Genomic DNA, 112114 nt, shown 5'->3' with positions numbered 1-112114 from the left:
AGACTGTAAGAAACTGCAGGACAGACAACTCAGTTTCTTCATTTAATAAGTTCCAAATAAAAATTGCGATAGGGAAGCCTGTAAAAGACATATTGATCAGCTAGACTGTGATACCTTACTTGTATTCTGATTGCAACAAATGTACAAATAAGATACATTGGATATTTGAGACATTGGAAGCTTGAGCATTGAATTGAGATTTGATATTAAAGAATTGTTAACTTTATAGGTTTCACGTTAAGGTTAATTTAAAATGTCACTCTTAAGAGATATGCACTGAATGAAATATGTACTTGAAACATTTGGAATTTGTTTCAAAGTAATAGTGAAGGACAGGGGAGCCTGGCAGACTACCATCCATGAGGTCATGGAGAGTCAGACACTGAGCAACTGGGCAACAACTAATATGGGACATGGGAAGTGGAAGAGAGAGATATCTTGTACGTCTGGCAATGTGGTGATGGGTTCATGGTAGGGGTAGTTATTATACTATTCTGTATTTTTTCCCCATGTGGATATTTGAAGTTCTCCATAATTAAAAGTTAAAAAGAGGGACTTCCTTGGTGGGTCCAGTGGCTGAGACTCCTCGCTCCCAGTGCAGGAAGCCCAGGTTCGATCCCTGGTCAGGGAACTAGAGCCCATGTGCTGCAACAACATATAGAACTAGATGCCATGTGCTGAGACTAAGACCTAGCACAGCCAATTTAATTAGCCAATTGGTTTGGCTAATTAGCCAAATAAATATTAAAAAAAAATAAAAACAGGCAGTGCAGCCAGATAATTTTTCTTTTTAGAAAAGAAAATAGAAAACACAAAGTAAGCGCCCCTTCACTCAGTTTGGGTGAATCATACTTGGAAATATATTCCAAATCCCTGATTTGCTTATCTTTGAGAAATGTGACTGTTTAGAAAACTTGAAACAGTTTCCTTTTTCAGGGGGAGGGCAGAGAGGTATAACATTTAACAAAAAGTCAAAATTAGGGGAACTTTTATTGTTTACAAAGTCCTGGTCACTACCTACACATTCAGTTAAATAAACACACAAACCAAAATCCCTCTCTGGAAGGTGGCTTAGATACAAATACACCTGGATTCAGAACAGTCACAGGATACACAAAATATTTTTACAGATATCCTCCATACCCATAATGCTTATAGTAACAGTATGATGTTGGTATTATATCTACTTTATAGATGAAGAAGTTGAAACTCAGATTTAAAGGAATCGCCCAGGATCCCCTAGCCGGTCAACAGGGAAGTATTTAAACCCCCTCGTGTGTGCTTAGTCGAGTCTGACTCTTTGCAATCCTTTGGACTGTAACCCATCAGGCTTCTCTGTCAGTGGGGTTTTTTAGGCAAGAATACTGGAGTAGTTGGGCTTCCCTCGTAGCTCGGTTGGTAAAAAATCTGCCTGCAATGCAGGAGACCTGGGTTACATTCCTGGGTTGGGAGGATCACCTGGAGAAGGAAATGGCTACCCACTGCAGTATTCTTGCCTGGAGAATCCCATGGAAAGGGATTCTGGCAGGCTACAGCCTGTGGGGCCGCAAGAGTTGGATATGACTTAGCGACTAAACCACCATCACCACCACTGGCGTAGTTGCCGTTTCCTGCTTCAGGGGATCTTCCTGACCCAGGGATCGAACCCGGGTCTCCTGCATTGGCAGGCAGGTTCTTTACCTGCTGAGCCATCGGGGAAACTCTTAAACCCACTGATCTGCTGATACCAAATCTGCTCTAGGTCATATGTGTAATGTGAAGATTGCCAGGGACTTACGCTCTGGGTTTATCCTGGCTCTTATATGCCTTGAGTTTTTAGATCTCTGCATTTGAGGGAAGGAAACTGATGATTGCTAAACAATTCGTGGCAAGTCTCTAGATTTGAGGAAAGAAATGTTGGGTGGTTCATCGCTTTCCTAAGTCATCCACTGTTGGCACCAACCCCCTCTCACCCCCTTATCCCACCCACTTAGATATGAAGTATTCTGCAAAGGATTGCATTCAGGGGGTGGAAACTCCTTCAGGGAATGAGGTGTCAGCCAGACTGTTCCGGTTCCACGAAACGTCTCTAATGTTACTTAGCCCCACCCTTTTTCCAACGGAAGCTTTCTCCTAAGACTAGTCCACTGTTAGCATAACATTCCCCTTGGATTCTCCCTGGTTTATTTATTCAAGTCTCTTAATTTTCATCCTTGAGTTGAGAATCTAATCAGAACCTAAAAGTTCAACTGCAGTAAGGACAGTCTGTCTTCTATGCAGCGAATACTTTCCTGCAAGAAAATCAAACTGTATTCTCACCTGATTCCAAGGACTCTCACGAAAGAGAAGTGCGACAGCCTTGTCCTGAGCTCAGATAAGACATCAGAGACTGAGCAAATTGCAACATCTACGTTGATTATACCTCTAAGTGACAACCTGAGATGAAAATTCACAGCAGAAATAGATGGGGCTTGTCAAGAAAGCTGCTCAAGCCTTTTAAGAAGCAAAGGTTGGGGGCTGCCTTCTGAAAGGTAAAGTTACTGACCATACCTCCCAAGTATATTTAAATGAATGATGCTCCTGAATTAATCGCTGACAATTTTTGAGCCGCTTTAGAAACTTGCTGCTTAAGATAACGAGGTGAAAACACTCAGCGAGCAAGTCACCCTCCACATGCATCCAGGTGAAGCGACTGATGTGTTCCTTTCTCCACAGACACCCACAGCATACCAAGAAAGGGAAGCATTCAGTTTGGCTCTTCTGTCTCATTTATACATGGTTTGAATGATTTGCTTCTGTGATGGGTCTCCAGTACTAGACACAATGAAGGACCATACCTAATTGATCTTTTCAAATTGCTTGCCAAACAACCCGATTCAAAACCGGGCAAAATTAAAAAACCTAGAAAAAAAAAAAAAAAAAAAACTAAACCGGGCAAAGGACTTGAATAGACATTTCTCCAAGGAAGCGATGTGAATGATCAACAAGCACAGAAAAAGATGCTAAATGTCGTAAATCACCAGGGAAATACAAATCGAAACCACATGTGATACCACTTCACACCCACTGGGATGACAGTAACCCAGAACATAACAAGTGATGGCCAGGATGCCGTGAAATTGAAACCCTCATGCACTGTTGGTGGGAACGGAAGATGGTGCAGCTGTTACAGAAAATGGTTTGGTGGTTCCTTAAAAATTAAAAATAGAATAGCATGTGATTCAGCACTTCTGGGTATCTACCCCAAAGAATTAAAACAAGGATCTTTAAGTGATATTTGTACACCCATATTCATAGTGCCATTATTCATGGTATCTAAAAGGTGGAGGCACCCAAGTGTCCATGGACAAATGAATGGAGAAGCAAAGTGTGGTCCATCCGTACCGTGGAATAGGATTCAGCCTTAAAAAGGAAGGAAATTCTGACACATTCTACAACGAAGATGAATCTTTTTTGTGACTTTTATCTTTTTAAATTGATGTAGAGTTGATTTACAGTGTTTTGTTAGTTTCAGATTATAGCACCACATCTCTTTTATCTGTTCATCTGTGAGTGGATGTTTAGGCTGCTTCCATGTCTTGGCTGCTGTAAATAGTGCTGCTGTGAACACTGGGGTGCATGTATCTTTTCTTTCTATTTTTAAAAAGTGTTTATTTTTTTGGTTTCACTGCATGTGGGATCTTAGTTCCCTGCCCAAGGATTGAACCCACGCCCCTTGCATTCGAAGCACAGAGTGGTTAACACTGGATGGCCAAAGAAGCCCCCCCATGTATCTTTTGGAATTAAGGTTTTCTCCAGATTGATGCCCAGGAGTTGGAATGCAGAATCATATGGTAGCTCTATTTTTAGTTTTTTACAGAACTTCCATACTGTTCTACATCTTGAGGACATTAAGTGAAATCGGCTAAATACAAAAAGACAAATATTGTGTGATTCCACTTACATGAGGTAACTAGAACAGTCAAATTCACAGAGACAGAAAGTAGAAGGGTGGCTGCCAGGGATGGGGGAAAGGGAGGAAATGAGGGCATTATTTCTTAAAGGATACAGTTTCAGTTTTACAAGATGAAAAGAGCTCCAGAGACAGAGCATGATGACGTAACACAGCACTGTGACTTTATACTTAAAAGGGGTGAAGATGGTACATTTTATATTATGTGTATTTTGCCTCAACAAAAAGATTGGAAAAAAGAAAACCAACAGAAAACGTATATCCAAATAACATAAAGGATGCAAATAAATCAGTAAGAAAGAAAAAAATCCCAAAGAAAAATGGACAACCCCCTTCAAGCCCCCCAAACCTTGAATACACACATCACTAAAGGGATTCCTAACAGCCAAAGCAATACCTATTATTAATCAGGAAGTGCTTCCCAGGTGGCTCAGTGGTAAAGAATCCGCAGGAGACGCAGGTTCGATCCCTGAGTCAGGAAGATCTCCTGGAGGAGGAAATGGCAAACCACTCTAGTATTCTTGCCTGGAGAATCCCATGGACAGAGGAGCCTGATGGGTTACAGTCCACTGGGTTGCAAAGAGCTGGACACGACTGAGAACTCATGCACTGCACACGTGCTGCACCACAATTTAATGTAATATTCATATTAGTCAAAATGCAATTTAACACATAATCTTCATATTATCCCCCAGTTAGAACAATCCAAATGTCCATAAATGGATACATTGAAATATAGTCATACAATAGAATACTGTACAGACAATAAAGATACAGGAACTGCAGCCATAACACAAAAATATAGATGAATCTCAAAGACATGACGCTGAATAAAAAAAAAAAGATGCCAAAAATTGTATGGTTCCATTTTTAGAAAGGTCAAAAAGAGGCAAAAGAAAGCTGGGTTCATACTTAATGGATCAAACTGTGAATAAAAGCAGGAAATACTTTACCCCAAGAGGAAATGATTACCCCAAGAGTCAGGAGAGCGGTTACCCTGGGAGGGGTTGGAATCAGGAAGGTGAATTCAGATGTCTTCCTGGGCCTGGCAGGGTTCTATTTCTTCATCTCTTGATGGTGACATAGGAATTTCACTTTTCCATAAGCATGTCATCTTTCACAATAAAAATGTTTTTAACAGCAAAAAAAAAAAAAAAATCCTTGCACAGCAGCACAAGAACCTGGTACACTGGGGTTCTTAATAAATGTTTGCTTAAATTATTATATAAAGTGGGCATACTCAGTCACTCAGTTGTGTTCAGCTCTTTGCAACCCCATGGACTGTAGCCCGCCAGGCTTCTCTGTCCATGGGATTTTCCAGGCAAGAATACTAGAGTGGGTTGCCATGACCTCCTCCAGGGGATCTTCCCAACCCAGGGATTGAGCCCAGGTCTTCCACGTTGCTGGTGCATTCTTTACCGTCTGGGCCACTGACTGTGTATTTAAAATATAGTTCAAGGGAGGGGAGAAATGGAAGCCTAAGCATCTTTTCTATGGGCTCGGCCTCATTCATCCAGGGAGGCCCTGGGCAGGTAGAGGGCTGATGTAGGCTTGAGGGACGGAGGGATGGACCGAGCTTCGGTTTTCGGCATACCTTAGTGCTGCCGCAGGCTCCCGACAGGGCTGAACCTGGATGTGAAGAAGCGACCCTTGAAAATCTTTATCAAGTTCACCAAGCAGAAATAGAAGCTAGTAATTATGTAGCATCCTTCCCTCACACGAGCCAGAACCCCAAATTAACTTAATTTGTTTATATTAATGCCTTTAAATAGTGAGGCGTTGCTCCCACCCCCCTTTCTTGGTACTAGGGGAATCTCTCTCACGTTCATCTGCACTTGTTTCTGTTTTTGCCCAATCACGGTAAGATTAGAGCCCTGCCCGATCTCTCACTGAGTTTGATTTCAACACAGTGCAGAAGACATACAGCAATGATTTGGTGACCAGTCCAGCGTATCTGTAGGAGTAGGGAATTGGGTCACCTCCTTGCTGTCAGAAACTTTGGTTAATATTCTCCGCAGACGGGCACTTGCTCCAGCTCTTCTTTGATAATTAGTGCAAGGTTGTGTGATTCATGAATTTTCCAGTTTGTTTTAAATCACAGACTTCCTTTCTTCCTGTTAAGCTGTCTCCATCTTCTTATGAGTCAGTGTGTGCCTGGGGAGTAAAAAACGAAACTCTAATTTAAATTATTGGTATCTGTTTAAATGAAATGATCAGTTCAGTTCAGTTCAGTTCAGTCACTCTGTCATATCCGACTCTTTGCGACCCCATGAATCACAGCACACCAGGCCTCCCTGTCCATCACCAACTCCCGGAGTTCACTCAGACTCACGTCCATCGAGTCAGTGATGCCATCCAGCCATCTCATCCTCTGTTGTCCCCTTCTCCTCCTAGCCCCAATCCCTCCCAGCATCAGAGTCTCTTCCAATGAGTCAACTCTTTGCATGAGGTGGCCAAAGTACTGGAGTTTCAGCTTTAGCATCATTCCTTCCAAAGAAATCCCAGGGCTGATCTCCTTCAGAATGGACTGGTTGGATCTCCTTGCAGTCCAAGGAACTCTCAAGAGTCTTCTCCAACACCACAGTTCAAAGCATCAATTCTTCGGCACTCAGCCTTCTTCACAGTCCAACTCTCACATCCATACATGACCACAGGAAAAACCATAGCCTTGACTAGACGGACCTTTGTTGGCAAAGTAATGTCTCTGCTTTTCAATATGCTATCTAGGTTGGTCATAACTTTCCTTCCAAGGAGTAAGCCTCTTTTAATTTCATGGCTGCAGTCACCATCTGCAGTGATTTTGGAGCCCCGAAAAATAAAATCTGACACTGTTTCCATTGTTTCCCCATCTATTTCCCATGAAGTGATGGGACCAGATGCCATGATATTCATTTTCTGAATGTTGAGTTTTAAGCCAACTTTTTCACTCTCCTCTTTCACCTTCATCAAGAGGCTTTTTAGTTCCTCTTCACTTTCTGCCATAAGGGTGATGTCATCTGCATATCTGAGGTTATTGATATTTCTCCCGGCAATCTAATCTTGGTTACAGCCTGTGCTTCTCCCAACCCAGAATTTCTCACGATGTACTCTGCATATAAGTTAAATAAGCAGGGTGACAATATACAGCCTTGATGTACTCCTTTTCCTATTTGGAACCAGTCTGTTGTTCCATGTCCAGTTCTAACTCTTGCTTCCTGACCTGCAGACAAATTTCTCAAGAGGCAGGTCAGGTGGTCTGGTATTCCCATCTCTTTCAGAATTTTCCACAGTTTATTGTGATCCACACAGTCAAAGGCTTTGGCATAGTCAATAAAGCAGAAATAGATGTTTTTCTGGAACTCTCTTGCTTTTTCCATGATTCAGCGGATGTTGGCAATTTGGTCTCTGGTTCCTCTGCCTTTTCTAAAACCAGCTTGAACATCTGGAAGTTCACGGTTCACGTATTGCTGAAGCCTGGCTTGGAGAATTTTGAGCATTACTTTACTAGCGTGTGAGATGAGTGCAATTGTGTGGTAGTTTGAGCATTCTTTGGCATTGCCTTTCTTTGGGATCGGAATGAAAACTGACCTTTTCCAGTCCTGTGGCTACTGCTGTTTTTCAAATTTGCTGGCATATTGAGTGCAGCACTTTCACAGCATCATCTTTCAGGCTTTGAAATAGCTCAACTGGAATTCTATCACCTCCATTAGCTTTATTCGTAATGATGCTTTCTAAGGCCCACTTGACTTCACATTCCAGGATGTCTGGCTCTAGGTGAGTGATCACACCATCTTGATTATCTGGGTCGTGAAGATCTTTTTCGTACAGTTCTTCTGTGAATCAAATGATAGGGAATGTTAATTCAAGGCTCTCCTTCCCCATTGTGTTTCTGAGACAGGTATTAGCCTCTTAGGGGCTGTTCAGTTCTCTTCCTCTTAGGGAGAAAGAACCTACTGTGTGTGGTTTAGGCAGGAGTCAGCACCCCAGTTCCCTCTATGCAGGTAAAAGGGGCTTTATTAGTCCTTCTCACTGTCCCCAGACAGTGAAAACAGGGGGCTTGCTTTCAATGCAACAAATTGGGAACTCCTTCTAGAATTTATAATCTTTAAAAAATAATTTTTATTGGAGTATAGTTTATTTACAGTTTTGTGTTCGTTTCAGGTGTACAGCAAAATGAACCAGTTAAACATATGCATATATTCACTCTTTTTTAGATTATTTTCCCATATAGGCCATTACAGAGTACTGAGTAGAGCTCCCTGTGCTATACAGGGAGTCCTTATTAGTTATTTATTTTATATGTAGTATATGTATATATGTCAATCCCAATCTCACAATTTATCCCTCCCCCACTTTCCCCCTGGTAAACATGTTTGTTTTCTACATCTGTGACTCTATTAGAGTTTATAATCCTGACATGCAAGGACAGATGGCGTTAATTCCTAGGGGAGCAGGAGAGGCATCCTGGCCACAGTTTCTGATTGAAGAATCTGCTCCTTGGCTGATCAGATGTATTGATCACAGTCCATGGTTTATCTTAAAATCTAGCAAGGATTTTATGACCCCTTGAAGTTTTTCTAACAGATCTCATTTTTGCTTAGGTTACCTAGCGTTGATTTGGACATTCTGGCCAACAGAACTCTGTTGTGGATTTTTGCATTTCCTTGCTCTCTTCCTTTCATTGAGACATTAGAAAAGCAACTGGATGCCTTTCACAGGGGTTCTCAAACCCGAGCTTGCATCAGAATCGCCTGGAGGGCTTGTTCAAAACCAGACTGTTGTGTCGCCTCTTGAGTTTGATGCTGTAGAAAGCCGGGTGGTACCGGAGAATTTGCCTTTCTTGTTACTTTTTTATTCTAAAAGATTTTTTTTTAATTATTTTTAATTGGAGGATAGTTGCTTACCAATATTGTGCTAGCTTCTGCCACACATCCACGTGAATCAGTCATAGGTGTACATATGTCCTCTCCTCCTGAACCCCCCTCCCACTTCCCACTCCATCCCACCCCTCTAGGTTATCAGAGAGCACCTCCTTTGAACTCCTTGGGTCATACAGCAAAGAATTTGCATTTCTAACAGTCCCCAGGTGTCGCTGCTGCTCTGGTGACCACACTTTTGAGAACCATTGTCTTACAATATACAAGCACTTCCTCCAAGCTTGCTGTAAGACTAGCAAAAATATTTAGCCAACAGACAAGTGATTTGGGGACTTAAGATTTCCTTTGGTTTGTTGATTTCCTTGGTTGCCTATATATTGTCTATATATTGTAGATGAGATATAACCAATTTAGAGAATTTCTAATCTTATTTTTCTGGGCCAAAGAAATCATGAAATCTGTAAAGAGTAATAGACCAGAACTTTAGACATATCTTTTGTTTACTAATAATAAAATCATTGTGTCTGATTTTTTTTTCTTTTTTACTTTTTAAATTATGAAAGTATGATAACACATTTATAGGAAACTTGGAAAGTACAGAACAAAGTTACATATGGTTCCACTGTATATTACAATTATTTAAGTAGATAAATTAAGATTTTTAGTTGGAGTTTCAATATCAGACTCTCATAAAGTAATAGAATGAATAGACGGAAGAGGAGAAGGATATAGAAGACCTGAAAAGCACTATGAACCATTTCAACATAATTAAGATTTATACAATTTTTACACCACACACACACACACAGTGAAGTTGCTCAGTTGTGTCCGACTCTTTGCAACCCCATGGACTGTAGCCTACCAGGCTCCTCCATCCATGGAATTTTCCAGGCAAGAGTACTGAAGTGGGTTGCCATTTCCTTCTCCAAGAGATCTTCCTGACCCAGGGATCGAACCCAGGTCTCCCACGTTGCAGGCAGACGCTTTACTGTCTGAGCCACTAGGGAAGCCCTTTTATGCAACAGCAGGATACAAATTCTATTCAAGTTCCCATAGACTATAAACCAGGATACACTGGAACGTATCCAGGGACATAAAACAAAGTGCAAAAATGTTATGGTCTAAAGGTATTGAAATCGTACTGAGTCTGTTCTCTTACCTCTGTGGAATTATGATAGATAACAATATCAAATGGAGAAGGCAATGGCACCCCACTCCAGTACTCTTGCCTGGAAAATCCCATGGATGGAGGAGCCTGGTGGGCTGCAATCCATGGGGTCACTAAGAGTCAGGCACGACTGAAGCGACTTAGCAGCAGCAGCAGCAGCAGCAACAATATCAAAAGACATTTGAAAATAACCCACATATTTTCAAGTGCAATGTAACATTTACTAAGACAGATCTTTGACTTAGCCATTGAAAACCTCAATAAAGTTAAAAGACTGAAAAAACACAGAGGGTTATTGCAGAGAATAAAGCATTTAAATGAAAAATTAATATCAAAGATACTTTAAAATCAAGCTTATATTCTTAATAGTGTCTTACTTTTATTTGGATAATCAATTACTTAGAACACTGCTAGTCTAAGAACTACTCTATAAACAAAATTCCATTTTTAAATGAATAATAGCAGTTCAATTATTTTCTCATTTTCACTCATGACCTTACTTGTTTCTGAACACAGACTGTGAGGTTCAGCTATGATCCTTAAAGAAAGACTTTAGAGTTATTTTTTCCGGAGAAGGTAATGGCACCCCACTCCAGTACTCTTGCCTGGAAAATCCCATGGATGGAGGGGCCTGGTGGGCTGCAGTCCATGGGGTCACTAGGAGTCGGACACGACTGAGCTTTTGACTTCACTTTCACTTTTCACTTTCATGCATTGGAGAAGGAAATGGTAACCCACTCCAGTGTTCTTGCCTGGAGAATCCCAGGGACGGGGGAGCCTGGTGGGCTGCCATCTATGGGGTCGCACAGAGTTGGACATGACTGAAGCGACTTAGCAGCAGCAGCAGCAGCAGAGTTATTTTTCTGGGATTTCCCTTAATTACTTGGCTGCATCTATTTGAAGAAATAATCTATATCTCAAATAATTCCACAGCCATAAAACACAGTGACTACACACCTACAGCTGAAAGGGAAAATAGTAATATGAAATGCTGGCAAGAATGCTGAGGAGCCTTACTGGTAGGTAAGTGAAGCGTTATAAACACTCTGGAAAAGCTTGGCAGTTTCTTATAAAACTAAACATTGTCCTTTCCTTATGACTCAGCAATTATACTCTAGGGTATCTTATCCCAGAGAAATGAAAAATTCTGTTGACGTCAATACCTGTATACAAATGTTCATGCTATGCTATGCTATACTATGCTATGCTAAGTCACTTCAGTCGTGTCTGACTCTGTGCGACCCCATAGACGGCAGCCCACCAGGCTCCCCCATCCCTGGGATTCTCCAGGCAAGAACACTGGAGTGGGTTGCCATTTCCTTCTCCAATGCATGAAAGTGAAAAGTGAAAGTGAAGTCGCTCAGTCGTGTCCAACTCTTAGCGACCCCATGGATTGCAGCCTAACAGGCTCCTCCGTCTATGGGATTTTCTAAGCAAGAGTACTGGAGTGGGGTGCCATTGCCTTAGTAGTTTATTTGAAATAACCAAAAATTTGAGTTAGTCCAGGTATCCTTCAAAGGGTGACTGGTTAGACAAACTGAGATACATCCATATTGTGGAACGCTGCTGCTGCTGCTGCTAAGTCACCTCAGTTGTGTCTGACTCTGTGCGACCCCATAGATGGCAGCCCACCAGGCTCCCCCGTCCCTGGGATTCTCCAGGCAAGAACACTGGACTGGGTTGCCATTTCCTTCTCCAGTGCATGAAAGTGAAAAGTGAAAGTGAAGTCAAAAGCTCAGTCGTGTCCAACTCCTAGCGACCCCATGGACTGCAGCCCACCAGGCCCCTCCATCCATGGGATTTTCCAGGCAAGAGTACTGGAGTGGGGTGCCATTGTAAAAAGGAAAGAACTGTTGATACTTGTAACTACTTGGATGATTCTCCAGGGAATGATGCTGCATGAAAAAAAAAAATCTATCCCCAAGGATTACATTCTATATGATTCCATTTATGTAACATTTAAAATGAACAACATTTAAAATGGAGGTAAGATTAGTGGTTGCCAGGTGTTGAGAGTGGGACAAAAGGTGTGGGTATAAAAGGGCAACATGAGGGATCCCTGTGGCATTGGAAGTGCTCGGTGTTTTGACCATGGTGATGGATACTTGAACCTACCAAATGGTAAAACTGTATAGAACTTAGCACACACACTGTATAAGTAAAACTGGGAAAATCCAAACATGATTGGATTGCATCAATGTCAATACCCTGGTTGTGATATTATACTACAGTTTTGCAAAATGTTACCATTACGGGAAACTAGCAAAGTATATAGAAGCTCTCTGTATTATTTTTTACAACTTCATGTTTAAAAGCATTATCTCAATAAAAATTTCAATGAGAAAAAAAGTAAAAAGCCTTACCAATGATAATAACATACTAAGACTTGCATCAAGTTTGGGTTGTAATTTAGAGAAAGATCCTAAAGCCTTCTGGGCATAAAAGGATAGATGAATGTGCTAATTAATCATAATTGTTTTTTAAATTTTTATTTATGTTTTGGTTGTGCTGGGTCTTTGTTGCTGTGCGAAGGCCTCCTCTGGTTGAGGTGAGCAGGGGCTGCTCTCTAGTTGGGATGTGCTTCTCACTGTGGTGGCTTGTCTTATTGCAGAGCACAGGCTCCGGGCGTGCAGGCTTCAATAGTTGTGGCACATGGGATTAGCTGCCCTTCACATGTGGAATCTTCTCGGACCAGGGATTGAACCTGTGTTTCCCGCATTGGCAGGTGGACTCTCAACCACTGGACCCCCAGGGAAGTCTCACAATTATTTTTTAAAACTTGATGTTTAGGTGAAAAGTAAAAGAATCCTAGATCCTAGATCTACAAAAGACTGTAAAGATTAGTTTGATGTAACCGCTGGTCTCAGAGGCACCGGCTCAGGTCTAGACGTGTCTTCTCAAGAGGCATGTTTTAGAGCTGTCTACTCCCACCAAGGATTCTCTGCACAATATTCCAAACAGATTTCCCTAGGGCCATAGAACTTGCTGGTTTCAGAGCAAAGACTAGCACATGCATTTTACACTAATTTTGTTGTTGTTGTTTAGCCACTAAGTCGTGTCTGACTCTTTGCGACCACATGGAATGTGGCCTCCCAGGCTCTTCTCTGATCATTGGATTTCCCAGGCAAGAATAGTGGAACAGGTTGACGTTTCCTCCTCCAGGGGATCTTTCCAACTCAAGGATCAAACCTGCATCTCTTGCATGAGGGCAGGCAGATTCTTTACCACTGAACCACCAGTGGTAAAGTCCTCTTGAACACATACATATGGGATATTCCCAATGCTGTTCATTTGATCGTTGCCTTTAGATTAGGAGTAATGGGACCTTACAGGATCCATAAATTGGTTTCAGGTGTTCATGAACCCACAGAAATGGGATGCAAAATTCGGTGTATATTTGCATAGATCAATTTTTCTGGTGAAAGTCTCCACTGTTGCTATCAGATTCTCAAAGAGTTTGGGACACAAAAAAAGAACTACTGTAGTCAGACCCAGAGAGATTTTTTTTTTTCTTCCACTGGAAAACCTTTCAAATGCCCAATAACACTGAGTCAGGGAAGTGATACATCTGGGGGCAATAAAATCAGTTGCCAAATCCTACATGGAAAGCTGGATCAAGACTGCTTTCTGTAAAGTCATTGCAAAAAGGATACTCACTGAAATTTGTCTCTGTCTCAGCAGAATTGTTTGGCATTTCCTGTCTATTTGTCAAGATAGCTTTAGGAGAGCATAGACATCCCTTCCTATGTGTGGTGGACTGGTCCAGGACCTCCTGAAGATAGCAAAATTTTTGGATGCTCAAGTCCCTTATACTGTATAAGATGGCATAGTATTTGCATATAACCTAAGCATATCTTCCTGTTGGGTCAGTTTTTTCCCCTCGTTCTTGTCTTGTAGCAAAGAATTGAAACGACAGACCAGGACAGCTCAAACAGGCAGGATTTATTAAGCAAGTGGCATGCAGTACACGCTTGAGATGTTAGAGCAGACCCACCCTGGTAGAAATGGCCTCAATCCACTTGGGCTTCCCTTTTTATACTTTTTGGAGGTTATACTTTGGAGGTTCCTGAGGCTCCGTTTGCTATTCTCCATGTAAAATGGGGTTTGCATCTAAGACCAATCAGGGAAGGGAATGCAGATAGGGTGTATGCTCAAGGCCCGTCAGGGAAAGGGGCATGTTAGGCATGTTTTCCCCAACAGGTTCTCACCCCCAGCTGTGGTTTTCCTTTTCTCAGGCTTTTTCCTTTCCTTTGTCTGGTCTCTGCATGCTTCTTACCACTTCCTCTGCCTGCCATCTTGGAACCTGTTTCCCTATTCTAACTACCTAACATTCCTATAGACTTGAAATCATCTCTAGATGTAGATGCTATGTAAATAGCTGCTGGTACAGAGGGCAAATTCCAGTTCTGCTTTTGGGAAATTTCTGGAATTTTCTAAGTATTTTTGATCAGAGATTGGGTATCAGGGTACATTTTTTCTTTTTTTTTTAAGGTTTAATTTGGAGCTGAGAAGCACATTGAACACATTGAGGATATTTGTATAGTGAGAAGATTTTTTTTTGCCACTCAGCATGTGGGATCTTAGTTCCCCAACCAAGGATCAAACCCATGCCCCCTGCATTGGAAACATTAAGTCTTAACCACTGGACCACGGGGAAGTCCTTCAAGGTACATCTTAAGTTTGATATAAGGCTGGCCTACAGCCTCAGCACAAAATTGTGGTGATGGTTTTTAAGTGGGCAAACATCTTTTTATCATCTTTATCAACTTTTAATGGAGTTGGTGTAAGGAGAGAAAATTCAGCAGCTATGTGACTGCAATGTCACTGAGCCCTGCGCTAGAAAATGCATTCACTTTGCACAAGCTGTTCCCTCTGTCTATGGTGCCCTTCCCCACTTCTTGGCCCAAAAGACTTCAACTTCAACTTGCCCCTAAATCCCTAGATCAAGATCTTCTGTGACTCTTCTGAGGTCTCCATCTCACTCCTCCCAAGCAGAGTGGTCCTGTAATCTACTTTCTAGCCTCTGACACTGTATCTTTGTCCGTTCTTGTCTGTTTCAGCCATTCAGCAGAGCCTTGCAAGTGCTGTGCTGCTGCTGCTGCTAAGTCGCTTCAGTCGTGTCCGACTCTCTGCGACCCCAGAGATGGCAGCCCACCAGGCTCCCCTGTCCCTGGGATTCACCAGGCAAGGACACTGGTTGCCATTTCCTTCTCCAGTGCATGAAAGTGAAGTCACTCAGTTGAGTCCGACTCTTCCCGACCCCATGGACTGCAGCCTACCAGGCTCCTCCACCCATGGGATTTTCCAGGCAAGAGTACTGGAGTGGGGTGCCATTTCCTTCTCCAATGCGTGAAAGTGAAGTTGCTCAGTCGTGTCCGACTCCTAGTGACCCCATGGACTGTAGCTCTGACTTATGTTTCTTGTCCCTAGTCATGTATTACTTGCTAATGAGTAAATAAAATGCAATTCAGTAACCTCCAGAAGTAGCCTTCTGACTCAGGAGTTGAGGAAACAATTAAGAAAAGGCCCAGACATCCAGGACGGTAAGAAAACAATGAGGTTAAGAAATGAAAGGTTTTTAGGTCAGAAACAGCTGGCGTAAGAACAGGGTCCAGCACTAAGGTAAGCAGAGAAAGGAAGACATTTAGTGTAGTTTACAGAGAAGAGGCTCCTCGAATGTGGGAACCGAGCGAAGGGAGAAATACTGACTGCACTGGAAGTGGAATGGGGATTACGGAGGCACTGCGGACTCTAAACATATTTATTTAGATCCAGGGACTCGGTGACAATCGTCTCAAAGAGAAAGAGAGCTGGATACTGGATCCACGGCTCTGTTGCTTCAACATAGCTTGTATTCTTGGATATTTCACTGCCGCTGCTAAGTCACTTCAGTCGTAACCGACTCTGTGCGATTCCATAGACAGCAGCCCACCAGGCTCTGCCATCCCTGGGATTCTCCAGGCAAGAACACTGGAGTGGGTTGCCATTTCCTTCTCCATTGTGTTTAAGTGAAAAGTGAAAGTGAAGTCGCTCAGTCGTGTCCGACTCCTGGCAACCCCATGGACTGTAGCCCACCAGGCTCCTCCATCCATGGGATTTTCTAGGCAAGAGTACTGGAGTGGCTTGCGATTGCCTTCTCGGGGATATTTCACTAGACTCATTCAAAGTCTGAGGTGCAAGGGGCCATAGAAATGATCTAGGTCTGTCCTTTTAAGTCACCGATGGAGGCTGGGAGAGGCAGCTTTGAATCCAGCTCCGGAGTCTTGAGCTCAGCAAGGGCAGGTGGGCATGTCAAGGGGCCCTAGGAAGAGGGCTGTATTCTGAAGACTGTGACCCCAAGGAAGGTCTCTATTCTGAAGACTGTGACCCCAAGGAAGGCTGCAGGGGATGGCTGCAAGGGATCAGAGCCCGGTTTCCTTAAGACACAAACCAAAGAAGGCATCCAGAGAATCAGGTAGTTGGTCAAAGACAAGTCTGATAAACAAACCCAGCTTTCCCTATCAACGTATTTCCTCTTTGTAACAGGTTAACAGAGGGGTTTGTTTGCTGAAGAAAGCATAATGAGCTTTAGTTCCAACCTGAAACCCTGGGAGAAGTGTTAGCAGAAGGCAGAAACGCAGGCCTTAAAGCTACCTTTTTGTTTGGCTCGTGTCTGTTGACTGGATGGTGACAACATCCACCTCCTTATCCGCCTCTCGCATCTTATTTACCTTGCCCATATATGGCACTTCCTGCGATTCTGGCAACTTTGTTACGGGTCAAGAGAGAGCACTAGTTGCCCAGAACACACCTAGGGGACTTTGTCTCTGAGAAGTCCTTCCCTTGAATTGCATTTTTTAAGACACTCTTTACTAAAAGTAAATAAACAAACTGGAATTGCACGCCTATTCGTGCAAAGTCCTTGGTGTAATCACAGACCTCGGTTTGCTGTAAGCCCGCTTTCAATAGCTCTCACGAGCTCGGAGCCTTGAGTGAGAGGCCTGGAAAATCGATGCCGTTCTCTGAACCTCAACGTCCACATCTGCAAACCGACTCCGTGGGAGAATGTGGCGGAGAACGAGAACGACCGCACGCGGGCCTCGCCGTCCCGCCCGCCCCGGGGCGTGCCCGGCGCTCGCTCCCGGCCGCCGAGGCTCTGCACGTCGTGCCGGGTCCCGAGAGCCTCCGATCCCCCTCCTCCGCCCCGGTGCGGGACGCCCCAACCACCGGCTTTGGGAGCCCGCGCGCTCGGGGGCTGGGCCGGCGACGCGGCCGCGCTCCGAGCCCCGCCCCGCCGTCCCCGCGGGCGCGCGCACGCACGCACGCAGGAGCGGGGCCGCACGGCGCGGGCGCGCGCAGGGCCGGGCCGGCACGGCGGCGGGCACGCGCGCGCGGCTCCGGGAGGCGGCGGCGGCGGCGGAAGCGGCGAGGGCGGCGGGCGTCCGGCTCTGAGGTGGTGGCGGCGGCGGTAGCGGCGGCGGCTCCGGACTGGGCTCGGCTGAGAGCGAGCGAGGGTCGGGGGCGCCGGGTCGAGCACCGATCCCCAGGCTTGACCATCTGCCGGCCGCCCGGACGCCTGGGCCGCGGAGTTTGTGTCCCGGCTCGGACCCCGGCGCCCAGCCCGGAGCCGTAACCTTGAGGCGGCGGAGGCGGCGGGGCCGGGCCGGGCCGGGCCGGGGGGCGGCGGCGGCGCTGGATCCGCGGCTGCCCGATCGTTGGCGGGAGATGTCGAACCCCGGGACGCGGAGGAACGGCTCCAGCATTAAGATCCGTCTGACAGGTACGGCCGGCAGGAGGCCCCCGCCGGCGCCCGCTCACAGCCCGCACTGCCCCTCCGGCAGCCCCGGAATTTCCCGCAGGGCACCCCGGGGAGGCGTCCCTCCCCCTCGCCGGCCGCCGTCCCGGGACCGGCTCGCCCCCCTCAGCTGGCGCCCCTCGCGGCTCCCTCCCGGCCCCGCCCCCGCCTCCGGCCCCGCCCCCTCGCTTCTCGCCCCCACCCGCCCCCCGGCTTCCCTCCTTCCCCCCACGACCTGCCCCGTCGCGTCTCCCCTCCTGGCCTCCCTCGGTCTCACTCCCTCCATCCTTCTCTCTCCCCTCCTCGTCCCCCTACTCGGGCCTCTCGCTTCCCCCTCCCGGCCCCGCCCCCTCTCGTCTCCCCTCCCGGACCCCCTCCGTCCCCCCTACTCCATCCTCCACGCTCCCCTCTCCTCCTTGCCCCTCCGTTTTTCTCCCCCCTCCATGCTCCTCGCCCCCTTGCCCCTCACTTTACCTTCCTGGACGCCTTCCGTCCCCCCTCATCCTCCCCACTCTCCTCTCCCCCTCACTTCTCCCCTCTTGGACCCCTTCTGTACCTCCGCAGCCTCCTCGCTCCTCTCGCCCCCTTGGCCCTCGCTTCTCCCCTCCTGGCCCGCCCCTCACCCCCTTCGTCCCCCTCGATTTCTTCCCTCCCTCCTCACCTGCCCCCTCTCTTTTTCCTTCTCGGTCCCGCCCCTCTCTTCTCGCCAGCTTTTCCCATCCTCTGGCGTTTCTCTGTCTCTCCCCGCCCCCACCTACCCCCTGGCTTCTCCCTTCTATTACCCCCCCATTTCTGGCCCTTCCCCCATCCGTGTTCTTCCTCTCTCTCCCCCGCCCCCCCTCCACTTGCCCCCTTGCTTTTCCCCTCCGCGCCCCGCCCCTTTCTCTTGAGCCCCGCCCCCTAGCTGGATTTTCCGACCCCCCCCCCAATCCCGCACCCGTTTTCTACCTTGTCCCTCCCTCGCTTATCTCCCAGCCCCGCCCCCTTGCCTCTGTCTGGAGGCCTCCACCCTTTCCTTCAGCCTCTAATTCCTCAATCCAGTCTCGTAGCTTCTGCCGGTCCCGGTCCCCTCACTTCCCCTCTGGTCCAGACCTCTTCAGTCTGAGCCACTTCCTCTCTCTCTCTCTCTGGCCAGGCCACTATCTTCTCTTGACTCTGCTGCTTCAGTTCTTTGCGTTACCGTCACCCCTGTCCCACCCACCTTACCCGCCCCGCCCCGCAACACACGCACGCGCCCACGCACACACACACACATACACACACGCTCGCACGCACGCGCGCACACGCACACTCTGGAGGCTTTGGCAGCTGCATTAGCGCAGGCTTCTTGATTCACTCTCATTGAGTCTTCAATGAAATGCCCGTGTCTCCTAGGTGGCTCTGTAGTGCCACCTTCAAGGGTGAGCGCGAAGCTCTGTTCTCGGCCTGCGACGTGGTGGTCCTGGTGTGTGTAGCTGCCAGTCGTGTCTGCCGGCCGTGCCCCTGGCTGGCGGGCTCCAGAGATCCTGGACCAGTGTGCACCCGCTTCTGTCTTTTCCTCGCTCTCCCCACTACTACTGCCCCGTCTCCCGGTTTAAATTCACACCTGAGGCTGGATTGTAGTGTTGCAAATACGGTTCTGCTGGGGGACTTTCCAAACGCAAATATTTCCAGCTCTGGAAAGGAAATATAAAGTTCAGGCTAATCCCTGTTAGGGGTTTTCCCCTGGATTTTTCTGTTCAGTGACTGGTCTGATGATGACTTCAAAGTCGGTCTGGTCAGATTCTTTAAAAAAGAGAATGAGCATTTGGGATGGCCCTCAATTATTGGTGAAATCCCTGGAAACAACAGAGTGATTTTTTCAAACTAAAATTTCCTCTTAGAGTTCTTAGTTGTTCCATGATCCATTTTTTGTTTCAAGGAAGGGGAGATAGTTTTTTTGTAGAACGATGTCAGATCAGGTTATGATTAGATAACACAATCAGATCATTTGGACCCAAATCCAGACCCTGGTTTTGTCAATAGCAAATATGTCGCAGGGATTTTTGTTTCTGGAGAAATAGAATTCTTTATCCCAGGGCTGGTAGGAAACTCTGACTGTGTAGATGTAGTATATACATTGTTTTACGGTTACATAAAAGCCACTTTTTTTTACTTTGTAATACTTGTAAAACTTTAATGACTGACACCTTTCATTTGGTTCTCATTTGCAGTGTAATCTATAATTGACATGGGATTGGTTTCAGGTTTCTTGTTAAGAGCAGAAGTAACTGATTTTGTGAGTTAGATAAAAGTGTGATTAATGTTTTAGAAGGACTAGGTTTTAATTACAACTTTGTGTCAGGTGTATATTATTAATCAAGCCTAGTTAGCAGGTCTGGACCTGAGCCTTTTCCGCCTGGAGTGGGGGTTGGTTCTTCCCAAATTATTTTCAGTCTCAGGAATTTATAATTTTTTTTTAGTTTTCGGCTGTGCTGGGTCCTAGTTGCTGGGCGGGCTTTTCTCTAGTTGTGACGGTGTGCTGGCTTCTCATTGCTATGGCTTCTCTTCTAGCCCAGGAGGAAGGGTTCTAGGGCACATGGGCTAGGGCCGCTGAGCCACCAGGGAAGCCAGTTTTCAGGAATTTAGATGTCGCAGATGCAGAAATGCGTCAAAGAGTTTTTGGACATGTTTGCTATTGAAGCATCATGTTATGAATGTTCTTTCCAAAACGACTTTTCCCTTTCCCCCTGCTGATGTTATTCCTGATCTGAGGGACTCGGTGGTCCTCCCTGCAGAGAGGTTGAGAATTTAGTGTTGATTGCAGACGCACATGATGCCAGTAGTCTGATGAATGTTAATTTACCTGGAAACTACGTAAATTATGTGGAAACTACATAATGTACGTAGGAATGAGCTATCTTGTTGGCAGTGGGAGGGTAGGTTTCTGGCCCCATCTTTGAACTTGTCGAGGGGAGGTTAAAATCTCTTCTGGAAACTTGGGAAACCATCTTTGAAGAGGTGTGTACTTTTGTTACCTGTTTCAGAATTTATTTCCCTGTGTGATATTTGAAAAAAGTGATTTTGTTTTTAGAATGAGGGTTATTCTAACCAGTCAGGGAATACCACACAGGGCACAGTAAAATGAAAAGCATGAAGAATTGGATCATAAAAGAGCATTTAGAACTTCGGGGTCCACAGTTATATATGGTGGTTGAGTAGAACATCGATTCTGGTAAGATGACCATTAACTATGATATGGAGCAAATCATTTAACCTTTCTGGGTTCTCTGTTTCCTAATATATAAAATAAGGTTTCAATCCCATAATAGTTTTCTTTTCCTTCTTGAGGATATATCAGTTTGACTGCCTACTTGTTCCAAATTACTGTGTGCTTGTACTTGCTTTTGTTAAATCTCAGTCCTGATATTTAGAATTTATGTTAAAACACAGCGCCTCTGTTTGATTTATGCCAAGCATTACTTTTGTGTAATGGTTACATTTATGATTTCCACCCCCCCTTTCTCTGGAACCCTTTTCGTTTTTGAAAACTATTGTGTTGCAGGTTGACCTGCTTTGGAAAGCAGGCCCAAACTAGTAGAACATATAAGTCTTTATATTGAAAAGAATATGATTTTAATGAGTGTCTTTGTGATATCTTAACAGGAAAATCATTCTTAAATGGTTTCAGTAGGCTTGGAGCATAATATGTTCAAAATTAAGTGATCTTGGTTGAAGAGCTTTATTTTGTAGATAGTTTAGAGTCCTCTGACAAATCAAATACTTTGGAAACACTTTTTATCCTAAATTCAAGCAGAATTTGCAAGAACTTTGTTCTTACATGGTACACAAATGAATCCCAGATACGATATTTAGGCCACTTTGGTAAAAGAATGGAAATTTTGAGTTCTCAGGGTTCCGCTGCTGCTGCTGCTGCTAAGTCGCTTCAGTTGTGTCCGACTCTGTGTGACCCATAGACGGCAGCCCACCAGGCTTCCTGTCCCTGGGATTCTCCAGGCAAGAACACTGGAGTGGGTTGCCATTTCTTTCTCCAATGCATGAAAGTGAAAAGGGAAAGTGACACGACTCTTAGCGACCCCATGAACTGCAGCCTACTAGACTCCTCCGTCCATGGGATTTTCCAGGCAAGAGTACTGGAGTGGGGTGCCAGTGCCTTCTCCGTTCCACAGTGCTCTTCAAACAAATTCTGTTTTATTCTACTGCTATCCTGTGAGTTAAAATGTGGTGTGTGTGCACTCAGTTGTGTCTGACTTTTTTTGAGCCCATGGACTGTAGGCCTCCAAGCTCCTCTGTCCATGAAATTTTCCAGGCACGAATACTGGAGTGGCTTGCCATTTCCTACTCCTGGGGATCTTCCCCATCCAGGGATTGAATCCGAGTCTCCTGTGTCTCCTGCATTGGCAGGCAGAGTCTTTACCAGTGCGCCACCTGGAAAGCCCAGTTAGTTAAAAAAACAAATGCCCAAACTTTTATTTTTTTGGATGCTTTTATGCCTTGAAACACTCTCAGATCTCCTCGTGTTTTTATATCTTTTGGAGCGTGACTGTGTACTGGAAAGGGAGAAAAATTCTAATTCCAAGTAGAGAAGGGGAAAGAGACCTTCCTTGATGCCTATGGATGTAGAAGCTGTTTTTAGAGTTGTAGCATGTGTAATGTAAGGCTGACTTTTCTGGTATCTTGGATGATCCAGCTTGGAGAAAAGCAGCTGTAGTCATTAGCTGTTAATAACCTTAATTGATCAACCACAGGTGACCCGAGTGAGTGGAAATAGTTGTTTTTCTTAAAGATGAAGAAATCTGAAGACGTCGCCTGTGTCAGTTTGTACTTATGTAAGGCAGGCAGAACTCTAGTTTTGATCAGCCGAAACTGTGATGAGGGACTAAGTCATCAGTATTCACCCTCCACCTGAGTTTACCTAACAGTGTCTCCGGTTCAAGGTTCAGTCAAAGCACTTTTTTGAATTGAATTACTAAGGATGAGTGGTGGGCTTAGATCAAATGCTTATTCAAAACTTAAACTGCAGTTACACTTTAAAAGCACTCACCTTCTGCCAAACACATGTTCTCGTATTGACTTTATTTTTGATTTGGTTATATCCATGCTGTGTTAAGAAAAATCTTTTCCCTCAAATCCATTAAAAAAAACAAAACTTTGACCACCTAAGTGACTTGAGAAATGAACCTGTCCATATGCCCTGTTTCTTTCTGTATTTTGATTGTAGTTGTGATTTATCAAACTACAATTTTTTACTTCAAGCCTATTTCTTTGTTCAGAACTCCTATTTTTGCAACCATGAAAGTCGTGTCTGAACTTCAGTTTTTCTTTCTGTTCTCCAAATTTTCCTTTTCTATGTTCGGTCACATTGGCTGGTTCTAATGTGGAACATTGGGTGAGGGGGAGGTCCTGAGGACTGAGTCACTTGTGAAGAAGTATTTCCTAATGAATTAAAAAAAGAAACACTGACCCTTAATATTTCAACATCAGCTCACTGATCCAGTTCACTAGCCTGGCTGTTTTGTAACATGCTTGTGGGCACTGGTTAAAAGTTAAAATAGCTGAATCGTGCATTTTCTTGAGCGCTAAGAGCAAAAAGGAAGTTCAAAAAACCTTCTGAGATGGATGAAATAATTGGGTGTTCATACCATGCTCTGATTTTCTGGGCGAGAAACCCTAACTTTTAGGATTCTCAAATCAATGTTTTTGTTACTTCAGAACCATTTCAGTGGTTAAATGTCTTTAAACAAAAAACATGTAAAAAATACGTGGGTTTGTTGTGTGTGTGTGTGTGGTTTTTTTTTTTTTTTTGGTCACTGAACAACCTAAATGACTAGTTTGCTTGTTTTGTCAGTGAATTTTATTGAGAAAAAGCCCCTCACTTAAATTGTCTTGTTGTCAGCCACATCTAGCTGCCCACAGTCCCTAAGGCCATTCTAGTTAAAAGCTGCCGAGCTCTCTCTCCTGGAAGAAAAAAAAAAAAGCTCATAGCCTTGTGGATCAGGCATGTCTTCTTTTTAAAACGTTAGAATTCCTGTTGTGTCTATAGATGAAATTGAATCCATTTAGATACTTAAACTGAGGGAAATGTTTCCATATTTCTAGATTAAAGGGGAAAAAAATCCTCTTATTGTTTAAAACAAGGCTTAAATAATGTACAATCAGTGCCTCTGGTGATGGCCCCACTCTGTAATTCCAGCTGTGTTCACCTCCATTGCAGCTGAAAGGAATTCTAATTGGCTGAGGAATGTTGGCAGCGTCGTGTATCACAGAACGCGGACCTGTTATGCTCGCTGCCGGGTGATGCATTTCAGATGTTTTAGGCTCCTGAGTCCAACTTGAAGGTTGCTTGCAGGGAGTCTGGAAGAGCATGTTGTGAAGCGGGGCTTGCAGACAGCAGCCTGGTTTGCTTTCTTCGTGTTGTCGGGCATCCGCTAATTTCTCTAAAGGCCTTGGTGCTTCCTTGTGGCTTAAATACCCGACTGGCGGGTCCGACTTTTCTTTCTAACTCACAGAAGTGCCGCGGTGTAGAAAGGGGTGGTGGAATTATCATCCATTTGTGACTCAGTTTTCCAGTCGGTAATGGAGGTACTTGCCTTTTTCTGTCAGGCAACGACTTGATATGGATTCAATACTTGGATGAGCAGTTGTGAATTATTCCTAGAGGAGCACAGTGTAAATACAAAGTCATAGATTCCTGTTATTTCTTATGCTTAAATAATCATATAAGTGCTCAAGCTAATAATGTACTGAAGAAAATTATGGAATCTACAGATAAACATGGAAAAATTACGCTCAAGAATGAATTGCTAAATTCTCTATGCATTGAGAAAATTCCTTAGAGAAATAGTATCACAAGCCAAGTGATATCACAGCATCATTTTAAATTGTGAAAGCTTGGAAGCATTCCCGTCAAAATCAGGACCAATGCAGGGATGCACAGTGTCGCAGTTCTCAGCTAGAGAAAGACATCAGAGAGCAAAATCCCTGTTTGCAGGTGCTTATGATTTTATATCTTTGAAAGTCCAAAAGAATCAGCTGAAAAACAGTTACAAGCAAAACTTTAGTAGTTGGATAGAAAATTTTTCCATGGAAGATAAAATGGATAAAAATCGACAGGCTAGGAAAAACACTTGATAGTCTGTATGTTATGAAAGTCTAGCTTGCTTAATATATATATAAAGAGCTTTTAAAATCAATTAGAAAAAGGCCAGTGACCTATTTGGCAAAGGATGTGGACAATTCACAGAAAAGGATGAAAATGGATTTCAAACATGTGAAAAAACATGCAGTCCTGTTCATGCCAAACAACATTTACAGATTCAAACTAAGGGGGAAACAGTTTTTTGTCTAGCAGATTGGCAGTGACCAGAGTTTAACAGCATGTCATGATAACAAAGGTGTGGAAAAGCAGAAACTGTTTTACACTGTGGTTGAGAATATAAATTGGTACAATCGAGTAGGAAGGGCAGTTTGATACTGGATAAGAAAAGTATGGCTTCTCTGGTGGTTCAGAGGTAAAGAATCCATTTGCGATGCAGGAGACTCAGGAGACGTGGGTTCGATCCCTCCTCCAGGGGAAGGAGGGCTTGGCAACCCACTCCTGTATTCTTGCCTGGAAAACCCCATGGACAGAGGAGTCTGGTGGGCTACAGTCCATGGGGTCCCAAAGAGTCGGATTTGACTGAAGTGACTGAGCACATGCAATGAATGTATATACCCTTGGACCTGACAATTTTGCCCTTAGGAATTTTTCTTACAGATATTATAATCACACATTTATGTAAAGCCTATGTGCAAAATTGTTACAGCATTGCTTAAAATTATAAAAGACTAGAAACAGTTTAAATCTGTGTTAATAGAAAACTAAATAAATTATGACATATCCCCAGGGATACATAGCTGTTTAAAAGAATAAGCTAGTGCTTTATATTCTGAGATGGAATATTTTCCAAGGTCTGTTATTGAGTGGGGAGGAGGGGAAGCATGATTCAGAAGAGTGGAAATCGTATATACTGTTTGAGTAATAAATAAAACAAAATGGAAATTTATGGTGTATGTGTATAACATCACTGGAAGAGTCCTGTTGAAATATTGATTGTGATGACCTCTGGGGAGGCAAACTGGGACTTGAGGATACAGATCAGAGTGGGAAAGACAGAGACTTTGTTTCACTGTATTTCTTTTATTATTTCATCTCCTCCCCACCCAGTTCTTGTCCCCGCTTTGAGCATATATTGCTTTTCAACAATTAAAAATGGTAAAAACAAACAACAAAAGAATCTATAACTCTTAAGCAAAAATTTTTTAGAGCAACTAGTACATTAATTGCTAATAGTAATTATTTCAAATATAGGTGTTCTGGACATTCAAAGTAATTGTGCCAAATGCATTTTAAAGGGCTGAAGTAGCATCTAAGGGTATATATCCACGTCATGTGTATTTCACTACTAGGAAGATTCCTGGGTCCCAGAGAGTAAAATGCATTGCGTTCTTTGTAAGTCTGAATAGATTTTTCCCCCCCAGAGAATATGTTCATTCTGATACTGAGAACCCGTCCCCCAGTCCCCCAAAAAACCCAAAACCAAAAAAAACCAAGCAGAAGCTCAAAAGCCCTTGTTCTAGCATAATATTAAAAAGCTATTCCAGCCCAAATGATTCTTTGCAGATTCAGGAATCTAATCCTCCTTAGACCTACTTTTTTATAGAGAGTCCTTTGAAAGACTGGAGTCTCGATTCTGAATAACAGTGTTGGTTCATATCACTTATTTGGAATGTCATTTGGGGTTATCACTGACCTATTTTTGTAAAATAACCTCCTCCCTGAAGTGCGGTAAAAATGCTAACTTGCATAAACCAGCTGTAATAATTTGGTAAATTTGGTATTTTCCCCACATATTTCTAATCAATAAATTTATTTTGAACCTCTAAAAAGGCCTGTTTATTAATGTTAGTGGTACCTAAAAAAGAAATATTGATAGCTGACTCTGTAAATGTAGAAAAAGTCATCACCACATGTAATTTGTTGCTTTTTTGTTCTCTTAGAGCTTTAGGATAAAAACCTTAAGTTTTACCATATTGTATTTCTACATATATTACCTACAGATCATAGGTTTGAGAATTGCTTGATGAGAGTTTGTCCATATGAATAATACTAATAGTAATGCCTTTATATCTGTATGGCATCTCATAGTTTCCAGAGTTCTCATAAGCATTTCCTCACTTAAGGCAAGATGCAAGCCAGCCGCAAGAAGCTTTTTTTGATTTTTGTTTTTAATTGTGTTTTTGTTTCTAGGTTAAAAAAAAAAAAAGGATGAAATTTGTCTTATTCTTTAAAAACACATTTAATGGGAAAGAAAAGATAGTTTCTTTTCTCCTAAATGGATAATCATTTCATGGGCTGATAGAAAAATTCTCAGAAGCAGCTATAATAGATGCATTCCCTGGTGGCTTAGATGGTAAAGAATCTACCTGCAGTGCAGGAGACCCAGGTTTGATCCCTGGGTCAGAAAGAGATCTCTTGAAGAAAGGAATAGCAACCCCCTCCAGTATGCTTGCCTGGAGAATTCCATGGACATGTAGCCTGAAGCCTGGCAAAGAGTTGGCACGAATGAGCAGCTAACACACACGCTTTGCAATAATCAATAGTCATGTGCAGGAGAAGGCCTGCATGTCTTCATGGGATGTTGACTTAATTTAGGCTACACTGAGGATAATCGACACTCACAGACAGGTTTTTTTGGGTGGAGATAAGGTAGCAGTTTTTTCTCTGTAACTATTCGAGGTTGGAAACATGACATTCTTCTCCCCTACAACATCCCGAGTAGACTAAGCTTTTCTGATCCCCTTCCCAGGAAACCTTGCTCTCTATAGTCATTCCCACTTCATTGAATCTACCCAGTTGCCCAAACCAAAAAAAAAAAAAAAAAAAAATGAAAAACAAGTCTCATTGTCATTCTTCGTATCTAATTCAGCCTCAAGTCTTCATTTCTGTCACCACATTTTGTCTGGAATGTGTCTTCTCTTCGTGTCCACTGACCCCATCCTGGTTCCAGCTGCCATCATCAGCTCTTGCTTGGACAGCTGCTGCTTGCCCTTTTGTATTTCAGTGTTACTTACAACCAGAATCATCCAGCTTCAGTGTTAGTTATTTCTCTCTTTCAGTGATGTTAAAGGATTCATGAAAAAAGTCCTCACTTGGGCAAATCCTCAAGTAGGATGGAAAGAATTGGCTCCATCCATTCCTCCATCCAACCGCTTATTTCCCACTGCCCTGAGGGGGAGGCTAAGGAGAAAAACAGGAAAGCTGCGTTCACTTCTGCAGCTCCTTCACTCCTGCCTCTGTGCTCACTGCCTCCAGCTCCAGTTCCAGGAGCCTTGGTGAGGTGGCCAGCTGTCCTTGTCAGGCTGACATGGAGCTTCCCTCAGTCTGATGATTGAGGGGTGGCCAGTGGAGAGCCTATTGCCAACAGGAAGCCTTCGGCCTTGCTGTCTGGTTTACATCGGTTGTCCCACTGAAGGTGGCTTGGCTCACAGTGGTGCTCACACATATCCATTGGTTGAGGGAGCTAATGACCTTCTTGTTGATCGTGTTCCATGGCCGCATGTGAGTAGGGCACTGGAGGACACCCCTCTTGGAGGTGGTGTTTGCTGGGGTGGGCCGCTTCTTGTGGGCCACAGGGTGAGAGACTGGGGCTGGGAACTGGGCAGTCACAGCCTGTGGTTGGCAAGACTTAGGATGTCTGTGGCCATATGACACCCCAGAGCTAGTCTGCTGCTGGACTTTGGGCAGTTCCACAGGTTTGAACCAAAGCCTGAAATACTCTCAAGTCTAGAATTTGGCCCATCTTCGTAACCTTTGGTTTCCTGGTTATCTCCTCAGCTTCTACCTCAGGGCTGTTGGAAAAAAAGTAGTTGGATGGAAGTAGTCATTAATTTGTCCCTTGCCTAGTGGGTATTTTGCAGTTACATCTTGAATGACCGTGTTTGAGGGTGTCCTGGGGGTCAGGATTCTTTTGCCCACCCTACCCTGAAGTCTTATCTCCTGCCCAGGGTACCATTCCCCTCTCTTTATCCTGTTTCCTCTCTTCACACTATTGGTCCCCTTGGATTGCAATTTGAAGCAGAAAGGCCCTCTTAGCAAAGGCATATTTTTCTCCCTTTTCATTTTATCTCCTCGTGGAGCCTTACAAAATACTGTGAGCAGGAGTCAGAACCTTTCCTTATCTTGAATCTTCCTATTAAGTGCCTTCATGCTCCTTGTATTGTCATCTTGGCGGGCACATCTGACTTCTTTCTTAGAGAGTAAAGACTCAGGCTCAGGCTGAGGTCGTAAGGTATTCATTGAATTTTATCCTGTTTCCTTTCTTCAACCAATTTCACAGTTCTACTTCTGTCTTGTATTTACAATACCACACTTCCTGATGCCAATTTTTTTATTAGTTTAAAAAAAACAGAATGCTTTCAGATGGAAGTAGCAGAAAACCTAGCTTAAATTGGCTCAATAGAAAGAATTTTCTTTCGTAAATTTACTGAAAAGTCCAAAAGTCATTCCAGCAGCATGGCAAGGACCTGGTTTTCCCATTTCTCAGTGTTGTGACCTCAGACCATTCTTGGCTGCCTCCTCCACTTGCGTTCGGTAGGTAGGAGGTGGCCACCAGCAGCTCCCCTGGCTGTTTGCATCTAGCTTTAATCAGCAGAGATGTTAAGAGAGCACTTCCCCAACGGCTTCTTCCTGGAGTAGAAGTCCTGGAGCTGAATCTTCTTGTCTGATTGGCTTTTTTGGGTCCACGTGTCCATCTCTGAACTAGCCACTGGCTAGGGTGATGGGGATTAGGGTCCATCTTGGAATCTAGTACTGGTATTAGTCTCCCAACATATACGACAGGGGCATTTGAGGGAACTGGAAAATAAATACAAGGAAGGCAGCCAACAAATAAGTAGACGATACTATTTAAAGAACTTATGAAGAAAAAAAAAAAATACTGTCTTTGTACTAGTGTGAATTAAAAAATGTGTTTTTGTCAAAGTCCCAAACATTTTTACCAAGTGTTAGGAATGGTAGTTTTTTATGTGAACTTACCCCAACAAACAACTCAATGGGCTCGTGGTAATGTTTTAAGGGCATGAATTTGAGCAAACTCTGAGAGATAGTAGAGGACAGAGAGGTCTAGTGTGCTGCAGTCCGTGGGGTCGCAAAGAGTTGGACATGACTTAGCAACTGAACAACAACCACCCTAATAAATTTAATTGTTGATGTATAGTGTTGTTTTATTTGGGGCTATTTCAACACTGATTTAAACAAAATTTAGCTACAGAGTAAAGGAATACATTCTTATAGCATTTCTCTAGCAACAATAGAATTAAAAAAATTTTTTTTTAAATATTTATTTGGCTGTACCAGGTCTTGGTTGTAGCATGCAGGATTTTTGGTTTCGGTATGCAAACTCATAGCAAACTCTTACCAACCCTTCCTTTAAGTAAAGGCTATGAAATAATATCTGTTCTTGATATTTGGAACTCTATATTTTTACTTCTATGTTCCTTAAAAAAAAAAAAAAGTGCTTAGAAGATGCTTGGCTGAGCCTTGAACTCATGCCCCAAGGAACAGTTGGCTCTCTCAGACCCCCAGCAGGCTCTTCCTCTGTGGAGTCAGTGGGCAGGGGTGAAGGGTAGGCTTAAGAGCTGGGCTGGAGCCAACCTGTGCCTTTAGACAAGTGACCTCATCTCTTTAGTTTTCCCAGCTATAAAAATGAGGTAAATAACTGGAGCCACTTCAGAGTATCGTGGGTATTAAATAATCCACATGCAATGTCTGGTATACAGTAAACGTTCAGTACTTGTTAGCTAATATTAACATTGTCATATTTCAGTGACTCTGAGTTGAAAGTCACACCATTGTTTTATGGACCAATAAAAAAGAAACATCAGTAATTACATTGCAATGTGATTCATTTGACAATTTCAGAGATGTTAAAATACAGAGAAATGTGTCTTAGCATCAATGATACATGGTATTATGGCTGTCTCTGACTCTAAAGTCCTAGAAATTGTTTGCATACCCACAAATTAATGCCATCTGTCTTCAGTTTAAACATAATACAGTGGGATCTGCAGTTTCCTTTCCTTTGTGTTTTTGTCCTGAACTTATATTGGATTTGGCCTCATGTGTTGCAATATTGGCAATTTCATAATTACTAATTCATTGTGTACGTTGAGTAGTGGATCCTGTAAGACCCATGAAAGGCTTGGCAAACTTGGGTTCTTTGCGTTTCTTTGCTGATCTAGAAAGAAACTTGAGATACATTTCAGGAATTCATTAATATTAGTTGAATACACCTATTTGGAGGCTCCCAGCAGGTTAAATGATAGTGCACATAACCTTTTAGAAAAGCACAGGTTGTTGGCAGAAAGCCCCCTTAGGGAAGTGCCTTTGATGCACCCAAACGCGTGCTGTTAGAAAGTGTGGTATTGCCATTTGAAATAAATGCATGGCAGTTGATTTTCCCCTAAAATATAAATGCGGACAGTATATTGTAGAACTTGAGAGATAGTCACAGGCTGTTTAAGTACAAACTTGGTATAGAAAAAAGTGGCTATGTAATGTGCTTAGCATAAATGTAGAAGAAACACCCATAAGGATATCACATAACTCGATAGAGTGCTATTTCTCTTGGAAATTTTCTGGTATTTAGAGTGCTGAGAATGGGATAGTATTAGCCTGTTTTTTTTTTTCAGGCCTGTTTTTGATATAAAATTGAAATGAATGATGGAAGAGTTTTCGGGGACTTGACCTAATTGTTTACTTACTGCATTATTTATGGCTTCCTTCATCAGCTGAATGTCAGCAGGATTCTACTTCTGTTGACAACTGTGTGAGCAGAGCAGACGTGTTGTTGGCTTACCTTGTCACAAGCCTGGAGGCAGGCCCCTGGCACATCTGGCCATGAAGCATTTAAGCGTTGTTTAGGGATGTTGATCATGATTTTGTCAAAGGCTGTGTCTCAGTGCAGACCATATTTTAATGCATTCTGAAATATTTCTCTTCTGGGGAGAACCCAGGAGACTTTGCTGGGTTTTTTTTTTTTTTTTTTTTTTTTAGATTTTGCATAAGATTAAGCTTAACAATGCCAGAAGTACAGTTTTATTTTAGAAAAGGACGTTTTCTTTAGAGAATAAATGGTACTGAAGTTGAAATAACAGGACAAATTATTTTGAAGAACAGACATTTGATCGGCTTCAGTACTTTTCTCATCACCTACAATTGTAGTGATGTTTATATTTGGAACAGAGAGAAGTCAGTCCAAAATCTCTCAGCGAGGCTTTACAAAGGGATGTGATTATGTCAGTGTTACTCCAGGTGTTTAATTTCAGGCTGTATGAGTCAAGAACTTGGTGTTTCTTATATTAGAATAGATTGGACTTGATTCAGAAAAAAATCCCTCCAAACAACCTATTAATTTGAAGTGTATAAATCACAGCCTAAAAATTATTTTAGTTCTAAAATAGATTACACGTGTGTGTGATATAAAAGGGTACCCATTAAAAATGCCTTGTCCTCCTCCCTGTCCTTTGCCAACCAGCTTGCCTCCAGAGACATTAGCTATTTTTTAAAATGTTTTACATATTTTAGAATTTTTTATTGGTTTTTAATGCTATTTGTTTTAATGTGACATTAAAAATTCTGCTTATTTATTTGTACCTTTTTAATATTCTTTTCCATTATAGTTTATCACAGGACATTCGACATGTTTTTCTGTGCTACACAGCAGGAAGCTTGTTGTCCATCCTGTATGTAATAGTTTGCAGCTGATAACCCCCCCTCCCCTCCATCCCTTCTCCCGCCCCCTCCCTCTTGGCACTCACCAGTCTATTCTCTGTTGGTGATTCTCTTTCATAGCTATAGGTTCATTGTGTCATATTCTATATTCCACATATAAAGGATATCATAAAGTACTTGTCTTTGACGTACTTCACTCATATGGTAATCTCTAGGTCCATCCGTGTTGCTTTGTTCTTTTTTATGGCTGAGTACTATTTCATTGTATATATGTATCATGTCTTCTTTATGCATTCATCTGTCTATGGACATCTAGGTTATTTCCATGTCTTGGCAGTTGTGAACAGTGCTGTTATAGACAGGGATGCATGTGTCTTTTGAATGATATTTTTGTCTGGACATATGCCCAGGGGTGGGTGGCACGGCTGGATCATATGGTAGCTCTAGTTTTAGTTTTCGGAGGAAGCTTCATACTGTTTTCCACAGGGGCTATCCCAACTTCCATTCCCACCGCCAGTGTAGGAGGGTTCCCTTTTCTCCACCCCCTCTCGAGCATTTGGTATTTGTAGACTCTAGAAGGACAGCCATTCTGACTGGTGTGAGGTGGTACCTAATTGTAGTTTTGATTTGCGTTTCCAGAGACGTAACTGTTTTTACCACGGTAATACTAGTTTCTCCTGTAGTATGCTCGCAGAGGTTTTTTGTCCCCTTTTCTCCCTTTCTCCCTCCTGTTAACACAGAGGATAGCCCACTCCACGCGCTCTTACTTCTTTCGTGCCCCCACCCCGCAGCACTCCAGAGCTGCCTCTTCGGTGGCGCAAACAGCTCAGTGACTGTCCTTGTGCCCTTCAGTTAGGTGGGACCGCGTGGTTGGCTCAGGCTGGTCAACCGTGAGGAGCAGTGATCTCGCCCACCCTGGGGCTGCTGCTCTAAGCGCCTCCCACTCGGCCATGGAGCACCCAGCACTGTGTATCACATGGGGGAACCTCCATCAGCCTGGGTCCCTGAATGATTATGTGGAGTGGGCGGTCGCCTTCTGCCCCAGACCCAGCCTGTGTTGGATAAACCAGCCACGTGCTTATTTCAGATTGTCTTACAAGTTGTAATTGGAGCTTCAGGGGGCTCCTCCAGTCTTGATGATAGGCTGGTGTTTGTGTAGTGGGTTTTTTAAAAAAAAGGTGTTTGTTTTTTGGACACCAGGCCTCCTTCCATTTACAATCAGGTGCTGTTTAAAATCTTTTTTCGTGCAAAAGAGGTCACTCCTAAGTGCATGGGATGGAATTGCATCTGGTGGGAGGCAGAGTCGGTGGTGGAAGGCCCTGCCCTGTTTCCCTTCCCTTTACTCTGCCCCACATCACACAGGCTGGGGCTGGCAGCCTTCATTCCCAAAGTTTGGGATCTCTCCCCAAATCCTCTAGAATGGGAGTCTGCCAAGTGCCGGCTTCCGAGCTTCCGTGTTGGGAAGTCATTCATTGGTGCGCCCCTTCTGTCCTGTAGCCCTTTATATGCGACTTTGAGCAGTGGATGCAGGGCCATCCCTGTGCAGAGTATGGGTTTTGGAGCACAGCTGACCTGGGCTTCAGTTCCAGCTTCGCTGCTCAGGAGCTGGGTGACCTAGGTAATCATAATCAGGTATCTGGCAATTATTGACTTTTTACTACTTGCCAGACAGACGCTAGGCTAAGCAGTTTCCCTGAGGTCTGTTTCCTCCTCTCAGTAAACTTACCAGGGAAGTTCTGGCCTTGTCCTCATCCTGGAGACCGTGGAGCGCAGTGGAGTCGGCAGCCCAGTTTGACTACATACCAGTGCCCTTGAGCAAATCGGATATTTCATCTTTAAGCAGCAGAAGGTACCCACCTCCTAAGGTTGTTGCCAGAAATAGTACCTACCTCCTAAGGCTCTTGCCAGGAATAAATGAAGTAACCAGACGCCAAGCAGCATATAGTAGGGGCTACCTTGCCTGAGACTTCACTGAAAATTTTGTAAATGGACTAAGGTTGAATTGCTTTGTTAACTTTGCATCTTTAAGTTGATGTCAGTGTTGTTTCTAAATCTGGTTCTTTTCCTTTTTGTCTCTGAATTAAAGCCTTCATTAAACATCATTCTGTGAGGAACTCCCAGGTTCAACTGACCTTCCCAGAGAGTGAGCACTTTAAGGGTTGTTACATGGAGAGGGAAGTGAGCCTGACACAGATGCCTAACAATACAAATAGGAAAGAGAATATTTGTTCTCCCCAAATTTCCACCGTCTCTTAACCAACCTCAGATTTTTTTTTTTTATATTAGCTATTTCCTACTTGGCCTATACCCCTATTGATTATTTACTAAAAATCAGATTCGACTGTGCCTTGTTATCACATATGTATTATTGAAATGTTACTCTGTTGTTAGGCTTCCACAGAAAAAATAAACCCTTGGTGACTTTCAGATGCGCGCACATTCTTGGTATAAGTTAACCCTGTGCTGCTTTTCCATTTGGTTTGGCCCCTAGGTCTCCCCACAGGCTCACCCAGCGACTCAGCGGTAGAGAATCTGCCTGCAGTGCAGGAGACACAGGTTTGATCCCTGGGTTGGGAAGATCCCCTGGGGGAGGAAATGCATTCTCTAGTATTCTCCACTCCAGTCTTTTTGCCTGGGCAATCCCATGGACAGAAGAGCCGGCAGGTCCATGGGGTTGCAAAGAGTCAGACACAACTTACCGACAGCCCACATAGCCCACCATACCAGGTCTCCCAACCACCGTCTCTCTGGGAAAGAACTTGACATTCTGTTCAGTGTAATGAAGCCGACTGTTGCTCTGAGCTGGAGTGTTCTGTGGCTCTATGTAATCTGTCTGTGAACTCAGGAACCAAGTTTAGGAGAGAATTTGCTAGCACAGATAATTGTGTGGTCTGGGAGAGGGTTTGAACAGCACCCAAACACAGTGAAATGTGGTCCAAGACACAAGAGAAAGGATGTGAAATGGTGATTGTGTAAAAAAGGTGGATGTGGAGTGTCAGTGTGACTGTCAGCCTTTTCAATAGTGTAAGGACCAGGACATTTCAAAAATACTAAAAACAGGTCTTTCTAGTTGTTTTCATTGTGGCCTAACAATATCAAGCAGCTGCTGAGGTTACACGAGAAAAGAAACATGCCCAGTGGCACTGAGAGTGGAGACTTTGTTCGCCTCGCCTCCCGCTCCTCTTCCCTCCTGCTTCTGCTCTCCCTTCCCCCAGGGAGTAGGTCCTGTTGGGATCGCAATTGATTGATCGATTTTGGCTGGGTCCATTTTGGCTGGGCTGGCGTGTGGGATTGTTAGATGTAGCAGGCAGCTGCTTAATCACTCAGTCGTGTCCGACTGTTGGCGACCTTATTGGACTGTAAGGTCCAGGCTCCTCTGCCCGTGTAATTTTCCAGGCAAGAATACTGGAGCAGATTGCCATTTCCTACTCCAGGGGATCTTCGCAACCCAGGGGACAAACCCGCATCTCTTGTGTCTCCTGCTTTGGCAGGCAGATTCTTTACCACTGAGTTGCGGCATGCAGCATCTTGAGCGTGGCATTCGGGATCTAGTTCCGTGACCAGGGATATAACTTGGGCCCCCTGCATTGGGCGCTCAGAGTCCTAGTCACTGGACCACTAGGGAATTCTCTTTATTTTTTTCTTTTGGAAGCTCTTTTGAACAATACTTTTCCCTTGAGGTGTGAGGAGCTTTCCTTGGGTGTGGTGCTCCCCTCCACCATTTGTATAGTTTCCAGCCTGCTGTGATTTTCTCCCTCAGCAATGTTCCAGGAGGTTTTAGTGAAAATACAAAACTGCCAAACCGTCTATCAAACGGAGTTTGCAGAGAAACCTCTTGGGAAAGGACAGACTGAGTATTTTAAGTGGTCTACGATCCAAAGCATTTCCTGGGTTGAGTGTTTATCGAGGCTGAGCTTTACTTCCAAACTAAGCTTGGGAAGAATCTGGGACTGTTTCCCAGCTGCTGGGGGGCAGGGAGAAGAGGAGACAAGTCTTCAGGAATGAGGAAACTCACTATTTGTCTCTTACACAGTCATCTGCTGGAATCGGTCTAAAAGAGACGGCTTGCAGAATAGAACCAGTTTTGGAGCATGAAGTTGGATGAGGCTGTTAAATGTTAATTTTAAAATTATATATAATATTTTAACTTTATTTTGGGAATGGAACATTGGAGAAGATTAGCTTTTAAATGGCTCACTCTTAAAGGTTAAAAAAATGCATAGAAAAGAGCATTATCTCTCTGTTGTTGTCAGTGTTTAGTTACTAAGTCACGTCTGACTCTTTAAGATCCCGTGGATTGTAGCCTGCCAGGTTCCTCTGTCCGTGGGATTTCCCAGGCAAGAATACTGGAGTTGGGTAGCCATTTCCTTCTCCAGGGGATCTGCCCAGCCCAGGGATCAAACCTGCATCTCCTGCATTGCAGGCAGATTCTTTACCGCTGAGCCACCTAGGAAGCCCCTGTCTCCCTGTTAATTGTTGTTCATCTCAAGTCATACCAGGTTTTTGTGTGTTGGGGGTGGGGGGTGTTTTCTTTTTTCATGTGTCTCATTTTAGAGTTCAAGGTCTAAATCAACACATTTGGGAAGAGTAAGGTGTTGGGGAAATAGTAGCCGTAAGAAAGTAGATGGTTCTTCCTTCCTGTCTGACTCAGTGTAGAGAACTCATTTTCAGACAGTATGCTGATTTCAGTACCTTGATGCCAGATGATGTCATGACAGACATCCTGGTATACAGAGTAATTCCTTGCTCGAAAACCCATCTCCCTTAGTTCACCGTTTCTTTCCCTAAAAGTTTTTGTACTCACTCCTCCTTTATTGAGAATTAAGATGTTGGTGGGACCAGAAGAAAATTTCTTTGGGCTGAATCGTGCCAGCTTCACTTCCCTCAATGATGACACATTTATATGTACTTTTTAAAGTTGTTGATTTCGCCCCCACCCCCGCTGTGCTGGTGGGCATGTGGATTCTCTAGCTGAAGAGGCTGGCATCCATGGTGAAAGACTTCAATCTAAATTTAGCCGTTTTTCAGAGGTTTCATAGAATACTTCCTTAAATGAAGTCACAGACTACAAAAGCTCCTGCTGCATGGGGCTTCCAGGTTTGTTATTTTTTTCTGCTCCAAATGAAGCCAGGCAGGAAGTAGACTCTTATTCCCAGCTGCTCCAGGAGGTTCTCCTGTTTTAGCCAGAACCCACTAGCAGCCTTTGTAATGAACTTGAAGATGAGGAGAGAAGATTTGGTGGTAAATGTGACAGAAACGGGAAACAGTCACGAGCCTGAAAGTGTGGGTGAGATAAACACTTTGACTGGGTCGTATTGCAGGTCGTGGGCAGCCATGAATTTAAAAGACGCCTGCTCCTTGGAAGGAAAGCTGTGACAGACTGAGGCAGCGTACTAAAAAGCAAAGACATCACTATGCTGACAAAGGTCTGTCTAGTCGAATCTATGGGTTTTCCCAGGAGTCAGGTACAGATGTAAGAGTTGGACCATAAAGAAGCTGAAGAATTGATGCTTTTGAACTGTGGTGTTGGAGAAGACTCTTGAGAGTCCCTTGGACAGCAAGGAGATCCAACCAGTCAATCCTAAAGGAAATCAACCCTGAATATTCATTGGAGGACAGATGCTGAAGATTCAATACTTTGGCCACTTGATGTGAAGACCTGACTTATTGGAAAAGACCCTGATGCTGGGAAAGATTGAAGGCAAAAGAAGGGATGGCAGAGGTTGAGATGGTTAGATAGCATCACTAACTCAATGGACATGAATTTGAGCAAACTCTGGTGGCTCAGCGGTAAAGAATCTGCTTGCAACACAGGAGACTTGGGTTCGATCCCTGGGTTAGGAAGATCCCCTGGAGGAGGAAATGGGAACCCCACTCCAGTATTCTTGCCTGGGAAATCCCATGGACAGAGAAGCCTGGCAGGCTACAGTCCATGGGGTCACAAAGAGTTGGACATGACTTAGTGATTAAACAACAGCAACCGGGAGATAGTGGAGGACAGGGAAGTCTGGCATGCTGCAGTCCATGGGGTTGCAGAGTCAGAGCTGACTTGGCGACCGAACAACAACAAAAGTTAGCAGCGGACACCAAAAGGCCTTCTTTGTTTTCCTGACACCTGTCAATGTGCCTGAAGACTCACTAGCCATGAATTAAAGCAGTATATTTATTTTGGGCATTTAGTGATACAATTGGAAGATCTTCAAAGTCATGAGAAAGTGTTGAAAATAGGCCTTTGGACTATAATGGTGGTCATGGGTGTTTTGTACAGTCTCTGTCTTGTAGAATTACAGATGTTTTAAGTCAAGCTCCTTTTCAGTATGGGGAACGCCCTTACCTGTTAGTGCCTGAAGGCCCCAGGCTGAGATCTTAACTGGGAGGAAAAAGGAGCCCAGGTTTCCTGCCCGAGGGGTCAGGGGTCCTAAGGATGGCTTGCTTGTTGTCACTGACTCAAATAGTCTTTCAATTTCTTACGTAAGCATCACATTGTTTATACAGTCTTCTAGTTGAGATATCTTTAATTACACTCTTAAAAAGTATTCCAATATTTGACATTGTTGTAGAATCTCATTCCCAGTGGTTTTCCATGCTCAGTATGGATCTGCATACTTAACATACCTTCCTGTAAACATGTTTTCATTATATAAGCATCTCTTTATTTATTCTCTTGTAAAGGTTATTTTTTTTTTTTTTTTTTTGACAGGGTCGGGGGAAGTAATATACACATACATACTTTTTGGTTGTTCAAGAGGGCTTATTTTGAAAAGGAAGTCTCTTTATACCTACCTGGCCATCAGATTCTCTTCCCCAGAGACAGTTCACCAGAAACAGTTTCTTATGAGTTTGTTAAAATGTTAGATAAAAATGCTTGTATGTATAGCCTTCCTTGACCTATTGCCCCCCTTTTAAGGGAGATCATATCATTCACAATCCCATGCGATGCTTTTTTCACTAAATAATGCATCTTGGAGTGCTTCCAATATCAGTATAGCGAGGGCTGCCTCCCTTTTTTTTGTAGATGGAAGTACACTCCACGGTATGATCCAGTGACTTAGTGCCTTCCCGGTGCTGCGCAGCCATCCCCACCGTCAAACCCTGGGGCGTGTTCCTTGCCCCCATAAGCAGCTGAGTACCTGCTGAACGGTCGTTCTCCATTGTCCCCGCCCGAGCCCCGATGCCTGCTTTTGTCTAGAACTTCGCCCGTTCTGGGCATTTCACAGACTCATACGACACATGGCCTTCTGTGTCTGGCTTCTTCCACTTGGCATAATGTTTTCAGGGTTTATTCAGGTTGCGGTATGTGTCAATACTTCTTTTTTATAGCAGAATAATATTTCATTGTATGGATATAGACATTTTGTTGTCCACTCGTTAGTTGAGGAGCATTGGGATGATTTCCATTTTTTGGCTATTATGAACAACACTGCTGTGAGCATTTGTGTCCACATTTTTGTGGAACCGCATGTTTCAGTTCTCTTGGGTTATACCTAGGGGTAGAAATGGTGGCGTCACATGGAATTCTGTTTAAATTATAAGGAACTGGTAAACTGTTTTCCACAGTGATTGCACAATTTTACCATCCCACCAGCAGTGTCTGAGGGTTCCGGTTTCTCCATATCCTAGTGCACATTTGTTACTTGGCATTTTTAAAGAAGTTACTAGTACAGCTGTCCTAATGACACGAGGTGATATCTTACTGTGATTTTGATTTGTGTTTCCCTAAGGATGTTGAGGATCTTTTCATGTGCTTACTGGCCATTTGTGTATCTTCTTTAGAGAAATACCTATTAATTGGTTTGTCTTTTTGTTGTTGAATTGATAAGAGTTCTTTATATATTCTGGATACCAGATCCTTATCAGGTACGTGATTTCCAAATATTTCCTCTCCGTGGTTAGGTTGTTTTTATCACTCTCTTGGTAGTTTCCTTTGCATCAGAGCTCTTCATTTTGATGAAGTCATTTGTTTTTAAATTTGGTTTGTGCTTTTAGTGGCATATGAAGCCATTACCTAATCCAAAAATGATGAATCTACCCCTGTGTTTCCTCCTAAGAGTTTTGTAGTTTTAGCTCTTACCTATAGGTCTTTAATCCATTTTGAATTAATTTTGTATATGCTGCAAAGTAGGGATCCAAACATACGCTTTTTGTGAGTGGATATCCAGTTGTCCCAGCATCATTTGTTGAGAAGACTACAGTGGACCCCTGAACAACATGGGTTTGAACTGCACAGGGTCACTTATACATAGGTTTTTTTCCAGTAGTAAATACTCTAGTATTACTCAATCCTTTGTTGGTTGACTCCACAGATGCAGAAGCACATTTTCAGCTGCCTGGGTGGTCAGGTCCCTAACCCCCATGTTATTCAAGGTTTAACTATATTTATTGAAAAAGACTTTCCCCCCATTGATTGGACTTGGCACCTGTTGAAATCATTTTACCATAAATGCGTGCTTTTTCTAGACTTAATTGTATATTGTCTTCATCTCTCCTTATGTCAGTACCACACTATTTTGATAATTATCACTTTGTAGTGAGTTGACGGAGAAGGCAACGGCACCCCACTCCAGTACTCTTGCCTGGAAAATCCCGTGGGCGCAGGAGCCCGGTGGGCTGCAGTCCATGGGGTCGCTAAGCGTCGGACCGACTGAGCGACTTCACTTTCACTTTTCACTTTCATGCACTGGAGCAGGAAATGGCAACCCACTCCAGTGTTCTTGCCTGGAAAATCCCAGGGACAGGGGAGCCTGGTGGGCTGCCATCTATGGGGTTGCACAGAGTTGGACATGACTGAAGCGACTTAGCAACAGCAGCAGCAGCAGCAGCAGCAGTAGCAGTGAGTTGAAATAGAAAGTGTAAATCTTTTTCCTTTGTTCTTTTTCAAGATTGTTTTGACTCTTCAGGGTCCCTTGCAGTTTCATATGAATTTTAGAATGAGCTTGTCCATTTCCATTAAAAAAAAAAAGCATTTGAGGTTTTGATAGGAATGGCTTTGAACCTGTAGATCTATTTGGGGGTTGTTGTCATCTTAACATCATTAAATATTACAATCCATAAACATGGGATTTTATTTTTCTATTTATTTAGGTCTCTTAAAATTTCTTACAACAGTGTATTATAGTTTTCAGTGTGTAAGTCTTGTACTTCTTTGGCTAAATTTATTACAAACTATTTTATTCTCTCTAATGTTAATGTAAATGCAATTGTCTTAATTTTATTTTTGGATATTCATTGCTAGTGTATAGAAATACAACTGATATTAGACTGCTGACTGTATTCTGCAGTTTTGCAGAGATCATTTATTAGCTCTAATAGTTTTTATATGGATTCTTTAGAGTTTTCTGTATGTGAGGTTTATGCCATTTGTGAATAGAGAGTTTTACTTCTTTTCCGATCTAGATGCCCTTCATCTGGCAAAAGCAGCCATTCTAGTCTTATTCCTGCTATTAAGGGAAATAATTTAGTCTTTGGGGTCTTCCCCAGTGGCTCAGTGGTGAAGAATCCATCTGCAGTGCAGGAAACGTGAGTTAGATCCCTGGTCTGGGAAGATCCCCTGGAGAAGGAAATGGCAACCCACTCCAGTATTCTTGCCTGGGAAGTCCCATGGACAGAGGAGCCTGGTGAGCAACAGGGCATATTCTCTTATAATCTTTTATCTCTATAAGACTGGTAGGAATGACCCCAGGTACACTGCTTGTATTAGTGATTTGAGTCATCTCTCTCTTTTCCATGGCCAGTCTAGATAGAGATTTGTTGGTTTTGTTGATCTTTTCAAAGAACAAACTTTTGCTTTTGTTGATTCTGTCTACTATTTTGTTCTCTATTTTGCTTGTCTCTGCTCTGATCTTCTGCCTGCTTTGGGTTTAATTTGTTCTTTTCCTGGTTCCTTTAGATGGAAGATTAGGTTATTAACGAGATCCTCCTCTTTCAGTGTAGGCGTTCAAAACTACATTTCCCACTTGGCAGTGCTTTCGCTGCATCTCATGCTTTTTAATATGTTGGGTTTTAATTTTCATGCATCTCAAAGTATTTTCTAATTTATCTTGCGATTTTTTTCCTTGATGTACTGTTTTTTTAAAAGTGTGTTGTATGGTTTCAACATATTTGTGAATTCCAGATTTCCTTGTTATTGACTTCCAGTTTCATTCCATTGTGATTGTAGAAGATACTTTGAATTATTTCAGTCTTTTAAAACTTATCAAGACTTGTCTTTTGTCCTAATATATGGACTGTCCTGGAGAATGTTCCACATGCACTCGAGAAGAATGCGTTTTCTGCCATTCTTGGGTGGAATATCTGATAGATGTCTGTTAGGTCTAGCTGGTTTATGGCGTTGAGTCTTTCATTTCCTTGTCGATCTGTCTGACTGTTCTTTCCGTTATTGGAAGTGGGGTACTGAGGCCTCCGGCTGTCATTGGAGAACTGTTTCCCTCCTCAGCTCTGTCAGCTCTTCCTTATGTATTTATGGCCCCATCGTTAGGTGCGTATGTAATTTTTACATCTTCTTGACGAATTGACTTATCATTATATAAGGTCTCTTTTTGTCCAGTCTAACAACTTTTTGTCTTAAAGTCTATATTGTCTGGTATTGCCATAGCTGATATCCAGCTGTCTTTGGTTGCTGTTAGCATGGAATGCCTTTTTCTGCTCTTTCACTTTCCGCTTATTTGTGTATGAGCCTCTTATGGGAATTCCCTGGCAGTTCAGTGGTTAGAACTCAGTGCTTTCACTGCCGTGGCCCGGGTTCAATCTAGGGTTGGGGAACATGTGACACGGCCAGAAAAAAAGTCTTTTGTGGACAGCATATAGTTGGATCATGTTTTGGTGTCCACTCTGTCCATCTTTGCCTTTTAATTGGAGAGTTAAACACTTTTACATTTATGTACTTGCTGATAAAGCTTTCTACCATTTTGATATTTGTTATCTGTTATGTCTTACATACTTTTTGGGTTACTCTATTCCTCCGCTGCCTTGTTTGTGTTAAATCAGTGGGACTTCTTTGATGGACATGCAGGTGTCTCTAGTCTTAGGGTTTTACCCATGACTCTGCCCGGATATGCTTGAGTATGTGTCATGGTGCATATCTCAACAACTGGAGATCCAGTTGCTGCTGGAGTGATGCTGACAGAAACAGACAAACAAGGAAGAAGTCCTTTGTTCTTTCTCTCCTCTTTTAGCTCTCTCTAGGATTTCCCTTTGGCAGAAATGAACAGGGAGCCAGCCAGCACTGGGTCCTGGAAATGTAGATTGTAGAGCTGCAGCCCCAGCCTCCCAGAGTGAGCTTAGAGAGGGTAGAGGATGGGTAAACAATCACACGTAAGAAATCATCGTATTCTCTTAACATCTTATTTCCAACGTCTTAAAATTCAGTCAGTTTCTTATTATCATATCGGGAGAGATCAATCTCTTGTAAATTACAGTTCACAGCACAGATTTCTTAATCTTGTGATTCTGAATCCTATGCATGGTTCTCACAAACCTTCTCCTGTGATCCAGGGTGTGAATATTATGTTAGGCTTGCAGTTGTGTCTTTTGTGGCCGTTGAAAAAGGGACTCTGGGAAGTGCTGTGCATCTACGGTTACTGTGTCCTTTATGAGCAAGATGCTGTCAGTTCCTGTGTTAGTTTACTGGACAGACAATGCATTTCAAGTCTCAGTCGTATTTTACTTTCCTTCCCCCCGCCCAGTTCCTCTTATTCTGCCATTATCAAATACAGGTATACCTCAGAGACATTGTGGGTTTGGTTCTAGATCACTGCATTACAGTGAATATTGAATAAAGTGAGTCACATGGACTTTCTGGTTTCCCAGGGCATATAAAAATTATGTTTATGCTCTACTGTAGCATTCTGTCTAAATAATGTCATGATGTTGTTGTTTAATCACTAAGTCATGTCCGACTCTATTGCTAAAAAATGTTAACCAGCATCTGAGCCTTCAGTGTGTTAACCAGCATCTGAGCCTTCAGTGAATCATAGTAACGTCAAAGATCACTGATTACAGATCACCATAACATATGTAATAATAATTGAAAAGTTGGAAATATTGTGAGAATTACCAAAATGTGACAGACACACAAAGTGTGCAAAAACTGTTGGACAAATGGTGCCTATAGACTTGCTTGACACAGGGTTGCCATAAGCCTTCAATTTGTAAAAACCTGTAGAATCTGAAGTTCCACAAAGCAAAGCACAGTAAAACAAGGTATGGCCACAGCATGCCTAAGAGGAGGTGACCTACCCAATGTTTCGGCATCTGTAGAACAGTATAAATAACGCCTTAGAACTGGGAACAAGTTTTATCTGGTGGGAATATTCTAGAGTAATAATGCTGTCAGTTTTTGCCTGAAACAGTTCTGTTTAACCTTTTGTTTGACCCTGTTGTCCTGGTATAGTCCATAAGAAGACCTTCTCTTTTTCTAAAAAGGGCTCCCATTTGGTTGATTTGGTCACTTGATACAAAACTTAACTGACTATTATTCAAGCCAGTTTCTCTGGTATTGTTCTATCTTTAGAAATTCTGAAACTTGGCTGCTCAGATGTCTGGCTCTGTCATAAGTCACCATGTGAAGAACATTCACATAGAGAGAGGCTAAAGTCTGGGGTCGGGGTTAACATAAGGCCTGAGACTGAAGACTGTGTAGATCCGTAGACATAACATGTACAAGGTCTTCAACATACGTGATTTGGCCGGAGATAAAGAATCCACCTGCAATGTAGGAGACCCCAGTTCGATTCCTGGGTCAGAAAGATCCTTTGGAGAAGGGATAGGCTACCCACTCCAGTATTCTTGGGCTTCCCTGGTGGCTCAGATGGTAAAGAATCCGCCTGGAATGTGGGAGATCCCTGGGTTGGGAAGATTCCCTGGAGGAGGGCATGGCAACCCACTCCAGTGTTCTTGCCTGGAGAATGCCCATGGACAGAGGAGCCTGGCGGGCTCCAGTCTGTGGGGTTGCAAGAGTCGGACACGACTGAGTGACTGAGCACAAGCACACATCTGCACATCCAGATACATGTACATCTCTAATGAGATTGTCCCATGTCAGTTCTTTATTAAAGGAATGATTCTTTTCAAGAGAAGCAATCCTATTAATCTTTTAAAAATCGAATGTCTTGAGTGCAGGGGAGTAACAGGGAATGCCTGGTGTGGGCCAGCTGCGGAGACTCTGCAGCAACAATGGCCAGTGTTGTTTAGGTTGTGAGCAGGGTGCGAGTCCCGTTATGGTTTGCCTAGGTCTGCTCCGCTGGTGCCTTGCGCACGGCTTCAAGGGTTTCTCTTAAACCTTGCAGTGAGTTTGGAGATGTCTGTTCTCAATGATTGTTTTAGAGAGAGGAATGACTTTTTTTTTTTTTTTAAATGAAGCATAGTTATTATAATTTACAATGTTTTAGTTTCAAGTGTTCAGCAAAGTGATTCATTCATATATGTGCTTAGTCCCTCAGTCATGTCCAACTTTTTGCGACCCCAGAGTCTGCAGCCCACCAGGCCCCTCTGTCCATGGGATTCTCCAGGCAAGAATAGTGGAGTGGGTTGCCATTTCCTTCTCCAGGGGATCTTTCCGGGCCAGAGATGCAACCTGCGTCTCCCGCGTCTCCTGCATTGGCAGGTGGGTTCTTTACTTGCTGAGTCATCAGGGAAGCCCCATTCTCTCACTCACACACACACACACACACACACACACGCTCTTTTTCAGATTCCTTTCCGTTATAGGTTATTACAGGATATAATAAAGTTCCCTGTGCTATTCAGTAGGTCCTTGTTTTCTTGTTATTTATTACTTTACATATAGTAGTGTGTATACGTTAATCCCAAGCTCCTAATTTATCCTCCCCCACCACAAGAAAAATGACTTTGGAAAGTGTTCTCATATAGGCAAATAAGATTAGCAACCTCGCTTTTGCTCCTTTTCACAGGGTTGGGATGGATATTTGTCATCTGTTTTCTGGGTCACATGTGGATAAATGCAGATGAGTTTGCTATTGAGGTGAACTATAGGATGTTTCTCTCCCCTGGTGTGGTTACTAACTGTCAAGAGAAGAAGTGAGATTCCATTGAGGATACCCTTTTCTCTGGGAAGGCCATTTGGTGCCACTTAGGACTGGGCTTAGGGGAGGCTGGGACCATTTATCGTTGCTTCTTTGCTGTGGCTGTAAGCTGCTTGGCACAGGGCAGTCCTGCAATCAGAACAGAAAGATCATTTCCACCGGGGACTGCTGGGGGCGGTTACCCACCTCTCTGTGTCTGAGAACAGTTGTTTTCCAGTTGTTGTGTTCAGTTCCAGGGATTTCCAAGAGCTCCTTATGAGTCTGGACCAAGAGGAAAGCAAGCAAACACAATCAGAACGATCACAATACAGGTTTCATATCCTTTAAAAAATATTTATTTTTATTTATTTGTTTGGCTGTGCTGGGTCGTGGTTGCATTGTGAGAGGCAGGATCTTTAGTTGCGACGTGCAAACTCCTAGTGGAGGCCTGTGGACTCCAACTCCCTGACCGGAGATCGAACCCAGGCCCCCTGCACTGGGAGCGCAGGGTCCTAGCCTTCAACCACCAGGGAAGTCCTGAGGTTTCATATGATTTTAAGTGAGGCTTTATAGAGTTTAGGAAGGAGTGCATGCTTTGAGATGCTCCCACCAAGGGCTCCTCATGACAAGGTCCTTAATGGGTCACCCAGTGAGGGTGGGGGAGCACTTTCTCTTTTAGAGTTTCTGTATTGTTTTTGGTTGTGCTGGCTCTTGGTTGCTTGCTCTCGGTGCTGGGAGCAGAGGCTGCTCTCTCGTTGCAGTGCTCGGGCTTCTCACTGTGGTGCTCCCCTTCGTGCAGGGGCTCTACACAGGAGAGCCCACTCTGTGTTGGATCTGCAGGTGGAGGGGACAGTGAGTCTTTTTGTTCGTTCCTGTTCCTGTTGGTGGCCCAGGATCGCACCTTTCCTGTACAGGGATCACAGAATCTAAGTGTAGTGTTTCCACCTGGTTAATAACCGTAACTCCGTTTGGGTTTCACCCTCCCATTTTCCATAATTACGTATCCGATCTGAGAAAAATGCAAAGGGAATAATAGTTTATTGTCTCTGCAGTGATGAGCAGGTAACTCAGAAAAATGCAGACAGCTTCTTAGCTTTGATTGAGCCCATAAATCACTCGAGGAAAACCACCTGGAGGAAGAAGAGCTCTCAGAGGTCAGTGGGCTCCCGGAGGAGGGCTGCCCCGCCTGCCTCGCCTGTGGCTGTGACCCTCTGCTCGTGGCTCTAGCAGCAGCCCGCGTTTAGGCTTTTCCCTTGTGGTTCATGTGACCTTGTGTTCCCAATATTTACCAAATATTTCAAATAGTTTTCCCCAAAATTTCCTCCTTCATTTCCCCCAGGGCGCACATTCAGACCATAAAAGGCTCTTTTGAGATAAATGTTAAAATTTCACAAATGATAGTGTCTCTTAATGATAGGTTTTTAGACTTAGATTTACTGGGGCTTAGAGTAGTTTAATGATAGCCTAAGGTTTTCTAAATCTTTGATATTTTCCAGTTGCTTCCTTTGATAATCCATCTTGATGGAGAAGTCTTTACAGCCTGGATTTATTTCCTTAACCTCAATGGTTATTAATCAAGCAACTATTTCTTGCAATGACTTTTTTCCATGCAGTGAGGGATACCAAATAAGAGAAGGGAATTGATCAGATATAGTCCCTGCTTTCTAGACTCTTACATTGGGAGAGTAGGAAAATTGGCAGATTGTAGTACACACTCCACTGGAGGTAAACAGAATCACAAGGAGATAGGGGCCAGCAAACTCACTCCATCTGGATGGGCTTGGGGAAAGTTTGTGGAGGATGTGGCATTTGAACTTGGTGTTGTGTTATTGGATGGAAACAGGAAGAAGGGTAAGGGCATTTAAAATAATGGAATTTGGGACTTCCCTGGCAGTCCAGTGGGTGAGACTTCAAGCTTCCAGTGCAGGGGACACGAGTTTGATCCCTGGTTGGGGAACTGAGACCCCATGTGCTGCTGCCAAAACAATAAAGTCACCTAACAAAACAATTAAATAGTGCAAGTAGCTTGAGTGAAGGCTTAGAAGTGAAAGCACTTGGCATTTGTTGGGGGAAGGGGTGTGATGAGATGTTCTGTGTGTGGGGGTTATAGTCTCGGGGGAGAAGCTGCAACAGAAAATGGGGTCTTTGTCAGAGTCCGTGAATGTGGCCAGTACTGTCCTGCCCTTTAGGCACCGACAGTGTTATATTTTGGGCAGAACTCAAATGTCTGTCACTGTAAAACAAAAATCAAGACACAGTATATAGGGTGGTTAAGGACACAGGATTTTGAAGCTGGGTTGCCTGGATCTGAATCCTGAATTGCTGTGTGACCTTTGGCAAGTTACTCAGTCTCTCTGAGGCCTCAGTTTCCTCACATATAACATGGGGATAATAGTACCTACTTAAAAGTTTATTGCAAGTTTTTGGAAAAGGAAATGGCAACTCACTCCAGTATCCTTGCCTGGAAAATTCCATGGACAGAGGAGCCTGGCAGGCTACAGGCCATGGGGTCGCAGAGTCGACACGAGTGAGCGACTAACACACATGTAAGTCATTTATGACAGGGCCTGGCCTTATAGTAGATGGTGTATAGTATTAGCAACTGTGATTAGCGATTCGCATTTGGGTATAGCGTGCAGTTTGATTTTTTTCCTCTGAGAAAGAGATTAGATTAGCCTTTCTGTAGATGATAGTCTGTGCAGTTTTGTGTTAGTGAAATTGTAACATCCTTGGCCTCTAAGTGCATGAAGGCTCCTTTGGATTTTGTATTCACTGGAAGGAAAAATGTCTGTCTTGAGAACCTGAGTCCTTGGCCTGCAGTTGTCTAGCTACTGACTGCTTCCTGGGATGGAGCTGATTTTGTGAAGGTCAGTTGGTTGTGTAGCTTGTCACTTGTGTGTGTGCAGTGGAATTATAAGAGAATGATATCGTGTGTATCTGTAGAGTGTTTTGGTTACAAGTAAGAGAAGCTGACTTGGGCTAATTTGAGCATCAGATAATTTATGCGAAGGCTGCTGAGAACGCCTAGAATGGCTGGAAGGCTGGCACCTAACTTGAGGGAAGGCAGGAACCGAGTGGCCTGGGCGTCCAGGAAGATGACAACCATTTCACAGGCTAATAGCCTGGTCGGTGTCACTGTGATTTAGGACATCCTCCTTCCAACCCTGACATCTCCTCATGCCCCGTTAGGAGAGCAAAAAGTTGAAGACAGTTTACATGCCTGGCGATGAGGGTCAAATACATTCTAGAACAGCCGTGTAATGGGATGCACTGCAGCCCTTAAACATTTTATAGTAGAATATTTAATGACATGGAAACTGTTCACAGATTCTATTAAGTGAAAATGGCAGGTAGCAAAACTCTATAGGTAGGATAATTATATTTAAAAATTCAGTGAAGTAGCTGCTATTATTATTCCTATTTGACACACAGATATTAAGTTCCTAAGTTTGCTCAAGGTCGCGGGCTAATCAAGGGAAGAGGCAGGATTCAGACCTGGGAGTTCAGAACCAGGCACTTGGCCACATTTTGGTGAGGTTATGGGTGGTTTTATTACTTGGTCTGACTTCTGGATGAGCATATATTACTTCTGTAGTGACCAAACTGGCTCTGAGATTAATGTAAAAATGTAAAGTTTTAGATTTTTCTTCCAGTTACATGTCCAGAGATACCCACTGCAAGTATGTTAAGTATGTAACAAGAAATCTCAAAAGTTATCTCCATCAGTACATGGATTCCCTTCTCGAGCTTGTGTCATACAGTATGTGTTCACCAGTAATGGAACGAGTGATCACCATCATCACAACCAGAAAATGTTACTGCGATTTTAAACTCAGTGTTGCTGCATTTTCAGGATTATATCAAAGCACTAATAACACAGCTTGTGTTTTAAATGGAAGATTTAAATCTGTGAAGCTTTTTAAGATTTATGTTTGTCGTGTCTCGGCACGAGTTTCTCGTTTGTAGTCTGGTTATGAAAAGACTCTGGTTTCCATATGTATATTTAAAATACTCTGAGTCATGGATTCAAATGAGTAATAGACATTATATTCTTATCAGATTTCTGCTTTGTCATACCTTAACTTGAAGGCCATGCATTTATTTTGGTACTTGGAATAGCAAACATTGAATTGGCAAAAATGAGATTAGTTTTAAGTATTCTTCCCCGTGTTTTTTATTACTTTCCAAAAATTTGTTGGAATGAAAGTTGATATTCTGTTTCACAGGAAGTGAGGGAAGGGGCCCATGGATATATGCACAAAGGCATATATATAATACATATATATATACACATACATACACACATATATATATAGTGCTGGGTGGTATGTTCATGGTTGTTAGAAAATTAAAAATAAAACATTTCCTGTTTCCTCATCCTTTTCAGCAAGTCTCAGCTCAAATATCAAAGCGCATTGATTGTGAGAGGTCATTATATGCAGTACTAAGAAGAAAATGTTGTGAATTATTTATACTATTTATTTATACTATTGGAGGAGAGACTTGTTTAAGTATAGGTTTGTTTTTTTTAAATCATGTAGTATTCTTCTGAGTTATGATTAAAAAGTATAAGTAAAGTGGATGAAAGAATCCCTAAAACAACCTCACATTCAGGTTGATTCTGAGTCAGCTGACCCAGAATCAACAATATTTGTGTCTTTCTACACTAGGCCATAAAGAGAGCTGGCAATGCAACTGTTTTGGAAGAGTGGCCCACTCTTTCTCTTATTTATTTGAAATAGTGTTGATTTACTGTGTTGTGCTGGACAAATTTTTAAATTAGAGAATTGTTTGCTATAGACAGTGAAAGCTGTCTGCCTATCCTATACCCCTCCCCACCTTCCCCTGCTATTACCTGATAAGATAGCTACTGATTCCAGAGTTAGGAGCGTGAGTCTGCAGACTTCATTCTAGGCCTGTGTCCACATGTATTGCTATCATTTTATCTTCCTCATATTCCATTGTCATTGGATCATACTAGTGTTTCTAATTTGTTTTTCAAATTAGAAACATCTATTTGGAAGGAGATCTAGCAACTTCATTTTATTTTATTCTCTGTTAAAATTTCTATTAAAAAAATTGAATACTCTGCCTATGGTAATAAATAAATTAGAGAAGGAGCACTGAAGAGATTAGGCTGAAAATTTGACAATATCTCTGCCTTCCTTTCTCCACTCCCCAGAGTTGCTATTTTTGGTTCCTTTGGTTACTCCAGATAATACAAATATACTTCTCAGTGTCTACTTACTTTTTCAGAACAGTGTAGCTACTATTTAAGAACTTTTCAGGTTTATACAGATTCTGTTTGAAGACGGCATGACTGTCTTCCACCCACTTTTATTTAAAAATATCACGTCTGCTCCTAAGGCCAGAGTATAGCCCCTGCTGCATTACTGAATTTCTGGCAACCTTTAAGTCTAGGTTTCTTTAACCAGTAAATCCAGGAAAGTAACACCATTCCTGTCACATGGCATGCCTTTACTGTGATATTGACATGACTATAGAGTAGATCATTTCTCTTTCAAAACTCTTTAGAGACAGATGTATAGGAGGGTAGTAATTTATACAAAGAACTGAAAAATGCTGAGATGAATCCATTAAAACACTAGCAAGATTTTAGAATTAGATTTAAAAATTTCAAGTTACTGTTTATAGAATATCTTATTTCGCCTAAATTTTGTGCAAATAAAAATTGTACAGCCATCACCAGGATCTTATTTTAGAACATTTTCATCACTCTAAAAAGAATGTAGATTTAAATGGGATTAAAAAAACGAGAATCCTAGTTTGTGCCTGTAAAAAGCAATTTATGATGCCTTATTAAAAATTTTCAAATGCACATCATAATATCATACCTTATTTCAGTTCAGTTCAGTTCAGTTGCGTCCGACTCTTTGCGACCCCATGAATCGCAGCACGCCAGGCCTCCCTGTCCATCACCAACTCCCGGAGTTCACTCAGACTCAACGTCCATCGAGTCAGTGATGCCATCCAGCCATCTCATCCTCTGTCGTCCCCTTCTCCTCCTGCCCCCAATCCCTCCCAGCATCAGAGTCTTTTCCAATGAGTCAACTCTTCACATGAGGTGGCCAAAGTACTGGAGTTTCAGCTTTAGCATCATTCCTTCCAAAGAAATCCCAGGGCTGATCTCCTTCAGAATGGACTGGTTGGATCTCCTTGCAGTCCAAGGGACTCTCAAGAGTCTTCTCCAACACCACAGTTCAAAAGCATCAATTCTTCAGCGCTCAGCCTTCTTCACAGTCCAACTCGCACATCCATACATGACCACAGGAAAAACCATAGCCTTGACTAGACGGACCTTTGTTGGCAAAGTAATGTCTCTGCTTTTGAATATGCCATCTAGGTTGGTTATAACGTTCCTTCCAAGGAGTAAGCGTCTTTTAATTTCATGGCTTGCAGTCACCATCTGCAGTGATTTTGGAGCCCAAAAAAATTAAGCCTGACACTGTTTCCACTGTTTCCCCATCTATTTCCCATGAAGTGATGGGACCAGATGCCATGATATTCATTTTCTGAATGTTGAGCTTTAAGCCAACTTTTTCACTCTCCACTTTCACTTTCATCAAGAGGCTTTGTAGTTCCTCTTCACTTTCTGCCATAAGGGTGGTGTCATCTGCATATCTGAGGTTATTGATATTTCTCCCGGCAATCTTGATTCCAGCTTGTGTTTCTTCCAGTCCAGCGTTTCTCATGATGTACTCTGCATAGAAGTTAAATAAGCAGGGTGACAATATACAGCCTTGACGTACTCCTTTTCCTATTTGGAACCAGTCTGTTGTTCCATGTCCAGTTCTAACTCTTGCTTCCTGACCTGCATACAAATTTCTCAAGAGGCAGGTCAGGTGGTCTGGTATTCCCATCTCTTTCAGAATTTTCCACAGTTTATTGTGATCTACACAGTCAAAGGCTTTGGCATAGTCAATAAAGCAGAAATAGATGTTTTTCTGGAACTCTCTTGCTTTTTCCATGATCCAGCAGATGTTGGCAATTTGATCTCTGGTTCCTCTGCCTTTTCTAAAACCAGCTTGAACATCTGGAAGTTCACGGTTCAAGTATTGCTGAAGCCTGGCTTGAAGAATTTTGAGCATTACGTTACTAGCATGTGAGATGAGTGCAATTGTGCGGTAGTTAAACATTCTTTAGCATTGCCTTTCTTTGGGATTGGAATGAAAACTGACCTTTTCCAGTCCTGTGGCCACTGCTGAGTTTTCCAAATTTGCTGTCATATTATACCCCCCCATAATATCGTATTAAAAGTCTTTGAGTTTGACTAGATATGGAAATGCAAAATAAGAAAAACTAAATTATTCTGTATTTTTGTATATATCATTTTTCCCCCTTCAATGTGAGATTAAAATCTCTGAATCTTCAAAAGTGAAATTGCTACCCCCATTTACAGAAATCGATTGTACATCATACAACAGATTACACATATGTTTTGTGTTTCAGTTTGAAATTTAATTGTGCATTTCTCCTGTAGTGTATTTATTTATATGTCTAACCTCCAGTCCAAACATGAGCCAGGAACACAGTATCTTAGTTTTTAGATTAATAGAAACTGCATGTTAACATTGATGGGACATTCTTATCAATATCCCCCAGCTCAGACCCCAGCTTTCTTTAGGACATAGCAATAGCATTGCTCCTGAACAGGAATCAAATTCACTGGTAACTTTTTAGAAGATTGAATTCTCAAATGGAAATAAACAGTTGAAAAATTGATTGAGATTAAAAATTGGCTCCCTCTTCCTCTCATTATTTGTGTGTGTGCTTAGTCTCTCAGTTGTGTCTGACTGCCGCCCATGGAGTGTAACCTGCCAGGCTCCTCTGTCCATGGGGATTCTCCAGGCTTGAATACTGGAATGGGTTGCCATGCCCTCCTCCAGGGGATCTTCCCAACCAAGGGATCGAACCCAGGTCGCTCCCGAATTGCAGGAGGATTCTTTACCATCTGAACCACCAGGGAAGCCCCAATTATTATTTTTTTAAAGTCTCTAAATCACTTTACTCAGTAAAGAGTTTTTTCTCCTACCAGGTTTATCTCTGGCCATTGGTTTTTGGATATGGGTTTAAAATTTGGTGGGGCTTATGTTCTCTCTCTAGCTGACTCTGAAAATTCTTGTTTCTTCACGATGTGAAGCATCCCACATCCTCTTCTCCATCGCACGTCAGGAACTCTCGCTTCTCTAGTCTCTTGTTTCAGCTTCGGTTTGATCATTGATAGAATGTTTCTAGTATTAACTTCTAAACCATGGCTATGAATTAATGATTGTTGTTCCAACAAAGATATAGAACTTATTCAAGTAAATGTGCTTCTTTATACACATCACCTGGGAAGACAGGATTTATATTTCTATAGACAGTTGGGCTCAGAACTTGCAATTTGCTTTTTGTAAATTGCAAAAGGCTCTGGTTGCTCTCTTCCTTTTTTTTTTTAAACTAAAGTGCAACATCTTTCCAGGACTAAATTCATAGATTTCCTGTTGTCTGGCCTGTTGCTAACCTCAGTGTATTTAAGTGAATGTGTGATATTTGTAAGCCTCAGTTATTAATAATGATCCTAGACCAGTTGTTTAAAATAACAGGCAGAGACTCTGAGTTTTGAGCATAATTTGCTTCAAACCTTCTTCTGCTCACAGGAAATAAACGCTTGGACCTCCATTCTGTCCAAACCGATTAACTTGTTACAGCCCATGTCTTTCCCGTGTACTTTCCCCTGCTTTGTTGCTATTTAGCCCGCATGCCTGAATAGCTCTGGACTTTGTAAAGACAGGGACTGTTCATTTAACTGAAGAGATTAGCTTGACAGTTTATAAGTAGATCTTATCCTACATATTTAGAAAGCATATAACATTTGGCATTATTTAAGGGTAAAAGTCTTTCAGAGTCATATCTTTATGCTGTTTACCTCACCTTTGTGATGACTTTTTTGGTTCAATATTTTCCAGATAAATCCTAAACTGATTGTTTATAGAAGAGAAAATAACCCATTAACACCAGTGCCAATTTAGTTCATAAGCAATCATATATATATATAACAACTTTATTGAGATATGATTCAGTAACATAAAGTCCACTTTTATGGACTTAAAGTCCAGAAATAAAAAGCATAACAATTCAGTGGCCTTTGGTGTTTCATGGTGTTATATACAACCGTCACCACTATCTTTATTTACTTACCTACGTATTTGGCTGTGCTGGGTCTTAAGTTGCGGTATGTGGGGTCTTTGAACCCTGATTTGTGGCATATGGGATCTAGTTCCCTGATCAGGGATCAGACGGGCCCTCTGCGTGGGGAGTGCGGAGTCTTTGCCACTGGATCACCAGGGAAGTCCCTGCCACTGTCTTATTTTAGAACATTTCCATCACTCTAAAAAGAAACTCTGTGCCCAGTAACAGTCAATCCCTATATCCTCTCCCCTCATTTCATGAAATCTACTATTTTCTGTCTCTGTGGATTTGTTTGGCATCACCCGACTCAATGGGCATGAGTTTGAGTAAGCTCCAGGAGTTGGTGATGGACAGGGAAGCCTGGCGTGCTGCAGTCCATGGGGTTGCAAAGAGTCAGACACGACTGAGCGACTGAACTGATGGATTTGTCTATTCTGTACATTTCGCATCAAGGGAATCATACAAGATGTGATCTTTCATTTAGCATGTTTTCAGGGTTCATTCATGTTGTTTGTATCCGCAGTCCATTCCTTTTTTTGCTGAATAAGAGAATAATATTCCATTCCATATTTTTTCATTCATCGTTTGAATTGTTTTTGCTTTGGGGCTATTATAAATATGCCGCTAATGAAGATTTATGCACAAGTTTTTATGCACACATACATTTTCGATTCTCTGGGGTACACACCTTACGTGTGGAATTGCTGGGTCATATGCAGTTCTGTGTTCAACATTTTGATGACCTGCCAACTGTTTTCCAAAGTGACCGAGTCATTTTGCAATCCCACCAGTCATGTTTAAGTATTCCAGTTTCTCCACATTGTCACCAGAACTTGTTACTGTTATATTTATTTTGCCTATCTTAATGACTGTGACATAGTATCCAACTGTAGTTTTGATTTGCATTTCTCTGATAAGCATCTTTTCCTGTACTTAGTGACCACTTGTATATTTTCTTTTGAGAAATGTCTCTTCATATCCTTTGCCCATTTTTAATTGGTTGTCTTTTTATTGTTCATTTATAAGAGTTCTATATTCTGCATACAGGTCTCCTTGTGTATTTTCATATAGTTTTGAAGTATTCTGTGGATTGTCTTTTTACCTACAGTTTTTAATTTTGATCAAGTACAATTTATATATCTTTTATCACTTCTACTTTTGGCACCGTATCTGGATAAGCACTGCCAAAACCTAAGGTCACAAAGCTTCGCTGCTATAGTTTCTTCGTAAGAGTTTTGTAATGTAACTCTTGCATTTGGGTCCGTGGTCCATTTTGAGTTCATCTTTGTGGATGATGTGAGTTAAGGCCCCAGCCTCATTCTTTTGCGTGCAGACATTCAGGTATTCCAGCACTATTTGTTGAAAAAACTGTTGTCTCCCCATTGAATCATGTTGGCACTTGTCCAAAATCAATTGACGTCAATGTACGGGTGTATTTGTGGGCTCCCAATTGTAGTCCGTTGATCTATATTTATATGTCCATCTTATGCCAGTACCACGCCATTCTGATTACCATAGCTTAGTCATAAGGTTTGTAAAATTTGTGTTTATTAAAGTGTAGTTGGTTTACAATGTTGTGTTAATTTCTGCTGCACAGCAGAGTGACTCATATATGTGTATGTATTTCTTTGTCATACTGTATGCTTTGTCCAGGGGTTGAGTGCCAGTCTGAACTTGTATAGTGCCCTGTGCTGAGAGTAGCCGTGTGTTATCCATTGTGTATGTAATAGTTTGCATCTCCTAATCCCAGACTCTCAGTCCATCCCTCCCCAACCCCCTTGGGAACCACAAATCTGTTCTCTATATCTGAGAGTCTGTTTCGGTTTCATAGATATGTTAATTTGTGTCGTATTTTAGATTCCACCTATAAGTAATATCATATGGTGTTTGTCTTTCTCTTGCTAAGTCATTCCACCTAGCATGGTAATCTCTAGGGCCATCCATGTTGCCGCAGATGGCATTATTTCATTCTTTTTTTAGCTGAGTAGAATTCCATTTATATACACACACACTACATCTTCTGTGTCCCTGCTTCTGTTGATGGAAATTTAGGTTGTTCCGTGTCTTGGCTGTTGGAAACAGCGCTGCTGTGAGCATAGGGGTGCATGCGTTTTCGAGTTCTAGTTTTGTCCGCACGTATGTCCAGGAGTGGGATTACTGGATCACATGGCAGTTCTCTTTTTGGCTTTTTGAGGAGCCTCCATACTGTTTTCCATAGCGGCTGCAGCAATTTACATTCCCACCAACAGTGTAGGAGGCCTCCCTTTTCCCACACCCCTCTGCATTCATTATTTTTAGAGCTTAGTAATAAGTTTTGATACTGGTGTGAGTCTCCACCTTTGTTCAGGGTTGCTTTGGCTTCTGAGTCCAATGAATTCCCATAGGAATTTTGGGCTCAAACTGTCAATTTATTAAAAAAAACCAACAGCTGGAATTGTAATAGGAATGCAACGGATAGTAGATCACATTCAGCTCTGAACAGGTCTCGTTATTTCAGCTGTGCCTAGGAGACTTGTGTCTTGGTGGATAACAATGCAAGTCCAAAACTAAGTTTTTTGAAGAAACACTCAACTGGCATTATCTTTGTATTAAACTCTTTCCTTGGTTTCATTATTAAAAATATAGATGTGGCATCCTTTGGTCAGAGTATTTGCTTTGCAGGCTTTTTACTCTTTCCATTTTTTAAAGTTTTCACTTAGCATTTAAAAAAATGTTTATATTTATCTGTTTGTTTATTGTTGGCTGAGCTGGATCTTGGCTGTGAGCGGCCTTTCTCTAGTTGTGAGCGGGGGGCTGCTCCAAGGTTGTGCGTGCGGGCTTCTCATTGCAGTGACTTCTCAGTGGAGCACGGTCTCGAGGGCATATGGGCTTCAGCAGTTATGGTGCACGGGCTTAGTTGCCCCGTGGCACGTGGGATCTTCCCAGACTAGGAGTTGAACCTGTGTCCCTTATATTGCCAGGTGGATTCCTTTAAAGACAAGGAGAGACAAAATTTGGAGAACCAGGGTTCTTCAAGGTCTTAGCTGTATATTATAGAATGGTATGAAAGAAATTGGTGGTCTTATCAGAGTATACATGGTGTGGCTTTTTTTTCCCTTCCCCTATCTTGAGAAAGAAATTGCCTTAGAAAGCAAGAAAGCACTTTGTAAGAAGTTTAGGTCGTTTTCTCTTGGAGTCAGTTTAGTTCAACACTGTCTTCTCTTGCCACACCTAAGGCACTGTGCTGGCTGCTGCAGGAGGCAGAGAAAGGAGAAGAAGACTTCCTTTGATTTTTGAAACAGCCTCCAGATAACATCAGTCTTCTTGCCTCCAGCCTCTCCCCATTCCTTCTCATTTTCTCCTCCAGCAACAAGAGTTCCTAGCTTCTTAACAGAGTCATCTGGCTCCTGGTTGCCCGGGGTTGGGGTAAAGTCCAAATTCCTGGGCCTTGCAGATAAGACCTCTTCCAGTCTGGTTGTAGCCTTTTCTCTTGCTTGCGAACTGGGCATCCCACAGAAGCACAGTTTTCCCTGAATGCATGATGCCTCTCAAACACGCTTTCCTGTGTGTTCCTTCTCTGTAGAATCGCCTACTCCAGCCCTGTCCTGCTAGAAGAGGCCAGTCCCCTTCTCATCTTCCTGCAGCCGTGTCTTCAGAACCTTCCTCATATTATTCATTTCCTTGTCTTTGCTGCTGCTAGAGAGGCAGAGACTCAGTCATCTGTTTCGCCAGTGGCACAGAGCCTGGCGGAGCATTTCCTCACTGTTATTGTATTTATTTGAACTTTTTCTTTTATATCAGAGCATAGCTGATTAACCGTGTTTTGATAGTTTCCGGTGGACAGCAGAGGGACTCAGTCATACATGTATATGCACGTATCCCTTCTCCCTCAAACTTCCTCCCATCCAGGCTGCCACAGAACATTGAACAGAGTGCTCTGTGCTACACAGTAGGGCTTTGTTGGTTACCCATTCTAAACAGCTCATCTCAAACTGTTAATTTAGAGTCAGTCTGTGTCAAAGATTTATTTAATGCATAAATGGGGAAACCAGTAAAGTAGCAAGAATGATATTGGCCATATAGCTTTTAAATGAAGGTACTTTATCTTGCTTCCCTGGTGGCTGAATCTGCCTGCAATGCAGGAGATTTGGGTTCAGTCCCTGGGTCGGAAAGATTCCCTGGAGAATGAAATGGCAACCCACTCCAGTATTCTTGCCTGGAGAATTCCATGGACGGAGAGAGGAGCCTGGTGGGCTACAGTTCATGGAGTCACAAAGAGTTGGACATGGCTGAGCCACTAAACAAAAACTGTAGTAAATTTATCGTGTAATTATAAAATTCACTGTTGAGAACTTTCATCTTTTGTTTCATGAATGTTTTAAATAGAAGCATTTTTTGATGGTGACAATGAAAATTTCACTGGTAGCTAATTCAGGTTTTGTTCTGAAGAGATCTTTATTTCATCTTTTAAAACATTTTTAAAATAAAAATGTTTATTTTTAAATTTTTTAATTAAACTATAGTAGATTTATAGTATTGTGTTAGTTCCAGGTATACAGCTTCAGACTCTTTTTCATTATAGGTTATTATAAGATATTGAATATAGTTCCATGTGCTAAACAGTAAATCCTTGTTAGATGTGTATCTGTTAATCCATACTCCTAATTTATTCCCTCCCTCTCCCCCTTTCCCTTTGGTAACCATTAATTTGTATTCTGTGTTTATGAGTTTTTCTGTTTTGTAAATAAGTTCATTTGTTTTAGATTCCACATATAAGTGATATCATATAATGTCTGTCTTTCTCTGCCTGACTTCACTTAATATGATCGTCTCTAGGTTCATCCATGTTGTTTCAAATGACACAATTTTGTTCTTTTTTATGGTTGAGTAATATTCCGCTACGTATGTATGTATGTGTGTGTGTGCACACACGATTATATATATATCACATCTTTGTCCATTCATCTGTTGATGTACATTTCATCTTGCTTCTTGAAGGCTATTTTTACTGGGTAGAGAATTCTAGAAAGTGAAACGTGTTTGTTGCTCAGTCATGTCTGACTCTTTGCAACATCATGGGTTGTAGCCTGCCAGGCTCCTATGTTCATGGAATTTTCCAGGCAAGAATACTGGAATGGGTTGTCATTTCCTTCTCTAGGGGATCGTCCCAACCCAGGGCTCGAACCTCCTTCTCTGGTGTTTCCTGTATTGGCAGGCAGATTCTTTACCACTGAGCCACCAGGGAACCCCAGCAGTCTTTCCTTTTCCTATGGCTGTTGTTAGGATTTTTTCTTTGTCTTTTATTTTCTACAGTTGCACTCTGATATAACCAGATACGCTTCTTCTTATTTACCCTGCTCGGGCTTTTTGAATTTGTGGATTGCTGTTTGTTATTACTTCTTACATTCCCAGCCAGGATCTCCTTCATTCTTGCTTTTGCCCACTCTTTTTCTTCTCTTTCTGGGATTTCAGTTAAACTTATAATTAGGGGTTCTCACTGTAAGTTTGTTTTGACCTTTTCCTAATTTTTTAAGGTATAAAAGATTGTCCATTTGTAACTTTTCTAATAAAAAATGTTAATCTCATAAGTTCCCTTCTGAGCCTTACTTTAGCTGAATTCCACAAATTTTGGTATGCTTTTAAAAACTTTTTTCTCTCAGTGTAATAAAATATTCTTTACTTTCCCTTTAGACCTTCCCTTCTATCCACTGATTATTTAGAAGTATGGTATTTACTATCCACATGTTTGAAGATTTGTTTTGCTTTATAGTTGAATTCCATTTTGATCAGAGAACATAGATTGTACAATTTCAATTCTTTTAGGTTTGTTAATTTGGTTTTCGCGTATTCTGTGGGTAATTGAGAAGAGAGTGTAAAACTGCCATGGTTGTGTGGAATGTAATATAAATGTCAGTTTGATCAGTTGATGGCCTTCATCCTCCTCTATTCTCACTGGCCTTCTGTCTGCTACTTTTATCGGTTACTGAAGGAAGTGTTGAAGTGTGTAGCTGTAATTTTGTCTTTTTCAGTTCTGTCATTTTTTTTATTATTATTATTGGCCGTACGGGGCCTTTGTCGCTGTGCGGGCTTGTCTCCGGTTGCGGCGAGCAGGGGCTCCTCTTCAGTGCGGCGCGCAGGCTCACTTGCAGTGGCTTCTTCTGCTGTGGAGCAAGTAGGCTCAAGGGCACTGAGTTCAGTAGTTGCGACACAGGGGCTCAGTAGTTGTGGTTCCCGGGCTCTAGAGCACAGGCTCAGTAGTTGTGACCCATGGGCTTAGTTGCTCTAAGGCATGTGGGATTTTCCTAGATCAGGGATCGAAGTCGAATCGCCTGCATTGGGAGGCAGATTCTTTACCACTGAGCCACCAGGGAAGCCCCCAGTTCTGTCCCCCAGTTCTGGCTGTCTTTGCTTCAGGTATTCTGAAGCTCTGTTAGGTGCACACACGTTTATGGTTGTTATGTCTTCTTGTCAAATTAACACTTTTACCATTAGTTAATGTTCCTCATTATCCCTTTCAGTGTTCTTTGCTCTAAAGTTTGCTTTGTTTCATATGGATACAGTGACTCCAGCTTTCTTTTGATTAGTGTTTGTATGGCGTATCCTCACACAGGTTGCAATTTTCCTGGTTCTTTGTATGCTGAGTAATTTAGGTTTATATCCTGGATGTCTTGAGTGTTGTGTCATGAGATTGCATCTTGTTTAAATATTATGGAGAATGTCGATGTACAGTTGACCCTTGAACAGCACAGGTTTGAATGGCGCAGGTCCACTTAAATATATTTTTCAGTAACTATGTATTGCAGTGCTACTTGAACTGTGGCTGGTTGGATCTGTGGATGTGGAATTGCAGACACTGAGGGCTGCCCACTCGCAGGGGGTGGGGATCCTGCCCCTCACCCCAGGCTATTCAAGGCCCAGCTGTATTTGTTTCACTGTCATTGACCTAGTTGGGTTCCGAGTCTGTGTTCTAAGCAGCCCTCTGGGCACTGTGGTTCAAGGTCAGTTCTGTTTCAAAACCTGTTCAGAGCTGTCTGTACCTGACTTGGGTGCTGCTCTAGTCACCTGAAGCTCGGTTGGTAGTTCACCCATAGGTCAGAGGTACCGGCCATTTGTGTTTGCAAGTCATTTGTAGCAATCCAGAACTGAGACTTGAGATTTTCTTGGGTACCAGCTGATACAAAGGTGGGCTGCTGCCTGAATTCCTGCCCCCAGCATGCTGCCTCCTGGGACTAGCCCAAACTGAGAGTTTAAGTGACCTACAAGATGTTGGTTTAGCCAGAGTTGTATTTTAAAAATTAGTTGTGCAGCTATTTAAAAAGTAAGTTGATAACTATTTCCCTAAACATGGCCAGTTTTGACATTTTCAGTTAGTAGGAGAGGGTTCTCTTTATGATCTGTTTAATATAAGGCTATTCATTTTTCCAGTTGATTTCCTTTCCTATAAAAGGGATTATTTATGAATTTTTAGTTTGATCCTCTTTTTATTTCTAGTATTTTAGTTTTCTGCCCTGTAATATCTAAGGTTACTTTCAGGTAATAATCATTAGATTTTAATTTTGAGATATTATATACTTGGGTTTCAAATAACTTCTATCATTTATTTTAAAATCTTGTCTATAAATTTCAACTGAGTTAATACTAATGAAACTTACAACTTGACTTTTGTCTGTTATTTTTTAAAATTCACATTAATGTATTATAACATAGAAAGCCCAGTTATTTATTTAGACTGAAAAGCTTTTATTTTAGCAAATTATTTATAATCAACTCATAACTGGAAAACTGACTTACCTTAATTCAACCTGGGGATTTATACTTAGCTTTTATTTTCAATTGTTTTATACACACACACACACACACACACACACAGAAGACTGCACATGTAGGGTGATGTAATTTGGATCACACTGATATTTTTCTAAATAAAGAGACTGTCTTGAACAACCCTATATATGAGGAGAAAAGAAATCATAAACTATATATAGCTTGGCATAAAATAACTTTTGCATAAGAATTTTAGCAATGAAACTGCAAACCTCCTCAGGATTTGGGCACCATTTCTGTAGGGCTCTGGCAATTTGGTAATAATTAATAGCAGCATGGCGTGGTTGCTGTGTTACATCTGACTGCATTTTGGGCAGTAAATTCCAAGAGAATCTCTATTTTCCAGGACAAAACACACTAAATCTTTGTGGAGATAATTCTGTCTACATCTCACCTGATTTTTATGGCTAGAACTGAAAACAGTGGCTTTGAGATGAGAGGAAAGAAAATTTGACAAATTATCAAGAATGCCAGACTGAAGGCAGCTTTCAATTTGATTAATTAATTTGTAATTCAATTTTGGAAACATTTTCTGAATATAGGGATTTTGGAGATTACTACCAAAGCTGCTTATCATTCTGAAAGTTGGGAGGAGCAGAGGGAACAGAATATGTTTTTGGTGTAAAGCCTGCATTTTCTCCTGCCCTCATTTGAGCAGTATGATTATTGGAATACCACGTTTGCTTGTCTTCATTCTGCTCTTGTTCCTTTTTTTGCCAATACTCTGCCTGGCTCGATCAGTGCCTGATGGATGGTGTAGAGTTGGCGACGGACTAGAAACTTCCGATGTGAGTCTGTATAGTGTCTGAGGTGTGGATAACACCAGATCTGACTGTCAGTAGAAAGCAGACTCTACAGTTGATTCTTGTTATCCATGGTACCTATGTTCTAAAGTCCCTCAAACTAAATTAGTGGACACAGAACCATGGCTTCTAAAGGAATACAGGATTCTGTTCCCATGAGCCTCTGCTACATTTTTGTCAGCTGATCAACACATAAGCTTGTTTCATGCTTCTGTTGAAAGACACTGTATTTAATATATATTGCTGATTCATTAACACTTAAAGCATGGGCAGCCCCCGCTGGGAGTCATCCTGGATGAAGCTCACCTAACACACATGAATTTTCTGGAAGGCGCTTCACAGCCTTCTTTAGGGTTTAGGAACAGTAGGTAGCACTTCAGCACTATACTTTGGGCCTATTTTAAATAGCAGAACCACCAACAAAAGCACAAAAATGTGGGAAATGTGGCACTAAATGGACCATAAAAAGGACACTTTATGTGGTATGACACTTGAAACAAGGCAAGATATCGCCTGTTCAACCACAGCTGGGAGTGTGCATGCTGGGTGACAAGTTAGTGCTCATGTCACTCTGCATGTGTCTATGAGTGACAGGAAAAGGGCCACAAGTACTGATTTTGGAGTTACAAGCACATTTTAACCAGTAGGCATGTTTGTGAATACCAAGTTCATGAGTAATGAGGATTAGCTCTACTTCAAAGACTAGGAGTTTGTGTCTGCTAATCCCAACTTTCCAGACCATCCCTCCCCAACCCCTTCTCCATCTTGGCAACCACGAGTCTGTTCTGAGTCTGTTTCTGTTTTACAAGCAAGTTCATTTTGTTGTATCTTAGATCCCACATATAAGTGAGATCATATGGTATTTGTCTTTTTCTCTCTGACTTCACTGAGTATGATCATCTCTAGGCCCATCTATGTTGCTGCAAATGATAGGATTCCGTTCTTTTTCATAGCCGAGTAGTATTCCCCTGTGTACACGCACCACATCTTCACCCATTCCTCTCTTGATGGAGATTTAGGTTGTTTCCGTGTCTTGACTATTGTGGATAGTACTGCTATGAACAGAGGGGTGCATGTATCTTTCCCACTTTTAGTTTTGTCTGGATAGATGCCCAGGAGTGGGTTGGCTGGATCATATGGTAGCTCTATTTTTAGTTTTTTGAGGAACCTCAATACTGTGTGGATCAATGTTAGTTTACTTTCCAACATTATTTTGACAAATAGCATAAAAATTTAAAGGCTTGAAGATAAACTAATCAACAGTATTTTAAAAATTTAATTCTTATCTTTGTCTCAGTCCTCGCAGTAAAACGCAGTCAATTAACACATGGATCCTGGGCTTTACCTCCCTCCCCTGCCTGCCTCCTCTGATTTCTGACAGTATTTCCTCTCCATGAATCCAAAACCTACCCAGCCTTTGAAACCCAACTTGTCTCATTTACACAAAAACAAACCAAAACAACCTTTCTAAGCATTCCCACAGTAATATTGTGTTTCTCTGAATTCTTCTGATCTGCCTGTACAGCTCATTTTGAAATTTAATTCCATGTGGTGGTGGTTATTGAGCAAGATGTTAATCTTAGATCCATTTCTGTCATGGATCCTACTTCCAGTTTAAAATCTGTTTGGAGGGGTATATAAGTAACAGTAAAAAATGTAAGTAATTCTACAGGGCACTAAAGGGTAGGGACAGATGATAGGAGAGGGGAGTCCTGAGCTTGGTCTGGAAGCGGAGATCTGGAAGGATGATGGCGTAGAGGAGGGCAGCGGGCGGGGGCTCTTGAGCAAAGGAGAGAATTAATTTGTGAGCAGGGAGGGGTATTGGGGGATGGATTGGGAGGTTGCGATTAGCAGCTGCAAAGTATTTTATGGAGAATGGATAAACAACAAGATCCTACTGTAACAGCACAGGGAACTGTATTTGATATCCTGGGATAAACCGCAATGGAAAAGAGTATGAAAAAGAATGCATGCATTTGTTTAGCTGAATCACTTTGCTGTACAGCAGAAACTAACACAACATTGTAAATCAATTATCCTTCAATAAAATTTTTCGAGAAGCATGAGAAAGATCTGGAAGACAGTACAGTAGTCTGACTGGAGGGGCAGCACTCTATGGGCCTGGGCGGATGGTAAGGCCAGAAAGTGATTATAGAAGTTTATGTGCTGGATGCTAAGAGTTTATACTTTCTTTCTCTCTCTCTCTCTTTCTTGGAGAGGGAGGGTGGTGGCTAGGGATGACTTTATATTTTATTTTGTAAGTGGTACTGAACTCAGAGGTTTATGGGAAGGGGGTTACATAATAGCGTTTTATTCATTTAGCCAACAAATAATTATTTCATGATTAAAATGAATTCGAGAAAAGAAATGCCAGAGCCTGTTGTCATAACTCAGGAGACGAGAGTGGCCGGGAATTGAGCAACCATAGTGGGCCTGGAAAGAATAGATTTCAAAGATAACAACAAAGGATGAATTGATACGACTTGATGAGTCATGAACAAAAGGGATCTGCTTTGCACTATTGTTTGTTTTTCTTGATTTATGGTGTCTGTTGAGTCAAACTGTGAGCTCTTTGGGAGATACACTGCATTTTATACTTTGGTTGTAGGTGCCCACTGTCTTTTTATTCCTGTTTAAAGACTGTATTGACGCCTATTATCCCACACAGCGTGACCTTTCAGACAGTGTCCTGTAACTCCCTAAAGAGAAAGCTGAGACTGAAGGGCATGTCTTATGCGAAACAAACACCACTTTCATTAGTCCTTGAATCTCTATCGCGCTTGGTTTTAATTGAGATATGATTATCATATCCTAAACTATGCACTTTCAAGTTACAGTTCAGTGTTTTCAGTATGTCATGGAGTTTAACCAATTACCAGCTGATTTCAGGATATTTTCATTACCTCCAAAAGGAACCCCCACTAACTTGAGCAGTCACCCCCTATTCCTGTCTATCCCCAGCCTCTGGCCACCACTAATCCGTTTGCTGTCTCTATAGATGTCCGTTTGGACTGCTATAACAAAATGCCATAGGCAGGGTGGTTTATAAACAACAGAAATCTATCTCTTGTAATTCTGTAGGCTTGGAAGTGGCACCAGCTGACTTAATGTCTGGTGAAGCCCCAATTCCTTGTTCATACGTGGCTTTCTCATTGTCTCTCTGTGGTCACCAGGGGAAGGGTGCTCTCTTTTGTAAGGGTGCTAATCCTATTGGTGAGGACTCCACCCATGACCTAATTGCCCCTCAAAGGCCTTGCCTCCAAATACCATCACACTGGGTGTTAAGATTTAGCATGTGAATTTTGAGGGGACGCAGACATTCACTTTATAGCGGTGGATTTGCTTATTCTGAACATTTCATAGAAATGGGATCATGCACTTTGTGGCCCAGGAAGCGTCTGGCTTCTTTGACTAAGCATAAAGCGTCAGGGTGCATCCACGCTGTAGCGTCTGTCATGTATCAGTGCTGCTTTTTTATGGCCGGATAATATATCACTGTAATGGCTGCACCACATTTTATTTATCCATTTATCAGATTATGGACATTTGGGTTGTTTCTACTTTTTGGCTATTAAGAATAATGCTGCCATGAACATTCATGTACAAGATTCTATGTGGCCATATATTTTCAAGTCTCCTGAGCGTAACTAGTAGTGGAATTGCTGGTTCATGTGGCAACTCTCTGCTTAATGTTTTGAGGAACTTCCAGGCTATTCCAAAGTGGCTGTACCACTTTACATTCCCACCATCAGTATATGAGTGTTTCAATTTCTCTCTATCCTTGCCAACTCTCGCATTTGTCTATCTTTTTTATTTTAGCCATCTTAGTGGGTGTGAAGTAGTATTTCATTGTCGTTTTTATGTGTATCTTCCTGATGGTTAATGGTATTGAGCATCTTTTATGGGCTTGTTGGCCATTTGTATATCTTCTTTGGAGACATGTTGGTTCAGATCCTTTGCCTATATATTTTAACTGGGATGTCTTCTTCTTGTTGCTTTGTAAGAGTTCTTTAAATATTCTGAATTCAAGTCCCTTACCCGATTTTATAAATACTTAATTTATGTATATCTTCTCCCATTCTTTTAGCACGTCGTCTTTTCCCTTTCTTGATATCTATTGAAGCAGAAAAGTTTTAAATTTCAGTGAAGTCCAACTCACCTATTTTTTCTTTTGTTGCTTGTGATTTTTAAAAAATTATTTCCTTCTTGTATTTATGGCTGCGCTGGGTCTTTGTTGCTGTGTGCAGGCCTTCTCCAGTCGCAGCTGGTGGGGGCTTCTCCAGGTGCAGTGCGGGCTTGTCATTCCAGTGGCTTCTCTTGTTGTGGGGCACAGGCTCTAGGCTCCCAGGCTTCAGAGTTGCAGCTCATGGTCTTAGTTGCTCTGGCCATTGGGATCTTCCCGGACCAGGGATCAAACCCATGTCGCCTGCATTGGCAGGTGGGTTCTTTACCACTGAGCCACCGGGGACATCCCTGTTGGTGGCGATTTTGGTACTACATTTAAGCAACCACTGCTTTGTCCCAGATGTAGATTTATTTAATCAGGCCTATGATTTCTTCTGACTTTTATACATGAGTGAGATTAGGGGTCCAACCCCGTTCTTTTGCGCGTGGCTGCTCAGTTGTCCCGGCACCATTTATTGAAGAGGCTGCTGCCTTCCCACTGAAGTGGTTTGGCACCACTATTAAATTTGAATTTTCATAAGTTGGACAACACACTCATGAAATAAGGTCCAGACATCTATTGTTCTAACATACTGACTTTATTGGGTTTGAATTTTACCGAGCTTGCTTCAGTCAGTGGTGACTGTGGATTTGGAGAGTATTTCTAAGACTTTTTGAAGCAATAGCATGAGAACCACTGTTAATGCCATGAAACTCGTGGTCCTTTCCAAAACCACAGGATTGTAGTCAGGAGCTGTCATGGCACAAAGCTCCCTGTGTTTATGGGTTGGCTTGCTGTTACCACTAATTTCTTCTGATAACTTTATGGATTGCTTCAATGAGGATAACTTCAAAGAATATGAGTTTGGAATTTTAACCAGCCTATTAAGAATTCAGGACTCTGAGGGTGCTAATGGGTTTCCCTGGTGACTCAGTGGTAAAGAATCTGCCTGCCAATGTAGGAGATGTGGGTTTGATCCCTGGATCTGAAAGATCCTCTGGAGAAGGAAGTGGCAACCTGCTCCAGTATTCTTGCCTGGGAAATCCCACGGACAGAGGAGCCTGGCGGGCTGGGATCCCCCATTCTTTGTAGTTTTTATGTGTCTCCCTGATGTTCATGGTTGCTGTCCTGGTCATGGTGTTCTGCAGTTTGGAGGGTTGCAAAGAGTTGGACATGACTTAGTGACTAAACAGCAACAGAGGTGCTGATGGCATCTGATTCCAGCTCCATGTGTCCTGCAGGTGGTTGGCACCGTGATGGCTGGATTTGCCATGAGTTTCACACTTACTGGGCACTGGGATCCACCACATTAGACACGAAGCCAGTAAGTCCATAACCTGGACTAGCCTCGCACCCACGTTGTGTGCTTTCCAGGGTTGGGGTTACAGAGGCTTAGGAGCTGGTGTGCAGCAGGAAGCCTCGTCCTCCGTGGCTCCCATGTGCTCTCAGTCACCCATCTGGAGAATCGCTGCCAGTAAACTGAAAGGCCACATGGTATCTTCTATACGGATGATGTGAATTTTCATTCAAGTTACTTTAAACATCAGGTGATATTACTTCCCAGGGAAAGCAGTATGGCTACTCAAAATAACTTTGATATATTTAAGCCCAATTTTGTAAGACTTAAAAATGTGGGGAAAAAAAATTAATGCAGAGGCCACAGCCAGGGATAAAATGTTTGCAAAGGGTATGTCTGATAAAGGACTGGTAATCCAAAATAATAACTCTTTTTTTTTTTAATTGAGGTATAGTTGACTTATAATAGTAGTTTCAGGTGTACACAGGATGCTTAAAACTCAACCGTAAGAAAACAGCCCACCCACTCAATTAAGAAATAGGCAGATGACCTGAACAGACGTCTCACCATAGAAGATATACAGATGGCCAAAAGCATATGAAACAGTGCTCCACACCATATGTCATCAGGGCAGTGCAAATTAAAACAACGATGAAATTCTGCTGCACACCTATTAGAAGGGCCAAAATCCAAAATACTGACAACATCAAACGCTGGCGAGAATGTGGAGAAATAGGAACTCTTGTTCACTGCCGGTGGGAGCGCAAAATGGGGCAGTCCCTTTGGAGTACAGTTTGGCAGTTCTTTTCAACACTAAACATATCTTTGCCACATAATCCAGGAGCTGTGCTCTTTGGTATTTAACCAAAGGGGATGAAAACAGTCCACAACAAAAAATGATGGAAAAAAAAGTATTTTCGAGACAGGACAAGGAAATTTTTAAACGTGAAATTCTCTTTGCCCGTTTGAGCCCCTTGCCCTCTCCCCTTTGGTGAGCATGGCGCATTTGCATTACATATTAACTAGATCCCCCTAGAAGATACAGGAATGCCTCCTTGCCAGAATAAAAGGCAATTTCCCCCTGGCGCCAGCAAGGTAACTCCTTAGGAGATAACATTCCTTCCCCAACCCTGTAAGGGGCCACAGGAACCCACTGCTGGCCTTGTGGGACAAGGACACTATAATATGTTATTCCCCAAAACTTGTATAACTGTGCCTTGACCTCTAAAAGGTGGAACAGGCCTTATAGCTTTCTGAAAGACTGTCTCCTGGAGTTATAATCCTCAGGTTGGCTCAAAATTGTCCGTTTCTTGTGTTGATTAATTCTTTTGTTGGTAGATGTTTATTGAAGTTTTATTCATAATTGCCAAAACTTGAGAAAGCAGCTCTAGTCCATCCAGACAGTGGAATATTATTCAGTACTAAAAGGAAATGAAAACCACTACAATATTGTAAAGTAATTATCCTCCAATGAAAATAAATAAGTTAATTAAAAAAAATAAAAGGAAATGAATTGCCAAGTCATGGAAAGACAAGGAGGAGCCTTAACTGCTTATTACCAAGTGAAGGAGGTCAATCTGAATAGGGTACACACTGTGTAATTCCAACCATATGATATTCTGAAAAAGACGAAACTATGGGGGTTGTTTAAAGATCAGTGATTGCCAGGAATTTGAAGGAGAGGATGAATAAGCAAAACAACTTTCGGGGCGGTGAGACTACTCTGTGTGATGCTATGTTCGTGGATACGTCAGGCTCTGCAGGATGCACGGCACTGGCAGTGAGCCGTGAGGCCAGCTGTGGGCGTGCGGCGCTGCTGATGCGCCGTGTGGCTGCGCTGACGGTCACAAGGACGGCACTCGGGGGAGGGATCCTGATGGGCGGGAAGGCTGTGCCCGTGGTCAGCGAGAATAAGGGAAGTCTCCCTACTTCCCACTTAATTATGCTGTGAACCTAAAACTGCACTAAAAAATAAAGTCTGCTTTGAAAATACAATTCAGGGCAGTATATGTCAAAGGCAGGAAGCCCTTTAGAAGTTCAGAGAAAGGAGAAATCGCTCTTGGCCTAACGGAAAAAGTTAAGATTTGAGCTGTAACTGAAAGAATGAGTGGAACTGCAATGACTGAATGGTGTTTCCACGTGTGCAACCTTGGCTGAGTTTCTCCTCAGACCCTTAGGTTCTTCCTGGGGTTTGTGGAAGAGGTTGCATAGGTGAAGTGCTTGGGACAGAGTTGAGCAGGAGATAAGTAGAGCTCTCAACAGATACCGACTGAATACCTACTCTATGGGTTTAAAAAAATTTTTTTTATTGAAGTATAGTTGATTTACAGTGTTTCAGGTATATAGCAGAGTGATTCAGATTCTTTTACATTTAGGTTATTACAAGCTACTGACTAGATAGTTCTCCATATATGTAGTGCTGCTGCTGCTGCTGCTGCTGAGTCGCTTCAGTCGTGTCCGACTCTGTGCGAGCCCATGGACTGCAGCCCACCAGGCTCCCCCGTCCCTGGGATTCTCCAGGCAAGGACACTGGAGTGGGCTGCCATATGTAGTACTATTTATCTATTAATCCCAAATTCCAAATTAATCCCTCTCCCTGCTTTCCCTTTTGGAAACCATAAGTTTGTTTTCTATGTCTGTGAGTCTGTTTCTGTTTTATAAGTAAGTTCGTTTGTGTCACTTTTTAAGATTCCACATGTAAGTGATATCACATGATATTTGTCTGACTTCATTTAGTACGTTAATCTCGAGATTCATCATCCCTGTTGCTGCAGATGGCCTTATTTTTTATGGCTGAGTACTATTTCATTGTGCTTATATGTGTGTGTGTGTGTGTATATATATAGGTGTATATATAGGTACATTATATAGGTACATATAATATACAAAGGGCTTCTCTGGTGGCTCAGACAGTAAAGAATCCGTCCGCAATGCAGGAGACCTGGGTTTGATCCCTAGGTTGGGAAGATCCCCTGGGGAAGGGCATGGCAACCCCCTCCAGTATTCTTACCTGGAGAATCCTATGCACAGAGGAGTCTGGTGGGCTCCAGTCCATGGGTAGCAAAGAGTCGGACACGAGTGAGTGACTAACACATACACACACAATATACATATGTATATATAATATACATATGTATATATAATATACATATATAAACACACACACACACACCACATCTTTATCCATTTATCTGTTGTGGACATTTAGGTTGCTTCCATGTCTTGGCTATTGTAAATCATGCACAATTGTTGGACTCACACTCTAGCTCAAAAAAAAAAAAAAAACCACCTGCTTAACTATCACAGAAAGAGGTCAGCATGCAACAGGAAGAAAGGCCCAGTGGTAAAAATTGCTATGTTGTGGTCTGGGAACGGTTAAGTAAACCATACTTGGGTGATAAAGCTGGTTAAGTAGATCAAGAGAAATTTTATTTTGTGTTTTGAACTCCAAAGGGAGCAGTCTGTAGACAGTGGAGATCTTTGAGGTATTATCAAAAAGGATTTTGATAATGTTTTTAAGAATAATTTGAGTTTAAATCAACATAGGAAGCAGGGATTTCAGTTGTGACTCTTCCAATAATTTTGAAATCATTGTAGCAGTCTTTAGCTGGCAGGTCCTTTGTCCTTCTAAAATGGACTTGATCAACATTATAAAAGTAAACAAGTTTTTTTCTTTCCTTAGTTTAATATCATGACATTCAAACTTTGCTTCAGATGATTTAACTAATTTGTAAATAAATCATCAGTCTTAAACAGAGTCTTTTTGACACTGGTCTGGGGAAATGAACCCTATAGTCTTTTCTATAGAGATAAACTCCTTTCATCTTGTACTTTTTCATTTATCTACTCAATGGGGTTCTCTCTTTCTTTCTGTTTAGTACCACCTTTATTGAAGTGGAATTCACATACTATAAAACCCACTCATCTTTAGTGCGCCATTCAGTGGTTTGAGTATGCTCACAGAGCTATATAACCACCACCACAATTGCAGAACTTTTATCACCTCCAAAATAAACCCTGTACCCTTAGCTGTCATCCCTGGGTCCCCTCATTTCAACCTCTTTGTAACCATTAATCTACTGAAAAAGAGAATTGAAAACAATTCCTTTTAAAATAGCATCAAAAACAGAAAAATAAATATTTGAAAACCATAAAACATTGAAAGAAAAAGACATCTATGCTTACGAACTGGAGGCATCTGCACGTGTAGTTCAGTTCAGTCGCTCAGTCATGTCCGGCTCTGCGACCCCATGGACTGCAGCACGCCAGGCTTCCCTGTAATCAACGTCTCAGGAGGCTTTATTTGGGGAATTTACAGAGTTTGATCTTCAGATTCATATGGAAATGCAAGAGATCTAGAATAACCAAAACAATCTTAAAAAAACAAGAACAAAATTGGAGATTCACACTTCGCAATTTCAAAACTTACTATTAATACCAAGCCATGGTAGTTATTACAGACTGTCGAGGATAGAAGTATATAAGGATAGAAGTATATAGATCAATGGAACAGAACTGAGAGTCAGGAATAAATCCTCATGTCTTCATTCAGTTGGGTTTCAGCAGTGATGTCGAGACAACTAGAAGGGGGAAAGAGAGGTCTTTCTGTCTCATGGTGCTGGTACAGATAAAAATACTCGGAGGTGAAGATGCAGAGAAATTGGAACTTTTACACATTGCTGTGGGAATGTAAAACTGGGCAGCCAGTTTGGAAGACAATTTGGCAGTTCCTCAAAATGTTAAACATAGACTTACCATATGATCCAGTAATTCCACTCCTAGGTGGGTACCTAAGAGAACTGAAAACATGTTTCTACGTAAAACCTCGTTACATGAATATTCATGCATCATGCACAGTAGCCCAGATGTGGGAACAACTGAAATGTCTATTTTCTGGTGAGTGGATTAAATGAAATATGATATATTCATATAACTGAGTATTATTTGGCAACAAAAAGGAATAAAGTATTGACACTTGCTACAGAGTGAACGAACCTTGAAATCATTATGTAAATGAAAGAAAGCAGTCATAAAAGGCTGCATACTGCACATGAAGTGTCCACTGTAGGCGAGCATCAATACAAATACAAACAGAGACAGAAAGTAGATTAGTGGTTGCCCGAGGCTAGGACAGGGGCGAAGGGGTGTGTAACCACTAATGGTTCAAGGCTTCTTTGGGAGATTACGAAAGTGTTGTGAAATTAAATGGTGGTGATGGTTGTACAACTCTGAATATATTAAAAACCACTGAAATGTATTCATACTTTAAAAGCATGAGTTTTATGGTTTGTCAATTATATCTCAGCAAGTTGTTATATTTTAAAATGTATGCTTAATGAGATACCACTGCTTTACAACTTTTTTTTTTCATTTTCTGGTTAGAAGTAGGATCTAGCAGAGTTGGTTCCCTTTTTATTTTTTTTAAGTCATATTTGTTTGCTTTTACAAAAATATGTGTTTCTCTAGAGTATTCTGGCTTCCTTATGTTTATGTCAACTTGTCACCGTAATTATACCTTTTGGAAACTGTATCAGGATGCGTGCTGTAGAGAGCTTGGGCTCTGGAGTCGGTCAGACGCAAGGGAGAGATCTACAGGTTCCATGGGCTTGGGCAAGGGATTGAATCTCACCTCGTCTTGGCCTCCTTATTTGTTGTGTTAAATAAGATATAATCTGTAAAGTGCTATTGATAGTGTTTGGCACAGAGTAAGCTCAATAAATATTAGCAATTGTTACTGTTAGTTTACAGTTAATCATTATTCGATCTCCCTCTCAATGTATCTGCTCTTACTCGCACGAACTTATGTATGTGTGTATTTTTGTTAATTACATGCCTACGGGTGGAATGGCTGGGCCACGATTTTTTTTTAAATTTAAAATGATCTTGTGAATTCCATATTGGCCACACAGACTGAAAAATTTTAATATGGTGACAAATGCTTTCATTCCTAACACTCAGTTGTCTTAATGAAGGAGCATAATCCAGTGAGCTCTGTGCATTTCATTCACAGATAAATCAAGTTCTTATCTCCATCACTGACTTGCCAAGGTCATCTTGAGCAAGTTGTTCAATCTCCTTTTCTTCTATTTTTCTTGACTAAATTGAGCATAATAATTTCATTCTGACTAATGCTGTGATGTGAATAGTGATTAGCTCCACAATTATAGATGATTTTATGATAAAACTATGCCAAATAATACCTTCACTTCAGTGCTATAGAAAAGTATTACTATAAAATATAGGAAAGAAACGTTACGGGACTTTATTTGAAAAGATTGTGCACTGTGGCTTTTTCTTAGCCGTTTGTGGGGATATTTGCTAAAACTTTGGTCTTCCCTTGCAGTTTTCTATTGACTTTTCTATGCATCAAATTAATAAAGCCTCATGTCAACTCAGTAACTGAAAGAAAACGCAGACAGAACTTTCTCTGGCTATTATTACTTTTTCCTTGTCTATTTGTTTTAGGTCTGGACTGATTATGAGGTTGTAGGAGAGCTTGCTTAATTCTAGCTTTCTTCCCACAACATTCCTTCATTTCCCTTTTACCCTCAGCAGTTACGGCCTTGTTTAAAATGACTTGGCCCGCAGAGCAGTTTGCTTTTATCTTAAGAGTTCTTCAGGAGTCACCTGGGTGGGGTGTTTGGCCTCATGGGAGGTTCTCCTCCTCCTTAACTCTGGATTATCTCCTGTCAGTGGAGTTCATTCACTTTCCTTCTAAGGTGACAATCAGATATGATTTACTTAATGACAAGCTTTTGGGGGTTAAAATTCATTTCCTTCCTGACAAAGTTGAGTTTTATTTTACATCATATAACCTTAGGAAAATAGTCTAAACTTAGGAAGTCAATTTTAAGCAACCGTTTAAAAGGAAAAAAAAAAAAAATTACCTGACTTGCCTTAAAAGTCAAACCCTCAGGCCTGAGAAGCACCCCAGGACAGGCACCTTTTTGGGTTGGTTTTGTTTAGTTCTTCATGGCATTCTGAACTTGGAACAGGACTTGGCTTCGGGTGGGTCATCAGTGGATGCTTGTTAAATGGATAAACAGATGCACTGCTCAGAGCAGCAGCCTTTACTATGGCTTTTGTTGGTCAAAACATGAGAGTAACTGTCTCATGGGATTGTGGTGTTGGATAAACCTGGCCAGGCTTGTCAGACACTTAGGGTAGTGCCTCATACCTTGTAAGCATCCGATACATTTTAGCTGCTGTTATTAGGTCTGTGAAAGGGAATTAGATAGTATTTGGAACTTTTCACAAAACAATGACAAAGTTTCCAAACCTCCCACTGTGATTCCATCGACAGATTTCCTTGAGTGTGTTTGGCGGCGGCACTCACTGGTCAGGTGGTTGCCAGGGAGACAGTCTGCTTTCCAGGGTGGTTTTGGAAACATCAGTAGCAAACTGCTCCTTAGTTCCTGGTTATAAGATCACTAGGAGCTTTTTAGGAGATGAGATTCTAGACATTGGGGCTGAAGTTTTGATTTTATTTTTTTAAGTTTTGGAGTTTAGTAAATGTCACCATGTTATGGCTCTTGACTAAGGCCGCTTGAAAACAGAAAGAAACATGTAGGGAGACAACATTGATCCTAATAATTAACTGATCGATGAGGTGATTAATTTTGGAGTGTAACTTTAATTATTTAGATAAAACATTCTCTAATGAAAACGTAAATTTTCCTCAGCTCTTCGCAAGGGAAAATGCTTCTACCTAGAAAATTCCCCTGATTCTTCTTGCTGTCTTAGTCCCACTCGAACAAAGTTGAAAAACATCTCATTTACTTTATTTAAGACAGAAATATGACCTGGAGATAGAAATTATTCTAAGTGACAGAGACCTTTAATGAACTAATTTTCTTATCTTGCATAGGCCTGTAATACTTGAGGGAGAAAAGTCAAACCAACCATAGCTTTGGAAATTGCTTCCTGTGAGGCCTGTCTCTCTCCTCCACCCAGGAAGTCATCCTCCTGTAGGTTCTGTGGGAAAATCCAGGTGTCAAGGAAAGCAACGTTTTAAGATTAAAATGTAAAAATGTCTTAAAAATTTAAATTTTAAAAAATTGAAAAATGCTCCTCAGTTATAGATTTTCTTTGAATGTAATGGCTTCATTGGTCCATGGAAATCATCCCTTAGGATGTAAAAAAATGACTGTTCATGAAGGAGGGCTTTGTGCAAATATAGTGAAAGTCACTTAGATGTGTCCGACTCTTTGTGACCCTATGGACTATACAGCCCATGGAATTTTCTAGGCCAGAATACTGGAGTGGGTTGCCATTCCCTTCTCCAGGGGATCGTCCCAACCCAGGGATTGAACCCAGGTCTCCCACATTGCAGGCGATTCTCTACCAGCTGAGCCACAAGGGAAGCCCAAGAGACAATCGGGGTTACTATTCCAGTGTTCCGTGTTGTGCTTAGTTACTTAGTCGTGTCCGACTCTTTGGGACCCCATGGGCTGTAGCCTGCCATGCTCCTCTGTCCATGGGGATTCTCTCGGCCAGAATACTGGAGTGGGTAGCCTGTCCTTTCTCCAGGGGAGCTTCCCAACCCAGGAATCAAACTGGGGTCTCCTGCATCGCAGGTGGATTCTTTACAGCCTGAGCCCCCAGAGAAGCCCAAACATAATAAAAAGTCCCAAATACCCTCTGGACTTTTTGTTATTGTTTAGTTGCTAAATCTTGTCTGACTCTTGTGTGACCCCTGGACTTTGTTACTTGTTTTTTTTAACACGAACTATGTTTCTCCCTCACTGTCATCCAACCTCTGGCTTGGAACTGCAGGCAAACACTTTTATCCACAGTGCCAACCAGACGAGACTAATGAAACCTTAAGAAAGAGCATCAACTCCTTCTGAAGAACATGATCTTTCAGAGAGTGGGTGAATCACAAATAGTATTTTGGGGACCCTACGCGTCCGTCAGGGAGCTGGTAGAGAAGCTTGACTTACTAATTGAATGTTAGCAAAACACGTCTTTCCCGTGTATTTTCAGAAGCTAAGTGAACATTATGTAGTTTGTTCTTTCTTTACCCCCCAAATTAGGAAACCGTGGCATATGATTAGGAAATTACTGGATTTAGACCTGATTTGTCCGCAGTAGAGGGCGCCTCAGAGTTGAAGAGAACATGCGGTAGTAGTATACTCTGAAAAAAATCAGCTGCTTTTTCTTGAAAGAGTAATTGTATCTTTTGTTCATTGCTGTAGTTCCAGAATCTTACTTAAAATTGGTACATATCTTTACAATGAGTGGTAGATCCAGACAGAGTGGGATTTTAAGTGCAATAAGTTATCTTTTTTTTTTTTTTTAATAAGTTATCTCTTATCTCATAGAGTGGACAAACAGAATTCTACCACAGGATCACAAAATTTTTCTACTAGGAGAGATCAAATGCCATTAACTAAACTAGATTAATAGTGACCATAAATGATCTTTGCACAAAATCGAGGCAAAATTATCTTTGTGCTGACGATATTGAAACCCTCGCCACTTTTTGAGGTAACCAAATTCCACTGGAATGAGCCTTAAATGAAAACACTGCTGGTCTTCCATGCTCACAATGCCGGGGCCTGGGTTCAATCCCTGGTCAGCGAACAAGACCCTGCATGCCTCAGCTAAGGACTAGCACAGCCAAGGAAATACATACATACTTTTTTTTTTTGATTACTTGTTTTGTGCAGAAGAACAAGGATTAATCTTTTTGTTACCAGAATTCTTCCAGTCAAAAGCAATCCAGCATCAGCACCTTGGAAAAACAAGGAAGTGGAAGGAAACAGTACATCACAGGCTCATGGGAAGAGCAGTGAAGAAGATGGCAGGTTGAGAATTATTATAAGACAAGTAATCACTTACCTATACCCAAATCACTATTAGAAAGTGCACCGAAAACCCATAAAAGAACAGATACCTTGATGATTTTTTTTTTAAAGTGCAATGAAAGGCACTCTCCCGTTCATCATAACAAAACCCAAGACACATAAGAGTAACCCCTATTAAAAATGTGGAAAACGTTTGTGAGTAGATGAAAATGTTACTTAAAGGCATTTAAAGAAGAATTTAATAACTGGATATATATGCTGCTCTCAAGAATGGGAATACTTAATATTGTAAAGCAGTAAATTCCCCTCAAATTTATTTATGAATTTGTTGAAAACTTGCTCAAAGAAATTCTGAAGTTAAATGGGAAAAAAGGAAGTATGTGAGACCAGCCAGGAAAATGCTATTAAAAAACAAAGGATAACAATGAGATTTTGGAGGCATGCATTTCCTATTTACACATTTGCAAGTTTTCATTTTTTGTAAGTACTTTTGTCCTTACTTTTAAATTAGAGAAACAAGAAATGAAGCACTAACCAGAGCTATAATAAATTATGGTCCAGCCACAAAAAAGACTGAAGAGTTTGTGTGTGTGTGTATGTATGTATCTCCGTTGAAAGGAAGGGTGTAAAGATTATACTGAAGAGGAAATGTAACTGTATGCCAATAAATCGGTAACTTAAGTGAAACAGACAAATTTCTAGAAAGACACCAACTACCGAGGCCGATTTGAGAAGTGAAAAATGTGACTAGACTTGTGAAGAGATTATGGATTAGGGACTGGAAACACTTTCTACAAAGAAAAGCCCTGGCCTGGCTGGCTCACAGCACACATGAAAAGGTTCCATTATGCGCCATGACCAGGTGGCCTTCAGCTCAGAATGCAGGGTTGGTTTCACGCTGGAAGTCAATTCATGTAAAGCAGCATTATCAATAGGTGGAGGACAAATAGCCATCGGTCATCCCAATAGGTACAGAAAAAGACGCAGACTGAGAGAACAGATTTGTGGACACAGTGGGAAGGAGAGGGTGGGCCGAATGGAGAGAGTAGCATGGAAACATACACGTTACCGTGTGTAAAACAGATGGCCAGTGGGAATGTAATGTGTGAATCAGGGAGCTCAGCCTAGAGGGGTGGGAGGGAGGTGCACGAGGGAGGGGATATATGTGTACCTGTGGCTGAATCATGTTGATGTATGGCAGAAACTAATACAATACTGTAAAGCAATTATCCTTCAATTAAAAAAGTAAAAAAAAAAAATGTTAAGAAGCCAGTCATGAAATACCACATATTCTATGATTCCATTTATGTGAACTGTCCATTCTAGGCACATCCAGAGACGTAAAGTAGATTAGTGGTGGCTGCGGCTGGTGGGGTTTGCGGTTAATAATGAGTGACTGCTAATAGGCGCAGGATTTCTTTTATGCGATGATGAACATGTTCTAAACTGATGTGCTGATGGTTATACAGCTCAGTGAGTATATTAAAAACCAATAAATTATACACTTCGCTTGGATGAATTGTATAGGAATTTTATCTTGATAAAGTTGTTATATAAGATATACTAAAAGTTTGCAGAACAGTATATTATGAATTTCCTGTAGTTGAAACAGTCGCTAAACCTACGACTTGTACATTGCCTTAGTAGTGATCTTGTGTGCTTCGTCACTCCGGTTGTGTCCGACTCTTTGCGACCCTGTGGACTGTAGCCTGACAGGTTCCTCTGTATGTTTTTGTCAAATAAGGTCACAGTGAAACACTGTATTCTTAAAAATTGGGATGCTATGTATGCATAACACATTGGTGTATTTTCCCTTCATGTCATAGTTTAATCACGTAATGGATCTGGTGGCAAAATTTCTTACCAGCTGTACACGTAACTGTTGTTGTTCCTTTGCTCAGTCGTGTCAACTCTTTGTGACCCCGAGGACTGCAGCACGCCAGGCCTCCCTGTCCACCACCAACTCCCGGAGCTTGCTCAAACTCCTGTGCGTTGAGTCAGTGATGCCATCCAACCATCTCATCCTCTGTCGTCCCCTTCTCCTCTCGCCCTCAATCTTTCCCAGCATCAGGGTCTTTTCTAATGAGTTGGCTCTACGCATCAGGTGGCCAAAGTATTGGAGTTTCAACTTCAGCATCAGTCCCTCCAATGAATATTCAGGACTGATTTCCTTTAGGATTGGCTGGTTTGATCTTCTTGCTGCCCAAGGGACTCTCAGGAGTCTTTTCCAGCACCCCAGCTCAAAAGCATCAATTCTTTGGCTCTCTGCCTTCTTTGTAGTCCAGCTCTCACATCCATACATGACTACTGGAAAAACCACAGCTTTGACTAGACAAAGCTACTTTGTCGGCAAAGTAATGTCTCTGCTTTTTAATATGCTGTTTGGGTTTGTCATCGCTTTTCTTCTAAGGAGCAAGTGTCTTTTAATTTCGTGGCTGCAGTCACCATCTGCAGTGATTTTGGAGCCCAAGAAAATAAAGTCTGTTACTGTTTCCATTGTTTCCCCATCTATTTCCCATGAAGTGATGGGACCGGATGCCATGATCTTTGTTTTTTGAATGTTGAGTTTTAAGCCAACTTTTTCACTTTCCTCTTTGACCTTCATCAAGAGGCTCTTTAGTCCTTCTTCACTTTCTGCCATAAGGGTGGTGTCATCTGCATATCTGAGGTTATTGAGATTTCTCCCCACAGTCTTGATTCTGGCTTGTGCTTCATCCAGCCCGGCATTTCGCATGATGTACTCTGTGTATAAGTTAAGTAAGCAGGGTGACAGTATGTACTATCACATATCCAGGAGTACCTTGATGTACTCCTTCCCAATTTGGAACCAGTCTGTTGTTCCCTGTCAGGTTCTAACTGTTGCTTCTTGACCTGCATACAGGTTTCTCAGGAGGCAGGTAAGGTGGTATAATTTATTGTGTATTTTGCCTTCATATAATAGCTTTAATCATGGAATGGATCTAGTGACAAAATTTCTTACCCACCTCATTAATAAAATTGTAACAATGGCATTTATTGCGTTCTTTCTATATACCAACATAGTGCCACATTCTTAGCATGCATTTTATCATTTGTTTTTCACATTTGATGATGGCCCCGTATTTTCTGTCACTCTCTCGTTCTGTTCTCCAACATACCAGAGCTTACGTTCATAAAATTGTGTTATTTAGTCAAATATCAAAGATGCATGGCTCCTCTTATGAGCAGGTGCTCTGAAGAGACAGACTGTAGGTCTTCATTTCAGCTGGTGTTAATGTGATCCTGGCAGTTTCAAGAACCCATTGATAAATCCACCCATGTATGTTTAAGAAAAATTTTTAAGTTTAAACCATTTTGCATTTGTTAACAGTTGATTTCTAACTGAAGGAGAAAACACTTTCTAGTTACTGTCAGTTTTTTGTTTAATATAACACTTAATTTGAAATACAATCAATGGCAAAGATAATTTTGAGGTCCCCCCCCCCCCCCCCCCCACTGCAAATATAGGCTAGCGCCTCAGCCAGTTTGGGCCACTAGCAAAATCCCATCGGCTGGCGGCTTACACAGCGAACGTTTATTTCCCATAGGAGGCTGGAAAAGCCTAAGATGAGAGGGGGGAGATCTGGTTCTGGGCGAAGGCCCTCTTGCTGGCTTGTAGACGGCCACCTCGTGCATCCTCACATGGAGAGCTGAGCGAGGGCATGTGCTGTGGGCCCTTCTTTATAGAGGCACGGACCCCCCATCATGCCAGCCCCACCCCCGTGACCTCGGCTAACCCCAAGCACTTCCCAAGGGCACCACCTGTAGATACCTTCACACTATCAGGGCCTGGACCTTCAACATATGGATTTTGGGTGGGGTACAGTTCTGTCCATAGCGACTAACTATGGTGAAAATTTTGTCCATAAATGCTTAACCCTTGCCTTTTTTGTTTGTTTGTTTTTAGTATTATGTGCCAAGAACCTTGCAAAGAAAGACTTCTTCAGTAAGTAAACACCCATTTTTGCTCTCTTACACTATTAATATTCTTCACATATTTCTGAAATTTAAAACTTTTTCAAAAAACACTGGGTGTATTCTCCTATAAGAAAAGACTAGAAACCCACGGTTTGACAAACTTCATTTCCCAGTTGACTACGTCACAGAGGCTGCTTAGCTCCCAGGCACAAAATTTATAACTCAAGCAGGAAAAGCTCTCTCTCGTTCCCTATTCTGGCCACACCCTGTTTTCTCTGCCTTTCCATCCATTAATGTATCGCTTTCTGCTGAAGTGTTCTCCACTCAAATACAGATGAGACATTTTTCTATAAAGCGTCTGAGTTTCAGTAAAACTGATAGTCAAATTTGATAAATTCAATCACACTTGAAAAGTCTTGTAATGAAAGGAATTGTAAAAATAAAAATAATAAATGGAGAGTCATTTTCTTATGAAAGGAATCGCTTAAGGAGCTCACCTACTATAAAGTAGGTGCCCGCAGCAGGAAAATTTTCACACTTTCTGATCCTCACCAGAATGCTTCTTGGTTCCTAAGTGGTAGTATTCACACTTTCAGGTGAAGAAACTGAGGTTCATGGGCTTTATTCAAGGAGCTGAGAAGGTACAGAGGGGTGGATCCCATCCAGGTCTGTCTCTCAGACCCGGCCACCTCTTTGATCTTATAAACCTGTCTGATTCACACTCCAGCAGTTAAGAACCTACCTAATGAAAATGTGGTGAATGCTGCGCCCAGAGATAAAATAGACAAAGACCAGCAAACACAATGTCTAGGTATTATTTTTTAGAAAGTACAAATACATTTATTTGTAGACACTGTTTCCTCCATTCAACTGGTAGTGATCTCCAGAAATGGAAATCCGAATTTAAGCCTGTTTTCAGAGTTTCATTTCTAGTGTCTAAAAATCTGAGGAGGTGTCATTCTGGATTGCTTTTCTTAGAAAGCTTAATGGAAATAACTTACTTTGCTGATCGAAACTAACCTTAAATTTGAGAATGAAATATACCAGGATAGTTAGGTGATCTTGAAGCGCCCTTTACCTGCGGGACCATGTTCTGTGTCGCACTGGTAGGTCTGTCATCTCATCCAGTGTGGCTGTCCCCTCTCCTCCAGGGCTCCCTGACCCTTTTGCAAAGATTGTTGTGGACGGATCTGGGCAGTGCCACTCAACGGACACGGTGAAGAACACACTGGACCCAAAGTGGAACCAGCACTACGATCTGTGAGTTGGATACCCCACAAGGCACTCGGGAATGAAGGGGAGTAGGTGTCTAGCTTGTAAGAGAAGCATTTTTTTAAAAAAGGGATTACCAACTTCTTTCTGGTAACAAACGTGGATGGCCAAAGACACAGTGCCTACTTTGAGAATTCATATACTTGGAAGTTCTTGCATTTGATGTTTTCATACATTTTTTTATGGTTTGCTTCTGTAACTGTGATCTTCAAACATTCAGTCTCCTGGCCCTCTCTAACAGGAAAAAGGGGCTATGGTTCAGGTCCTCTATATGCTACTGTTTTTTGAGCAAAACCATGAGCATAGTTGTAAAACGCATTATTTGAAATGTATTATTATACATATTTATTATGTTGTTTTTGTTGTTTAGTCGCCAAGTCATGTCTGACTCTTTTGCGACTCCATGGATGTAGCCTGCCAGGCTCCTCTGTCCATGGGATTTCCTAGGCAACAATACTAGAGTGGGTTTCCTTCTCTACATATTATACAAATATTTTATACACACACACATATATATATATGCTGATTTTAAAAATTTTGCTTAGATAGTAAAGAATCTGCCTGCAATGCGGGAGACCCAGGTTTGATCCCTGGGTCAGGAACATTCTCTGGAGAAGGGAATGGCTACCCACTCCAGTATTCTTGCCTGAAGAATTCCATGGGCAGAGGAGTCTGGCTGACTACAGTCCATGGGGTCACAAAAAGTCGGACACAACTGAGCAACTAACACACACACATTTTTTGCAAGAGCAAATAAAGTTTGGTATGAGTGAATGTATATAAGCCCACACACCATCCGACAACTTCTTATATCCATTCATTACGTGGATTGCCCTTTGAAAACCACTATTTTATATTCACCTCTGTTTTCATGTCCTTGCTAAGAAATTTTTGTCAGGTAACGCTGAGTGATTACTGCTTTGTTTTACTACCACACCACAGATTGTGCTGGGTTTGAGGGGGTTTTTAGTAGCTGGATCCTGAGGCCCACTGTGGCACTGGAGGTGGTCTGGAAAGCAGTTGTCAGTCCAAGTCCTGGAAGCCCCCTCATGGCTGACCTGCCCTGAGAAGAAGGGGGTCTCCTGTCCCAGCTCTGCTCTTTTGTGTGCTTTGGGTGGATGGAGGGTTTGAAAGGAGTCCTTTGTTGCAGACTGGTTATTCTCTACGAAGCCTAATTGGTGGGAGCTTATGAATCCTGCCATTATCTTTGAAACTATTAAAATCTAGTAAATCCCTGTTATAGGATTATCATCAGCATGTAGTTATCTCCATGTGCTTCTCACATCATCAGCTGTAGCCCTTTTGCCGCCCATTGAAGTCGGTGACGGATATTCATCGAGTGCCTGTGCTTGTGGATCTAGAGCCAACATTATGTTCAGAGATTCTTCTGGACTAACAAGTCAGTCAAATAGAATCTCGATGGGCTATTGTAATACAGAAATGCAATTAAAGATGAATTTGCACTTTGGTTTCAGATATGTTGGAAAAACGGATTCTATAACCATCAGCGTGTGGAACCACAAGAAGATTCACAAGAAGCAGGGAGCCGGCTTCCTGGGCTGCGTGCGGCTGCTGTCCAACGCCATCAGCAGATTAAAAGATACCGGCTGTAAGAACCCGACGCTTTTCTGCCTCTCAATGCACCGAGGAAGGCTTACGAGCCATCGTTCTGCTTATTACCATTTTTGAATACAGAATTCCTGCCCTCCTCCCTAGTTAACATTCCCCAGGTTAAGTTTTGAATTGTTTGTTTGCAGACCAGCGTTTGGATCTGTGCAAACTAAACCCCTCAGATACTGATGCAGTTCGTGGCCAAATAGTGGGTAAGAACTTTCTCATCTCTAAAGAGATAACTTTTACAGAACTTAACATCCAGCTCTTCATCACTGAGAAAACACACAAAGCCACTGACCCGTGGTGACATACGTGAAGGACAAGCCACATTTGGGGGCCATCTCTCCAGTACCAAAAAGTTTCATCTTGTGTGGTTTTGTTATTTTATCCGGTTCCCTTCATTTAGTCGTTCAAGGTGGAGTTAAAGTGACTAAGGTACACAGAGATGCAGGGTTGTGATTTTAGCTGTAATTTGAGTCCTCACACTTGTCCCGTTACCCAAGCGCGGATGGGAAACATGGCGGCCACGCAGCACGAGCTGAGACAGCTCCACAGGAAGACCGTTACGTACGTAGACGGCAGCGGGGTTTCTGAAGACTTCCGTGTCCTATGATTTTACAGAAGATTGACTTAGAATGAAGAAACGGAACATGCTAATGTTATGAAGTGTTGACTAGACATATTCTGCTGGAAGTTAATTTGTCGGTTAAGCAGTTCCTCCTCTTATCCCACCCCATTCTTATTAGCATTTCAGAGTAACTCAGATATTGACCCTGCATTGCAGGGAATCCAAAAAACCCCATAGTATTTCAGTAGCACACAGAATGACTTACGACCCCAAATCTTTTAGGTCTTGTCTTGTGTAGAACTTGTTGTTCAGTTGCTGAGTTGTGTCTGACTCTTTGCGACGTCAAGGACTACAGCACGCCAGGCTTCCTTGTCCTTCACTATCTTCCAGAGTTTGCTCAAACTCATGTCCGTTAGGTCAGTGATGCCATCCAACCATCTCATCCTCTGTTGCCCCCTTCTCCTCTTGTCCTCAGTCTTTCCCAGCATCAGGGTCTTTTCCATTGAGTCGGCTATGTAGATCTGACCCAGGATAAATGAACAGTGAGTATCCATCCTGCAAACTCTCCTGATGACAGAGTTCTCACTCACTGCCTGTTTGTGATGTCTTCTCTTCTCTGTGGAGAGACATGCAGGGCAAAACCAGTGCCTGGAAGCAACTTCATCCGTGTCTTTGTTGGTTGTACTGGGGACGGAGAGTAGATACACAGATGCGTCTAGACTGTGCAAATAGTGCTCTCTGTGTCCTCATCCAGCATAAGTCAGAATCTTTAAAAAACAAGATAACTTGGAAAAAGTGAATATTGTGTTATTTTTATGGAGAGTGTGGAACACACAGCACCTCCTCCTGTTCCACGTCTGCAGGGAAGGGCCCGGGTGGTATGCGGTGGTGTGGAGCCGCTGAGTGAAATGTCTCATACTTGAACGCACAGGCATGTGTGATGTGAGTGCAGAGACAGACACCTCACTTTAAAAAATAATACCGTATATAAATTATACATTTGTAGTGGCTCACTATATTGCAGTTGTATAAAATATCCCTGGATTTTAATGCAAGATGTCCTTTTCTTTTCAGTCAGTTTACAGACACGAGACCGGATCGGCACTGGCGGCTCCGTGGTGGACTGCAGAGGCCTGCTGGAGAGCGAAGGGTGCGTACCCCCAGGCCGCTGGCACTCGCGCTGCGGGAGAGCGCGCTGCACACCTTTTCACCGCGTTGAATATCTGAGGTGCAGGGAGGGACTTGGGGATACAACTGCGATCCAGTTTCCTTGTCTGTAAAGGAAGCTGTCAAGACTAGTAGGGTCGTGCCCCAAAGACTCAGGGTCCAGTTTAGAGGTTCCCACTGGCCTGAGAGCGTTGGTCAAGAATGATAACTGCAACACATCAAACCAGTCCGTGGAGTTCATGACGATACAGAAAGAAAGAAGTTATAAAAAACCAAACCCCCCAAACCGTCAAGAGCTCTCGTTGGTCACGATCATGATTTTTCGATCCCCAATGAATTAACTCTTAATGCCATTAATAGTTGTTGACACCATCAGGAAAGAGAACCTGACGTGAACATAGATCTTGGAAGTTCCAGGGATGGGAATGGGCTGCCCAGCCCCAGGGGACTATAACAAATCCCATCCAGAAGTGGGGCTCCCTGTAGAGTGTAGCAGACCTAAGCCAGTGTCCAGCAAATACACTGCAAGGAGAATAAGGGAATAAAAAGGAAGGAAGAGAACCCGTAAATTTAATCAACAGGATTTAAGAGGCCCACCTACTAGATGCCGTGTGTGGATCTTTTTGGATCCTGATTAATGAGATAGTGGACTGGTGAAATTTGAATACTGACTGGCATTATGATGACCCATTTTGGGGATCATGCTAATGGTAAAAGGCCCATCTTTCAAAGATATGTGCCGAAATATCTAAGGATGAGATGGTAAAATGTGGGGATTGTTTTCCGAATAATCCACTGGAGGGGGAAGAGCTGGCCACGTGGCCACGGGATGGTATCGGAGGTGGGTGAAGAGTCCAGGGCGTTCACCGAACTAGTCCCTCACTTTGTGTTTCTCGGGAATTTTCCAGTGTAAAACATTTTTCAAAAGTACTTGCTTAAAAGGGAAAATAGCCTATTAAAGTAAATTGTCTTCACAGTTGTTTAGAGGATGAGGATTTATGTTAAAAGTCACTTTTAAAGTCATTGCAATATTTGATGTAACCAGGAGTTCTATTATAAAATGACAAGGCAAATGGAATGTTTGAATTTGATTCCAAGTCAAGAAAATTGAAATCTCCTTTTCTGAACTTCTTATAGTTCAAGGTTGGTGTTTTCCGACCATTCAGCTATCCCCAAGTTTGAAATCCTACCTTGGCCTCAGTGGCACTTAACACATGGCTTCCTTAGGCCATTGATTCCTCGTGAACAAGTTTGGCTTCCCATTGAAAAAGGACAGGACGAATTTGATGAAACTAAGTCCGGGGGACATTCTGTATTGTCTAAGAGAAGCAGAATAGACGGGTGTGAGAGCGTGGCGTGAACTGGGGTGCGTCCCTGTCTTTGTCGGGTGTTGTCATGTAGGCTGTACTCTGCCCCTTCCAGAACCGTGTATGAAGACTCCGGGCCTGGAAGGCCCCTCAGCTGCTTCATGGAGGAGCCAGCCCCGTACACGGATGGCCCCGGGGCCGCTGCTGGCGGGGGCAACTGCAGGTTTGTGGAATCCCCGAGTCAAGACCAAAGACTTCAGGCTCAGCGACTGCGAAACCCTGAGGTGCGAGGGTCGCTCCAGACGCCGCAGAACCGACCTCACGGCCACCAGTCCCCGGAGCTGCCCGAAGGCTACGGTGAGGGCGCGCACCCGCTATTCCAAGTGCGGTTGGCCACGTGTCCCTCTCCAGTTTCAGACCTTTTCTGGTAACGCGTACCTGCCAGAGCCGCTGATGTTTGCAGAGCTCTGCCCCATGGCGGTTGTGTCAGTGTGATGGTTGACAAATCCTGCTCCTCCTTAATGTATCCTCCCTTGCTCCAAGCTTCTAGGACAGCAATTGTGTGAAGAATGTAGGCAAACAAATGTCAAAGAGAGCCAAGAGGAGCAGGGCGGGGGTCTGGATGAGCCTCTTTGTAGCGCCCTGGGATTTGAACGTGGGAAGGACGGCCTTGGGTAGGAGTGATAAGACTACTACTATCTGTTGTACTAACGTAGAACAGAATCTTTTGACAACCACAGAGGAAGCGCCTAAATGAAGGAGGACCCATGTAGATCCATGTTGGAGGATCCACATAGATGGGGCAGATGAGACCTGAAGTATGAGCTGTTGCAGGGGACAGGGGTGGAGGCAGGATGAGTCCCGAGGTGGCAGGTCGAGGGGTGTGGCTGCCTCTCCAGGTGGGAACAGGAGAAGTAAGATCTGTCCACACGCTGACCCCAGCAAGCCAGGCCCAAGTTCACTCCTGCCCTTCACACCCTTCTCTCGGTCCTTTCAAAGACTGTGGGAAGGAAGCGGGGCCTCCGAGCTCACAGGACTGACCCCTTGGACTGAGTGTCACTGACCATGTCCCCACTGTGTTGTGCAGAGCAGAGAACCACGGTACAGGGCCAGGTGTACTTCCTGCACACGCAGACGGGAGTCAGCACGTGGCACGACCCCAGGATACCCAGGTAGGTTTCCTGAGTGGCTCACCGGCAAGGCTGCGTTCCAGCGGTGCCTGGACCCCCTGGCTGTGGGTGATACAGCCCTTAGGGTATGGAGATGTAGGCTTAGAGGGTGGGCTGTCTGAGGTCCTGACTCAGACTCTCAGGGCGGCGGGGGCGGTAGTCCCAGCTCTGCTCCCCCCTCCCCACAGCTGGTCAGCAGCTGCCGTGACACAATTGGGTCCTTTAGACTAAAGTTTATAGAGCGCGATCCTGGGTCTTGAAATCAGGTTCCATAACCGGAAGAGACCCTCACCCTTAGATGAAATCAAATGCACTTACTCGAAAAACCTTCAAGATGTGGTTGCTCTCATTTTAAACTAAAAGTATTGCTGAATAAAATGATCTGATATCTGACCTGATGCTTTAAATAATTGGAGTGGGGGAGTGAATGGGGAGCCCTGGAAGCAGGTTGGTGATGGGCTGGTAATTGTTGAAGCTGGTTATTTATTCACTATGGTCTCTCTTTTTTTTTATATGCTTAAAATTCTCCATAATAAAAAGTTAAACAGGAAATATAAAGACTCTATCACCCTTTTTCTCTTCTACTTTACCATCCCTATTGCCTCAGTCCCTTGGGGACCATTCCTGGGGGAGATGAAGCTTTTCTATACGAGTTCCTTCTACAAGGCCATACATCTGAGCCCAGGTCAGAGAGATCCCTGCCCCTCCCCTACCTGTAATGGAGTTAAGTTTCTTTTTTCTCTTTGTTCTGCTTTCTTTTTTTTTTTTCTTAGAAAATTTTTTTTTGGTTTCAGAATAGCATTACTACTTAATAACATTTTAGTAATGCTCATTTCCTTTTTATTCATAATTTGTTTCATCTGAGAACAAGCTTCTTGCCTTTGATTTTCCAAATCTATGTTGAACTTACAATTCAGTGTCTATAATTAGAATGGAAGTATTACCTGCAAATGAATGAACTATCTCCTTGGTACTCTCGGGAAGGAAGGTCAGGCTTTTGTGCTCATTAGAAATGCATCTTGGTCAGTAATGCTTGCTCCCAGGTGACTGTGGATTGGGTTGAAATAATTAATCACGAGGTTAGACTTAGAGCTACTTGCTTATTAACAAAAGTCACTCAAAACTGAGACGGCCTCATCCTGGCGCAGCTCTCTAGAATGGGAAGATTTCCAGTGCATGTTCCTATACTCGTCTGCTGGAGAAAACGTGTTTTCTGGGAGCTTTCCCATGGAGAGAGAGACCCTTCTGACCTTGAGCATCTCATTAACTTGTGAGCCCAGAGAGGCCTTCCGGCAGCATTCAGATCCCCCCCACTATTGGGCTGGCCAAACGTTCGATCGAGGTTCTGTATTGCATCTTCTGGATGCAGTGTTTCGGTCCTCTTTGGTGGAAGGAATGGTCTTCCCAGGCAGACGGTGCTGCGTGTCACGGCCACAGGCTCTGAGAGTTGCGATTCTATCCGTGGGTTTGCTGCCGCTTGCACCGGAGCCGGGCCTCGCTGGTGTTTGTGTAAGCAGCACCGTGGTGGCCTGCGTAGCCCTGTGGAAGGGGGCGCCATGTAAGCAGCACTGTGGTGGCCTGTGTAGCCCCTGTGGAAGGGGGCGCCCCTGCTCTTCTCACTGAAGGTTTGGTCTCAGGCCTCCACGCTCAGATGGACAAACCACTGTGTGTCTTCCTTTCTGGTAGAGACCTTAACAGCGTGAACTGCGATGAACTTGGACCACTGCCGCCCGGTTGGGAAGTCCGCAGCACGGTTTCCGGGAGGATATATTTTGTAGATCATAATAACCGAACAACCCAGTTTACAGACCCACGGTTACACCACATCATGACGTAAGACTCTTACCGGCTCCTTGCCGGCCTCTTTACCGTTACAGTGCCATGTTTTCTACTATTTCCCTTCATCTGTCAACTGCATTGTTGGTTAGCAGAGAATAAGCGTGAGCAAAATATGATAATTACTGAGTGGACAGTCATGTGTTTTAAACTCTCAAGCCAGCTGGGTGCAGTCCTGAAGGCCTGTGTCACAGCCAGCCTGTAACTGAGTTGCAGCCTAAATCAAACCCCCGAACTGGCGCAGCTTCATTCTCGGAGCTTCCACACGCATATCTGATAAGACGGGTGGCCTCAGAGTGGGAAGCAGCAGAGTGAGGTTTTCCCTGGGGGTCTGCTCACCGCTGCGGGAAAGGGCTGGTCCAGAGCGCCATTTGGCTTCCCAGACCGTCATTCCCGGGGAACTTGGGTCTGGGGATGACCTTGGATCCCACACTCCACGTCCCAGGATAAGGCACGTGTGTCCTCAGACATGAGAGCCCGGGGGTGCTTGTCACTGAGAGCTGACGTAAGTCAGCAAAACTGGAGCAGAGCAGGTAGCTGGTCCTGGGCCTCCTCTGTCCCTGGACTTGCACCTCCAGTGAGGAGACTGGAGGCCCCCTGGTGAGAGGAGGAGGAGCGGCGCCCGCCACATTTCCCTCGTTTGCCTTGTGCGCGTCACCACCTCCACTGCCATCTGCTTTCAGTGTTCTGGTCACCTCCGTGTGATTCTCGGCCCCGAGGCCCTGCTGAGAGCGCGTCGGCACTAGTTGCCGATGAGTGCTAGAAGTTTCTGTGTTTATCATGGCAGTGATGATGTATGAGAGGCGGAGATGGGGGTCTCCTCTGTTATATCCTGGACACCTGTTGGGTTGGCCAGGAAGTTCATTTGGGGTTTCCGGTAACATCTGATGAAAAGGATGTTCTGAGGGTGGCCACCCCGGTTTTCACGTATCTGCGTACAGAGTTGTGTCACCAGGGAAGCACTCTTGACCGGAAGTGGGTGTCCTGACCTCTCTTCTCGGTCCCTTGGTGTGTGTTGGGGGGACACTGCTGGCCGTTGCCCTTGGGGTGACCTCAGCGCCTCTGTTCTCCTCAAGTCACCAGTGCCAACTGAAGGAGCCCAGCCAGCCACCACCGCCACCCAGCGAGGGCTCCGTGGAGGATGAGGAGCTGCCCGCCCAGAGGTACGAGAGAGATCTGGTCCAGAAACTGAAGGTCCTCAGACACGAGCTCTCCTTGCAGCAGCCCCAGGCTGGCCACTGCCGCATCGAGGTGTCCAGAGAGGAGATATTTGAGGTACGGGGTTCGGGGCAGCTGGCCGTCTGGCGGACTCTTTCCCCCCTCAGTGGACAGTGAGTTCTGCTTCCTCTCTGGTGTTGGGGGTGAAATGTAGGGGTTTATCACGGCTGAAGCCCCAGGCAAGAGAGGGATCAGTATTTCTTCCTGTGGTCTAGGTTTAAAAGGCGATGACTTCTGAGTGAAGGTCTAGCGATCTGTACAGAACCAGTACGAAGTGGTGCTGTAAATCCCACACCTGCATTGTACGGATGGCATTTCCTGCCGTTGGCATGGCACCCTCAGAACCAAGCATCCCCGTGCGGGGCCTGGCCCACCACCTCCCTGTATGGCACTGTCTCCCTGGAGAAGCCAGTGGCCTCCCTCTCCCTACTGGCTCTGGGTGGCATGCTGACCTCTGTCCAGCTGCCCTGCGGCATCGGGCTCCCTAAGTAGGGGACCTCTGGCAGGCAGGCCCTTTCTCAGGACCGCCAGCGTTGGTAGAGTCTCAGCTGCGTATGGGTCTCTGTGGAAGCCTCGGTGAGGCGCAGGCTCTCCCAGCCCACAGCAGCCAGGGGGCCGCTCAGCGCCTTACCCCAAGTGCCCGGGGCCGCACGACTGGAGCCGCTCAAATGCCCAGTTTTGCCCACTGAGCGTCTTAAACGGCTGTCAGAACGGGGAAGCTGAATTGTGGACACGCTGCTGCCAGATCTTTTCAACATCCTCTCGCCTCTTGGGATGGTTGCTTTTGAATCCCGTTAAATTTAAAGCAAGAAAAGGTTCTTAAGTGCCTTTTCACTGAAAATACCCACAGACACTGAGCTGGTTCCACTCCAGAGGCTGACTCTGAGGCCCTGTTAGGCTGACCACATGTTTCCTGTGTCTGATGAGCTGCTTTATGTTCCACTGAAAGCCTCCTTGGCTTTTTGATTCAGTGAGAAAATGTGATTTTTGACTTCAGATGTAAAACCAGGCTCAGGATTCTTTTACTATTTCTCTCTTATTATTTTACTCTCTTATGAGGTCTTCATTTGGCTAAAGCATATAAACTTATAGGACACATTGGAATTCATTTGTGTGGAGAAAATCAGCCCTAGAGAGGACGTTTAATCCTTCAGTCGTGATTGTGCTGAGGGTATGTGTGTATCCTTGGGTGCAGTGCCAGCTGCCCTGACCTTTGTTGTTTCTGAGGGAGTGATGGTGGGAGAAAGGTGAAGGAGCAGCAGTGACCAGAGCCCAGAGTAACATCCTGAACAGGAACCAGACAGGACTCAGATTGCAGTTCTTAAAAATAACCTCGGATCTTATTTATAGTCAGGCTCCATTATAAATAACCTTTCATCATGTTATAACTTTAAAAATAAGACAAGTTCTTTTCTCTGAAACTGTAATTTTGATGTGCAGGAGTCTTATCGCCAGATAATGAAGATGCGACCGAAAGACTTGAAAAAGCGACTCATGGTGAAATTCCGAGGAGAGGAAGGCTTGGACTATGGAGGGGTGGCGAGGTGAGAGGCTCATGTGTCCCCGCTTCTGCATGGATGTCGGCGCACTTGTGAGCATATGTTTGCTGAGCGGCCCTCTGCTCCTTCCTGGTGCTGATCTTGGGGCAGTCAGAACTCGGGTCTTGCCATCAGAGCATTCTTAGGAAAAGAATTCCTAAAAGCGTGTGCTTGCTAGCATCTCGCCATGACCCATCGAGACCCAGCTCTTGACCCAAACATTGCTTCACTTCTTACAAAGTTTGAATTAAACTTTTAACCTTACTCCCTTCTCCATCTGACCTGGGAAGACAGTACACTCCCTGAACTTCCAGTTCAGGAACTTCTGAACCGGAAGTTAACGTGGGGACAGCCTGGCTTTTGTCCTAAGAGGACCTTCGGGGGTGGGAGGAAGGCATGTGCATTGCCTTTGTGTCGAGGGGTTAAAGCGAGGTTTGGGTCAAAATAACTCATGCAGATGATTTAAAGGTAATAGTTTTTCATGATTACGTTATGTGTCCTATCTTCCCTCTTTTCACCTTTGAGACAACAGTTCTTTGGCTCTTTTAACTGTTTGTTTTAATAGAACGTCATCTAGACCATGAACTTGAGCGAGTTCGTTTATTAGCTACTGACCCTGTGATGTAGTTGGTAGGCACACAGACTAGGTCATGGTGTGGTGAGGATGAAATGTAATTCTTCCCAGTTCTGTAATATCAGGATTTCTAGTTCTTCTCTCATTCTTTGTAACTGTACATGATGTGTTTCCGCCTTTATTTTTTTGTTGTCCACTAGAGACACTCTCTCTTGGCCTTTTTCATAAGAGAAGGATATTAATGCTCCTGACTTTCCCTTCTTTCCACTTCTTACCTCTTACATTCCATTATCTGTAGTATAACTTTAATAGTGTCAAGGCCAAAGATTTACATTTTGTTCTGTAACCAAAATTAAGCCAGTCTCCTGCGCTTGTGTATTATTTGTGAGTTGAAAGTCGGCACACTGTTTTATATTATTATGACAGTGTAAGTACTGTTCAGAGGGATTAAGTGGTATTCTATCATTTATTTTATCCTTTTGAACAAATTTTAATTTTTCTAAGAATTTCTTCTTCTTCTTCTTTTAAACCAGGTCTTGTCTTTGTTGCTCCATTAAATATCGCTTTTGGCCAATTTCCCCTCCCATCCTCTCTTGTGGAGGCCCTGTCCCCTGACGGTTTCTGTAGACCTTCTGCACCGCTGTCTTCGTGGGACATCACTGCTTTCTTGGGTTGCAGCCATTGTTGTGTGGGTCCCATGGCTACTTATTCCTTGGCTTACTCCCTCGTGTTATTGGAGTATATCCTCAAGTAGCCTTCTTAGAAAGGGCGTGTGTGGGGTTAATTTTCCAAGATCTTAGGTCTGAAAATGTCTTATAATCTTCACTTTGATAGCTTGGCTTCTTATAGACTTCTAGAAAGAAAATCGTTTTCAATCAGAACTTTGAATTTGCTATCTGTCTCCATGCACCCAGGGTCACTGTCTGATGACAGTCTGGTTTTAGTCCCTTTTGTGCTATTTGTCCCCATCCAGGAGCATCCATCATCCACAGATGCTGTACCTTTTTCCTGCTTTTCTCCCCCACTCCTGTCTTCAAGGCCTCCTTGCCCATATCCACCATCCTGCTCGCTCCTCCCACCCCCTCCTCACTTCCTTGCTCCTCTTTTGGCTTGCTGTCACTCACTGGCAGAACCCCAGTTCTGAAGCATCCCATCCCCTGTGAAGGAGTCCCCTCTCTGACAGGGTTACGAGTCAGAGAATCACCAGCGACTGCAAACCTCAGCTCTGGTAGGTGCTGCAAGGGGCCTCGTTAATGTGCAGTCGTGTGTGACAGTGGTCCCGTCCTGGGGGTCGCGGCACAGGAGAGCCTCCCACCCTCACAGGTAAGAATACACAAGCAGATTGGCAGCCCTGCAGCAGTCAGCACCAGCAAAATTAGGTTTTGAGAAGTGATATGGGGGTCTCACTACGTCTCTGGGTGAAGTTGGGATCTTTTCCAGACGCCAAAAGTAAGTAAGTAAATGGGGCCGGGAACAGAATCGTTCCTCCAGCCTCTTCCCATCGCGTCCGCCTGTCTCCCCTTCCACCCCTCCGTCTGTGATACAAGTTGAGCCCGGGCCTTCCTGACCACGTGCTCACACTGCAACTGCCTCTCCCCGAGAAGTGCTTTTTCTTTCCAGATTGTCCCAGGTTTCTTCTTCAATCTTCTCCATATTGATTCTAGAAAGCATCTTTCTTCTGGCAAATGTAACTTACGTTTGCCCTGAAAACATAAATCCCATTCCCAACAAGACAAGGGCTTTAGGCTTTCCGTCCCTCTCTTCAGGGAGACTCTTCTGTTTCCTCGTTCATGTTTGTCCAAAATTCATATCAAACTACTTCCATTCTCTCTCCTCTGCCTTTTTCTTTCTAGTCTCAGGATGTCTCAAGAGTCAGTATCTTGAATGGTTTCACTTTACATTGTTCTGTGCGTAGCTGGGGTTATGGTCCCTAGGCGAGCATGTGAACAGCTGGGTGAAGTTTGATTTGGAAGGAGTTTGCTTTCTCTGCCGTTTTCCATGGTTATGAAATCTTCCAGGTGGAGATGAGTCTTGGTGTAGCTGCCTTGATGAACACGGTGCTGCAGGGGAAAGAGCTGAGAAGCCCTGCTTTTTTGCTGCTAGTCTGATCTCCCGTTGTTTCAGCTCTCGAGTCTTCCCCGTGTCTGAATGGTCCATGCCTGTTGTGGAAGGCTGAGATGTCAGTGACCTGCGTGTTACATATGCGTGTATGTCTGCTCCTCTCCCCTGCCTCCGGCTCTGAACCTTTATCCTTTCTCTCTCTTCTGACTCTGGGGATAGCTCTTCCTTGACCACTTCTAGAACTTTTCTCATGCTCTATACCTTGTCCACAGCTCAGTCGGAATGTTTGCTTGTATTTTAATCACTTCCTGTCTAGACAGTTGCAGGTCCTTGGCGTTTATGAAAATAATTCTTTGTAAATCCAAACTCTGAAACTTGGGGCTGAACAAAGCACCAGAGTTGGGAAATCCTGCCTTCCTAATAAAGAGGCTTCCTAAGACTCGGCGTCTCATCTCTGACAGTTCCTTCCTGTTGGAGTTTGATATGTCACTTTGTCGGTGTGATCATTTTGCGGGTATTTTCACAAGCTTCTCCGACAGATTATCTGCATTTGTGCTTATCCTTCCATATTTTCTCAATTCTATGTTTTCTATTCTTAAGAAATTTTAGAACTTAATAAGATCCGTCCATTTAAAGTTTTGAGTAGAAAGAAGACAAGGTTACACAAATGTTTGTATAAGACTGCATACGTGGGTTTACCAAACCTGACCACAGCAGTTGAGTCACGTTTTCTGTTTAGAGTGCTTTTTTGGTTTGGTTTTAACTTGGGGCTTTTAAAAATTAAAACATTTATTCGGCTGTGTGGGTCTTGGTTTCTGCACGCGGGATCTTTGATCTTCCATCGTGGCGTGTGAACTCTTAGTTTCGTCATGTGGGATACAGTTACCTGACCAGGGGTTGAACCTGGGCCCCTGCGTCGGGAGTGCGGATTCTCAGCCATTGGACCACCAGGGAAGTCCGTTCGTCACAAGATTTTATCTCTACAAAGTAGCAGAGAAAACCTTTGTTGGGGTGCAGGCAGGCTGACAGACACCGTGCCTCTGAGCTGGTGATGATTCCCACAACCAGAGATAGTTCTCAACTTCGGAGTTGCTTTTCTGGAACCACTAGAAGCAGCTGTTTCCTTCTTGAAGCCTATTTGCCCAGCCTGTCCCAATCACCTTTTCTCAGAGCCAGGCAGCCTTACCAGTTTGGCTTCCGAGGGCAGTCTATCAGTCCTGTGGTGAAGATCTAAAACTAGGGGATTTTAACGTGTCTTCTTTTTGCTGTGGTTTCTAGGGAGTGGCTTTATTTACTGTGCCATGAAATGCTGAATCCGTACTATGGACTCTTCCAGTACTCCACGGATAACATTTACATGTTGCAAATCAACCCAGATTCTTCAATCAACCCTGTAAGTATTAATGAATAAGGAGGTCAGAAATTTAGTTGGAGAATTTAAGAGGCTTTCCAGTTTCAACCTCAATTCTTGGTTTATTCATTGTAGACCTACTCAAAGTCTGTGGCAAATAAAACATGGGAAGGTAGAGTGACAGTTGGATTAGGATGGATGGTTTCTACCCCTTACCTTCAGTGACTGGGATCACTGAGTATGTTGTTTCAAGGACAACAAGAGTGAAATTGAGCTGCTTGTGGACTCAAAGCACTTTACCGCCATTGGAGGAAACTCTGGCTCGATGGCTGTATTTGTTGACAGTGTCATTCTGAGAGGCGGGGTACGAGGTCCATCCTCCTCCCAGCCAGAACTGGAATATTCCCTTATGTAACTGGCCTTTTTGGCCAGCGTGCTGATACTCTTAGCTGCTCGTCATAGCAATGAGGAAACAGGAGCAGCACGTGGCCCAGGGGTGGCCCGCGGCGAGCGGAGGGCTCTGCTGCGGGGCCGCGTCCTGTGGTCTGCACCATGCACACGGCTCTGAGGGGCAGCCAGTGCGACTTTCACCAGTGTGGACACTCTCTAATTGTAATTCCAACCTAAGAGTAGAAACGGGGGTTCCCTGGTTGCAAACCACAACGGCGCTGGTTTTGGGCTGTGTCCCCCGCTCAGTCCCTTCTCTGGATTTTCCTCTCTTCTGCTTTCCTGTGGGATGGGGGAGGGATGGCAGAGGAAGAAGGGGGCTGCCTATCGCCTTTATTTGCTCGAGGCGCGCTGGGAGAGGCCGGCGGCCTCCTGGGTGTGCCGGTTGACCCATGCCAGCACCGGGCACTGCGCTGAGAAGGGGCAGCTCGCGGTTGACGCTCTGCCTTCATCATGTTGAAATTCTCCATTTCTGAATAAGGGGTTCTGCATTTTCATTTTGCACTGGGCCGCACAAATTCAATAGCAGTTTTGAGAAGGTATTTGAACCAAGGGCGCATGAAGTGTCATTCAGATGACCTCTCCAGAGTCGTGCTCTTGTGTGACCTTTGATCGGGTGGGTCCTGAGCACAGCCTGTGAGTCACTGATTCAGCTTCCTCCTATGGGACGGGTCTCCTGAGAACCTGGAGAAACACACACCTGTCCGCCCTGCCGGGCAGCTTCCTAACACTTGGTGTTCTCTGCTGCCCCCTGCAGGACCACTTGTCTTACTTCCATTTCGTGGGTCGGATCATGGGTCTGGCTGTGTTCCATGGACACTACATCAATGGGGGTTTCACGGTTCCTTTCTACAAGCAGCTACTGGGGAAGCCCATCCAGCTTTCTGATTTGGAATCGGTGGACCCTGAACTCCATAAGAGCTTAGTGTGGATTCTGTAAGTACCGACTCAGGAAACTGAAAATTCACCTGTCACCTGTCTTAGGGTGCACCAGATCCATGGGTGTGAAACTGGAGAAACTAACCACCAGAATCATAAAAACTGATCTGACAAAAATATTTAATTGACTTACCCTCTCATATACTGTTTGACCAGCTTCTCTTCATGGACTAGTTTCTTTTGTTGTCTCCTTGAATTATTAGGTTACAATTGTGGCTGTTAATTCCCAGGCCTGGTGGTTGTTTTTTTTTTTTTTTTTTTTTAACACTCTGAGGTGTCTCCTGGTCTCTAGAGGGACCAAGTGAAGTGAAGTGAAAGTCGCTCAGTTGTATCTGACTTTTTGCGACCCCATGGGCTGTACAGTCCATGGAATTCTCCAGGCCAGAATACTGGATGGGGTAGCCTTTCCCTTCTCCAGGGGATCTTCCCAATCCAGGGATCGAACCCAGGTCTCCTGCATTGCAGGCGGATTCTTTACCAGCTGAGCCACCAGGGAAGCCCCTAGAGGGACCAGGAAGATATCAAAAAAGTCCTGATATTCAGTCATCTTTAAGATTATCCTAAAACTCTTAAATGCAACAGGCACAGCTACATGGTCACCGTGGATGTCGGGGGTCCTCGTGAATGGGCTGATTCCACAGGAATGGGAGGTCCACGTCCTCCCACGTGTCCCAGCTGCTAAGGCTGGGGTGCGGGGGTCAGGCCTGCGTCCTGTGGAGAACCACCCCAGCTGTGTTTCCAGAAATGTGGCGGACAAAGGAGCCAGTCCTAACTTGCAAGGGCTTCTCTGCACTGAAGCCTTGGAAAGGCTGCCTGGAGGCAGGGCGGTGATATCTTCTTGGTGTGGCTGCCCCTTGACTCAGTTTCCCCATCACGCTTCCCTCCTGTCTGCTCGGAGACTTGGGTGCCATGTCTCTGGAGGTCCCAGCAGCGTCGCTCCCATCACCCTCCTCTTGAGGCCACCCTGACCCCTGCCTGTGCTCCCCCGCAGAGAGAACGACATCACCCCCGTGCTCGATCACACGTTCTGCGTGGAGCACAACGCTTTCGGGCGGATTCTTCAGCACGAACTGAAACCCAATGGCAGGAACGTCCCCGTCACAGAGGAGAATAAGAAGGAATATGTCCGGTAGGCAGTGTTCTGGGGCACCCGGGGCGGGGGTTGCCAGGCAGCGGTCACGTTGAGATGGTCGAGGCTCCTCTGCTGCGTGAGCCTCCCTTCCCATACTTGGACCAGAGTCGCAGTAGAGACTTCCAGAAGGCAGTGGTGTCAGCAGTGGGAGCTCTGAGTGGAGGGCTGACCTGTTAAAGGGGGATTCGTGACCCCAGAGACCGAGGCGGGGGGACTGGCAAGGGATCACTCGGTTCTGGGTGTGACGGTCATGACCACAGGAGCGCGAGGAGGAGGAGCCTGAAAGCTTCCTGAGCTCAGTCTAAGGGCATCTTCCCTCCGGTCTGTCCTCCCACCTCTGAAGGCAAATAGCTGACTAGCAACTCCATGGGGTATTCAGACACATGGGGTGTTGTTCTCAGGGTCCTATATTTTATTTTCAAACATTTTTTTTTTCAACTATGGCATCCCTAACAGGTCAGGTCAGATCTGACCGATTTCAAGCAGAGCATCAGCACATCTAAGGGAGGGGCTGACTTCCTTTCCTCTTGAGTCTTAGGCTGGTCACCAACCGGCAGGGGGCGTTCCTCCCCGTCGGCGGGGCCGGGCGGGCAGGGCTTAGCTGATGGCAGCCCCGACTAACGGAGGAAAGAGCTGTGCTGCTGCTTCCAACGTGTGACTTGCCTTCTCAGGTTGTATGTAAATTGGAGGTTCATGAGGGGAATCGAGGCCCAGTTCCTGGCTCTTCAGAAGGGGTTTAATGAGCTCATCCCTCAACACTTATTGAAGCCTTTTGACCAGAAGGAGCTGGAGGTGGGCTGTGCGGGGCTGGGGTGCGAGGGGCTGTTGTGTGCGGGGCGGTCCCTGCCTCCCGGCCAGGCTGCATGGTCCCCACAGGCGTGGGGGTCGCTGTGGCTGCAGGAGCAGGGACAGGGTGGGGGGACAGGGGCGTCGGGGAGCCCCGAGCAGGGCTGACGAGGCCTGGTGTCCATGTGGTGGCAGGGAGTCCAGCTCAGCCGTGGGACATCAGTCAGGGTGTTCCGCGGCTTCCCCAGTGCCTCCTCCTGAGGGGTCACCTTACGGTCACTGAGCATGGGACCGTAACCAGCTGCTCCCATCCTAGCCAGCTGCTCGACTTTGATTCCAGCTGTTATCAGGCCCAGGACGGGGTGTTACTGTCCTTTCTTGTCCATCTTCATGGGACGCAGTGATTCACTCACGTCTTGTCCACCTCTGGCGCCAAGTAGCTCGGGCCTTTCAAAGTGTCCCCAACCTTCTGCCCTGGTGCACCGGAGTGCACGTGATCCTCTGGGGGGGAGTCACACTTTACACCCCACACGTCCCCAAGTGTCCCTGCGAGGTCCTGGGAGGCGGCCCCGCTGGGCAGGTGACCCTGTGCAGCCTTTCTGGCTCCTCAGTGCACACACGTGCTCAGCTGTAGGGAAACGTCACGTCAGCGGCCGCCCCGCACCCTGGGGGTGGCAGCCAGCCTGGAAGTGCAGGCACAGACGGGGGCCCCGGGCTGGCTGCGTGTGTCGGGTGTGCCCTTGTCTGAACGTCGCCCGGCTGACGGGGGCGTGGTTGGTCGGTCTCTCCACGGCCCGGGAGCCTGGGGCGGCCCGTCGTGTTGTGTGTCCGGGAAGTGACCCACCTTCACGCCCCGCAGCTGATCATCGGCGGCCTAGACAAGATCGACCTGGACGACTGGAAGTCCAACACGCGGCTGAAGCACTGTGGGGCCGACAGCAACGTGGTCCGGTGGTTCTGGCAGGCGGTGGAGACCTTCGATGAGGAGCGGCGGGCCCGGCTGCTGCAGTTCGTGACGGGCTCCACGCGGGTCCCCCTCCAGGGCTTCAAGGCGCTGCAAGGTGACTGCAGTGGCGGCCGGGCCGGGCCGGGCGGGGCCTGGGCGTCTCCTGGCATCGGCTCTTTCATGATGGACGCCGGGCACGGCAGTGTCGCTTGTCCAGAGACCTCTTCTCTCCCCACTGCCGCTCCCGGGGTGAAAGAAACATCTGTAAACAGTGGGAGCCCGTGTCAGCCACACGAGTCTTCCACACCACCTGCTCGGGGTGTCTCAGCCCGTGGGCCCACAGCGGCGGATGCTGGCCGGCTGACCTGGTGTCCCCGCGAGGCTGGACCAGGAACGACCCTGCCAGCGAGGCCAGGGGGCCGGGGTAGGGGGTGGGTTCCCCTCGCCCAACAGAACAGATGGCTTCAGGGGGGAGGAAAGCAGCTGTAAAGCGCTCGGGTTAACTTCTGAGTCTCCTGCGTGCACAGCGCGCTGTGCAGGTCGGGCCCTCAGTCCCCTCTTCCATGGGCCCGCCTGGTCGGCTGCCTTGTCCAGTGAGGAGCCATCCTCCCAGGCGTTCGGCTCGGACTGAGTCCCTGGGAAGGGGGCCAGGGGCGGCCATGCACAGTAATGCGGCTGAGCTCAGGAGGGGCTGCGGGGCTCGTGGTCGGCGCCTCCACCCGGGAAGGGCCTCTTCTGCGTGCTGATGCTAAATCTGGGGGTTTTGTCACTTGATAACCCTGGCAGAAATAAGGTTGAGAATATTAGTACTTTAAAACTTAGTAACTGGACTTCACATGTTCTTAGTGAGAGCAGGCAGTTTTCACACGAACGTTTCCTGTAGCCTTCTCCTTCGCCTGAGGCCCTCCTGGACTGAGAAGTCCCCTCCTGTCCTGGGACTTGGGTCCTGGTGTTCATGTCTGTCTGTCTTCCCACCGCCTCTGCACAGGGGTTTCCTGACTCCAGAACCTGCTTTTCTCACGATGCTACCATCCACTGCCAACAGGGGGTCTGCTTGCTAGAAATTCCTGGTTTTTAAAAAACAAATTCCTGGTGACTTAAGGATTCTGCTTTCAGACACCTGCCCTGGGGCCGGCTCATGTCCTCTCAGCTGTGAGAGGACAGCTCGGTCTTTGCTCTTCCTGCGCCCGTGAATTTTCTAGAATGTCTGATGTTAGTCACTCCGTGGCCATTGTGTGCATATCCCGAGACTACACAGAGCTCCTAGGGTTACGTGAACCCTGACACCGTCTGGAAGGATGGGCGTGGGGCCCCGGGTGGTGGCAGGGGGCCCGGGCCCCAGCTCTGAAGCGTGTTAACTAGACTGTTGTCTCGTAAGGCTCTACAGGCGCCGCAGGGCCCCGGCTCTTCACCATCCACCTGATTGACGCCAACACGGACAACCTGCCCAAGGCCCACACCTGGTAAGGACTGGCGCCCCACCCGGGGGTCCGTGTGTGGGACAGCCCGCACATCAGGGTCAGCACGAGGCTCTTTCAGGAGCGCAGTTAAGTCCCGAGACATGGCTGACCTTGGAGCTCCTCCCTGGCTCCTGCTGTGTGTGTGTCCATGGGTGCATGTGTCCCTGTTGCCCACACAGGTGCCGTCAGGAGGGAGCACTGCAGGGTTAAGTTTGGCGTTACTGGTCTCTTCCTTCTTGGAGCTCTGGCTGTGACAGACATGCCTGTGTACTGAAAAATGCTTTCTCCCTCAGTGCTCACTTAAACGGCACCTGTAGCGGGGTTAGTTCCTTTGTGGTTTAAAATCTAGTCACTCACTCGCCCTTGTGAACCATGTCTTGAGTGTCCCTCCAGTTGACCAGAACCGGTTCCAGATGCTGCCGGGATGCATGGTGACGTGGGGGGAGGTCCCTGGCTGGGGGTCCCACACTGGCCACGACATCCAAGTGGGCGGGTCTCCACGTCTGTGAGACAGAGGACAGCCCCCTGGCCCACGTGAGGATCCAGGGTCTGTCCAGCGGGGTCGACCCCCAGGGCCACTCCTCCCACCCCCAGCAGGCTTGGTCCTCTGATGGATGTGAAGAATGTCCTCGGGGTCAAGGACCCCTGAAAAGACTCCACACGCTGTAGCCTGACTCCTCCTCAGAAACTGTCCTTAAGGGCTCAGCCCCAGCAATTCAAGAGGCCTCTGTCCTCTCAGTCAGAACTCGGTAGTTTTGGATTCATTGTGAGGTAATAGCTTCACAGGGCTTTTGGACACAGCTTTGGGAATGAACATCCCTGAGGAAATGCTGGCCCGTTCATCTAACCCCGTTGGGGATCTGACATCTTGTTGGTTTTGAGAGAGAACCTGTTTCTTCCGGAAATACTGCGGACTGCCCCGCTGTGGTTAGATCAAGTCCTAGAGGGTTTGACGCGTGGGCAGTGAACTGATAGAGGGGTTTTGTGCTCTGCAAATGTGTTCCTGGTCTGAGAAATAACTTCTCCCCAAAACAAGAAACCCAACAAGGTGACAGCTTTGTCCTAATCTGCCCAGGATGTACTCACCTGGTTTCATTGGTTTAAAAATCTTTGCCCAAGAAGCCCCAGGTGTACACACAAGCGTTCACCCACCGCCGGCTCTGCGGTGTGTCTCACCTCTGTCCCTTTCCAGCTTTAACCGGATCGACATCCCGCCCTACGAGTCGTACGAGAAGCTCTATGAGAAGCTGCTGACGGCGGTGGAGGAGACCTGTGGCTTTGCCGTGGAGTGAGGTGCACCCCGAGGAGCAGACACGAGCTCATGGCCACCAGACCCTGAGCGGCAGCTCTCTGGATGCTTCCGCGAACCGGCTGAGGCCCTGGAATCCTAGGAACCCGAGGGAAAGGCTGGTCTCCCCTGCTCTTTGCTGGGGGAGCGAGGGGCGGGCAGACTGCGGCTGGTGGCTCCTCCCACATTCTCCCCATCCTGGCAGGCCCCCCATCCCCCCCATCCAATAAACGCAGCCAGGTCAGCACGGCTTCGGTCACACGGGACCCTCTGCTACAGCCGTGGCACTTGCGGTGGCCGCTCAGCGCCCGTGGGCTCCATGGGAGTCTCGACCCCCAGGGAGGGAGCCGCGCGGGGCTGCCCGGGGCACACCCCGCAGCTGGACCCGCTGCTCTGTCTCAAAGCCGACCTAAGGCCCCTTTTCGAGTTCAGCAGCTCGGATTCCACACCCCATGTCCCAGCAGCCTGCTCTGGGTAGCAGGTTAAGTTCTGACAGTAACGGTAAAGTAGATGCTTACTGGAGTTCCGCCACTGCAGGAAGCTGGCGTCAAGAAGATGCTTCTGATTTGGAAGGGGACACGAGTCGGGGCGGCTTGCGCTGGGGGCCTGGGTGTTTCTTTTCAGGGTTTCCTAGCTGAAAACTTTGTTCTACAGAGAGAAAAATGATCTTTCCTTTTCAGAGTCCCTTTAGCCACATTGTCTATCCAATTCAAAATATTTTTCCAGTAAAACCACCACATAGCAGAGCTTATCAAACAGACCAAAACCAGCCCCGCCCTGCCCCACACCTGGATACTAACAAACCATTTTGTGGAAAGTGCTTAAGAACTAAACGAACAGGACAGAACTCTGATTTCATAGCTGCTGGCTTGGTGCGAACTAGCTTGAAAAGGAGAGCGAGAATGTCTAATCCTCATGATCGACGTTCACCCCGAGTCACCTTTTTACAAAAAGTGGGTCGTGGATGGAACCCGAAGGCAGAGGGGCCCCTGGACCCGCTGGCCCACGTCCCCATCTGATGGCAACGCTAACCAAACACCGCGGCGCGGCTCACCCGCCCAGGCGATGAGCAAGGCCAGAGAAAGTCTTGACCCTAAATTTCTAACACCGTTTCCCAATTTGCACAAAAGTTCAAATAATTTTTAGAGTGGTTCGATTTTAGATAGCTAAGCTTCAGTGGAAAAATAGCAGTGGCAACAAACTCTCCCGTGTGGACTTCCATTGTTTTTGTTTGGGGGCCGAGTGCAGGGTAACTCACTAGCAGGACGTGTCTCTGTTGAACTTCTGTTGTGGACGCGCCTAAGGTCCGTGCTGGGATCCAGCCTGCTGTGGGTCTGGAAGGCGCTTTCTGACCTGTCTGTCCTTTTTCGTTCCTGACGCCTGTGGACAGCGTTGACCCTCTGCATCTTGCTGGGGTTCTTCTCTTGACCTGGAAGCAGTCAGTGGCCTAGGGCTGGGGGCAGACTGCAGCTGGGGGTTCCAGGAGAGAAAGCTGTGCTGCTGGGTGACTCGCTGGCGTTCTAGAATAGGAAGGATGCCGTTGGCTGTAAAAGGAAAAGCACCCCCTCAGAATGTGCAGGCCAGGCTGGGGGCTGAGCCGTGCCCGGGTTTAACCATCACGCTTTCCGGGTGTGCTGGGAGCTGGCTCCTCGGGGGTGTCCTCTGGCGGCGTGAGGGTACAGACAGACACACCTGCCCTGTGACCCGGACCTAAACCTAGAGGAGGGGACCTGGTTTTCCTGGGTGTCGGCCAGAACCTGCTGTAATTAGGGAGGAAACGAGGGTCTCGTGGCTGAAAAGACCTCGAAGCAGGAATGAGGCGTTCGCCTCCTTTCCAGTGACCTTCCTGCTGATGGGGGATGGGCTGCTTCCTGTGTCAGATGTCATCTCAGCAAGAGCAGAGGGTCCCCTCGGGGCTCCTCCGGGGGCTGCTGGTGACAGTGAGCTTCACCTCCCCCAGGGCCCGGCTCTGTGTTTCCCTGCTGGCACGTGGACACCTCGGCCCCCACAGCTGGTGTCGGGGAGCCTGGCAGAACCTTCCAGAGCTCCAGGTCACTCTTGCCAAGCAGGCCTGTCGGTGGCACTGCCCCTTGAACCTCAGTGTCCACGGGGAGTGGGCCTTTCGACCCTCCACCCCCACCAAAGAATCGTGTCTAGCCCTGGGTGATCCCGGGTGAGCTCCCCGACCCCTGCCCTTCCCTGGAGCCGCAGAAAACCCCCGTCCCCCCGCCTCTGCCCGGAAGCTTCAGGGCCCGACCTCCAGGCTTGCCTCACCAGCGGCCATCAGCCGACCCTCAGGGATGTAGCAAACCACCGCTCTTCAGTGCTTTAGGAAGACCGGAGGGGCTGCGGGGCGGCTGCCAGCCGTCCGCCGACTCCTCCCGGGAGAAGCGCCTGGGAACGAGGCCCGGGGCTCGCCCAGCCCAGGGTCCGAGTCCAGGTCGGGCAGTCGTCCAGGCCGAGCTATCCGAGAAGATGCCCCGGCTGCAGCCAGGTGTTGCCGCACGGCAGCCTTCCCAACACATAGTATGGATTTTTAAAATTGGTTTATTTTTGTCTCTCAACCACTTTATAATGTATTTTTATTTATTTTGTTTTTAAGTACTGCTGCTATCCTTGTTATCCTTCCCATGGTTTTTATTGCTGATTTATTTTGTGAAAGTTGTACACTAATGTTGTTTTATGTCAAAATCAAAAGTATTTAAAGAATACTAGTTCTATTTAATGTGGTTATAGAACCAGCTGGAAACACAAAACAGTGGTTGAACAGCAGGCTGGACCTCGGCGGTCAGGTTCATTTTGTTACATATGCAATAAACTCACGACTTTACATTTTTGGTGTCTGTTATTTGGTGTGCAAAAGAGATTCCAGCTTTTTTTTTTTTTTAAACAAGACAGGAAGCCAGTGGCAAGGGCCTTCTAAAGAAAGGGGTAAACTCACCACTCCAACGGCAGGAGGAACTGATGGTAGCAAGTTTGGAAAACAGTATGGAGGTTTCTCAACAGACTGAAAATCGAGCTACCATATGAGCCAGCAGTTCCACTCCTGGGTTTATATCTGAAAGAAAGCAGAAACACTAGTTCAAAAAGATACACCCCCACCAGTGTTCACAGCAGCATAATTCACAATAGCCAAGACTGGAAGCAACCAAAGTGTCCATCAACAGATGAATCGATAAAGGAGATGTGGTGTATATGTATGTATGTGTGCATGTGTATATACATACGTGTACACACACACAGTGGAATACTAGGCCATAAAAAGTATTCGGAAGTTTGCAACAACCTAGATGGACTTGGAGGGTATTATTCTAAGTGAAACAAGTTCAAGAAATACAAATACTTGGGTATCACTCATATGTGGAATCTTAAACTAGTGAATGTAACAAAAGGGGAACAGATTCATAGGGAAACCAGTGGAGGGGACGGCAGGGGAGGTGCACGTAGGGAGCTGGGGATTAAGAGGACAAAATACTAGGTATTGTGGCTTCCCTGGTAGCTCAGGGGTAAAGAATCCACCTGCCAGTGCAGCAGACGTGGGCCCTGACTCAGGAAGATTCCACATGTCGTGAAGGAGCAACTCAACCTGTGCGCCGCAACCATGGAGCCTGTGCCTTAGCGCCCACGTGCCCGTCCTCCGCAGAGGAACCACTGCAGTGAGGAGCTAGCGCACCGCGGCTAGAGAGCAGCCCCCGCTCGCGGCAACAGCGAAGACCCAGCCCAGCCACAAATGAAAACTAGGTATAAAATAAGCTACAAGGACGCAGTGCACATACAGGGAATATATAGCCAGTATCTTGTAATGACTATAAATGGAATATAACCTTTAAGATTGTGAATCATTACCATACACCTCTAACTTACACTGTACATTAACTATACTTCAAGTAAATAAAAAAGTCACTTTGAAAAGAGAGAAATGATGAACATGAAAGGAAAAAACCAAATAAAAATTCTAGAGCTGAAAAATACATGAAGTAGAAAATTCACTAGCAAGTCTGATAGCTGACACTGGATTTGGCAATGATTCCTTAGATATGAAACCAAAAAGCACAGGCAACAAAAGAAAAACTAGATAAATTGAACTCAATCAAAATTTAAAACCTGTGCAAGAAAGGATACTATCAACAGAATGAAAAGGCAGCCTGAAGATGTGGAGAAAGTACTGAAGTCACGTATCTGATAAGGGTTTAAGATTCAGAATGTATAGAGAACGCCTACAACTTACAGAAACAATGAGCAATGGTTTTGAATTTACATTTCTTCAAATAAAATTCAAATGGTCAGCAAGCTCATGAAAATATGCTCAACCTCACCAACAATGAGAGAAACGCAAACCAAACCCACAATGAGGACGAATGGCACTTTACACACCCCTTAGGATGGTTCTTATCAAAAAATAAATGTTTGGGGGACTGGCCTGGCGGTCCAGTGGTTCAGATCCATGCTTCCATTGGAGCGGGTGCCGGACGGATCCCTGGTCAGGGAACTCAGATCCCACAGTTTAAAAATATATATTTTTTTCTTATCAGAAAATAAGTATTGACAGGGATGTGGAGAAAGTAGAACCCTTGTGCACTGTTGGTGGGGATGTAAAATGGTGCAGTTACTGGAAAACAATATGGAGGTTCTTCAAAAAATTAAAAATAGAACTGCCATATAATCCAGAAATTTCAGGTTTGTATACATTCCCCAAGGAATTGAAAGTTGGAAGTTGAATGGGTACTCTGACTCCCCTCAAAACATCCATGTTCATTCCAGCATTTTTTACAATAGCGGAAAGACGAAAGCAAGCCAAGGGTCCAAAAACGTGGCACACACATGCAGCGTATACCCTTATCCAGCCTTGGGAAGGAAGGCCGTTCCGTCACGTGCTGGGCTGCTGCGCTAAGTGAGCCAAGTTGGGTCACAAAAGAACAAAGAGCACATGCTGCTGCTTCTTACAAGATTCCTGGAGGAGTCAAAACCATAGAGATGAAATAGAAGAGCATTTGCCCCAGGCCGGGAGAGAAGCACGGGACTCAGGGTTGATGGAAACAGTTTCTCCTTGGGATGAAGAAAAAGTTCTGCAGGTGATGGCGGCAAGGGCTGCATAATGATGGGAAGGTACTCAAGGCCACTGAGCTGCACGCAGAGAAACGGTGGAAATGGCAAATTCTGTCACATGTAATTTAGAGCTTAAGAAAATCTTACCGATCGTGCTTACCTGGAAACCGCGTTAGGAAAACTGGGCACACCCTGGGGGTGGCTCACCACACAAGCCCTCTGTCTGACCTTCCTCGCTCCTGGGGACCCAGGTCCCAGCAAAGCCACATTCTTTCGGGAGAGAGAGCAAGAGGCTTCTGGTCACGGAGGTGCTGGCTCAGGGCTGCCAACTCCGGGACGAACCGATGGTGCACGGGAGGGGCTGGGTCTCCAATGGGGAGAGGCTGGCTTTCCCAGGAACAAGGTCAGTGCCTGGGGCACGGCGCAGGCAAGCCTGGCCTTGAACCTGGGCCCTTCTTACCAGGACTCCAGACTCCAAGCAGCGAGGCTGAGAAGCAAACGTTCCCTCCGCCCGAACACTGTCCATGCATCTCTGCGACCACCAGGCTCCACGCCCGCTCCAAGAGGACCGAAGTAACTCAGTGGCTGGTTTCAGCTACGTCCTGACCCTGGATATGGAAACCCTGCTGCACAGGGAGGGCTGTCAGACAGACGGGCGCCTTCCCCTTCCAGCCTGCCGGCTGTGCAGTGACACCTGTCATTTGAAATACAGGCTCCTGTCATTCCAGAACCCAAGACGCTTGCTCACAAAAACAGCAGAGTACTAGTAAAATAACTTACGATCAGCTCCAAATAAAGAATGGGACAATCTGGTCAGATAGACCAAACCCAGTCCCTCAGGCTCCGTCCGTGTGGGGGCTGCAGTCTAGGGGATGAAGTTCAGTCTGTCTG

At 44.3% G+C, this 112114-nt stretch overlaps 1 protein-coding gene across 6 annotated transcripts; it reads left to right on the top strand.

Moving 5' to 3' along the window:
• Positions 1-17335: 17335 nt before the first annotated feature.
• Positions 17336-109007, top strand: SMURF1 (SMAD specific E3 ubiquitin protein ligase 1). 6 transcript variants are annotated; one of them, XM_044936406.2, is made up of 19 exons: positions 17337-17714; positions 83494-83532; positions 84656-84764; positions 86252-86385; positions 86534-86599; positions 88033-88108; positions 89548-89789; positions 90520-90604; positions 91209-91286; positions 92288-92434; positions 93514-93712; positions 95096-95199; positions 99107-99221; positions 100384-100562; positions 101557-101694; positions 102369-102489; positions 103343-103544; positions 104817-104892; positions 106082-109007. In XM_044936406.2, exons 1-19 carry the CDS (start codon positions 17660-17662, stop codon positions 106179-106181), a joined length of 2265 nt encoding a protein of 754 aa, XP_044792341.1. In that variant the 5' UTR covers positions 17337-17659; the 3' UTR covers positions 106182-109007. The 6 variants fall into 6 exon arrangements, with proteins under 6 accessions (XP_044792343.1, XP_044792341.1, XP_025131129.1 ...); XM_025275344.3 differs by having other exon boundaries at positions 104808-104892; XM_044936407.2 differs by lacking the exon at positions 17337-17714 and adding an exon at positions 18974-19129 and having other exon boundaries at positions 104808-104892.
• Positions 109008-112114: the final 3107 nt, after the last annotated feature.

This window comes from Bubalus bubalis, chromosome 24, assembly GCF_019923935.1.
Source record: "Bubalus bubalis isolate 160015118507 breed Murrah chromosome 24, NDDB_SH_1, whole genome shotgun sequence".
Classification (NCBI taxonomy): Eukaryota; Metazoa; Chordata; class Mammalia; order Artiodactyla; family Bovidae; genus Bubalus; species Bubalus bubalis.
The sequence above is the reverse complement of the archived record's forward strand: the minus strand, read 5'-3'. Positions and strand labels throughout refer to the sequence as shown.

What these genes read in the sequence shown, in the direction of transcription:
- SMURF1 (XM_025275344.3), top strand. Translation starts at nt 17,660, where the DNA reads ATGTCGAACCCCGGGACGCGGAGGAACGGCTCCAGCATTAAGATCCGT. An exon ending in AAGAGCTTAGTGTGGATTCT is followed by an intron (nt 100,563 to 101,556) that starts GTAAGTACCGAC and finishes GCTCCCCCGCAG; the next exon opens with AGAGAACGACATCACCCCCG. An exon ending in CTGCCCAAGGCCCACACCTG is followed by an intron (nt 104,893 to 106,081) that starts GTAAGGACTGGC and finishes GTCCCTTTCCAG; the next exon opens with CTTTAACCGGATCGACATCC.